Here is a 144179-nt window from a genome sequence, read left to right on the forward strand (position 1 = left end):
GGTTCCTCCTTGTTTGTTCACGTAGTACATAGTGGCCACGTTGTCTGTCTGAAGAAGGAGAGTTTCCGTTCTCAGAGAGGGAAGGAAGGCTTTGAGCGCAAGGTGGACTGCGCGAAGTTCCAGCAGGTTGATGTGATAGAGACTCTCTCTCTCTGTGACCACTCGCCTTGGACTCGAAGATGTTCCATGTGCGCCCCCCATCCGAGCAGTGACGCATCTGTTACGATGGTTTGAGATGGAGGTCGTTGTTGGAACGGAATCCCCACCAAGAGATTGCTGGGCAAACACCACCACTTGAGGGATTGTAGGGTGTGAGGAGACAGCAGGACTTTGTTCTCCCAATCGTCCCTCAGTTGACACCACTGATCCTCTAGATTTTCCTGCAATGGTCTCATATGGAGACGAGCATTGGGAACCAGATGGATACAAGACGCCATCGAGCCCAGTAGAGAAGCTATTATTCTTGCAGTGGCTTGAGGTCTTTCCTGCAGTTGTTTGCACTTTTGGAGAATCGATAACCGTCGTTCCTCCGAAGGAAACACCTTTCCTAGCTTGGTATCTACAATGGCCCCTAAGTAATGCAACCTCTGAACAGGTGTTGCTGTTGATTTCAGAAGATTGACTTGAAGACCAAGTTTTTGTAGCAGTTGTAGAGTCCATTCGAAATGCTGCTGTGCCTCGAGATAGCTGGAGGCCTTTATGAGCCAATCGTCTAGATAGGGATAGACGAATATTCGCTGTTTCCTCAAGTGGGCGGCTACTACCGCCATGCATTTGGAAAAAGTTCTTGGCGCTGATTTTAGGCCGAACGGTAGAACTGCAAATTGGTAATGGCGTTTTCCGACAGTGAACCTTAGGAATTTTCGATGTTTCTTGGTTACTGGGATATGAAAGTAAGCGTCGCAAAGATCTATCGCACATAGCCAGTCGCCCTGACGTAAATGTGGGTAAATTTGGTGTAAGGCTAACATCCTGAATTTTTCTTTGCGAATCCATTTGTTTGCTGTCCTCAGATCTAAGATGGGACGAAACTCTTGTTTGTCTTTTTTCTGTACAAGGAAATATCTCGAATAAATCCCCTTCCCATGTTGGCTGATGGGAACGGGTTCTATGGCTCTTTTTTGCAATAGGATATTGACCTCTAACTGCAGAGCTTCGAGATGGTGGTTGGCTGTTTTGGGTGGAACAGATGGTGGAGAACTGGTGAATCTGAGAGCGTAACCATGTCTCACAATATTCAATACCCAGGCGTCTGTTGTGATGCGTAGCCACTCGTCTAGATGATTTGAGATACTTCCCCCTACCGGAGTGGGTAACGGAGGAGGGGGAAGCAAAGATTCAGGGCCTAGACGTGGGAGCTTGTCGAGGTGTCTGGGTCTGAGGTGTTGAACGACCCCTTGTCGACCTTCTGGAGAAGCCCCTCTGATGCTGCTGCTGCTGCTGTTGCTGAGGGCGTGAAGACGACCAATGTGGAGCCTGATACCTGTGGGTGAACAGTCTTCTTTGATATGGGCGGAATCCCTTTCGCTGTTCTTTAGGTCGCTCTATGCCTACCGCTTTTAAGGTATCCAGCTCCGACTTCATTCTGGCCATCTCATCATCGGCATGAGAGCCGAATAAAGTGGAGCCTGAGAAAGGCAGGTTCTGTATTCTCTGCTGTGCTTCGGGTTTAAGCGATGTAAGCCGCAGCCATGCATGTCTCCTGAGCGCTATACCATGAGCATAGTTATGTGCGGATAGAGTTGAAGCATCTGCCGCAGCACTTATGATCTGGTTAGAAACCATTGCTCCCTCGCTCACGACCTCTAGGAAATCTTCCCTTTTGTCCCTAGGGAGATGCTCTGCGAACTGTAGTATAGAGTCCCAGAGGGATCGATCATATCTCCCTAATAAAGCAGTGGCACTGGCTGCTTTCATGGTGATAGATGCCGTCGAGCATACTTTTCTTCCTGCAGCATCGATCTTTCTGCTTTCTTTGTCTGGGGGAGCAGAGGAAGACGGTGACGTCGAATGCGATTTCTTCGCTGCCACTATAACTACCGAGTCTGGTACTGGGTCCGACCTCAAGAATAGAGGATCTTGCTCTGGTGGACGGTACTTTTTAATGAGTCTGGAAGGAGCAGACTTTGTTGTAGCCGGCGTGAGAAAAATGTCCATTGCTGGTTCAATAAGACCCGGAACCAGTGGAAGTAAAGGTCGTGAAGATGTCCTTTGATGCAAGGTCTCAAAGATTACTGATGTCGATTGGGCTGGAGCTGCTAGCGGGATATTCAGCTTGGTTGCCCCTCTCACTAAGACCTCCTGAAATGTGTTGACATCATCTATGGGAGACACTCTTGGGGATGGTGAGTCTGTTAAGGTTGGAGAGTAGTCTCGTGTGGACGATGAAGAATGTCCATGATGTGATTGACGACGGTGCCTTGAGGTAGATGTACGCCTCGAGGAATAACCAGAACGCCCTGCAGATCGCGTTGGAGTCCTCGGAACAGGTTCTGGAGGAGGCGCCGGAAGAGGAGCCGTAGGTGTTACCGGCGTCTGTGGTAAAGGCGACTGCCTTTGTGAGAGCTGTGGTGATGCTGGAAGTAGGATAAGCGAGGCCGAGGATTCTGAGGTTGTATAAACCCTTCTAGGCCTCTTAGATGGTCTTCTCGACGTCGAAGCACTCCTCGACGTCGAACTGCGGTGACGCCGAGTGCCTCTAGACGTCGACTCGTCTCGCCGCTGAGAACCTCTCGACGACTAACCTCGACGTCGGTGCAGTGACGGTGAACGCCTCCGACGGCGAACACTCTCTCTCGACGGCGATCTCCCTCGCCGTGTCGACGGCGAGCCCGACTCGGATCTCCTTGGCGTGGACTGTGTTCGCCGTGTCGACGGCGACCCAGATCCTCTCGACGTCGGGTGTCTTCGCCGCCTCGGCGGCGAAATAGCTGTCGACGGCGAACGATGTCTTTTTCTCGCCGGCGAAGCACTCCTCGACGGCGAACATGTTGGCGCCGTTCCCTGCTTCGACGTCGACGCTCTCGACGTCGTCGGAGATCTATGTCGTTTTTCCACAGGTCTGGAAGGAGTCATGGAGGAAACAGGTTGAGCCCTGGTAGAAGTCTGACCTTCTCCTCGCTCTGTAGTGGAATGGCCACTTTTTCTCCTGTCCTCTTTCGCCTGGAGTCGGATCTTCTCTCTGTCACGAAGGGTTCTTCTAGAGAAGGTTTTACAAATGTCACACGACTCCGGTTTGTGGCTGGATGGAAGACAAATTATACAGACCCTATGTGGATCTGTTTTAGCCTTCTTTCTTCCACAAGAAGGACATTTATCAAAAAGTGAAGGCATTTCTAACTAGAAAAACCTCAAAATTCTGTCAGAATTTAACAGAAATCAGTAGAAAATGATCACTCAAAGGTAAAAACGTCGAGTGAAAATGAAATTCAGAAGATATTTCAATGAATTTCTGTCACAAAAGCTTTTGTGAGGTAGAGCTCAATGCTTCAGGGTCCTGTCAGCAGGAGCCGGAAAAAAGAACTGAGGCAACTGCCTTTTGCTATGCATGATGGGAAACAGGAAGACTTTACTTTTCTTAAAGGCACAGCTCTATTTACATTCTGTATAATGGCAGCCTATGGGCTACACTGCCCTGCATTGTTTTATTCTCATCAGAGGTGTAAATAAAGTATGAGAATGTATTTGTTATTACATTTCTAGAATAAATAGGTGTTTGAACATGAATTTACACTACTATTGATTTTCTTTTCAACAATTTGGCCTGTGTAGCTGTTCACATAGGCTGCACAATGTTATTCTTAAGTGTTTTTTGACAGACCTTTTCTTTAAACGGCTGGTGTTTGCACTTAAGAATATACTTCACATCAGTGCTCCGGGGTCCCCGCAGGCGCGCGGAACTATTCAATGCTTATGACTATACATGGAAATCCCCTACGAGAGAATGTGTGTTTCCATCACACTTCTGAATAAAAAAAACTGTGCTTCACTTGTGCTTTTCTAATTGCTGGTATGTTCTGACCGAATTGAAGCATTCATGTGCATGTATTTACATTTTGTTTTGGGTCAGGGAAAAATGCCATTTTATAGCCTGTGCTTTTCCCACTCATTGTACCATTCAAGATTATTGCAGAGTTCATTTGAGAAAATCCTCTAACTTTTCAGTTAAGGAAAAAAAATAAACACCCAACTGTCTTTTAAGACAATATGTAGTAGTTTGTCATACCTTGACATGTGAACTCTTTCGCTGAACATGCAGCAAATGTGACAAAATATAAACAAAATTTAAAGGCGTCTTTATTCTTCTACACCTTCTGAGCTCCAGCGTGATTATTTTGGAGGTGCTGCAGCACTGCCCGTACGCCTACTTCCAATGCCTATGTTGTAATTACAAAAGCAGTAATACACACAGATGTACTTGCACTGAGTCCTCTAGAAAGCAGCGCATAATTATGAAACAGCTGTGCTAAATCAACGCAATCATCATGCTGCTTCCGGGTTCATGATGGAAGGCAGTCTCTCTCACCTCCCGCCAGGGGGCTTCTGTTCTTTAAGTTCTGTCCACGGATATGGAGGAGTCCTCTGAATGAGCTGAGTCACAGCCAAAAACAATAAGTTGGAATCCGTTTCATGGCTGTGAGCTACAAATATGCCTCACTAGTTCCTCTGCTTGCAGAAGAGCGAGGTCTCCTGTGGGTTTAGCGGCATGTGCAGCTTTATTTCACCACCGGCTCCTTATTGCTTGTTTGTGTTTTTTCCCATGTGTAAAATGCAAGCAAGACACAGAAATATCAAAGTGCAACTTCACCCTGATCCATGTGAAGGCAGAGACTGCGCCATCCAGATTTATTGATGCTGTTCATTGCTGTGACCTAGCGCTGAGACCAACCACGTGGTCCGTTCAGAAACTCAGAAGCCAGACGTGACAGAAGCCCGGTCTTGTGCCTGCTTCTCAGGACTGGTTTTAACAACACAGATGTGCCAGAAAGACAGTCTGTCCAGTCCACATGGGACCAATCTGAGAGGGGCACCAGTGGCCCCACCCGGGCACCTAAGAGTGAGAAATGGTGGAGATCATACCCATTCATGATCTCAGTCACTCTGTCTGAAGTCACCAAAAGGAAAGGTCACTATCCGTGACACTGGGATGGTGCTACCTCCCGGATAATTTACTTAGTCTACTGCTTACTAGCACAGGATGGAAAGAACTACAGGCCTTGTGACAATGCAACAACCTGTGAGACCTCACTCAGATGTTCACAATACAGTTAGCTAAGCTCAGCCTGCTGCTGCACTGTGTCGTGCCTGGGGTAAGAGCTGTTCCAAGTTTCTACCTGCTGAAATAAATAATACTAATGTTGTTTAATCAATGTGCCAGTCAATTTATTAACACACAGACCTGATTTTATTGTTATGACCTGCACTCACTCCCATATCATAGACTTGATTCAAATCAAAGAACCCTACCCGGGACAATCAGGGCTCCTACACTTCCAGACACTACACCATGTCTACCTAATGTCATCGCTTGGAACATGAGCGGTAACAAAACCCCTTCTCATAGGTAAGCAATGTACTCTTACCTCCCATGTAGTCAGATGCGCATAGCTTATTTACAAGAGTCACACGTCACAGACCGTGAGGCGTCCAAACTACAGAAGAGATGGAGGGGCCATTTGTTCCCTACTAAATATTCTACCTATTGTCAAAGGGTCTTGATATAAGTTCGGGCGGGGGTTCCTTTCGCTGCTACGTACATTATCAGAGACGCAGAAGGACGATATGTATTTGTGGAGGGCTGCTTGGGTGGCAGGTGATTGCTCCTCAGAGCGATATACCACCCAATGTGGAACAAGCCTTGTTCCTTCATGCCTTATCAACAAGTTTGGCTGGATGGATTTAAATGCCTTGGTACTGGGTGGGGATATTAATAGCGTCCTTGACGTGGGAATTGACCGGTCCTTCCTGCCCCTACTCCGTGCTGTGGCCCCCTCTAACACACATACACTACCTACATAGTTAAAACAGTGGGAATTACTGGATGTATGGTGCTATTGAAACCCCAATACAGGAGTGTATTCCTAGTACTCAAATGCACATGAATGTCACTTCATGTCCGCACGGAGAGGTTTGTTTACACCCAAGACATTATTCAACATATTACATGTACAGAATATCTCGGCGGTACACACTCTGACCATCACCCACTCCAACTGCATTTATGCTAGGCATATGTCCTACCACTTTTACCCATCTGGAGGCCCAGGCATCCACACTGGAAGACCCCCTGTTTTGTGCTTCCATCGCTGATATCACAGACTACTTCATTATAAACACTTGCTCAGCCTTATCTCCGTTGATAGGACAAGACGCATTTAAGGTATCTATTTGGGGACACTGTATGAGTAACACACGTTTTTTTAGTTAGTTATTACATTTATTGCATTAATCAAATAGACTACAATAACACTTCACAACTAAAACAATCATGCACTTTGTTAAAGCAGCCTGAGTAGTTAAAAGTATTAATTAGACCTATCACATTTTCTCAAAAGGCAGTAAGCTAAATCTAAAAGTTGGCATTCATTTATCAATAACGATATGATATTTTGTTGTAAAACAGTAGCTAACAGCCTCCTTAATTCTTCTAATGTTTATTTCTTTCAACAGTCTCCGTACATAAACTCCCCTTAGTGTTAACAGTTTTGGCCAGATACAACCTATACGACTAAGCATTTCTTCATTTTTGTTAAACTTTAATTTGTGGTTTTCAACATACCATACAATAGAATTTGCAAGAGAGGGGCACAATGCACCAGTAATTCAATGACAATGAATCATCGATAAACATTAGAAGTGTTGGACTAGAGGAGGGAAGCTCGTGCATCACACCGTGTAGGGTGACCAATCACATCATGGTTGGGCAGACAGGGCAGGTTAAGGTTTAGCATATTAAATGTTTCTTCCATTGCCAACGATGGAGCATCTAAAGTTAGTAGATAATCTGTCAGTGGTTGCCAAATACTTTTGAGTCTGGACGCAAGAGGTTGGAGAGTAGCATACAATTTGTTAGTGTTATCAGTCTTTTCAACCACATATTCTTTGTAGGCGTGTGTCTGCTTTCCCAGTGCCGGGCTTTCTCCTCTAGGGACATCAGTTACCTAACCAAGAAGGCCCAGGAGAGGGCTGGGTTAAAGCAGGATGCCCAGCATTAAGTAGAGGCTGGCAAACACTTAACACCATTAGGGTGCTATATTGCTGCACATCCAGATCGTATGCGGGACTTCTGCCATCAGGGTGTGGCAGTTAGGTCGGCTAGAGGGGAGGGACAAATATAGCAGGTGTGACACAGGCTGTAAGTAAGAACTTGAAATGGAGGAGATCATGGCTGTGGTTGAAAGAGACTAGTCGGATTTGTGCACAGCAGGCGTTCCAGATTTTGTCAGTGAGGGTTACTGTAGATCTGGTTCCCAAATGTCCATAAACTTTGTATCCAGGGTTAAAAGAAGGCCAACGCATGTGTGATAAAGTTTGGAAACAAATCTTGTACCAGAGTCATCAGCGATAACAAGCGTTAGGGGTGTGAAGTCATATGTGGCTAGTGGGTATGATGCAAATCAGGCACGTAAGGCACTTTGGAGGTGCCTGAGTGCAAAATGATCAAGGTAAGTTGTGTTTGTAAACCGCTCATCCTCTGTATAGGAGAATACATGACCACCCAGAAACATGTCCCCAAAGGTATGGAGGCCAAGTGGATTTAATGTCTGGTGCACCAGCTTCTCCTGAATAATGGGAAGCCATGGGTTCTAGGCTAGTGGTATTTCAGGGGAATAGGGTGCACTGCTGTCAAAGAGCCGATTGAGGCTGCACCATGCCCAACTTGTAGTGGAAAGAGTTTGTATATCTTTGATGTCTAGGGGGATGCCTAATGGGAGCAGCTCCTGCCATGGTGTTAAAGATGTGGGAATGTTTGTCTGCCCATATGAGCCACAACAGCAAACTGTGAAGAGTGGAAAAAAAACTGTTAGTGAGGGGTATGTGTAAGCTTAAAAATAAATATAGAAATTGGGGCAATTTTAGCATTTTAATTAAGGCGATATGAGAGTGGTCAGTTCAATATGAATACTCAGGCACCATTTTTCTAAAGCCATCTCAGGCATTTCTAATATGTGTACAGCTACTTTTAACCCCCTCTGCAACCCGTTGGTGCTACAGATCAATGTGAATACTGAGGCAGCATTATTCTAAAGCCATCTCCGCATTGTTAATATGTGTACAGCCACTTTTAACCTCATTAGCGCAGTGCTTAATTTGTAAATAATCATGTGCCATTCTAAAGCCATCTTGGGCATTTTTAATATATGTACAGCCACTTTTAAGCCCTTCAGCGGAGTGCTTAATTTGTAAATAGTCAGATGCTGGTGCCTAAAGCTTTCCTTTGCAATGCACAGTTGTTGCAGTTCAATACGAGTACTACGGCGCAAGTATTTTAAAGCCATCTTGTGCATTTTTTATATATGTACAGCCACTTTTAACCCCTTTAGCTCAATCTTGCAGTGCCTAATTTGAAAATAATCATGTGCAGGTGCCCAAAGCTTTCCTGTGCAACGTGCTGATGCTGCAGTTCAATGTGAATATGAAGCCATTTCAGTCATTTTTAAAAGATGTACAGCCACATCTAACCCCTTTAGCACAGTGCTTAATTTGTAAATAATCAAGTGGCAGTGCCTAAAGCTTTCATTTCCAATGCGTGGCTGTTTCCTTTCCAATGCGAATAGTGAGGCACCATGATTCTAAAGCCATCTTGGCTATTTTCAATATATGTACAGCAACTTTTAACCCCTTGAGCTCACTCTTGCAGTGCTTAATTTGTAAATAATCACATGCCGGTGGCTAAAGCTTTTCTTTGCAATGCACGTCTGTTGCAGTTTAATGTAGTTGCTAAAGCACCATTATTCTAAAGTCATCTCAGGCATGTTTCATATATGTACAGCCACTTTTAAAAGCCTTTAGCTCACTCAGAGCTTAATTTGTAAATAATCACGTGCAGGTGCCTAAAGCTTTCCTTTCCAACACGCAGCTGTTGCAGTTCAATGTGAATACTGAGGCACCATTATTCTAAAGCTATCTCAGGCATTTTTAATATATGTACAATAACTTTTAACCCCTTCAGCTTGCAGTGCTTAATTTACAATTTCAGTCTAATGCCTAATCCCAAAGGTTACATTCTGAAAAAGGTTTTTATTGGGTTTCTGTGATAATTATCTTTGTTTTATTAATCTCTCCTCATTGCAATTATGACCATGATTCAGGCCAACTTAACATTGTTAATACACTCTGACTGTTTGAACACTCTTGATATGTTTGGGTGACACTTTTAATTTATTTCTCTAGTTACTCCTCAGTGGATGTTTTTTGTGTTTTTTGCGGGGGAATTGTGTTAGCCAGCCAGCAACTCTGATGGTGGGGTGATGAAAGTAGTATTCTATTTGAATAGGCATGGCAGATTTAAATTAGGATGCAAAATGGCAACATTTTCATTTTTGCAGATAGAGGAAGAAGGTAAACAGATGTGCTTTAGTTATATGTAGTGGCACTGGAATTATGTGGCAGGAAAAGGCCAAATTATGGGGCAGGGTTGACCAATTTATGTGGCAAGAAATGCCCAGTTATTAATTTACAACGCCAATAGCTCTAACTCAACTAAATGCAAGACCTATTACATTGCAAATGCTTGTTTTTCTTACGAGTTGGTTTGACTTAATTGTTTACAACCACATTATTTGGCATCTCCATCTCAAAATGGACCTCCCTTATGTAGCTTCTGAATCACCATTTGCTAATTTTACAGCTGTTGTTCCTGTGGTCCCACCTCAGGTTAGCATATGGTGTATTGCCTTTTAATTAACTGTGATGTAACAAGTTGCTGTACTGTGTAGGTGTGCTTTTTTCTACAAATTCTCTACATATGTTATTGTAGTACAATAGTTGTACTGTAATGTAAATACAACAAAAAATGCCAATAAAAACGATCTAAAAAAAAACCACAGAGATCTGACTGAGTGGCCAGTACGAGTCTAGCAGCACCATCTGCACAGCACTCGCGCAATGGCTAACCATGCTCCGACGGCCAAGGTCACTCCTAGCTTCTCCTTCACATTGTGCAGGTGGTGTCACAGCGCTAAAAATGCTTTAGTATAACGGCTGATGCGAGGTACTTGCACAGGCCTGTAATTGCTAATTACAAATTGAAACCTATATGTATGTTAAGTAGAGAATGTGTACTTGAATCAAATAATAAATCAACTTTTTAAAGCATCAACAACGATGAAACGTAAATCGGAGCAGCGATAAAGGGTTGGCTCGTCAACGGCGATATTCGTTGAGTGTTTAAATTCCGTTGTTCAATTGGTGGTTCAAGTGTCTGACAATGAGTTCGCGTATCACTTGTGACGTAAACCAGTCGTAAAGTGAATTGCAAAAAATCGTAAACGTACATTGAAGTGTAAGTTTATCTTTGTGAACCATGCACACAGAGTGGAGTCTATCTTGTTTTCCACGTTGTACACTCCACATTGACAAATAATGATGCCCCGTTTTTCGAACAGGCGATATGGACAATAGAACATTGGGCCGTTTATCTAATTGTCAGACCGACTAATGACTGCCAACACAACCAATTAGGGAATCTACCAAAAATGATATCTGGCACACACGTAACCATGTGCCCCATTTATAGGCCAGTATACTTTTAATTAATAGCGAGAAAAGATGACTCGTACCACCTGCTTGAAAATGTGTATGTTTTGCAATACGCATCAAATGTTCATGTGCTTTAGGCCTCTGAAAATTAAATCGCAATTAAAGCGTGGCGTTGTCCAAAATGCAGATAGCATTCATCTCAATTTTTCATGCATGTAGATTCAAATTTTAATTCCCAGAAGCGCGCGTGTTTTTTTCTGTCCACCCAAACCGAGAACAGATGCAGTTTAAACAGTTAATGCGATGGGGTCAGACTAAGAACTTGTCCCTTTTAAGCTGCACAGCCAAAAGTAATTTACTGGAGAGGCTTAATCAATTCTCATTTTAAATGTGCCCACCTGTAAGGCAGCCGTCGCATTCCTGCAGCATTTTAATGACAGAATAAAACAGATTACGGAGAAAAGTGGACAGTTTTTTATGTAAAATATGCCTTTTACAGTTGTCCAACCGATTTGGAAGAGTTTATTACTTCTGTAAAATTTGTATGACAGGACAAAGTAATGTCAAGTTGTTTCAGTTTTATTTTGCTCTTGGGTCGTGTTTCAGCCAACCAAATTATTAAAATACATCTACATCATGTTGGTGGAACTTTACATGAATACGATGATGAGACTGCAAATGTAAAAAGTAAACCATCAATATAGAAGAATAGACACATTCCCAAGTTTAGAGGTAGTTATGCAATTTTGGGAATTTCTTTAGAACTCTCCAGTTTGCCCATGCCCATACTTAGGCCTCCACAGTTGTCTCCCCCCTTGATCCTATTAGGAAGGAAATAGGCCGTACTTGCTATCATTGTGGAAGCATCAACAGCAGTATTATCTTTGCCCAATATACATACAACAAGCTGGAGCAAATCTCCAGCTTATATGTCCAAGTTCAGGTAGGTCGTTTGTTGCATACTACTAGGCAGAGTTAGTACTTAGTCTTAGTTCATAAGAACCAAGCAATCAGGCTGGGTCAGATTTTAGCGCCTTCTCATTAACGTTCCGAGGATGCATTTCAGCAACCATTGTAAGCAACCAGACATTTCTTCCAGTTTCACCTTTGTGGCAAAGAACCTTGAGTTTTTGTGAATTTAGCCAAATATTTTACATATAAGTTCAGTCTCGTCAAATCTGGGACACAGTTTTATTGAGTGTACAGCAATCAATGTGAAATAGCAATGGCCATCATTCAAGTGACTGTTCATGCACAGGGGATAATGCTTTATTTTTTACTGTCCAAGTAAGTGATAGTTATACCCTTGCAAAGGGCAAAGCGGCAACTGGGAATTACCTCACATTCTGTTTGACATATTTATTGTGTGTATGAGAACATCCCACAAGCCTAGGAGACCAATCCAAAATACAATTCTTATTAGCAGCAGGCATGGATTGGCAGCCTGGCACCTCTATAAGACTGGATGGTGCATTGTATTAGTTACAATGTCTTCTTTCACAAAAGGTTTGGCCTACAATTCTCCAGTAGTGTGCCTGGTAACTGTGATATAGGTAACTAACCCACCATCGTTCCGGAGAAAGTGGCTGTAGATAGTGCACTTCTGGCCCGCCTATCACAACTTTTACTCCGGAGAAAACAGACAACAAGGTCACTGGAAAAATCATGTTGCACTACTTGCACACTGTAGCTCATGATAAATAGCACCAACAGTAGTTGTTTGAATGCCAACTATAGAAGGTTCTGGTATCCCATCAATTTTAGCTCAAAAGGGGCATAGTCTTGCTTTACACAACCTTTTATTGCACAAAAAGTATTTCATACTAGAAAAAATATTCAGATGTGTTTAAATGCCAAATATTTTTTTATTTACATTTTATAAAGCAATACAAAGGTAATGCATGATGAGAAAAAATAACTATTTCGTAGTGAGGTATGATGGTTAGGATATGGTATAACAAACAATTGTGTTGTATATTCATAATATAACAGCAATTATGACATAGCTGCATGTAAGTTTGACACAGTAAATGTGTAGTAGGTGTTTATTGTGGTAGGCTACCCCAGTCTAGTATCAAGGTTTTAAAAAGAGGGAGAAGGAAAGACAAGAGAAGAGAAGAATTGAAGAGGGGAAAAGGAGAGAATAGTAGAAGTAGCGAGGAGAGATTGGGAAGAGAAAGGGGGGTGGAAGGGAAGAAAGCAGGAAGGGAAGGAGTGCGGGGTGAATGGGGACAGGTAGGAGTGGGGAGTGAGGAGGAGGAGAGGGTGTGGGTGGGCATCAAAGGGATTTGAAGATAATTTTGTACACAGTATACTTCAATTAGAGAAGGCAGGGGAGGGTTAGGAGATAATGAGTATGTGCTACTAGCTCAGGAGTGGATGGGACTTTATGGCAGCAAGTGGTTATTAGTGTAGTTTTTGCCATATTTTTTTGTTTTTACTTTGATGAGATTTTCATATAGGTGTTTAGTCATGGTTCTGGTAAATTGTACCCATTGGTTGCTCCCCTAAGCCTGGTGGGACTCCAAGTCCCAGGCTTCACCGCTGCTGCTCCTCACCTGGGGGCCATTGACTCGCGGGCGCTATAAAGCACGCTGCTCCTTGTCAGACAGACGTTGCTCCCCTAAGCCTGGGGAGACTCAGAGTCCCAGGCTTTACCGCTGCTGCTCCTCACCTGGGGGCCATTGACTCGTGGGCACTACAAAGCGCGCCGCGCCTCGTCGGACAGACGTTGCTCCCCTAAGCCTGGTGGCACTCCGAGTCCCAGGCTTCACCGCTGCTGCTCCTCACCTGGGGGCCATTGACTCGCGGGCGCTACAAAGCGTGCTACACCTCGTTGGACAAATGTTGCTCCCCTAAGCCTGGTGGGACTCCAAGTCCCAGGCTTCACCGCTGCTGCTCCTCACCTGGGGGCCACTGACTCGCGGGCGCTACAAAGCGCGCCGCGCCTCGTCGGACAGATGTTGCTCCTCTAAGCCTGGTGGGACTCCAAGTCCCAGGCTTTACCGCTGCTGCTCCTCACCTGGGGCCATTGACTCGCGGGCGCTACAAAGTGCGCCGTCCTCGCCGCTGCACAGGATGCGCGCAGTCCGTGCCCGGGCAAAGCCCGGGCCAAGGGTGGTCCTGTCTTTGCCCGTCATCGCCCAGAAGAGGCCAGGCAGGGCCTACCATCCTGGCTACAGGAATAACCAACACACAAGTAAGGTAACTTTTTTTTTTATTTGTATTTATTGACCCTGTGACCACTTGTACATTATGGGGAAAAGAAAGGCCGTAGATATACCGGCGCCAATTAAGGGAACAAAAAAAGTGAAAAAACGCTCAGGTAGATCCTTGAACCCGGGACCCCTGAGCAGGTCAAATCCACTTGATGAAATTGACCTCTTACTCGAAGAAGTCGAGTCTATATTAAGCACACATCCAACGTGGGTAATGCCCCTGAAGAAGGGTCCTCCCAAGGATAGGAGAATCCCGGAAATATTTAACAAGATGGGAAAGAGACACTCTCCGGTTATTATAATAGAGGTTGATGAAAACGAGGGCCCGCACACTTGTAGGAACCCTTCTGCAAGATCCACCTGCAGTGAAATACGTCTCTCAGCATCTCATAAGGGTCCCTCACCTGTGACGCATATGCCATACTTTCTTCCACTGAGCCCGGTGATCAAGGTCGTCCCAAACCTATTGTGCACTAATCGCTTTGAGCCACTGTCGGAAAAAGAGGACCTGCCCACGCCCTTGAGCGCGCCTCAGTATTCATCTGGAATAGTTATCCCTATTGCCATCCCACCTAATCCTCACCTTGACTTGGAAGGTATTGAGTCATCAGCCAGCAAAGTCAACTTGGCTACAGTCCTCCAGAGAGTGGACGAAGTTAAGGGTCTGGTCCTAGCATTAACAAGACTTATGAAGGGAAAATCTGTGTACCAATGTGGATGTAATTGCAAATGTCAAGGGGTTAGTGGGGAGGCAAGGGAAAGTGAAGCTCTTACTTCTATTGATTTAACAAAGGGGGCTGTGACAAGGGGGACTTCGGTTCTCCCTAACAGTGGGAAATTGACTACATCAGAAAGAGAGGGGCATCATCCCAACTATATAAAAGACAACCTGAGATATAAAAGAATGTCCGAAAGTGCACCTAGAGGTAGAGACTGCTGAGGAAATTGGGCAAGTAATTCTGTCCATTCCAATGATGACAAAGTTAGAGGAAGGGCAAGAGACTTTGATCCCTTGAAAGCCGACGAGGAGGGCAGTCTTTTACAGCCACCCACTAGGCCATTTAAAATCTCACATAAAAGCAAAATCCCCCCCCCCGTAAGGACACTAGAGGCGCAGCAATCAAGGTACAGGATTTGGGTATGGGAAGTGGTACAAATAAAATCTATTTGACTGATGTTCCAAAACTGCCACTAGGGTTGGTCGAGAACCAGGACTCCCTGACCAATAAAGTAATACATTGGATACGCTCTCGACGGAATTGCCTTTCTGTTATTCGCTCAGACATACTAGCAGCCGAGAGAAGCTGCATTCCATGCACTAATTTTGATAAAATTACCATTCATTTTGATTAAAAGACTCTGGTGACTCAACTTATGGATTTTGACACCGTACTCGCTCAAACAAAGTGTCGATAAGGGGGGGGGGATAAGACTTACACTGGATCCATTTAATTCTAGACAAGATGTAGGTCCAGACGGCCCAATCTGTCCCCAGGGTAGTGCCACACCCATGGCAGTTACCAACTTTTGTTTGCTGCCTCATCCTGTATGACTGGCTACTGAACCGGTGGCTTATATGGAGATCTGTTCCAAGGTCCCACACTCCAAGGGGAGCGATAGGGTGTCGCTATTGGATACCTGTAGTAATGACTTGGTCTTGAGGGACCTAGGATGCTCAGCCTCTGAAATCGACCTAGACAAATGTACGTTGAAACTTATGTCTTGGAATATTGCAGGTCTGGGCAGGAAATTGACCGATATAGAATGGGTTACCTACATCAAAGATATAGATATCTGCCTGTTTCTTGGGCAGAGGATGCCATTAATATAGCTGGATTTCTTTCATTTAGTGTTCCTACCCTACTTCCAGAGAAGCGGTTGGGTCGTGCCAGAGGTGGGCTGTTACTGCTCTTAAATAAGAAATTGCAATGTGATTTTAAGCATTTGGAAATTGATTCTGCTGATTTAAAGGCTATGCGTATCACGTTTAAACAGGGTTTTACAATTGCTATTGTTAATGTTTATATACAATCAGTTCCACGTACCTCCGAGTCTTTCACTCTGGTTTTACTGTCCGAATTTTTAGAAAGTCTGCAACCCTCGACCATTTTAATTATTGCTGGTGATTTAAATTGTACCCTCTACCCTGCTTAGTGGCCTAACCGACAAAGAAGACGAGCTGTGGGGGATCCCAGTTTACCACCACTCTGCCTTGTTAGGCTCTTGTGTGGCCACCCAATTAGCCATATTATGCCTAAAACATGGCCTCAGGGCTTGCAATGGTAGAACATCATCTGATTTGAACATTGCACCGACATTCAAACGGGGCATGTCCATAAGCACTATTGATTACTTCCTGGTGGATGTCAGGCTGTGGCCACACCTGAAGGATACGACAGTGGAAGTGAGATGCGACAGTGATCACTTCCCCGTCCTTCTCACTCTGTCTGGGAAAATGTTTAGGAGAACACTAAATAATCTTGTCACAGTGGTTCCATCACCATGCTGGAACAATAACTTCACTAAGGTTACTTGGCCAAAAGTGATGTCCAACCCCCATCTGATCAGAGCGATTTAACAAACTTTTTTAGATAACCTGGCTGTGTATAAGGACAAGGCTGCTGGAAATATTCTGATTCTCAAAATACATGACCGCCTGGCCATACAGTTACAGAGTTTTTTTTACAATGTGGGTCGGCCAAGGCCTAGTGAAGGGAAAAGGGTTTGTAAGGGATGGTTCGATGAGACCTGTTACAGGGCAAAGTCTGGGCTAAAAGTAGCAGTAATCTCAGGTTCCCAGGTGGAGATAAAACAAGCCAAGCGCATGTATAAAGAAACTTTAACCCATGCTAAAAGGCGGTGGGAGGACCTCCTGTGGCAGGAACTACTAGATGCCTCAAGAACAAAGAACAACAAGCACTTCTGGGAACTTTTGTCTAAAAGAGAAAATGGAGGCAGGAATTCCCCTAATAATCACATACAACCCGAAAGTTGGGTAGAGCATTTTTCCAGTCTTTATGCCTTACCAGCGGACCTGACGGTTAACAATATAGCTTATTCTCTCTCAATGCTGCCAGATTCTAGTCTTAGTTTGCCCCCTTCAGAGGGGGACCCTCATGCCTCCGAGGGTTGCACTATTTTTTCCATAGAAGAAACTCTTGAGGCCATAAATAGCTTAAAACCTGGCAAATCACGTGGGCCGAATAAGCTTCCTGTAGATCTTTACAGATCTGAACCAAATATTTGGTCATGGTACATCAATGCTATTTCGAATAGCATTGCTGCAGGGGGACAAATCCCAGACACATGGAAGGGGGCCGAAATTATACAAATTCATAAAAAAGGCAATGCAAATCTTCCAGCTAATTATAGGCCAATCAGCCTTATAGAAAATTTACAAAAGATCTTTGCTAAACAAATTTTACAGAGGCTAACAAGCTGGGTTGAGGATCATCAAATTCTCTCTCCACTTCAGGCAGGATTCCGCGTGAAAACTAGCATGGTCGACCAGGTTTTTAGGTTGGCTATTCTGTACTGGAAATATGTAGCTATTGCCAAGCTGCGCCAATATGTTGTATTTATAGATCTGCAATCTGCTTTTGACTTGGTCCCAAGAGCCAAATTGTGGGAAGTGCTGGGCAGACTGGGAGTCCCAGGGGACATACTACTTCTGTTAAAACGATTACACGAAAACACCTATGCGCAAGTGAGATGGGGATATCAAGACGAGCTGACTGAAAAGATTCCAATCAAAAGGGGAGTTCGCCAAGGTTGTGTGTTAGCCCCCTTATTATTTACCCTATTTAGTAATGAGGTGGTAAAGGTCATGAATACTTGCCAGAATGATGCCCCCTCCCTAAATGCACAAAAAATCCCCATTCTTCTTTTTGCAGACGACTCACTACTCATTTCAAAGACACCAATGGGGTTGCAAACCCTTGTTGATAGATTTAATTTATTTTGCAGACAACATGGGTTGGAGGTTAACATCTATAAACCTAAATTGATGGTGCTTTGTACAGGTCCTAATAAAAGATGCACCATCAATATCGATGGAGTCCCCTTGAAGAAAGTAAGCTCCATAGATTATCTGGGTGTTAGGCTAACCAGTAAATTATCATGGGAAGATCAGACCATGAAGAGTGCGGGGTTGTTACAACATAGAGCTGCATCCATACTGCATTTTTATCAAAGCTCCTTAACAAAAGTTGTATCCCCAGCAATTACAATCTATACAGCCAAGGCGCAAGGAGCAGCTCTGTATGGAGCGGAAGTATGGGGATTTTCTAATTGTAACAAGATATCAGTGGGTCAAAATAATTTTGCAAGGGCCATGATTGCGTGTCCTCGCAGCACACCCTTGTCTCCATTATTTTTTGACTTGGGTTTAAATCGAGTAGCTGACATAGTCATTTTAAGACCTCTTTTATATTGGATCAGGATATGGACCACTCCTGAATTAGGTATATATTAGGCTTCATTACTCGATTTACTAAAATGTCAAAATGCTGCCACAATCCCTTGGATTAGACATTTGTCCCACTGGTTTCGTTTGTTGGGTCTGGGTGATTACTGGGAAAATCCCCACAATTTAGAGAGACGTCACAAAAATGTTTTAAAGTCAATTTATTGGTCCCATGTAAAGGATAATCTAGATTTTCCCAGTCTCACGACAGAAAGTCTTAATTTTATTAAAGACACGGAGGCGAGTATTATGGGTTTCTTTTCTTACTTTAATAAATAGCAGCAGTCAAGAAACATACTACAATTCCCAGAAGGCAAAGGAACAACAGCCAATGGGATTAGAAAAGTAGTTCAAACAATGTACACCAATCACAAGTAAGCAGAGGTATTGTGACATCACTTGACTGCGAACAGCCCTCTTTTCTTGCGAGAGAATCAATGAAAGTTAAACAATGGAACAATAGAGAACAGAATAAGAATTGCCATAATAAAAGCCAACACATCGGAACAAAAGTTCAAAATCCAAGGTAGCCAAGTCGGGTTCTGGTAGGTAGCTGCCGCGGAAAGAGCAGGTTGAAGAGTAGACAACCAAGCTGAGGTCCGAGATTTAAGTGGAAGCTTGAGTGATGGCCAGCGGTGCTAAAAGAAGGGAGGGAAAGATAAACAACGAAGTTACTGGAAGAGGAGGGATAATACTCGCCTCCGTGTCTTTAATAAAATTAAGACTTTCCGTCGTGAGACTAGGAAAATCTAGATTTTATGACAAGACCGGAGGCTCCTATTATGCGAGTTTAAAGCAAATTAATTACATCCAGAGACACATTATTAATAGGTTTACAGTAAAATACTCTAAAAACATTGTCATTAGACCAATCTGCAGATTTAAGAATATCTTCTAATCGGGAGCCCTCCCAGAACGCCTTAGAAGCCATAGCTCCTCTGGAAGAATGGGCTCCGAACATAGAAGTATCTATGCCCGCCAGCGACATTAACCATTTAACCCACCTGGCTAGGGTAGCTGCCGAAACAGGAGAGTGGGGTTTTCTGAATGAAATCAATAATTGGGAATGAGAAGAGGATCTTAAATCTGCAGTCTTTAGTTCCTAGGCTTTTAAACATTGTCCAACACATAATTTAGGATGATGAGGAAAATATGGATAAAAAACAGAAGTTAAATTGGTCTTGGTTCGACGAAACACCTTAAACAACACCCCCGTAGGTGTAAATTGTCTGTTAGAAATATCTAGAGCTTTAACATCTGAGATACGTTTTATAGACACTAAGCACAGTAACATAGTCAGTTTAGCCGATAACATTTTCAATGAAAGTATGGAATTCTCAGGCCATGAAAGAATTAATTTTAAAACAATGTTAACATTCCATACATGACTATATCTAGGTAAAGGAGGATTGGAAAATTTTACTCCCTTTAATAAACGGCACAGTAATGGATGCTCTCCCACCGGTTTTCCATTGACCGGTACATGGTTTGCCGAAATCGCTGATCGATATAGGTTGATTGTGCGAAAAGCTTTACCTTTACTGGCCTTGGCTGCTAGAAAGTTGATGATATAAATCAAATCCGCTGAAAAGGGATCGATGTGTTTTCCCAGACACCAGCTGTGCCAAATAGACCAGGCTGATGTATAAGCCTTTTTTGTGCCTGGGGCCCAGGACCGGGAAATGTATTGGGAAGCCTCTGTCGAAATGCTCGGGAAAGATTGAGATTGCCTGAAATTTTCCAAGCTGACAGGGTTAGTAGATTGTCCAATATGAGAGGATGTGGTTGGTCTAGAAGATCCAGAAGTAGATCCGGGAAGGAAGGAATTAAAATCGGAAAATCTATTGAAAGCTCTAGAAGGGCTGGGAAACAGGTTTGAGATTGCCAAAAGGGGGCGATTAGAATTAAAGAGGCTTGTTGACGTCTGACATGAGCTAGGACCCTGCTGATCATAATGAAAGGGGGAAAGGCGTAATTGAGGGAGAGGGACCAGTCCTGTAAAAAAGCATCTGATGCCAAGGCTAATGGATCTGGACGCCAACTGTAAAACTGAGGAAGGTGGGCATTGAGGCGAGAGGCGAGAGGCGAAAAGATCGATTTGTAACGGGCCCCATTTGTTGAGAATGATGTGGAAAATTGAAGAGTGCAGTCTCCAGTCGCTTGAGTCCCGAAGGTGACGGGAATGCCAATCTGCCACTAAATTCTGAGACCCCGGAAGGTATTCTGCATGAACCGAAATGTGGGTTGAAAGGCAAAATTCCCAAAATCCCTTGGTTAATTCCGCCAGGGGTTTGGATCTTGTGCCCCCCAGATGATTTATCTAACGTACTGCAGAGATGTTGTCCATTCTGAGGAGAAATGCGCAACGAACTCGGTTTTTTGCAGGGCTTCTGATTGCAAAGGAGCCGGCAAGCATCTCTAAACAGTTTATATGCATTTTGGACTCCTCTGACGACCATGTGCCTCCAGTCGAGATTGGTCCACACCGGGCCCCCCAGCCGGAACGGCTTGCATCTGATTCTAATACTAGATCTGGGGCTGATGCAAAGATAGTCCTTCCGTTCCAGGCCTCTAAATGGTCTGTCCACCATTGAACTTCTGTGCGCGATTCGTCGTCTAATGGAATGATATCTGCGTACGAGAGTCCTTTTCTTAAGTGACAAATTTTCAGCCTTTGAAGAGCACTGTAGTGGAGAGGACCAGGGAAAATGGCTTGAATGGAGGAGGAGAGGAGACCTACAATTCGAGCTAGCGTTCTGAGAGATATCTGAGAGCTGCGTAGGACTTGAAGTATTTCTGATTTTATTGTCTTGATCTTTGCAGATGGGAGCAAAAGTGAGGCGGAGATTGAGTTTATTTGGAAACCTAAGAATTCTATAATTTGAGAAGAGATCAGAATGGATTTTTCCCTGTTTATGATGAAACCCAAGTCTGAAAGGAGTGAGCATGTAAGGGATAGGTGAGACAAAAGGGATTGAGGCGACTGACTCATTATCAGGATATCGTCGAGGTAGATAATGAGACGGACACCTTGGGCTCTGAGAAAGGCTACCACCGGTTTCATGATTTTGGTGAAACACCATGGGGCAGAAGAGAGATCGAAGGGTAGAGAGGTAAAATGAAAGTACTGGTCTGACCATTGGAATTGAAGAAATTTCCTGAAATGGGGGTTGATTGGAACCACCAGATACGCGTCCTGTAGGTCCAATCGCACCATCCAATCCAGTGACGCGAATGTTGAGACATACTTGCTTAAGTCTTTGATAAAAGACTCACCAAACAAAGCACAGTCTGTGCAAGTATTAGGTTGAATGGTTGCCAGATTGACCAGTTTAGGGTCAAGTTTTAGTAGTAGGCCCTTTCGTCTTTCGTGTGCAAGAGCAGAATTTGCGTTTCCTAAAAGACAAAAGGACCGTTGAACCCACAAGGTAAGCTCTTCGGGATCGATGAAAGAGCCATTGATTCTAGCTGCTTCAGCAATATAAAAATTCGAGTTAGGGGACCCATAATGTCAAGCAATTTGTCCTGGCAAGAGGCCCACGCTTTGTCAACTCCTTTGCATGGATCCTTGCCCAATTTTGTGAAAAAGGTCAAAAGGGGTTGATCAGTGGAGGGAGTAAGGGAGATATTACCGGAGAGGGAGGGGCGAGGACACTCAGATTTTAGTTTTGCCCTAGTTTGTTTGTCCAGAGGGCAGTTAATTTTAGCGGAGACATATTGGGCAACATGATCAGCAGGAACCCATTCCGTAGAGTTGGGGTGAAGGATATTGGAAGGGTCAAACATCGGGAAACCTTCAGGGTCTAGGATATTGGAAGATTTAAGGACAGATGGTTTAGATTTCTTGGGGGGGGGGAGAATATGAACCATCATCACCAGAAGAGGACACATCGGAAACGGAATCCGGGTCTGGAAGGTCGTCATCCGTATCGGGGATAGACAAAATTATCAGAGGAGCAATAACGTTCTTTTGCTTGGATTTATGTTTTAAATTTACTTTTGATGTTGGTTTCCCAATGTCCAAATGTTTATACTCCTTGGAGGGAGCCTTTTGAGGAACCGCGTCCTCTGCCACATGTGAGGTAGACTCCCTTTTCTTTTGCGCCAATTTTTTACATTTTTTGGGATTTTTTATGGGAGAAAGGCACTGACTGCATTCCCCCGCAGCCTTGGCCGACATGGACCTAGATAACATGTCAGAAAAAGAAAGTTCTAAATTTTTTGAAATTTTTTGCATAGAGACAGAAACTGCCTGTTGAACCGAAGTTTTTATGAAGGCAGACAATTCCTGTCTCACATCGTCAACCTCCAAAGAAGGAGAGTTATCCGAATCCATGATAAAGCCATAGGAAAGCAGGGGCTTAAAGGGTTAAGAAAACCAGTAAAATTACCAAGCTCCGCCAATAGGCGTCGCTATTCCTGCCAGACAAGGGAACACAGGAGGAGGGAGAGGACTGGGGCTCCTGTGAAGGCAGGAGGTAAGAGCAAAGGTAAAGTTTTAACCGAGAAAAATGTAAATAAGGTTCAAACCAATGCAGGGAGATGAGCGCTGAACACGAGCGTTGGAAAAAAAAATGTCTATTTATAGCCAGGGGCCCCGGCGAGTAGACGCGCTGTGTCAGGGGCGCCGAATTTCCTCGGCGAGTAGAGGCGCTGTGTCAGGGGCGCCGGGTTTCCTCAGCGTGTGAAAATAAATGACGCTGAGGAACCCCGATGGAATGCAGAGAACGCACGCTGACGCGCGCAGTAGGAATACGGAGGCTGTTGGGGGAAGCGCGAGGGCGCTAATGGAAATGCAGCAACATGCCGACTGTCAAGAGCAAATACAAGTAAAAAACGCGTATGTGAAGCGCGAGTACAATAAATATCGAATGGAATTATATCTCAATCAATGAACAACTATGAAATAATTTTGTACAAACGGAGACAAGATAAAATGGTACTTAGCTTGACTGCGAGCAGCAAGAAAAGAGGACTGTTCGCAGTCAAGTGATGTCCCAATACCTCTGCATACTTGTGATTGGTGTGCATTGTTTGAACTACTTTTCTATTCCCATTGGCTGTTGTTCCTTTGCCTTCTGGGAATTGTAGTATGTTTCTTGACTGCTGCTATTTATTAAAGTAAGAAAAGAAACGCATAATAGGAGCCTCCGGTCTTGTCATAAAATTATGTAATCTGTAAATCACATGGTCGTTTAACAAATTCTTTTATTGATTTTAAATGATTCCCACAGTTTGAAGCATATTTGGATATTATACCTGACTTGCAGGGTAAAAGCTTATATGCAAGATTTCGGTTTGGATCTTTACCTTTGATGTTATTGACTTACAGTTGGGGCAGACCATTCTTTCCGACATATGTCCCGCTTGTGGTACTACTTCAGAAACTGTCAAACACTTTAAGTTATTTTGCCCTGCATATTCGATCCCACGGTCAAAATGGATCCGCAAAACCCGCAGGGACATGGGACTAAAAATCTGATTTTATTTATATGTATCAAATGTTTTATATTAGATTATTTGATGACTGTATTTAAACATGATCACTTATTGTATTTTGTTGCTTTCATGGTCAATTGGCCAAATAAAGCTGTTGTTGTTGTTGTACCCACACCCACCACGTACAGGTTGATAATTTGGAAACATCCTTCCAGGCCAACAGGATGAATTTAATACTGGTTGAAACTAGTATGTCCCATAAAACACATTCTTCTTCATTTAGACAGTGAATTATTTCTGTGGAAAGAGTCTCCAGTGCTATAGAAGCAAGATCAAGAGTCCAATTTGTATCCAGAATTTGGGAGATAGTTTCACTGATCTCAGACCAGAGTTTATTAGAGAATGTGCATTAGAGGAGCATGTGTTGTAGAACCCCTGTCTTTTTTCCACAGCTCCAGCAGCTGTCTGAATCCTGGAGACTGAATTTAAAGAGTTTTAAAGGGGTCCAGTACCCATATATATGTGGTCCCCTGTCTGCATTGATCTAGGGTGAGTGCAATCTTATTAGTCATCAGGTTATACCAAATGGGCAACCAGTTTAGCATCTTGGCATGTGAGGCAGTTGTTTTGTCTAAAATAGCTTCTCATTTACTTTGAATTGATTTTGTGAGGGTAGTAGATTTCGGTATTAAAATGGAGTAAAGTTGGTAGCAATGTGACACTCTTGAGCCGATTTCCTCAGTATGTCTGGAAGGTCTGGTATATTTAGGGGTTTTTGCTTTGCGATGAGGGCTTTGATCCTTAGTTATAAAAGTCTGTTTCTTCTAGCTTGAACTTGAGTTGAGGTGGGAGAGAGGTGAAAGGTCTGAGGGGGTACCTAAGTCTCATTCGAAGAGGATGCCTTTTGGTGCACATTTCTCAAGGAACATCATCCTATCTTCCGATTTTAAGTTATTATTGTGCCATAGCGAGGCTAAGGTAGAGTATTTTATTTTATTACCTAGTTTGTTGAAGATTTTCCTGAGGGCCTGTGGTGTGCCAGAGAGAATGATTGAGGAGTGGTCTGCCATTGTCTTTTTGGTGGTGTTTAAAAATATGAGGGAAAGCGGTGGTGCAAGATTGTGCTTAACAGTGAACAAGACTGGTGACAATGTCTCAAGCAAGTTGAGGCAGGAGAAGCCTTGTCTCTCTAGGTATGCTGTTTGGAATCTGCAGTAGTCTGGGAAGTTCAGGCCACCAAGTTTGTTTGGGGGATTCATAGGTTTTTGAGAGCAGTTTGTGGCATTTTAGACTGCCATACAAATGTATTGAGTAGGAAGTGTATCTTAGTGAAAAAGCTGTCTAACAGATTAAATGGTGACATGCTTATTAGAAAGTTAATGAATGGGAAGATCGTCATTTTGATGGTTTTGATTTGCTCAACCAAGTGATAAATCTGATTGTCCATTTGTCAAATATATCTTTGTTCGTAGTCAGAGTAATTTTCCTTGTTCACAAAAGATTCTGTAAGGTCTTGACTGAACCAAATCCCTAAGTATTTTATTTTATCAGGTACCCATTGAGGCTGTAATCTCAAATGACTGAGCTGTTACAGTGGACATTTAGGGGGGGAAATTATGTTTGTCCTTATATTATTGAGGGTACATCCAGAGACATGAGCATAGTCTTTAATGGTTGATATAATATTGGGTATTGCAGAGTCTGCATGCATTCTGAAGCGTGAGATATCATCTGCATATTCCTCATGTATTTGCGGGCTGGCAGAAAATGGGATACCCAGAATAGCTGTGTTCTCTCTAATTTCGACAAGGAGTGTTTTCACAGCCAGTAGAAAAGCAAAGAGGGGAGGGGCACCGAAGTCTAGTACTTTGTTGTAAATTGAAGCATTTTGATAAGGTACCAATATATTGATTCTGGCTTTAGGCTTCTTATATCACACAAGTGTTGTTCTCGAGCGATTCGAGCAGAGATTAAATGCTGTGAGTGTTGCATGAAGAAAAGACCAGGAGTCTTTGGCAAAGGCCTTTTCAATTCTGTTTTGCAGGTGGGTTGATTGAGGGTGTGAGATCTCTCTATGAATTAACTAAATAAAGTGATGTTGTCTCCACTGAAACTATCTTTAGTAAAGCCGGTTTATGAGAGGTGGATTATAGATTGTAGGTTTCAGGTTTAAGGTGAGAATTTTTAAATAGATTTTACAGTCTGTGTTTTATAATGAAATCAAGCAGTAGCTCTAAGGGTCAGAGTGGTCTTTACCATCCTTAGGGATGACAATAGCAATGGCTTCTGAGGCAGTACCAGTTACCATTCCTGTGGTAGTGAAGTGAGAAAAACGATTCAGGAACAGTTGGGTAAGAGAAGATTCCCAAGTGTGATAGAACGAGGGTGGAAAGCTGTATGGCCCTGGTGCTGTTCCAGGTTTAAGTGATATAATAGCTTGTTTCAGTCATGCACTGGGATGTAGGTTCTCCAAGTGAGGCCTTGTTTTTGTTGTCTATTTTATTTATAGAGATCGTATTGAGGTACTGTAAGCAAGTTTTCGAAGGAATGTGGTTACTTTTCGATTAAAGGTTTCGGTAAAATTGTTCAAAGGTGGAGGGGATGCCCTCTTTCCTGGTAGAGGGAGAACACTGTTCATTGATGATGGATGTTTTCTTTGGGTGCTGGTATTTTTGCTTGAAGAAGGATGCTAGTAGTTTCTTTGAGTTGTTACACCTACAGAATGAAATTCCTTTGTTTTTGTTCACAATGAAGTATGTCTTGTTCCTTAAGAGTTCATTGTAGACATATTTTTTCTTTGTAAGCTGTTTTAGACCTGACCTGTCTGCGGTTTGGTATAGATCCTTTTCAAAAAGTTTGATTTGCCACTCTGGGTTATCTAGTTATAAGTTATCTTGTTTATTTTTCCAAGACATACGTTTAATTATGTGGCCTTTCATGTGGATTTAAGGGCATCCCATATTATTTGGGGATTGAGTCCTAAATTCCTAGTAAATTCCAGAAATTGTATAATTTCACATTTAATTGCTTTCCTAAATATAGGGTCTTCCGTAGGTAGATTATTTATTCTCTAGGTTTTTGGTTTGGCTATGAGACATCACACAGCAGGGATACACAAGCATGGTCTGATATGAGAATTGGTTCTATAGTAGGGATGGATGTGTTGGGGGCATGGGATTCATCCACTAAAATATAATCGATACAAAGGAATGAGTTCTGGGGGTGAGAAAAGAATGTACAGTCCTTGCCATTTGTATTCAATAGTAACCTATAGACTTGCATTGGTTAAACATGTTTGTGAGACTTGTTCAGTGTGATGGAACAGGGGGAGTTTCTGTCCAGAATACCATCCCAAAGCAGGTTAAAACATCTGCCCACAATGTTTTTGGAGTAGCCTGGGATGTGTCATCTTTTTATTTAGTTGAGACCAGAATTCAGAAGATCAGTGTTAGGGGCATAAATGTTCACAACATAGTTTTGGGTGTTGCCTTGTTTGGAGTCTTGTTATTAGCCATCTACCTTCCAAATCTATTTCTGAGGAGATAATTTGTAAGACAGAGAAATTGGAGAGAAGAGTGATGAGACCGTATTGCTTTTTGGCGGCTAGGTCACAGGTGAGATCACTCACCCAATTTTTACATAGAAGGATCGCATCCTTAAGTGCAACTTTCATTTACTGTAAGAGGATCAAGGCATCTTTGAGTTTGTGAAGACAGTGTAGAATTTTTGGTGCTTAGGGTTATTTAAACCCTTGACAGTAAGAGATCATATCTTTATATTATGCATTTATTGGGATTGGATGGTCATGTAGAATGTGCCAATAGGTATCTATGAGTAAAGGAAGGTCATTGATGCCTACCCAGTGTGAGGTGTGGGGGGGGTCACACTCAGACTCTCAGAGGGGTGATGGGGTTGGCAAGGAGTGGCATAGGAGGGAGGGGAAAGGTGAGAGCAGAGGAGGGGGTAAGCGGTAGGAGAAGGAGGTTAAGGGAATGGAATAGAAGAAAGAGAGAAAAGAAGAAATAGAGAAATAAAGAAAGGAAATAAGTACAGAGATAGGTATAGAGATAAATTAGAGTAAATACCCATATTCCATGGAGGGAATCATAGAGACAAAAACATTTGGCTAGACGGTGGGGGCCACTCGGAGTCACCAAAGCAACAAGCTACAACATTTCAATAGCATCAGGGGTCAATTTATAAAGATAGAGCTAACACCAGGAGGCATTTAGGAAGGGAAACACACTGACTATAGTAGAGTATCACACAATAACTGTGTGGTTATATCTGCACATACAACTAGGGGTAATTACAGGAACATCCAGAAACACACACATTGTGAATCAAGTAGAACAATCTTCGTTTATAATCAATAACCAATACTCAATTAGTTAATCAACCAACAAATTAGGAATCAATAGAAATCAGCAATTAGACACACCATGACCTTTCAGTCATGAATAACCACACCTGTTTATTAAAAGTTAATGAGTTTATTTCCCTATATTAACAAAGCTAACAGAATGTAAGTAAGTCTCAAAATCAAATGATACACATATACGAACATTGCTGGCTGTTCATAGCGATCGAAGAAACGCAACCTACGTAAAACTAGAATAATCACACACTCTGATATAGCTATGCAAATCATTAATAAAAGTAACTGAAATTGACTAATTGCATACATCGGTCAGCATAACAAGATTTAATTCAGCATGGTGCATCAAATGAATACCTCAATTAACTTCTGATTAGCATTAGCATGTGGGACTTCATGCAAAAAAGAATTTAATCAACATAAATTTAGAAAACTTCTAACTTAGGCTCTGTCAAAATAAGCAGTTGGTACCTAAGAAGGAAAATACAATGAATAGTACATTTATCCTTTTATAATTACCAAATACAATCAGCATTCAAGGCAAGTCTTCGTCCTTCAGGTACCGGTTCGATTAGCATGGGGCAGACTTCAAGGGGGGGGCAACGTTTAAGGCAAGTTTTCCTTGAAGCAGCAAGGAAAATAGGGGGCAAAAGATATTGTATGGGCAAGGCAAAGTAAAGTTAAAGTCTCTAGGGTGAGAATTCTTTAAAGTCTCTCTCTCTGGGATAGAGAAAAAACATCAGAGTTTCATCAAAATGGCTTCTCAAATCTGGCTTCAAAATGGCATCAAACAAAATGGCTGGCTTCTCTTCGTCCAGTGGGATTAAGTAAGAAATGTTCCAAATTCTTCAGGTTCTTCCATTGGAGGGTCCATGGGGTGATTTTGTTTTAACCAATGAATAGTATCTTTTCTCTTAATACTCATCTACGCATAAGGTGTCCTTGGAGTTTTGGAACACAAGTAGCAACAAAGTTGCCAATTAATTCTGCATCAGTGTCTTCATTGTCTGCACCTGCAGAAACTGACATTGAGCTTCAAAGGGGATGAAAGTTGCCTAGCACGCAACTTTCAGATAAGTGTACGAGTCATTCTACTGGAAAAATACAGCTTTTAAAGATTTATACACGTCTTTTGTTAATACAAGTGAAAACCACGCTGTTAAAATTGAGACCAGGCAACTAGGCCAAAGCCTCTGCTAAATTTAAGCTAAGCATATAACAGTTTTAACGAGAAAATCATAGAATATAGCTGCAATTATGACATATTAATACATTTGCTGGTTTTCATGATTAATTAAGCTTGTTTATACTAATGGCGACCTACTCCGTGGGCACATTTTCTACATACATTATTTTTCTTTGCTAAAATCACATTGGGGGTTATTACAACTTTGGAGGAGGTGTTAATCCGTCCCAAAAGTGACAGTAAAGTGACGGATATACCACCAGCCGTATTATGAGTTCCATAGGATATAATGGACTCGTAATACGGCTGGTGGTAGTTCCGTCACTTTACCGTCACTTTTGGGAGAGATTAACACCTCCTCCAAAGTTGTAATAACCCCCATTGTCTCATACGATTTTGTTACTTGATATATAAATGTTTGTTAGTCTTTCTTTTTCTGCTTCATCAATCCCTCATCTGATGACTAATTATGTTATCACATTAAATCTTCCTTCACAAATTTTATTTCAATTAAAATTCTGTTTTAATAATTTTGCATTGCAATCATTTCTCTTTTCCGTTTTACTCCCTTAGATTTTTCTCTATATAATCTTACCATTTCTTTTTGTTCTTTCTTTTCAATTCTTCTCTTGTTTCTTGATTTCAATATTTTAATAGCTTTCCATATTCCCCAAATACCTATTAAGCAAATTAGTATTATTAATATCCCTTTTACTATTTTCAGTAATATTCCGTTCCAAATGTTGCTGAGCCAATTTCCCACAGAAGCAAAACCTTTTCCAACTTTTTCCCATACTCCTGGTTCTTTCAATTCTTTCAGATCTGTACTATCGTTAGTTAAATTTGTAAGCATATTTCTAATTTGTTTACTGTTGTCTGGTATATATGAGCAACAGTGATGTGTACTAAGCATTTTGCAAATGCCGCCATTCATTGCTAAAAGAATGTCTAAAGCAAGCTGGTTTTGAAGAGTCATAGCTCTTTCTGCAGCAAGTTCAGTATCCATCAGGATCATTGCTCCTGAGAAATTTGTCAGCATGTTATCCACAATAGTAGACAACTTTCGTATTTTAATTGAATTCAATATAACTCCTACTGAAGGAATTATTGCTCCAAATGTGTCTCCTACCACACCAGAAGCTGTCTCCCTTTTCTGAATACGATTTAATTCAGACAGCTTTGGAAATTTCTTTAAGTCATCTAGTTGATAAATCTTTGGAAATACTATTCCCAAATAACATCTCCCATACCATCCTTTTGGAAGACAATAATAGGCATTAAGTCCACAAATATAATATACTCCTGGAGTAGCTGGATCTAGTCCATTTAACATGAACGTACATTTACTCTGGAATAAAAACATGTGTTTACATTCACTCGTTCCTAAAAAAGATTGTGTCATAATATGATTTAGGTCTATATATACAAAGTTTCCCTATGTGTAATGCATCTAAAGCTAGTTTCCCTTGTGTCTTTATTGCGGCAAAAGCATAGTTATCTACAGATGTCCTTTTAGGTAATTCTTTTTCTAATTTTTCCTTTATCATTTTCCTTCTATCTTCAGTGTGATCTAAAAAGCTTTTCTCTACGGGTGAAAGTAAGCATGTAAGGTTGTCTCTATGAGCGTGAACTATGGAAAAAGGTGATAATGGTTCAAAGAAACCTCTAACTAATTTTATATAATAATCTCTTGCTACTTTACTGAAGTACTCAATTATGGGGACATATGAAAATACGACATCATGATTGGAATAGAAGTATTGAATGTACTCCTGGCCATAAAATCTGGTTAATAACAAACTACATGTTATTCCATACGTAAGGGGCATGCTATGATATGTCACCCCTTCTATTACTGATGTAGGGTTTTGGGTACATATGTAACAATCTTTTGCGTCCATTGTCTCAACATACTCACTCAGCAAGCAATAGAAAACATTAGATGAGAGTTCTTTCTTGTTGTTAGTATAGTCATGTAAATATTTTTCGTCTTGTTCGAGTTTCTTCAAAGGAGTTAGGGCCAGATGTATCAAAAAACCAAATTGCATTTCTTAAATAGCGAATTTTAAGAAATCGCTATTTAAGAAATGCAAAATGGTATGTATGATTTTTTCAATTCGGTAATAGCGATTTCTTAAAAATCGCAAATGCTATTACCGAATCGCAAATAGAGAATCCAACTCCATTTGCACCTATGGGCCTGCTGCGAATGGTTTTGCATTTCCTAAATTGCGAATTCCAGTTAGGAATTCGCAATTTAGGAAATGCAAATCCCAGGGTGCTGGGGGCCTAAGGCCCCCTCTCCTGCACCCCAAAAATATTTTTACGGACATGTGAAGCACACACATGCCTTAGGGGCATGTGTGCGCTACATGTCAAATTTAAAAATGCATTTAAAATGCATTTTTAAAATTTGCACATGGTTACCACCAAACTTTTGTTGGTGGTAATTGCATTTCCTAAATGCCCAATTCGCATTTATGAAATGCTTGATACATGTGCTTAAGAAATCGCAAATAAGGATTCTCTAAATGGGGTCGCAATTTTAAGGAATCGCTACTTTAGCGATTCCTTAAAATTGCACTGCGAATGCCTTTCATACATTCTGAAAGGCATTTTTGCATTGTCAAACGAACAAATTTTGCGATTCGCACTGTTTGCGAATGCAAAATCGCTTGATACATCTGGCCCTTAATTCAGTAGTAGTTTTAAAAGTAGAAGCATTATTCGTGTCTTTTTAATTCCCTCCATGCATTCCAAGAATTATTGCCATAATTATTAGTACACATGCAATTATTAGACCTACACACATGTATTTAAAATATTTCATCTTATATCCTTGTGTAGTATTGTCCGTCATGATCTATAGAGAATCAGAAAGTTGAAGATTGTTTATCAAATCAAATTTGCAGAAATATATATATATATATAGGATCAACGAGGTCAAAGTTCACACGGTTTTCTTTAGCAGCTTAGGGCCTCATTCGGACCCCGGCGGGCGGCGGAAGCCGCCCGCCTGGCGGGAACCGCCAGAAGACCGTACCGCGGTCAAATGACCGCGGCGGTCATTCTGACTTTCCCGCTGTGCCGGCGGGCGACCGCCAGAAGGCCGCCCGCCACCCCAGCGGGAAAGCCCCTTCAACAATGAAGCCGGCTCCGAATGGAGCCGGCGGAGTTGAAGGGGTGCGACGGGTGAAGTGGCACCCGTTGCGATTTTCAGTGTCTGCTAGGCAGACACTGAAAATCATTATGGGGCCCTGTTAGGGGGCCCCTGCACTACCCATGCCTGTGGCATGGGCAGTGCAGGGGCCCCCAGGGGCCCCACGACACCCGTTTCCGCCATCCTGTTCAGGATGGCGGGAAGGGGGTCGGAATCCCCATGGCGGCGCTGCTTGCAGCGCCGCCGTGGAGGATTCTCTGGGGCAGGGAAAACCGGCGGGAAACCGCCGGTTCCCCTTTTCTGACCGCGGCTTTACTGCCGCGGTCAGAATTGCCCCCTGAAGCACCGCCAGCCTGTTGGCGGTGCTTCCTCCATCCCCGGAATGACCCCCTTAGTCTCTTATCGGTTTAACAGCCTTGTCTCAAAATTGGTTTTAAAAGTCAATCAGGTTATCAATGTCTTATCCGGTAATGTTCATGAAATTCACTTTTCAAGTACCAAAGTGTCGTTCTGCTTCTTCATTTTCAAGATTAAGAGATAGAAATTCATCTGACCAATCGTTAGTGGCTGTGTATGCCCATTCTGGACCAGAATATCTTCTGTTCGATATTCTTTTCCATTTCAATTTTGCATCTCCTTTCGATTGCTCAGAGCCATAAAAGTGAACACTTAAACACCATATCATAATTGAACAGAATATTAGTCATTTCTGCGTGTGGGGTATGCTTCAATCCAGTGACTAAAAATACACACAATCACCAACACATATTTTAAGCCTGCATGCATAGGCATCTCAATGAAATCCATTTGCATCCTGCTGAACGGCCCACCTGCTCTTCCAATTCGGCACAAATTTACTACGGTTCCCTTCCCTGCGTTCATTTGTTGGCAAATGACGCAACAAAGGCAAACTGCTTCAGCAACTTGGCAAAATTTGGGATTAAACCAATCCGACTTTACTTTATTTCGGCTCAGAGCCATAAAAGTGAACACTTAAACACCATATCATAATTGAACAGCATATTAGTCATAAGGAGACAAGGTAAGCAGAAAAAAAAAAAAAAAAAATGAATTTTAAAATCAGATAATTTTAAGACAATACAATACAAACATTATTCTTAAGATCTTAAAATCCTATAATATTAAGTATAAAAAAGCTAATAACTCATTATCTTACTCCAGTCAAATAACAGATTATTATATTAAATAACTAAGACCAACACGTTAAGGCATACAATTATAACAATTCTCTAGTTCTTATAGCCCATGCACTTTGCAGATATCTCACAACTGAAAAAACTATTTTGTCATTTGTATCAGTTATCATTAAGTGTAATGCTATATTCCATTCCCTTATCCCCATTAACCTGCATAACGGGGCTATACACTTCTTCCTCGGTGCCAAATATCTAGGGCAAAAGAACATAAAGTGCGCGAGTGACTGTAGTTTTTTTGCAAAAATGACAAAATGTTAAATTCCGACCCTCTGCTCTCCATCTCGCAGTGAATGACTTGAGCGGGAGGATCCCTAACCTAAACTTAATATAAAGCGTTTTAGTATAGGGAGGATTAACATTGTCCATATAGGCCTCAAATTTGGGACTACATTTATGGTCTAAAAACTGCAGGGTCCGGCAACCTTGATTTTTATACCATGTTTGCACCAAAATATTTTCCCAATAGCACCTATTTATGAGCTCTTTTACTTCCTTGGTCAGATTCTGAGGAGCACTCCACACCTCTTCCATATTAAGGAGTTTACACATATCTCTGATGTGTCTGAACCAAGGGATCTTTAGTGCACAATCGTCTAATAGAAACTCTTCTAATGCTATATGGAGAGTAGACAAATGCTCAGAAGTCCAAAGCCGAACCCAATACTTGAGTGGTCTTAATGCAATTTCATTATGTATCTCATTTAGAGCTAGATCAAATCTGAGGGGGATGAGAGGGGTACTCATCGGCAGTCGCAAAAAGTTTCTTAAAAAACGGTTTTCTACTGTAGTCAAACATCTAGAATTAGTGTGTCCCCAGAGCTCAGCACCATAGATTGAAGCTGCAACTGCCGCTGCTTTATAAACAGTAATAGAAGGTGATATCTCCCCTTCTGATATATTGGCAATTTTCCTTCCTATCACTGTTGACCTCTGCCTAAGGACTGTCAGACTCTTTCCAATCTGCGCCGACCATCCTTGGTCATCACTTAGCCTAATCCCCAAATAGTCAAATTGACTGACTCTCTCCACTAGTTGGCCTGCTATAGTCATTTTCCCCCTAAAAGTTTTATGCGGATTAAAAACCATAAACTTTGATTTGATTGGGTTTATTTCAAGTCCTCTTTTAAAACAAAAATGGAAAAAGCATCCAGTTCATTTTGCAAGCCCATGGGTGTTCTCGAGATTAATAAAGTATCGTCAGCGAACATTAAAATGGGGACAGAGGATCCAGCTAACTTAGGGGCATCATGGTTACAGTTTAGTAAATGGTCCGCCGCACCATTAATGTAGAGGTTAAACAATGTTGGGGCCAAAATGCACCCCTGCCTCACCCCCCTATTGACAGGTATAGCTTGTGTTAAGTCGCCACTTTGGGACCAACGTACTTTAGCATACGTCCCCTCATGTAGGTACCTTATCAATCTTAATAGTTCTCCATCAAGTTGATAGCTCTCCAACACATTCCATAATAGGTCCCGTGGGACCATATCAAAAGCAGCTTTTAAGTCGATAAAGGCTACATACAAATGACTCTTCTTTAGTGACAAGTATTTCCAACAGAGGAGATTGAATCTGAATACCTGATCTATTGTACTCATTCCTTTTCTAAAGCCTGCCTGGAAATCGGAAAAAATATGGGATTCCTCAATCCATACCTGTAATCTATTCAATACTTGCTTGCTAAATATTTTTTGACTAACATCAAGCAGGCTAATAGGCCCATAATTAATAGGTTCTTCCCTTGACCCTTTCTTATAGATAGGGACTATAATTGCTCCTTGCCATGAGGGGGGAAGCCCCCCCCCTCAGTATCTCATTGCTGAGTGCATTTAGGCAGAGGGACCAAGTTGTAGGTCGAGACAGAAATAGATCACCAGGGATACCATCCAACCCAGGGGCCTTCCCTTTACGGACTGATTGGAGAGCCAGAGTAGTTTCTTTCAAAGTAAAAAGGTCCAGGGCAAATTTAGGTGATATAGGTCCCCCAAGAGTTGATGAATTAGGGAGAGAATCATTAGATTTTAATAGAGAGATAGTTGCACTACTGGTGTGAGGTTTCCTATATACGTTTTTAAAGTGTGTCAACCAAATATTTTGCTGGATTTCAGGGTAATTCTCTATACCTTGAGAGCTACCTTTATCTGCCACTAATTTCCAGAATAATTTGGAATCCTTTCCATGGAGTGCGTCTACCAGCTCATTCCAGTATTTGGTTTCCCACTCTTTTTTTGCATTTTTTAGTACAACTTTGTACGCAATCCTGAATTCTCTTATCTCTCTGGAGTTCCCAGCCTTCAGTGCTCCCTACAGCTGTAATTTGGCCTGGCGACAGGAATTGGAAAACCACCTTAACAATCTTGCCCCATTCTGTGTCCGCCTCCTTACTACCTGAAACTGTGATTTTAACCGGTTAGTCAAAGAGCTATGCAAGTTGATCAAGTCCACCAATATAATGTTTCCATGCTTCAATGGGGACAGTGTTTTTACAACTATTTGATAAATTAATAGTTGAAAATTAACATCATCCTCCACCCATTACCATTTCACATTTTTAAAATCATTTGTCTTAGCTATGACATTGCCTTTGGCCCACACTGTCATGGTTTTACAGCTGAATAAAGTAGAGAAAAAGGTGGTACTCAGAGCGTAATGATCACTGTCATCGCGAGGGAGAACAACCATATCTATGTGCGATTTCCAGAGAGTGTAATCTACTAGTAGATAATCAAGATGACTAGAATATAATCCTCTCCTATATGTGGGGGACGCCGGGGTATCTGACCTGGTGTTCCCATTTACAATTCTTAGCCCCTTTGTTGTCATTAGGTCTTCTAATAAAACGAACGCTCCCCCTTCTTTTTTATTTATAACTTGAACCGGCCCCGATCTGTCCCATGTTTCTGCACACTGAATTCCTTTTTGGTGGATGTCATTAATACAATTCAGTTGCATATTAAAGTCTCCTGCAACGATTAGGCCCTGCCCACCCGGTAAACAATTAAGAAGGTATGTTAGTATATTCATCAATGCAGTCTTAGTCCTATGAATGCCAGGCCTGACATATATGTTTGCTATTACTATACTAAAGGACCCTCTAGCGGTACTAAGTTCGACCTCAACAGCTAGTAGATCCCTTGAAGGGGTTACTAGCTCCTTCACTTTTGGGAACAGATCATGTTTTAACCAAATTATCAAACCCCCTGCTGCCCTGCCATATGATGAAGGAAGCGCAGTCTTCTGGAATGTCCAGTAGCCTTCTCTATTAATCGCAGATGAAGCCCATGTTTCCTGCAGTAAAATAATATGGTGTTGATCTATAAAACTACACCAGTCAGGATTGACTGGTTTCTGGAGCAGCCCTGCCACATTCCAGGATAAGAACCTGATCAGTGGATCAAGTCCAACCCCCTTATCTAATTGCTTCTCTATGTTTTTGTTTAAACAAGGCGTTACTCCATGCGTACTCCCCTCTACTAGAGCACCACAATGTGCTTTTGGGTCTGCTCTCCAAGTGTACAATATCTGGTTACTTGCTATAGGAGGGTCTAATCTGGGTATACCATCTCTCCGTCCTTCATCGTGGGGGCTTTACGTCAATCTATATCAGAGGTCGACCTGCTCCTTGAATCCCTTTGGTGCCTTCTAGGAGTACATGTATGCAGGGTCGCTGGAATATTATGTCTCTCTAGAGAAAACTGATTTTCCAATGATTGGGGGATTGTTTGAGTAAGTGACACTTGTGACGAAGCGCCGGGTCTCACTCTTAAATCTAAAGTCACAAGGCCCTTGACTAGGGTCTGGCTCCTCAATTTAAACCCTATAAGGTCTGTTGGTGATCCTGGTCTTGAGTATCTTTGTGCGGTGACTATGTCCTCCCTTATAATAGATCTACACTTCTTTGTCCCCCTTATCCAATGGATTACTTTATTTATAAGAGAATCCCCTGGCTCATTATAACCGTTGCTTAGCTTAGGAACATTTGTCATGTATATATCATGTCCACTATATCTGATCTGACTTGGGGGGACATTTCTCCAAGGGTCTGATGGCCTTTTATCCAAAAGTTCAAGTCTATGCGTCTCACAGTTAACACCTCTATTCCTGGTTGTCTCCCAGTTATTGGAAGTGTCCACACCAGGCGGAGCACTTGGTCCCCCATAAGGGTTCTGGATTATCACTTCGGTCCCTTTTCCCCTTTGAGTTCCTGTCGTAGATGGTTCAAGTTGGTGAGTTTTCTTCGCCGGGGAGTTAGAGTCCGATTTGGGTGTTGATTTCCTTATGTCCCCAACTATAGCAGAAATGCCATCTAACTTCTCATATATCGTATGACTAAAGGATATAAGGTATTCTCTGAGACTTAGTATTTCAGCTCTTATTTGTACTAACTGTTGTTCCACAGGATATTCCCTCTGGATAGGTGCAGATGTTAGCGTCTCCTCATTCTCCCTGAGGATACTCCTTTCTGGGTCACAAGGCGCCAAAAAGGCGAGAGGTAAAAAGCGGTTAGTACAATTTAATAGAGGGGATACAGCACCCAGCTGGGCAGACAAACACAGATTAGAACTCTCTGTTGGATGATAGGGATTTCCTAACCTTTTAGGTTCCGGATTAAATCCGTGTAAGATAGGTGACTGCCTTCTTTGCCCCTCTGGGTGACTACCCAGAGGGGCAAAGAAAGATTTTATATCCTTAGTAGTAACATTAGCACCTTTTTTATGAGATTTTGAAGGCTTGGTAGCTAACAAGCTTTCCACTTCCTCTATAAGATCGTCAATTTGAGTCAGTGTACAGTTTTCAGCAGAGTGTCGAGGAACTTTCTTTGCCCCTCCCTGCTCAGTGGGATTACCACTAGCTTTCCTCTTCACAATCCTAGTTAGTAATAAAGATTCCCCCAAATTCGGTGTAGCAAAGCAAGGCGGGAAAAGGAGGAAAGATACAATAACTACAGCAATATATAGAAATTTGACCTGGCCTGGTAGCAATAACTAGGTACTGGAAAATAGGACTCTCAACTTAGGAGTTAAATCCAGTCACTAAAGAGAAAAAAAAAAGGAGTGAAAAAACACCAGACAGTACCTCCAGACAGCCACACTCCCGTGTGCTGCCTAATCCTGGGGTCTTTAGGGGGATGTCAGGGGGGAGGCCCTGCTCTGCCTCTTCCTGGAAATGATGGGCCCGCCTTTGGCCCGGGCGCGTCTCGCGAATGAGCGGGAGCGCTGAGAGAGTTTTTAAAGGGCTCACAGCCCTTGTGCAGCCCCTCCTCCACCCGCAACAAGAATCAGCTGGTAGCGCGTCCCGCGAGCGAGTGGGAGCGCTGAGAGAGTTTTTAAAGGGCTCCCAGCCCTGGTGCAGCCCCTCCTCCACCGTCAACAAGAATCAGCTGGTAGCGTATCCCGCGAGCAAGCGGGAGCGCTGAGAGAATTTTTAAAGGGCTCCCAGCCCTGGTGCAACCCCTCCTCCACCAGCAACAAGAATCAGCTGGTAACGCGTCCCGCGAGCGAGCGGGAGCGCTGAGATAGTTTTTAAAGGGCTCCCAGCCCTGGTGCAGCCCCTCCTCCATGGCAACAAGAATCAGCTGGTAGCACGTCCCGATTAAACCAATCAATTTTGAACAATCTAATCATGGCATCTCTTCCAATGTGTGCTTGTCCATGATATAGACTAGCTATTTGCGTCAAAAGACTGTCTGGCAAAACCAATCTCCCTTTGCTTGAAACCCACAAATCATCTGGTTTTTTTTACGCATTGTAATTTACTCCATGACAGTTTTTCATCCTTACTAACATTATTTTGTAGGAATTTCAATTCTTCTAGTGTGTCTACAACTTTTAGAGCAAAGGCTTCATTTGGTTCAAGTTCTGGCTCACTTATCAAATTCCATTTGTCTCTGAGCAATATGCAGTTCAATGTACAAAACCTTGCGACTTGATCTGCATATCCATTTCCCAAAGAAACAAAGTCTTGTTTTTGCGAGTGTGCACTGCATTTTACCACTGCTACTTCGCCTGGTAACTGGATAGCATGTAACAACTCTCTTATTCTTTCACCATTTTTCACTGGTGATCCAGAAGAGGTCATAAAGCCTCTTTGTGACCACAATTTTCCAAAGTCATGCACTATTCCGAATCCGTACTGACTGTCAGTGTAGGTTGAGACTTTCATTAATGCGGAAAGTTGGCAAGCTCTAGTAAGGGCTACTAGTTCCGCTACTTGTGCAGAGTAAATTCTTTGAAGCCAAGATGCTTCTAAAACACCAGTTGTTGTACATACAGCATATCCTGCTTTCAATATTCCTAGTGCATCTCTTAAACATGAACCATCAACAAAAATAATCTGATCATTTTCTTCCAATCGAGTATCTTTGATATCAGGTCTTGGTTTGGTACAAAATTCAGTCACTTGAAGACAGTCATGTTCTATGTCTTCTGCATTTTCAATCTCAACATTTTCACTGGGGAACAAAGTTGCTGGATTTAATATAGTGTATCTTTTTAACTGCACATTAGGTGATCCCAAAATTATTGTCTCCTACCTTGTAAGCCTAGCACCAGTCATGTGCTGTGTTCGGGAACGTGTCAAAAGTATTTCCACTGAGTGAGGGACCATAACTGTTAAAGGATGTCCCATCACTATTCCTTCACTTTGATTCAAGCTCATACCAACTGCTGCTACAGCACGCAAGCATCCTGATAAGGCTGCTGCGACTGGATCCAAAGTAGCTGAAAAATGTGCTACTGGTCTGTTTACGCCACAATGGGCTTGAGTCAAGACAACATGCATCACGTTCATGACAAAACAATGTGAAAGGCTTTGTGTAATCAGGCATACATAAAGCTGGAGCTCTGCACATGCATTCCTTTAGTTCAATAAAGGCATCCATTTCATCTCTTTTCAACATTATTTCATCCTGCGCATCTTTCTTGGTCAGTTTCAGTAAAGGTTTGGCTAGAGTTGAGAAATTGGGAATCCGTTGGCGACAATAGCCCACCATTCCCAAACAATTTCTCACCTCTTTTCTTGTTTCGGGTGAACTCATTTTCAAGTACTGTCGTTATTTTTTCTTTCATGATTTTTCTCAACCCTTTTTCTATTTGGTGTCCCAAATATTTCACTTTCTTTTGGCAGTATTGCAATTTCGAAGGAGACACTTTGGGGGTCCGGGGACCGCGGATGCACCGCCAACAGGCTGGCGGTGCATCCAGGCCAATTCTGACCGCGGCGGTAAAGCCGCGGTCAGAAAAGGGAAACCGGCGGTTTCCCGCCGGTTTTCCCCTGGCCTGAGGAATCCTCCATGGGATTCCGACCCCCTTACCGCCAGCCTGGTTCTGGTGGTTTTGACCGCCAGAACCTGGTTGGCGGTAACGGGTGTCGTGGGGCGCCTGGGGGCCCCTGCAGTGCCCATGCCAATGGCATGGGCACTGCAGGGGCCCCCTAACAGGGCCCCACCAAGATTTTCAGTGTCTGCATAGCAGACACTGAAAATCGCGACGGGTGCAACTGCACCCGTCGCACCCTTTCCACTCCGCCGGCTCCATTCGGAGCCGGCATCCTCGTGATGGGGGTTTCCCGCTGGGCGGGCGGGCGGCCTTCTGGCGGTCGCCCGCCCGCCCAGCGGGAAACTCAGAATTACTGCGGCGGTCTTTTGACCGTGCAGAGGTATTCTGCCGGCGGTACTTTGGCGGGCGGCCTCCGCCGCCCGCCAAATTCAGAATGACCCCCTTTGTGTCCATTCCTTCCCAAATGATTCAGTAGGGCAATAGTGTCAACTGTACAGTCATTTTCTGTTTTGGATGCAATCAGTAAATCGTCAATATACTGTACTAAGGTTGATTCAAAAGGTAATTCCAATGATTCCAGATTTTTCTTTAGAATCTGATTGAAAATTGATGGTGACTCCGAAAACCCTTGAGGAATTCGACACCAACTGTAGACTCTATCTAGGAATTTGAAGCAAAAGAGAAATTGGCTGTCCTCATGAAGAGGCACAGAAAAGAATGCTTGTGACAAATCGACAACTGTGAACCACTCTGCATCACAGGGAATTTGAAACATTATTACAGCTGGATTTGGAACTACGGGACAACATTTGACTATTATGTTATTTATTTTTCTCAAATCTTGAACAATTCGGACTTTTCCACTTGGTTTTATTATTCCCATGATTGGTGAATTACATGGACTACTTAGTACTTCTTTCAGTACTCCCTGTTCCACAAATTCATCAATGAGTTGTGCGACGTTCATGAGAGTATCTTGTGGCATATGGTATTGTGGAGTCTGAGGAAAATTTACATTAGGTTTTACAGTCACTTTCACTGGTTCTGCTCCTTTGATCAATCCTACTACTTTCCCTGTCATATCCCACACTTCCTTCTCAACGGTTTCCTGTAAATCAGCTGGGATATCTGCTTCAGTGAGCATAGGATAAAGAGTAATCAGGGGATACTCTTCATCAAGAGTATCCATTTCCTCTTCTTCTAAACTGTCCTCTTCTTCCTCATCACTGTTTGTCTGTATTTTAATTCCATTATATGAGCATATAATCAAGCATCCTAGTTTACATAATAAATCTCTTCCTAATAGGGATATTGGGCTTGAGTCACACACCACAAATTTATGTAACCCTTGAAAGTTACCAATTTTGACTTGCAGTGGATCTGTAATTGGGTTTGTCAGATACTGATTTGCTACTCCCACTACTTGAACTGTTCTCCCTGAAAATGGCAAATTTGATACTTCGATACTTCTAACTGTAGAGAGTGTAGCTCCTGTGTCAACCAAAAATGAAACGCTATGACCCATAATTCTTGCTTCCACGTATGGTCCCTTTTGATCAACTTCCAAAGATGCTGCAAGCATACAATTTCCCTCCTCATCTGAACTTTCACTCTCCCATTCATTGTTTATTCCATTCTCACTGTGTAACGGGAATTGGTGTACTGTGTTACTTTGATTCATTCCTTGACCTGTGACCTGTTGAGGAAGCATTACTTGTTGCTGTGTCATTGGTGCTAAGGGTACTTGCATTTGCTGATTAGGTACCATAGGAAACTGCTGTTGCATTGGCTGTTATTGTACCATTTGTACACGGGCCATTTGCACCTGCTGTGGTTGTATAGGTTGTAGACTTTGCATCTGATTTACATTATTTGGGAAATTTGGGTTTGGACCTCTCAATTTTGGTCCTCTCATATTCTGAAATGTGTTGACATCATTGTTTTGCTGACCTACACCTTCCTGCACCAACATTGGGCACTCCCGTTTCCAATGTCCGACGATTCTGCACGTGTGACATGGCATTACTTTCTTCATTGCCTGTATACCATTAGGAATCACAACAGTATTTAAATCAGGACCATTATTCACAAAACCTCCTCGGCCTCTGCCTCTCATCTGTGGCTGAAACAAAGCATTTCCCTGCTGTTGCTGCTGCGGCAACTGTTGTTGGAAACCTTGCAAACCTGTCTGAGCTGCTCTAATCTGCATCACCATCACTTTTTCTTTCAACCTTTTCTGCTTTGTCTCAATCTCATCACTGCAGTATTTTGCAGAGTTCAACACTTCATCGATCGATTTTGACTGCCAACAAATCAAATGCATTTTAATCATCTGGCTAATTTCTGGTCTCAATCCTTCCACAAATCTGAATACAAAATGGAGCATGTCCTTTGCCTCAATCGTTTCCGTGCCACTGTAATGTTTAAATGCTTTCAACAATCTCTCTTAGTACGCATGTATCGACTCTTTAACTTCCTGTGCTGTTCTGTCAATTTTCTGCCAATCTACATTTTTCGACGCAACTTTTGTTTTCAGATACTCAGTCACCTTATGATATATGCTCATTACCCTAGGCGATGGTGCACCTGTGTCCTTATCTCTTTCCGGTTCACTTGTTGGCCAATCTACAGCCCTTTTACAATCTTCCCACAAGTCTGCCGGAACTACAATTTCGAATAAAGTATTCAGGTCTTCCCAAAGACATTTTGCGAGTTTCACAAATATATCTGTTTGTAGATAGCATTTGATCGGTTTCTCTCTTAAGTTAGGGTAATCATCCGTAAAAGATTGAATATCGCACCTATGCCATGGTACATGGATAAGTTTTCCTCCTGCTGTTTCTCTCATTGGTAACATGGTTATAAGATCACCATTCTGTTGTACTTTATCATTCTGATCTGGGGTACTTTCTTTCTTCTTATCCTTTTTCTTAACCCACCTACTCTCCCACTTGTCTAAACATCTCCAAACCTGCACGCTTTGCAATATTTCTTTAAGGTGTGTTTTAATTCCTGCAGACCTCATGTGTTCAAAATCTTTTGCCTCAAAGTCTAACCTGTAACTTCTGCTCAAGTGCTTGATTTTACTTATGTCTATTTTGTGTCTGTCTGCAATTTCTTGTAGCCTCTTATGTATGTTGCTCACTTCTCTTGTAATTCTAGAGCAAATGCATCTCAGCTCTTCTTCTGTGTATGATTATAACCTGTTCAGACCCATCATTCCATCTACGAGTTCACCTGCTTCTATGCCCAATCTTATTTGATTCAAATATTCTTCGCCTTTCCCCTTGGGTGTACTCTGTGGGGTATTCAGACTGTTCAACCATTGTGTTAACTGTTGTGCGTTTAGTCCCATTAATGTAGCATCTACGTCTACTGCTACTGATGGTTTCTGTAATATTTCTGTTTTTGAAGTTTTCGGTATTATTAGTGGTGGATTTGACCTTACCACAGTTGACGGAACACAAATTGGAATTGGACTAAATTCCGACCCTCCGCTCTCCATCTCGCAGTGAATGACTTGAGCGGGAGGATCCCTAACCTAAACTTAATATAAAGCGTTTTAGTATAGGGAGGATTAACATTGTCCATATAGGCCTCAAATTTGGGACTACATTTATGGTCTAAAAACTGCAGGGTCCGGCAACCTTGATTTTTATACCATGTTTGCACCAAAATATTTTCCCAATAGCACCTATTTATGAGCTCTTTTACTTCCTTGGTCAGATTCTGAGGAGCACTCCACACCTCTTCCATATTAAGGAGTTTAAGGAGTTTACACATATCTCTGATGTGTCTGAACCAAGGGATCTTTAGTGCACAATCGTCTAATAGAAACTCTTCTAATGCTATATGGAGAGTAGACAAATGCTCAGAAGTCCAAAGCCGAACCCAATACTTGAGTGGTCTTAATGCAATTTCATTATGTATCTCATTTAGAGCTAGATCAAATCTGAGGGGGATGAGAGGGGTACTCATCGGCAGTCGCAAAAAGTTTCTTAAAAAACGGTTTTCTACTGTAGTCAAACATCTAGAATTAGTGTGTCCCCAGAGCTCAGCACCATAGATTGAAGCTGCAACTGCCGCTGCTTTATAAACAGTAATAGAAGGTGATATCTCCCCTTCTGATATATTGGCAATTTTCCTTCCTATCACTGTTGACCTCTGCCTAAGGACTGTCAGACTCTTTCCAATCTGCGCCGACCATCCTTGGTCATCACTTAGCCTAATCCCCAAATAGTCAAATTGACTGACTCTCTCCACTAGTTGGCCTGCTATAGTCATTTTCCCCCTAAAAGTTTTATGCAGATTAAAAACCATAAACTTTGATTTGATTGGGTTTATTTCAAGTCCTCTTTTAAAACAAAAATGGAAAAAGCATCCAGTTCATTTTGCAAGCCCATGGGTGTTCTCGAGATTAATAAAGTATCGTCAGCGAACATTAAAATGGGGACAGAGGATCCAGCTAACTTAGGGGCATCATGGTTACAGTTTAGTAAATGGTCCGCCGCACCATTAATGTAGAGGTTAAACAATGTTGGGGCCAAAATGCACCCCTGCCTCACCCCCCTATTGACAGGTATAGCTTGTGTTAAGTCGCCACTTTGGGACCAACGTACTTTAGCATACGTCCCCTCATGTAGGTACCTTATCAATCTTAATAGTTCTCCATCAAGTTGATAGCTCTCCAACACATTCCATAATAGGTCCCGTGGGACCATATCAAAAGCAGCTTTTAAGTCGATAAAGGCTACATACAAATGACTCTTCTTTAGTGACAAGTATTTCCAACAGAGGAGATTGAATCTGAATACCTGATCTATTGTACTCATTCCTTTTCTAAAGCCTGCCTGGAAATCGGAAAAAATATGGGATTCCTCAATCCATACCTGTAATCTATTCAATACTTGCTTGCTAAATATTTTTTGACTAACATCAAGCAGGCTAATAGGCCCATAATTAGTAGGTTCTTCCCTTGACCCTTTCTTATAGATAGGGACTATAATTGCTCCTTGCCATGAGGGGGGAAGCCCCCCCCTCAGTATCTCATTGCTGAGTGCATTTAGGTAGAGGGACCAAGTTGTAGGTCGAGACAGAAATAGATCACCAGGGATACCATCCAACCCAGGGGCCTTCCCTTTACGGACTGATTGGAGAGCCAGAGTAGTTTCTTTCAAAGTAAAAAGGTCCAGGGCAAATTTAGGTGATATAGGTCCCCCAAGAGTTGATGAATTAGGGAGAGAATCATTAGATTTTAATAGAGAGATAGTTGCACTACTGGTGTGAGGTTTCCTATATACGTTTTTAAAGTGTGTCAACCAAATATTTTGCTGGATTTCAGGGTAATTCTCTATACCTTGAGAGCTACCTTTATCTGCCACTAATTTCCAGAATAATTTGGAATCCTTTCCATGGAGTGCGTCTACCAGCTCATTCCAGTATTTGGTTTCCCACTCTTTTTTTGCATTTTTTAGTACAACTTTGTACGCAATCCTGAATTCTCTTATCTCTCTGGAGTTCCCAGCCTTCAGTGCTCCCTACAGCTGTAATTTGGCCTGGCGACAGGAATTGGAAAACCACCTTAACAATCTTGCCCCATTCTGTGTCCGCCTCCTTACTACCTGAAACTGTGATTTTAACCGGTTAGTCAAAGAGCTATGCAAGTTGATCAAGTCCACCAATATAATGTTTCCATGCTTCAATGGGGACAGTGTTTTTACAACTATTTGATAAATTAATAGTTGAAAATTAACATCATCCTCCACCCATTACCATTTCACATTTTTAAAATCATTTGTCTTAGCTATGACATTGCCTTTGGCCCACACTGTCATGGTTTTACAGCTGAATAAAGTAGAGAAAAAAGGTGGTACTCAGAGCGTAATGATCACTGTCATCGCGAGGGAGAACAACCATATCTATGTGCGATTTCCAGAGAGTGTAATCTACTAGTAGATAATCAAGATGACTAGAATATAATCCTCTCCTATATGTGGGGGACGCCGGGGTATCTGACCTGGTGTTCCCATTTACAATTCTTAGCCCCTTTGTTGTCATTAGGTCTTCTAATAAAACGAACGCTCCCCCTTCTTTTTTATTTATAACTTGAACCGGCCCCGATCTGTCCCATGTTTCTGCACACTGAATTCCTTTTTGGTGGATGTCATTAACACAATTCAGTTGCATATTAAAGTCTCCTGCAACGATTAGGCCCTGCCCACCCGGTAAACAATTAAGAAGGTATGTTAGTATATTCATCAATGCAGTCTTAGTCCTATGAATGCCAGGCCTGACATATATGTTTGCTATTACTATACTAAAGGACCCTCTAGCGGTACTAAGTTCGACCTCAACAGCTAGTAGATCCCTTGAAGGGGTTACTAGCTCCTTCACTTTTGGGAACAGATCATGTTTTAACCAAATTATCAAACCCCCTGCTGCCCTGCCATATGATGAAGGAAGCGCAGTCTTCTGGAAGGTCCAGTAGCCTTCTCTATTAATCGCAGATGAAGCCCATGTTTCCTGCAGTAAAATAATATGGTGTTGATCTATAAAACTACACCAGTCAGGATTGACTGGTTTCTGGAGCAGCCCTGCCACATTCCAGGATAAGAACCTGATCAGTGGATCAAGTCCAACCCCCTTATCTAATTGCTTCTCTCTGTTTTTGTTTAAACAAGGCGTTACTCCATGCGTACTCCCCTCTACTAGAGCACCACAATGTGCTTTTGGGTCTGCTCTCCAAGTGTACAATATCTGGTTACTTGCTATAGGAGGGTCTAATCTGGGTATACCATCTCTCCGTCCTTCATCGTGGGGGCTTTACGTCAATCTATATCAGAGGTCGACCTGCTCCTTGAATCCCTTTGGTGCCTTCTAGGAGTACATGTATGCAGGGTCGCTGGAATATTATGTCTCTCTAGAGAAAACTGATTTTCCAATGATTGGGGGATTGTTTGAGTAAGTGACACTTGTGATGAAGCGCCGGGTCTCACTCTTAAATCTAAAGTCAGAAGGCCCTTGACTAGGGTCTGGCTCCTCAATTTAAACCCTATAAGGTCTGTTGGTGATCCTGGTCTTGAGTATCTTTGTGCGGTGACTATGTCCTCCCTTATAATAGATCTACACTTCTTTGTCCCCCTTATCCAATGGATTACTTTATTTATAAGAGAATCCCCTGGCTCATTATAACCGTTGCTTAGCTTAGGAACATTTGTCATGTATATATCATGTCCACTATATCTGATCTGACTTGGGGGGACATTTCTCCAAGGGTCTGATGGCCTTTTATCCAAAAGTTCAAGTCTATGCGTCTCACAGTTAACACCTCTATTCCTGGTTGTCTCCCAGTTATTGGAAGTGTCCACACCAGGCGGAGCACTTGGTCCCCCATAAGGGTTCTGGATTATCACTTCGGTCCCTTTTCCCCTTTGAGTTCCTGTCGTAGATGGTTCAAGTTGGTGAGTTTTCTTCGCCGGGGAGTTAGAGTCCGATTTGGGTGTTGATTTCCTTATGTCCCCAACTATAGCAGAAATGCCATCTAACTTCTCATATATCGTATGACTAAAGGATATAAGGTATTCTCTGAGACTTAGTATTTCAGCTCTTATTTGTACTAACTGTTGTTCCACAGGATATTCCCTCTGGATAGGTGCAGATGTTAGCGTCTCCTCATTCTCCCTTAGGATACTCCTTTCTGGGTCACAAGGCGCCAAAAAGGCGAGAGGTAAAAAGCGGTTAGTACAATTTAATAGAGGGGATACAGCACCCAGCTGGGCAGACAAACACAGATTAGAACTCTCTGTTGGATGATAGGGATTTCCTAACCTTTTAGGTTCCGGATTAAATCCGTGTAAGATAGGTGACTGCCTTCTTTGCCCCTCTGGGTGACTACCCAGAGGGGCAAAGAAAGATTTTATATCCTTAGTAGTAACATTAGCACCTTTTTTATGAGATTTTGAAGGCTTGGTAGCTAACAAGCTTTCCACTTCCTCTATAAGATCGTCAATTTGAGTCAGTGTACAGTTTTCAGCAGAGTGTCGAGGTACTTTCTTTGCCCCTCCCTGCTCAGTGGGATTACCACTAGCTTTCCTCTTCACCATCCTAGTTAGTAATAAAGATTCCCCCAAATTCGGTGTAGCAAAGCAAGGCGGGAAAAGGAGGAAAGATACAATAACTACAGCAATATATAGAAATTTGACCTGGCCTGGTAGCAATAACTAGGTACTGGAAAATAGGACTCTCAACTTAGGAGTTAAATCCAGTCACTAAAGAGAAAAAAAAAAGGAGTGAAAAAACACAAGACAGTACCTCCAGACAGCCACACTCCCGTGTGCTGCCTAATCCTGGGGTCTTTAGGGGGATGTCAGGGGGGAGGCCCTGCTCTGCCTCTTCCTGGAAATGATGGGCCCGCCTTTGGCCCGGGCGCGTCTCGCGAGTGAGCGGGAGCGCTGAGAGAGTTTTTAAAGGGCTCACAGCCCTTGTGCAGCCCCTCCTCCACCCGCAACAAGAATCAGCTGGTAGCGCGTCCCGCGAGCGAGTGGGAGCGCTGAGAGAGTTTTTAAAGGGCTCCCAGCCCTGGTGCAGCCCCTCCTCCACCGTCAACAAGAATCAGCTGGTAGCGTATCCCGCGAGCAAGCGGGAGCGCTGAGAGAATTTTTAAAGGGCTCCCAGCCCTGGTGCAACCCCTCCTCCACCAGCAACAAGAATCAGCTGGTAACGCGTCCCGCGAGCGAGCGGGAGCGCTGAGATAGTTTTTAAAGGGCTCCCAGCCCTGGTGCAGCCCCTCCTCCATGGCAACAAGAATCAGCTGGTAGCACGTCCCGATTAAACCAATCAATTTTGAACAATCTAATCATGGCATCTCTTCCAATGTGTGCTTGTCCATGATATAGACTAGCTATTTGCGTCAAAAGACTGTCTGGCAAAACCAATCTCCCTTTGCTTGAAACCCACAAATCATCTGTTTTTTTTTACGCATTGTAATTTACTCCATGACAGTTTTTCATCCTTACTAACATTATTTTGTAGGAATTTCAATTCTTCTAGTGTGTCTACAACTTTTAGAGCAAAGGCTTCATTTGGTTCAAGTTCTGGCTCACTTATCAAATTCCATTTGTCTCTGAGCAATATGCAGTTCAATGTACAAAACCTTGCGACTTGATCTGCATATCCATTTCCCAAAGAAACAAAGTCTTGTTTTTGCGAGTGTGCACTGCATTTTACCACTGCTACTTCGCCTGGTAACTGGATAGCATGTAACAACTCTCTTATTCTTTCACCATTTTTCACTGGTGATCCAGAAGAGGTCATAAAGCCTCTTTGTGACCACAATTTTCCAAAGTCATGCACTATTCTGAATCCGTACTGACTGTCAGTGTAGGTTGAGACTTTCATTAATGCGGAAAGTTGGCAAGCTCTAGTAAGGGCTACTAGTTCCGCTACTTGTGCAGAGTAAATTCTTTGAAGCCAAGATGCTTCTAAAACACCAGTTGTTGTACATACAGCATATCCTGCTTTCAATATTCCTAGTGCATCTCTTAAACATGAACCATCAACAAAAATAATCTGATCATTTTCTTCCAATCGAGTATCTTTGATATCAGGTCTTGGTTTGGTACAAAATTCAGTCACTTGAAGACAGTCATGTTCTATGTCTTCTGCATTTTCAATCTCAACATTTTCACTGGGGAACAAAGTTGCTGGATTTAATATAGTGTATCTTTTTAACTGCACATTAGGTGATCCCAAAATTATTGTCTCCTACCTTGTAAGCCTAGCACCAGTCATGTGCTGTGTTCGGGAACGTGTCAAAAGTATTTCCACTGAGTGAGGGACCATAACTGTTAAAGGATGTCCCATCACTATTCCTTCACTTTGATTCAAGCTCATACCAACTGCTGCTACAGCACGCAAGCATCCTGATAAGGCTGCTGCGACTGGATCCAAAGTAGCTGAAAAATGTGCTACTGGTCTGTTTACGCCACAATGGGCTTGAGTCAAGACAACATGCATCACGTTCATGACAAAACAATGTGAAAGGCTTTGTGTAATCAGGCATACATAAAGCTGGAGCTCTGCACATGCATTCCTTTAGTTCAATAAAGGCATCCATTTCATCTCTTTTCAACATTATTTCATCCTGCGCATCTTTCTTGGTCAGTTTCAGTAAAGGTTTGGCTAGAGTTGAGAAATTGGGAATCCGTTGGCGACAATAGCCCACCATTCCCAAACAATTTCTCACCTCTTTTCTTGTTTCGGGTGAACTCATTTTCAAGTACTGTCGTTATTTTTTCTTTCATGATTTTTCTCAACCCTTTTTCTATTTGGTGTCCCAAATATTTCACTTTCTTTTGGCAGTATTGCAATTTCGAAGGAGACACTTTGGGGGTCCGGGGACCGCGGATGCACCGCCAACAGGCTGGCGGTGCATCCAGGCCAATTCTGACCGCGGCGGTAAAGCCGCGGTCAGAAAAGGGAAACCGGCGGTTTCCCGCCGGTTTTCCCCTGGCCTGAGGAATCCTCCATGGGATTCCGACCCCCTTACCGCCAGCCTGGTTCTGGCGGTTTTGACCGCCAGAACCTGGTTGGCGGTAACGGGTGTCGTGGGGCGCCTGGGGGCCCCTGCAGTGCCCATGCCAATGGCATGGGCACTGCAGGGGCCCCCTAACAGGGCCCCACCAAGATTTTCAGTGTCTGCATAGCAGACACTGAAAATCGCGACGGGTGCAACTGCACCCGTCGCACCCTTTCCACTCCGCCGGCTCCATTCGGAGCCGGCATCCTCGTGATGGGGGTTTCCCGCTGGGCGGGCGGGCGGCCTTCTGGCGGTCGCCCACCCGCCCAGCGGGAAACTCAGAATTACTGCGGCGGTCTTTTGACCGTGCAGAGGTATTCTGCCGGCGGTACTTTGGCGGGCGGCCTCCGCCGCCCGCCAAATTCAGAATGACCCCCTTTGTGTCCATTCCTTCCCAAATGATTCAGTAGGGCAATAGTGTCAACTGTACAGTCATTTTCTGTTTTGGATGCAATCAGTAAATCGTCAATATACTGTACTAAGGTTGATTCAAAAGGTAATTCCAATGATTCCAGATTTTTCTTTAGAATCTGATTGAAAATTGATGGTGACTCCGAAAACCCTTGAGGAATTCGACACCAACTGTAGACTCTATCTAGGAATTTGAAGCAAAAGAGAAATTGGCTGTCCTCATGAAGAGGCACAGAAAAGAATGCTTGTGACAAATCGACAACTGTGAACCACTCTGCATCACAGGGAATTTGAAACATTATTACAGCTGGATTTGGAACTACGGGACAACATTTGACTATTATGTTATTTATTTTTCTCAAATCTTGAACAATTCGGACTTTTCCACTTGGTTTTATTATTCCCATGATTGGTGAATTACATGGACTACTTAGTACTTCTTTCAGTACTCCCTGTTCCACAAATTCATCAATGAGTTGTGCGACGTTCATGAGAGTATCTTGTGGCATATGGTATTGTGGAGTCTGAGGAAAATTTACATTAGGTTTTACAGTCACTTTCACTGGTTCTGCTCCTTTGATCAATCCTACTACTTTCCCTGTCATATCCCACACTTCCTTCTCAACGGTTTCCTGTAAATCAGCTGGGATATCTGCTTCAGTGAGCATAGGATAAAGAGTAATCAGGGGATACTCTTCATCAAGAGTATCCATTTCCTCTTCTTCTAAACTGTCCTCTTCTTCCTCATCACTGTTTGTCTGTATTTTAATTCCATTATGTGAGCATATAATCAAGCATCCTAGTTTACATAATAAATCTCTTCCTAATAGGGATATTGGGCTTGAGTCACACACCACAAATTTATGTAACCCTTGAAAGTTACCAATTTTGACTTGCAGTGGATCTGTAATTGGGTTTGTCAGATACTGATTTGCTACTCCCACTACTTGAACTGTTCTCCCTGAAAATGGCAAATTTGATACTTCGATACTTCTAACTGTAGAGAGTGTAGCTCCTGTGTCAACCAAAAATGAAACGCTATGACCCATAACTCTTGCTTCCACGTATGGTCCCTTTTGATCAACTTCCAAAGATGATGCAAGCATACAATTTCCCTCCTCATCTGAACTTTCACTCTCCCATTCATTGGTTATTCCATTCTCACTGTGTAACGGGAATTGGTGTACTGTGTTACTTTGATTCATTCCTTGACCTGTGACCTGTTGAGGAAGCATTACTTGTTGCTGTGTCATTGGTGCTAAGGGTACTTGCATTTGCTGATTAGGTACCATAGGAAACTGCTGTTGCATTGGCTGTTATTGTACCATTTGTACACGGGCCATTTGCACCTGCTGTGGTTGTATAGGTTGTAGACTTTGCATCTGATTTACATTATTTGGGAAATTTGGGTTTGGACCTCTCAATTTTGGTCCTCTCATATTCTGAAATGTGTTGACATCATTGTTTTGCTGACCTACACCTTCCTGCACCAACATTGGGCACTCCCGTTTCCAATGTCCGACGATTCTGCACGTGTGACATGGCATTACTTTCTTCATTGCCTGTATACCATTAGGAATCACAACAGTATTTAAATCAGGACCATTATTCACAAAACCTCCTCGGCCTCTGCCTCTCATCTGTGGCTGAAACAAAGCATTTCCCTGCTGTTGCTGCTGCGGCAACTGTTGTTGGAAACCTTGCAAACCTGTCTGAGCTGCTCTAATCTGCATCACCATCACTTTTTCTTTCAACCTTTTCTGCTTTGTCTCAATCTCATCACTGCAGTATTTTGCAGAGTTCAACACTTCATCGATCGATTTTGACTGCCAACAAATCAAATGCATTTTAATCATCTGGCTAATTTCTGGTCTCAATCCTTCCACAAATCTGAATACAAAATGGAGCATGTCCTTTGCCTCAATCGTTTCCGTGCCACTGTAATGTTTAAATGCTTTCAACAATCTCTCTTAGTACGCATGTATCGACTCTTTAACTTCCTGTGCTGTTCTGTCAATTTTCTGCCAATCTACATTTTTCGACGCAACTTTTGTTTTCAGATACTCAGTCACCTTATGATATATGCTCATTACCCTAGGCGATGGTGCACCTGTGTCCTTATCTCTTTCCGGTTCACTTGTTGGCCAATCTACAGCCCTTTTACAATCTTCCCACAAGTCTGCCGGAACTACAATTTCGAATAAAGTATTCAGGTCTTCCCAAAGACATTTTGCGAGTTTCACAAATATATCTTTTTGTAGATAGCATTTGATCGGTTTCTCTCTTAAGTTAGGGTAATCATCCGTAAAAGATTGAATATCGCACCTATGCCATGGTACATGGATAAGTTTTCCTCCTGCTGTTTCTCTCATTGGTAACATGGTTATAAGATCACCATTCTGTTGTACTTTATCATTCTGATCTGGGGTACTTTCTTTCTTCTTATCCTTTTTCTTAACCCACCTACTCTCCCACTTGTCTAAACATCTCCAAACCTGCACGCTTTGCAATATTTCTTTAAGGTGTGTTTTAATTCCTGCAGACCTCATGTGTTCAAAATCTTTTGCCTCAAAGTCTAACCTGTAACTTCTGCTCAAGTGCTTGATTTTACTTATGTCTATTTTGTGTCTGTCTGCAATTTCTTGTAGCCTCTTATGTATGTTGCTCACTTCTCCTGTAATTCTAGGGCAAATGTATCTCAGCTCTTCTTCTGTGTATGATTATAACCTGTTCAGACCCATCATTCCATCTACGAGTTCACCTGCTTCTATGCCCAATCTTATTTGATTCAAATATTCTTCGCCTTTCCCCTTGGGTGTACTCTGTGGGGTATTCAGACTGTTCAACCATTGTGTTAACTGTTGTGCGTTTAGTCCCATTAATGTAGCATCTACGTCTACTGCTACTGATGGTTTCTGTAATATTTCTGTTTTTGAAGTTTTCGGTATTATTAGTGGTGGATTTGACCTTACCACAGTTGACGGAACACAAATTGGAATTGGACTAAATTCCAACAAAGACCCAGATCTGTTTGAGAGTGTTCCTACGGGAGTCATTTCTTGGGTATTTTCTTTATATCTTCTTCCTGTCTCATTCTGTGTCATCACACCTTGATCACATACACTTGGCTTTGCTTGTATATACAATGGTACTGGCGGACCTACAGTGATAGGCAAAGATATTGCATCCGGATTCTGTCTGTTACCCAAATTCTGTGGCATGTTAATTCCCACATTATGATTCATCATTGCTGACATGTCTAACTGTGTTTCTGCTGTTTGAATGTACTTTGGCATTTCTTGCATCTGCTTTTGAGGCATCAAACTTTGTGTTGGTTCGGTTTGCATCAATGTCAGTCTTTGGTAATTCTGTCCTCTCTGCACCATTAAATTAGAAGTTATTTCCAAATTATGCTCATCATAATAGCGTCTTTGGACCTGTGACTGATAATCACTAACAGGTTCCAGGTTAGTCATGTCAGGATATATTCTCTGAACTTGTGGTATTTCTCGTGTAAAAGGCATATCAGGACTACTTTGCATCTGCAATTTTCTCAAATTCGGTGTTACAGTACCCTGTATTGGTTCTGGAGGGGCAGTGCTAGTGCTTGGGCCATTTTCGTTTTCCACATATGGTGGTGGACGGTCATTTAACAATTGCAGAATGAATTCCTCATCATCTGATTCGTCTGACCTTTTCGAGTTTCTCTTGTTTTCTCTATCTTTGGACTGACTCCTGTTTGTTTTATGGGTAGCTTTCTTTCTTTCCATCTCTGCTTCGTCAGTAATTGCTGGAAACAATTTAACTCCCTGCAATATATCTGATCTCCACACCTTTTGAGCACTATCCCATCTAGCATCCGCTAGTGTCTTTTCTACTTTTCTCACTCTTGTCTCAAATTTCTTTTGTAGTTGCCTTCTAGCTATTTGTTCCCAAATTGCTAATGCTTCAAACTGTGCTGGTCTTGGAGGTATTTTCATGTCATATAGCGCAAATCTTAAATTCTCCAAGACTCTTAGATTAAACGTCCCATGGATAGGAAACGCTACACTTCCATGCTTTTCTGTTAATTTACACCATTGTTTTAACCAAAGACATGGTGCGACACACTTCTTCAATTACGATGTAAGCTGGTGTACCCTCAGGCGGTGTTTCTTCTCCTACATTTGCTTTAATATATATATCTCCCCTCAAGGCACTCTTAAATGATTTGAAAAATGTCATCTTTCCATCTTTTATTTTCTCAAAATGTAATCAATAAGTGACTTTAATTCCCAGAATACTCTTCGCTTGCCTTTCCCCACAAATTGCCCTTCACGGACTGCGTCCAATCCGTGCGCGACCCTTCTCACCAACCAACCTATCCCAGCGCGGCTCTAGTAACATCACACTCACACACTGCGGCTGACAAAGTCTTGCGGCTTGTCCTCCTTCATTCAGCTTCACTCAAAATTAATTTTCTGCAATATATCGCGAGCACTAATCAAAAAGAAGAAAACAAATCTGTCGGTTTACTACAGGAAAGGTAAGACAATCGCTTTCAGAAACCTTAGGGATTTTTCACTATCCTCAGCAGTTTATCCATCTTTCTCGGTTTCCCACTTTCGCAAGCAAAATTTTACCTGCAAACTTTACTCTCAACTGATCAATGAACTATTCTAGTCCGCCTTAGAATTCGTCAAATCACAAAGTCGAAATTTTTCTTTCATTCCTCAATATTCGTACTGACTTGTTGACCACGCCCGATCAACCTATTAAACCGAACAAATTACAACATCAATCAAGTGTCTCATACACTTTTTAGCATACTCTGGAGTCTCTTGACCTCGCAGGGCCCGTCTCAACATCAACAACCACGTGGACAATTTTTCGTGCACAAAGCACTACACACATATGAAGTTCGACGACTTCCCTACTTTCACACTTTGGAGTACCACTCCTCTAAAATTTTAATTGGAGTTCGTAACCCCCTAAAATCCTCACAAACTTCACAATTCATCAGCGGCATAAGCTATGCAAGCGCGAAACCCTAACTTCACTCATACTGTCACTAGAAACGCCGAAAATATACTCACACTTCCATTTCCTCTATTCGCAAGCTCCGAGATTCCAGGAAAGTCATTGGGGATTTAGGGCATCATCATCTCTCCAGCTTGTTTTATTAAAGAAAATTCTAACTTAAATCCGTCTATTGTTTGGATGGGGTCCCAAAGGGCCAAACCATCAAGTTCTGCTGCCATCTACTGTTAGCGCGTCCAGTCCTTATAAATTACTTATACTTGGACGCAGCAGAGGTCGGTGAACCTTTTGACCAGGTTGAGTTCTCCTCATCCAAAGAAATTGTCGGATCCTTCAAATCAGTCATCAATATTCGTTTATAATCAATAACCAATACTCAATTAGTTAATTGGTTAATCAACCAACAAATTAGGAATCAAGAGAAATCAGCAATTAGACACACCATGACCTTTCAGTCATGAATAATCACACCTGTTTATTAAAAGTTAATGAGTTTATTTCCCTATATTAACAAAGCTACCAGAATGTAAGTAAGTCTCAAAATCAAATGCTACACATACACGAACATTACTGGCTGTCCATAGCGATGGAAGAAACGCAACCTACGTAAAACTAGAATAATCACACACTCTGATATAGCTATGCAAATCACTAATAAAAGTATCTGAAATTGACTAATTGCATACATCGGTCAGCATAACAAGATTTAATTCAGCATAGTGCATCAAATGAATACCTCAACTAACTTCTGATTAGCATTAGCATGTGGGACTTCATGCAAAAAAGAATTTAATCAACATAAATTTAGAAAACTTCTAGCTTAGGCTCTGTCAAAATAAGCAGTTTGTACCTAAGAAGGAAAATACAATGAATAGTACTTCTCTTCGTCCAGTGGGATTAAGTAAGAAAAGTTCCAAATTCTTCAGGTTCTTCCATTGGAGGGTCCATGGGGTGATTTCTTTTTAACCAATGAATAGTGTCTTTTCTCTTAATACTCATCTGCGCATAAGGTGTACTTGGAGTTTTGGAACACAAGTAGCAACAAAGTTGCCAAATTAATTCTGCATCATTGTCTTCATTGCCTGCACCTGCAGAAACTGACCTTGAGCTTCAAAGGGGATGAAAGTTGCCTAGCACGCAACTTTCAGATAAGTGTATTAGTCATTCTACTGGAAAAATACAGCTTTTAAAGATTTATACACGTCTTTTGTTTATACAAGTGAAAACCACGCAGTTAAAATTGAGACCAGGCAACTAGGCCAAAGCCTTTGCTAAATTTAAGCTAAGCATATAACAGTTTTAACGAGAAAATCATAGAATGTAGCTGCAATTATGACATATTAATACATTTGTCATGTTTCATGATTAATTAAGCTTGTTTATACTAATGGCGACCTACCCCGTGGGCACATTTTCTACATACATTATTTTTCTTTGCTAAAATCACATTGGGGGTTATTACAACTTTGGAGGAGGTGTTAATCCGTCCCAAAAGTGACAGTAAAGTGACGGATATACCCCCTGCCGTATTATGAGTTCCATAGGATATAATCGACTCGTAATACGGCTGGTGGTATATCCGTCACTTTACCGTCACTTTTGGGACAGATTAACACCTCCTCCAAAGTTGTAATAACCCCCATTGTCTCATACGATTTTGTTACTTGATATATAAATGTTTGTTAGTCTTTCTTTTTCTGCTTCATCAATCCCTCCTCTGATGACTAATTATGTTATCACATTAAATCTTCCTTCCTGTTTTAATAATTTTGCATTTCAATCATTTCCCCTTTCTGTTTTACTCCCTTTGATTTTTCTCTATATAATCTTACCATTTCTTTTTGTTCTTTCTTTTCAATTCTTCTCTTGTTTCTTGATTTCAATATTTTAATAGCTTTTCATATTCCCCAAATACCTATTAAGCAAATTAGTATTATTAATATCCCTTTTACTATTTTCAGTAGTATTCCGTTCCAAATGTTGCTGAGCCAATTTCCCACGGAAGCAAAACCTTTTCCAACTTTTTCCCATACTCCTGGTTCTTTCAATTCTTTTAAATCTGTACTTTTGTTAGGTAAATTTGTAAGCATATTTCTGATTTGTTTACTGTTGTCTGGTATATATGAGCAACAGTGACGTGTACTAAGCATTTTGCAAATGCCGCCATTCATTGCTAAAAGAATGTCTAAAGCAAGCTGGTTTTGAAGAGCCATAGCTCTTTCTGCAGCAAGTTCAGTATCCATCAGGATCATTGCTCCTGAGAAATTTGTCAGCATGTTATCCACAATAGTAGACAACTTTCGTATTTTAATTGAATTCAGTATAACCCCTACTGAAGGAATTATTGCTCCAAATGTGTCTCCTACCACACCAGAAGCTGTCTCCCTTTTCTGAATACGATGTAATTCAGACAGCTTTGGAAATTTCTTTAAGTCATCTAGTTGATAAATCTTTGCAAATACTATTCCCAAATAACATCTCCCATACCATCCTTTTGGAAGACAATAATAGGCATTAAGTCCACAAATATAATATACCCCTGGAGTAGCTGGATCTAGTCCATTTAACATGAACGTCCATTTACTCTGGAATAAAAACATGTGTTTACATTCACTCATTCCTACAAAGATTGTGTCATAATATGATTTAGGTCTATATATACAAAGTTTCCCTATGTGTAATGCATCTAAAGCTAGTTTCCCTTGTGTCTTTTTTTTGCGGCAAAAGCATAGTTATCTACAGATGTCCTTTTATGTAATTCTTTTTCTAGTTTTTCCTTTATCATTTTCCTTCTATCTTCAGTGTGATCTAAAAAGCTTTTCTCTACGGGTGAAAGTAAGAATGTAAGGTTGTCTCTATGAGCGTGAACTATGGAAAAAGGTGATAATGGCTCAAAGAAACCTCTAACTAATTTTATATAATAATCTCTTGCTACTTTACTGAAGTACTCAATTATGGGGACATATGAAAATATGACATCATGATTGGAATAGAAGTATTGAATGTACTCCTGGCCATAAAATCTGGTTAATAACAAACTACATGTTATTCCATACGTAAGGGGCATGCTATGATATGTCACCCCTTCTATTACTGATGTAGGGTTTTGGGTACATATGTAACAATCTTTTGCGTCCATTGTCTCAACATACTCACTCAGCAAGCAATAGAAAACATTAGATGAGAGTTCTTTCTTGTTGTTAGTATAGTCATGTAAATATTTTTCGTCTTGTTCGAGTTTCTTCAAAGGAGTTAGGGCCAGATGTATCAAAAAACCAAATTGCATTTCTTAATTAGCGAATTTTAAGAAATCGCTATTTAAGAAATGCAAAATGGTATGTATGATTTTTGCAATTCGGTAATAGCGATTTCTTAAAAATCGCAAATGCTATTACTGAATCGCAAATAGAGAATCCAACTCCATTTGCACCTATGGGCCTGCTGCGAATGGTTTTGCATTTCCTAAATTGCGAATTCCAGTTAGGAATTCGCAATTTAGGAAATGCAAATCCCAGGGTTCTGGGGGCCAAAGGCCCCCTCTGCTGTAACCCAAAAATATTTTTACGGACATGTGAAGCACACACATGCCTTAGGGGCATGTGTGCGCTACATGTCAAATTTAAAAATGCATTTAAAATGCATTTTTAAAATTTGCACATGGTTACCACCAAACTTTTGTTGGTGGTAATTGCATTTCCTAAATGCCCAATTCGCATTTGGGAAATGCTTGATACATGTGCTTAATAAATCGCAAATAAGGATTCCTTATTTGCGATTTCCTATTTAGAGAATCGCAATTTGTGATTCTCTAAATGGGGTCGCAATTTTAAGGAATCGCTATTTTAGCGATTCCTTAAAATTGCACTGCGAATGCCTTTCATACATTCTGAAAGGCATTTTTGCATTCGCAAACGGACACATTTTGCGATTCGCACTGTTTGCGAATGCAAAATCGCTTGATACATCTGGCCCTCAATTGAGTAGTAGTTTTAAAAGTAGAAGCATCATTCGTGTCTTTTTAATTCCCTCCATGCATTCCAAGAATTATTGCCATAATTATTAGTACACATGCAATTATTAGACCTACACACATGTATTTAAAATATTTCATCTTATGTCCTTGTGTAGTATTGTCCGTCATGATCTATAGAGAATCAGAAAGTTGAAGATTGTTTATCAAATCAAATTTGCAGATATATATATATATATAGGATCAACGAGGTCAAAGTTCACACGGTTTTCTTTAGCAGCTTAGTCTCTTATCGTTTTAGCAGCCTTGTCTCAAAATCGGTTTCAAAAGTCAATCAGGTTATCAATGTCTTATCCGGTAATGTTCATGAAATTCACTTTTCAAGTACCAAAGTGTCGTTCTGCTTCTTCATTTTCAAGACTAAGAGATAGAAATTCGTCTGACCAATCGTTAGTGGCTGTGTATGCCCATTCTGGACCAGAATATCTTCTGTTCGATATTCTTTTCCTTTTCAATTTTGCATCTCCTTTCGATTCCCCTTCGCTTATGTCTTGTTCTTTGGCTGTGTCTTTTTCTTCATTCAATGTGGTTATGAGAGACACTTCTTTTCTTTTCTCTTTCAATTCTGGCCATTTGTTTTCGATTAAATTTTCTTTAGTCTTTGATTTCACTGATGATATACTTTGCCTTCGTTTCATGTTGTTTTCACCTGACGGACCTGCAACCGGTTCCGGAAGAGTTAGAACAATTTGACTTTGCTCTGTTTGGTTCCTTCACCTGGGAGGTCGGTCAATTTTTCTCCTTGTTTTCCTGTATCGTCTGCTTCTGGGAAAGCCCTCCTCTTTTTAGGCTCTCCTTCTTCTTCACCTGAGATAGGATCTTTGTCACCTCCTGAGCCTTCTTCTCTGTTGTCCTCAAAAGGATTGACTGTGTCTTCTTCAGTGAGTATGCCTTCTGTCTCAATTTCTTCTTGTTCGCTTTTAGGTTCTCTTCATTCTGTCTCAGTGCCTGGTACTTTCCTGTTAGTTGTTGGTAATTTCAGTGCTTCAATTTCCTCTTCTGTGGGACACGTCACTCTTTTCGTGGGACTGGCGTGAATCCAGTTGGGAACTCCCACACACTTCACAGCGGTGGTAGTTGTCAGAATCACTTGAAAAGGTCCTTTCCAACGGGGTTCCAAGCACGACTTCCTCACATGCTTCTTTATCACAACCCAGTCACCTGCTTTCAGGGCGTGTCCTGGACCTTGGATCTGTGGCAAGGTGGTTGCCTCTACCTGGTGAGAAAAAGAGCGGACCACATCAGCCAGACCTTTGCAGTAGTCCAATACCATATCATCTGTAATATTTACAAGGGCATTCACAGGAACTGCTGGAAGTCTCATGGCTCTGCCCATGAGAATTTCATGTGGTGATAGTCCAGTTTTTCTATCAGGTGTGTTTCTCATTGACATTAATACCAAAGGCAACGCATCAGGCCATTTCAAGTTTGTGGATGCGCATATTTTTGCCATTCTTTACTTCAGCGTGCCCTTCATTTGCTCAACTAGTCCTGATGCTTCAGGGTGGTAGCTACAATGCACTTTTTGTTCAATGTTCAATGCTGCACATAGTAATTTGATTACTTCGTTATTGAAGTGACTTCCCCTATCTGATTCTAAAGAGATCGGAAATCCGAAACGTGGTATTAGTTCTTTCAAGAGTAGTTTTGCCACTGTGAGACTGTAATTTCTGCGTGTGGGGTATGCTTCAATCCAGTGACTAAAAATACACACAATCACCAACACATATTTTAAGCCTGCATGCATAGGCATCTCAATGAAATCCATTTGCATCCTGCTGAACGACCCACCTGCTCTTCCAATGTGGCTCAAATTTACTACGGTTCCCTTCCCTGCGTTCATTTTTGACAAATGACGCAACAATGGCAAACTGCTTCAGCAACTTGGTGAAATTTGGGATTAAACCAATCCGACTTTACTTTATTTCGTCTCAGAGCCATAAAAGTGAACACTTAAACACCATATCATAATTGAACAGCATATTAGTCATAAGGAGACAAGGTAAGCAGAAAAAAAAAAATGAATTTTAAAATCACATAATTTTAAGACAATACAATACAAACATTATTCTTAAGATCTTAAAATCCTATAATATTAAGTATAAAAAAGATAATAACTCATTATCTTACTCCAGTCAAATAACAGATTATTATATTAAATAACTAAGACCAATACGTTAAGGCATACAATTATAACAATTCTCTAGTTCTTATAGCCCATGCACTTTGCAGATATCTCACAACTGAAAAAACTATTTTGTCATTTGTATCAGTTATCATTAAGTGTAATGCTATATTCTATTCCCTTATCCCCATTAACCTGCATAACGGGGCTATACACTTCTTCCTCGGTGCCAAATATGTAGGGCAAAAGAACATAAAGTGCGCAAGTGACTGTAGTTTTTTTGCAAAAATGACAAAATGTTAAATTCCGACCCTCCGCTCTCCATCTCGCAGTGAATGACTTGAGCGGGAGGATCCCTAACCTAAACTTAATATAAAGCATTTTAGTATAGGGAGGATTAACATTGTCCATATAGGCCTCAAATTTGGGACTACATTTATGGTCTAAAAACTGCAGGGTCCGGCTACCTTGATTTTTATACCATCTTTGCACCAAAATATTCTCCCAATAGCACCTATTTATGCGCTCTTTTACTTCCTTGGTCAGATTCTGAGGAGCACTCCACACCTCTTCCATATTAAGAAGTTTACACATATCTCTGATGTGTCTGAACCAAGGAATCTTTAGTGCACAATCGTCTAATAGAAACTCTTCTAATGCTATATGGAGAGTAGACAAATGCTCAGAAGTCCAAAGCCGAACCCAATACTTGAGTGGTCTTAATGCAATTTCATTATGTATCTCATTTAGAGCTAGATCAAATCTGAGGGGGATGAGAGGGGTACTCATCGGCAGTCGCAAAAAGTTTCTTAAAAAACAGTTTTCTACTGTAGTCAAACATCTAGAATTAGTGTGTCCCCAGAGCTCAGCACCATAGATTGAAGCTGCAACTGCTGCTGCTTTATAAACAGTAATAGAAGGTGATATCTCCCCTTCTGATATATTGGCAATTTTCCTTCCTATCACTGTTGACCTCTGCCTAAGGACTGTCAGACTCTTTCCAATCTGCGCGGACCATCCTTGGTCATCACCTAGCCTAATCCCCAAATAGTCAAATTGACTGACTCTCTCCACTAGTTGGCCTGCTATAGTAATTTTCCCCCTAAAAGTTTTATGCGGATTAAAAACCATAAACTTTGATTTGATTGGGTTTATTTCAAGTCCTCTTTTAAAACAAAAATGGTAAAAAGCATCCAGTTCATTTTGCAAGCCCATGGATGTTCTCGAGATTAATAAAGTATCGTCAGCGAACATTAAAATGGGGACAGAGGATCCAGCTAACTTTGGGGCATCATGGTTACAGTTTAGTAAATGGTCCGCCGCACCATTAATGTAGAGGTTAAACAATGTTGGGGCCAAAATGCACCCCTGCCTCACCCCCCTATTGACAGGTATAGCTTGTGTTAAGTCGCAACTTTGGGACCAACGTACTTTAGCATACGTCCCCTCATGTAGGTACCTTATCAATCTTATTAGTTCTCCATCAAGTTGGTAGCTCTCCAACACATTCCATAATAGGTCCCGTGGGACCATATCAAAAGCAGCTTTTAAGTCGATAAAGGCTACATACAAATGACTCTTCTTTAGTGACAAGTATTTCCAACAGAGGAGATTGAATCTGAATACCTGATCTATTGTACTCATTCCTTTTCTAAAGCCTGCCTGGAAATCGGAAAAAAATATGGGATTCCTCTATCCGTACCTGTAATCTATTCAATACTTGCTTGGTAAATATTTTTTGACTAACATCAAGCAGGCTAATAGGCCTATAATTAGTAGGTTATTCCCTTGACCCTTTCTTATAGATAGGGACTATAATTGCTCCTTGCCACGAGGGGGGAAGCCCCCCCCCTCAGTATCTCATTGCTGAGCGCATTTAGGTAGAGGGACCAAGTTGTAGGTCGGGACAGAAATAGATCACCAGGGATACCATCCAACCCAGGGGCCTTCCCTTTACGGACTGATTGGAGAGCCAGAGTAGTTTCTTTCAAAGTAAAAAGGTCCAGGGCAAATTTAGGTGATATAGGTCCCCCAAGAGTTGATGAATTAGGGAGAGAATCATTAGATTTTAATAGAGAGATAGTTGCACTACTGGTGTGAGGTTTCCTATATACGTTTTTAAAGTGTGTCACCCAAATATTTTGCTGGATTTCAGGGTAATTCTCCATACCTTGAGAGCTACCTTTATCTGCCACTAATTTCCAGAATAATTTGGAATCCTTTCCATGGAGTGCGTCTACCAGCTCATTCCAGTATTTGGTTTCCCACTCTTTTTTTGCATTTTTTAGTACAACTTTGTACGCAATCCTGAATTCTCTTATCTCTCTGGAGTTCCCTGCCTTTAGTGCTCCCAATAGCTGTAATTTGGCCTGGCGACAGGAATTGGAAAACCACCTTAACGATCTTGCCCCATTCTGTGTCCGCCTCCTTACTACCTGAAACTGTGATTTTAACCGGTTAGTCAAAGAGCTGTGCAAGTTGATCAAGTCCACCAATATGTTTCCATGCTTCAATGGGGACAGTGTTTTTACAACTATTTGATAAATTAATAGTTGAAAATTAACATCATCCACCACCCATTACCATTTCACATTTTTAAAATCATTTGTCTTAGCCAGGACATTGCCTTTGGCCCATACTGTCATGGTTTTACAGCTGAATAAAGTAGAGAAAAAGGTGGTACTCAGAGCGTAATGATCACTGTCATCGCGAGGGAGAACAACCATATCTATGAGCGATTTCCAGAGAGTGTCATCTACTAGTAGATAATCAAGATGACATGAATATAATCCTCTCCTATATGTGGGGACGCCGGGGTATCTGACCTGGTGTTCCCATTTACAATTCTTAGCCCCTTTGTTATCATTAGGTCTTCTAATAAAACTAACGCTCCCCCTTCTTTTTTATTTATAACTTGAACCAGCCCGATCTGTCCCATGTGTCTGCACACTGAATTCCTTTTTGGTGGATGTCATTAATACAATTCAGTTGCATATTAAAGTCTCCTGCAATGATTAGGTCCTGCCCACCCGGTAAACAATTAAGAAGGTCTGTTAGTATATTCATCAGTGCAGTCTTAGTCCTATGAATGCCAGGCCTGACATATATGTTTGCAATTACTATACTAAAGGACCCTCTAGCGGTACTAAGTTCGACCTCAACAGCTAGTAGATCCCTTGAAGGGGTTACTAGCTCCTTCACTTTTGGGAACAGATCATGTTTTAACCAAATTATCAAACCCCCTGCTACCCTGCCCGATGATGAAGGAAGCGCGGTCTTCTGGAAGGTCCAGTAGCCTTGTCTACCAATCGCAGATGAAGCCCATGTTTCCTGCAGTAAAATAATATGGTGTTGATTTATAAAACTACACCAGTCAGGATTGACTGGTTTCTGGAGCAGCCCTGCCACATTCCAGGATAAGAACCTGATCAGTGGATCAAGTCCAACCCCCTTATCTAATTGCTTCTCTCTGTTTTTGTTTAAACAAGGCGTTACTCCATGCGCACTCCCCTCTACTAGAGCACTACAATGTGCTTTTGAGTCTGCTCTCCAAGTGTACAATATCTGGTTACTTGCTATAGGAGGGTCTAATCTGGGTATACCATCTCTCCCACCCTTCATCGTGGGGGCTTTACGTCAATCTATATCAGAGGTCGACCTTCTCCTTGAATCCCTTTGGTCCTTTCTAGGAGTACATGTATGCAGGGTCGCTGGAATATTATGTCTCTCTAGAGAGAACTGATTTTCCAATGATTGGGGGATTGTTTGAGTAAGTGACACTTGTGACGAAGCGCCGGGTCTCACTCTTAAATCTAAAGTCAGAAGGCCCTTGACTAGGGTCTGGCTCCTCAATTTAAACCCTATAAGGTCTATTGGTGATCCTGGTCTTGAGTATCTTTGTGCGGTGACTATGTCCTCCCTTATAATAGATCTACACTTCTTTGCCCCCCTTATCCAATGGATTACTTTATTTATAAGAGAATCCCCTGGCTCATTATAACCGTTGCTTAGCTTAGGAACATTTGTCATGTATATATCATGTCCACTATATCTGATCTGACTTGGGGGGACATTTCTCCAAGGGTCTGATGGCCTTTTATCCAAAAGTTCAAGTCTATGTGTCTCACAGTTAACACCTCTATTCCTGGTTGTCTCCCAGTTATTGGAAGTGTCCACACCAGGCGGAGCACTTGGTCCCCCATAAGGGTTCTGGATTACCACTTCGGTCCCTTTTCCCCTTTGAGTTCCTGTCGTAGATGGTTCAAGTTGGTGAGTTTTCTTCGCCGGGGAGTTAGAGTCCGATTTGGGTGTTGATTTCCTTATGTCCCCAACTATAGCAGAAATCCCATCTAACTTCTCATATATCATATGACTAAAGGATGTAAGGTATTCTCTGAGACTCAGTATTTCAGCTCTTATTTGTACTAACTGTTGTTCCACAGGATATTCCTTCTGGATAGGTGCAGATGTTAGGGTCTCCTCATTCTCCCTTAGGATACTCCTTTCTGGGTCACAAGGCGCCAATAAGGCGAGAGGTAACAAGCGGTTAGTACAATTTAATAGAGGGGATACAGCACCCAGCTGTGCAGACGAACACAGATTAGAACTCTCTGTTGGATGATTGGGATTTCCTAACCTTTTAAGTTCCGGATTAAATCCGTGTAAAATAGGTGACTGTGGTACTCTACCCGCAGGGGCAAAGAAAGATTTTATATCCTTAGTATTAACATTAGCACCTTTTTTATGAGATTTTGAAGGCTTGGTAGCTAACAAGCTTTCTACTTCCTCTATAAGATCGTCAATTTGAGTCAGTGTACAGTTTTCAGCAGAGTGTTGAGGTACTTTCTTTGCCCTCCCTGCTCAGTGGGATTACCACTAGCTTTCCTCTTCCCCATCCTAGTTAGTAATAAAGATTCCCCCAAATTCGGTGTCGCAAAGCAAGGCAGGAAAAGGAGGAAAGATACAATAACTACAGCAATATATAGAAATTTGGCCTGGCCTGGTAGCAATAACTAGGTACTGAAAAATAGGACTCTCAACTTGGGAGTTAAATCCAGTCACTAAAGAGAAAAAAAAAAAGGAGTGAAAGAACACCAGACAGTACCTCCAGACAGCCACACTCCCGTGTGCTGCCTAATCCTGCGGTCTTTAGGGGGATGTAAGGGGGGAGGCCCTGCTCTGCCTCTTCCTGGCAAGGACGGGCCCGCCCTTGGCCCGGGCTTTGCCCGGGCGCGTCCCGCGAGCGAGCGGGAGCGCTGAGAGAGTTTTTAAAGGGCTCACAGCCCTGGTGCAGCCCCTCCTCCACCGGCAACAAGAATCAGCTGGTAGAGCATCCCGCGAGCGAGCGGGAGCGCTGAGAGAGTTTTTAAAGGGCTCCCAGCCCTGGTGCAGCCCCTCCTCCACCGGCAGCAAGAATCAGCTGGTATCGCGTCCCGGGAGCGAGCTGGAGCACTGAGAGAATTTTTAAAGGGCTCCCTGCCCAGGTGCAGCCCCTCCTCCACCAGCAACAAGAATCAGCTGGTAGCGCGTCCCGCGAGCGGGAGCGCTGAGATAGTTTTTAAAGGGCTCCCAGCCCTGGTGCAGCCCCTCCTCCACGGCAACAAGAATCAGCTGGTAGCGCGTCCCACGAGCGACCAGGAGCACTGAGAGAGTTTTTAAAGGGCTCCCAGCCCTGGTGCAGCCCCTCCTCCACCGGCAACAAGAATCAGCTGGTAGCGTGTCCCGATGAAACCAATCAATTTTGAACAATCTAATCATGTCATCTCTTCCAATGTGTGCTTGTCCATGATATAGACTTGCTATTTGCGTCAAAAGACTGTCTGGCAAAACCAATCTCCCTTTACTTGAAACCCACAAATCATCTGTTTTTTTTACGCATTGTAATTTACTCCATGACAGTTTTTCATCCTTACTAACATTATTTTGTAGGAATTTCAATTCTTCTAGTGTGTCTACAACTTTTAGAGCAAAGGCTTCATTTGGTTCAAGTTCTGGCTCACTTATCAAATTCCATTTGTCTCTGAGCAATATGCAGTTCAATGCGCAAAACCTTGCGACTTGATCTGCATATCCATTTCCCAAAGAAACGAAGTCTTGTTTTTGCGAGTGTGCACTGCATTTTACCACTGCTACTTCGCCTGGTAACTGGATAGCATGTAACAACTCTCTTATTCTTTCACCATTTTTCACTGGTGATCCAGAAGAGGTCATAAAGCCTCTTTGTGACCACAATTTTCCAAAGTCATGCACTATTCCGAATCCGTACTGACTGTCAGTGTAAGTTGAGACTTTCATTAATGCGGAAAGTTGGCAAGCTCTAGTAAGGGCTACTAGTTCCGCTACTTGTGCAGAGTAAATTCCTTGAAGCCAAGATGCTTCTAAAACACCAGTTGTTGTACATACAGCATATCCTGCTTTCAATATTCCTAGTGCATCTCTTAAACATGAACCATCAACAAAAATAATCTGATCATTTTCTTCCAATCGAGTATCTTTGATATCAGGTCTTGGTTTGGTACAAAATTCAGTCACTTGAAGACAGTCATGTTCTATGTCTTCTGCATTTTCAATCTCAACATTTTCACTGGGGAACAAAGTTGCTGGATTTAATATAGTGTATCTTTTTAACTGCACATTAGGTGATCCCAAAATTATTGTCTCCTACCTTGTAAGCCTAGTACCAGTCATGTGCTGTGTTCGGGAACGTGTCAAAAGTATTTCCACTGAGTGAGGGACCATAACTGTTAAAGGATGTCCCATCACTATTCCTTCACTTTGATTCAAGCTCATACCAACTGCTGCTACAGCACGCAAGCATCCTGATAAGGCTGCTGCGACTGGATCCAAAGTAGCTGAAAAATGTGCTACTGGTCTGTTTACGCCACAATGGGCTTGAGTCAAGACAACATGCATCACGTTCATGACAAAACAATGTGAAAGGCTTTGTGTAATCAGGCATACATAAAGCTGGAGCTCTGCACATGCATTCCCTTAGTTCAATAAAGGCATCCATTTCATCTCTTTTCAACATTATTTCATCCTGCGCATCTTTCTTGGTCAGTTTCAGTAAAGGTTTGGCTAGAGTTGAGAAATTGGGAATCCGTTGGCGACAATAGCCCACCATTCCCAAACAATTTCTCACCTCTTTTCTTGTTTCGGGTGAACTCATTTGAAGTACTGTCGTTATTCTTTCTTTCATGATTTTTCTCAACCCTTTTTCTATTTGGTGTCCCAAATATTTCACTTTCTTTTGGCAGTATTGCAATTTCGAAGGAGACACTTTGGGGGTCCGGGGACCGCGGATGCACCGCCAACAGGCTGGCGGTGCATCCAGGCCAATTCTGACCGCGGCGGTAAAGCCGCGGTCAGAAAAGGGAAACCGGCGGTTTCCCGCCGGTTTTCCCCTGGCCTGAGGAATCCTCCATGGGATTCCGACCCCCTTACCGCCAGCCTGGTTCTGGCGGTTTTGACCGCCAGAACCTGGTTGGCGGTAACGGGTGTCGTGGGGCGCCTGGGGGCCCCTGCAGTGCCCATGCCAATGGCATGGGCACTGCAGTGGCCCCCTAACAGGGCCCCACCAAGATTTTCAGTGTCTGCATAGCAGACACTGAAAATCGCGACGGGTGCAACTGCACCCGTCGCACCCTTTCCACTCCGCCGGCTCCATTCGGAGCCGGCATCCTCGTGATGAGGGTTTCCCGCTGGGCGGGCGGGCGGCCTTCTGGCGGTCGCCCGCCCAGCGGGAAACTCAGAATTACTGCGGCGGTCTTTTGACCGCGCAGAGGTATTCTGGCGGCGATACTTTGGCGGGCGGCCTCCGCCCCTGCAAAATTCAGAATGACCCCCTTTGTGTCCATTCCTTCCCAAATGATTCAGTAGGGCAATAGTGTCAACTGTACAGTCCTTTTCTGTTTTGGATGCAATCAGTAAATCGTCAATATACTGTACTAAGGTTGATTCAAAAGGTAATTCCAATGATTCCAGATTTTTCTGAAGAATCTGATTGAAAATTGATGGTGACTCCGAAAACCCTTGAGGAATTCGACACCAACTGTAGACTCTATATAGGAATTTGAAGCAAAAGAGAAATTGGCTGTCCTCATGAAGAGGCACAGAAAAGAATGCTTGTGACAAATCGACAACTGTGAACCACTCTGCATCACAGGGAATTTGAAACATTATTACAGCTGGATTTGGAACTACGGGACAACATTTGACTATTATGTCATTTATTTTTCTCAAATCTTGAACAATTCGGACTTTTCCACTTGGTTTTATTATTCCCATGATTGGTGAATTACATGGACTACTTAGTACTTCTTTCAGTACTCCCTGTTCCACAAATTCATCAATGAGTTGTGCGACGTTCATGAGAGTATCTTGTGGCATATGGTATTGTGGAGTCTGAGGAAAATTTACATTAGGTTTTACAGTCACTTTCACTGGTTCTGCTCCTTTGATCAATCCTACTACTTTCCCTGTCATATCCCACACTTCCTTCTCAACGGTTTCCTGTAAATCAGCTGGGATATCTGCTTCAGTGAGCATAGGATAAAGAGTAATCAGGGGATACTCTTCATCAAGAGTTTCCATTTCCTCTTCTTCTAAACTGTCCTCTTCTTCCTCATCACTGTTTGTCTGTATTTTAATTCCATTATGTGAGCATATAATCAAGCATCCTAGTTTACATAATAAATCTCTTCCTAATAGGGATATTGGGCTTGAGTCACACACCACAAATTTATGTAACCCTTGAAAGTTACCAATTTTGACTTGCACTGGATCTGTAATTGGGTTTGTCAGAAACTGATTTGCTACTCCCACTACTTGAACTGTTCTCCCTGAAAATGGCAAATTTGATACTTCGATACTTCTAACTGTAGAGAGTGTAGCTCCTGTGTCAACCAAAAATGAAACGCTATGACCCATAACTCTTGCTTCCACGTATGGTCCCTTTTGATCAACTTCCAAAGATGCTGCAAGCATACAATTTCCCTCCTCATCTGAACTTTCACTCTCCCATTCATTGTTTATTCCATTCTCACTGTGTAACGGGAATTGGTGTACTGTGTTACTTTGATTCATTCCTTGACCTGTGACCTGTTGAGGAAGCATTACTTGTTGCTGTGTCATTGGTGCTAAGGGTACTTGCATTTGCTGATTAGGTACCATAGGAAACTGCTGTTGCATTGGCTGTTATTGTACCATTTGTACACGGGCCATTTGCACCTGCTGTGGTTGTATAGGTTGTAGACTTTGCATCTGATTTACATTATTTGGGAAATTTGGGTTTGGACCTCTCAATTTTGGTCCTCTCATATTCTGAAATGTGTTGACATCATTGTTTTGCTGACCTACACCTTCCTGCACCAACATTGGGCACTCCCGTTTCCAATGTCCGACGATTCTGCACGTGTGACATGGCATTACTTTCTTCATTGCCTGTATACCATTAGGAATCACAACAGTATTTAAATCAGGACCATTATTCACAAAACCTCCTCGGCCTCTGCCTCTCATCTGTGGCTGAAACAAAGCATTTCCCTGCTGTTGCTGCTGCGGCAACTGTTGTTGGAAACCTTGCAAACCTGTCTGAGCTGCTCTAATCTGCATCACCATCACTTTTTCTTTCAACCTTTTCTGCTTTGTCTCAATCTCATCACTGCAGTATTTTGCAGAGTTCAACACTTCATCGATCGATTTTGACTGCCAACAAATCAAATGCATTTTAATCATCTGGCTAATTTCTGGTCTCAATCCTTCCACAAATCTGAATACAAAATGGAGCATGTCCTTTGCCTCAATCGTTTCCGTGCCACTGTAATGTTTAAATGCTTTCAACAATCTCTCTTAGTACGCATGTATCGACTCTTTAACTTCCTGTGCTGTTCTGTCAATTTTCTGCCAATCTACATTTTTCGACGCAACTTTTGTTTTCAGATACTCAGTCACCTTATGATATATGCTCATTACCCTAGGCGATGGTGCACCTGTGTCCTTATCTCTTTCCGGTTCACTTGTTGGCCAATCTACAGCCCTTTTACAATCTTCCCACAAGTCTGCCAGAACTACAATTTCGAATAAAGTATTCAGGTCTTCCCAAAGACATTTTGTGAGTTTCACAAATATATCTGTTTGTAGATAGCATTTGATCGGTTTCTCTCTTAAGTTAGGGTAATCATCCGTAAAAGATTGAATATCGCACCTATGCCATGGTACATGGATAAGTTTTCCTCCTGCTGTTTCTCTCATTGGTAACATGGTTATAAGATCACCATTCTGTTGTACTTTATCATTCTGATCTGGGGTACTTTCTTTCTTCTTATCCTTTTTCTTAACCCACCTACTCTCCCACTTGTCTAAACATCTCCAAACCTGCACGCTTTGCAATATTTCTTTAAGGTGTGTTTTAATTCCTGCAGACCTCATGTGTTCAAAATCTTTTGCCTCAAAGTCTAACCTGTAACTTCTGCTCAAGTGCTTGATTTTACTTATGTCTATTTTGTGTCTGTCTGCAATTTCTTGTAGCCTCTTATGTATGTTGCTCACTTCTCTTGTAATTCTAGGGCAAATGTATCTCAGCTCTTCTTCTGTGTATGATTATAACCTGTTCAGACCCATCATTCCATCTACGAGTTCACCTGCTTCTATGCCCAATCTTATTTGATTCAAATATTCTTCGCCTTTCCCCTTGGGTGTACTCTGTGGGGTATTCAGACTGTTCAACCATTGTGTTAACTGTTGTGCGTTTAGTCCCATTAATGTAGCATCTACGTCTACTGCTACTGATGGTTTCTGTAATATTTCTGTTTTTGAAGTTTTCGGTATTATTAGTGGTGGATTTGACCTTACCACAGTTGACGGAACACAAATTGGAATTGGACTAAATTCCAACAAAGACCCAGATCTGTTTGAGAGTGTTCCTACGGGAGTCATTTCTTGGGTATTTTCTTTATATCTTCTTCCTGTCTCATTCTGTGTCATCACACCTTGATCACATACACTTGGCTTTGCTTGTATATACAATGGTACTGGCGGACCTACAGTGATAGGCAAAGATATTGCATCCGGATTCTGTCTGTTACCCAAATTCTGTGGCATGTTAATTCCCACATTATGATTCATCATTGCTGACATGTCTAACTGTGTTTCTGCTGTTTGAATGTACTTTGGCATTTCTTGCATCTGCTTTTGAGGCATCAAACTTTGTGTTGGTTCGGTTTGCATCAATGTCAGTCTTTGGTAATTCTGTCCTCTCTGCACCATTAAATTAGAAGTTATTTCCAAATTATGCTCATCATAATAGCGTCTTTGGACCTGTGACTGATAATCACTAACAGGTTCCAGGTTAGTCATGTCAGGATATATTCTCTGAACTTGTGGTATTTCTCGTGTAAAAGGCATATCAGGACTACTTTGCATCTGCAAGTTTCTCAAATTAGGTGTTACAGTACCCTGTATTGGTTCTGGAGGGGCAGTGCTAGTGCTTGGGCCATTTTCGTTTTCCACATATGGTGGTGGACGGTCATTTAACAATTGCAGAATGAATTCCTCATCATCTGATTCGTCTGACCTTTTCGAGTTTCTCTTGTTTTCTCTATCTTTGGACTGACTCCTGTTTGTTTTATGGGTAGCTTTCTTTCTTTCCATCTCTGCTTCGTCAGTAATTGCTGGAAACAATTTAACTCCCTGCAATATATCTGATCTCCACACCTTTTGAGCACTATCCCATCTAGCATCCGCTAGTGTCTTTTCTACTTTTCTCACTCTTGTCTCAAATTTCTTTTGTAGTTGCCTTCTAGCTATTTGTTCCCAAATTGCTAATGCTTCAAACTGTGCTGGTCTTGGAGGTATTTTCATGTCATATAGCGCAAATCTTAAATTCTCCAAGACTCTTAGATTAAACGTCCCATGGATAGGAAACGCTACACTTCCATGCTTTTCTGTTAATTTACACCATTGTTTTAACCAAAGACATGGTGCGACACACTTCTTCAATTACGATGTAAGCTGGTGTACCCTCAGGCGGTGTTTCTTCTCCTACATTTGCTTTAATATATATATCTCCCCTCAAGGCACTCTTAAATGATTTGAAAAATGTCATCTTTCCATCTTTTATTTTCTCAAAATGTAATCAATAAGTGACTTTAATTCCCAGAATACTCTTCGCTTGCCTTTCCCCACCAATTGCCCTTCACGGACTGCGTCCAATCCGTGCGCGACCCTTCTCACCAACCAACCTATCCCAGTGCGGCTCTAGTGACATCACACTCACACACTGGGGCTGACAAAGTCTTGCGGCTTGTCCTCCTTCATTCAGCTTCACTCAAAACTAATTTTCTGCAATATATCGCGAGCACTAATCAAAAAGAAGAAAACAAATCTGTCGGTTTACTACAGGAAAGGTAAGACAATCGCTTTCAGAAACCTTAGGGATTTTTCACTATCCTCAGCAGTTTATCCATCTTTCTCGGTTTCCCACTTTCGCAAGCAAAATTTTACCTGCAAACTTTACTCTCAACTGATCAATGAACTATTCTAGTGCGCCTTAGAATTCGTCAAATCACAAAGTCGAAATTTTTCTTTCATTCCTCAATATTCGTACTGACTTGTTGACCACGCCCGATCAACCTATTAAACCGAACAAATTACAACATCAATCAAGTGTCTCATACACTTTTTAGCATACTCTGGAGTCTCTTGACCTCGCAGGGCCCGTCTCAACATCAACAACCACGTGGACAATTTTTCCTGCACAAAGCACTACACACATATGAAGTTCGACGACTTCCCTACTTTCACACTTTGGAGTACCACTCCTCTAAAATTTTAATTGGAGTTCGTAACCCCCTAAAATCCTCACAAACTTCACAATTCATCAGCGGCATAAGCTATGCAAGCGCGAAACCCTAACTTCACTCATACTGTCACTAGAAACGCCGAAAATATACTCACACTTCCATTTCCTCTATTCGCAAGCTCCGAGATTCCAGGAAAGTCATTGGGGATTTAGGGCATCATCATCTCTCCAGCTTGTTTTATTAAAGAAAATTCTAACTTAAATCCGTCTATTGTTTGGATGGGGTCCCAAAGGGCCAAACCATCAAGTTCTGCTACCATCTACTGTTAGCGCGTCCAGTCCTTATAAATTACTTATACTTGGACGCAGCAGAGGTCGGTGAACCTTTTGACCAGGTTGAGTTCTCCTCATCCAAAGAAATTGTCGGATCCTTCAAATCAGTCATCAATATTCGTTTATAATCAATAACCAATACTCAATTAGTTAATTGGTTAATCAACCAACAAATTAGGAATCAAGAGAAATCAGCAATTAGACACACCATGACCTTTCAGTCATGAATAATCACACCTGTTTATTAAAAGTTAATGAGTTTATTTCCCTATATTAACAAAGCTAACAGAATGTAAGTAAGTCTCAAAATCAAATGCTACACATACACGAACATTACTGGCTGTCCATAGCGATGGAAGAAACGCAACCTACGTAAAACTAGAATAATCACACACTCTGATATAGCTATGCAAATCACTAATAAAAGTATCTGAAATTGACTAATTGCATACATCGGTCAGCATAACAAGATTTAATTCAGCATGGTGCATCAAATGAATACCTCAACTAACTTCTGATTAGCATTAGCATGTGGGACTTCATGCAAAAAAGAATTTAATCAACATAAATTTAGAAAACTTCTAGCTTAGGCTCTGTCAAAATAAGCAGTTTGTACCTAAGAAGGAAAATACAATGAATAGTACTTCTCTTCGTCCAGTGGGATTAAGTAAGAAAAGTTCCAAATTCTTCAGGTTCTTCCATTGGTCCATGGGGTGATTTCTTTTTAACCAATGAATAGTGTCTTTTCTCTTAATACTCATCTGCGCATAAGGTGTACTTGGAGTTTTGGAACACAAGTAGCAACAAAGTTGCCAAATTAATTCTGCATCATTGTCTTCATTGCCTGCACCTGCAGAAACTGACCTTGAGCTTCAAAGGGGATGAAAGTTGCCTAGCACGCAACTTTCAGATAAGTGTATTAGTCATTCTACTGGAAAAATACAGCTTTTAAAGATTTATACACGTCTTTTGTTAATACAAGTGAAAACCACGCAGTTAAAATTGAGACCAGGCAACTAGGCCAAAGCCTTTGCTAAATTTAAGCTAAGCATATAACAGTTTTAACGAGAAAATCATAGAATGTAGCTGCAATTATGACATATTAATACATTTGTCATGTTTCATGATTAATTAAGCTTGTTTATACTAATGGCGACCTACCCCGTGGGCACATTTTCTACATACATTATTTTTCTTTGCTAAAATCACATTGGGGGTTATTACAACTTTGGAGGAGGTGTTAATCCGTCCCAAAAGTGACAGTAAAGTGACGGATATACCCCCTGCCGTATTGTGAGTTCCATAGGATATAATCGACTCGTAATACGGCTGGTGGTATATCCGTCACTTTACCGTCACTTTTGGGACAGATTAACACCTCCTCCAAAGTTGTAATAACCCCCATTGTCTCATACGATTTTGTTACTTGATATATAAATGTTTGTTAGTCTTTCTTTTTCTGCTTCATCAATCCCTCCTCTGATGACTAATTATGTTATCACATTAAATCTTCCTTCCTGTTTTAATAATTTTGCATTTCAATCATTTCCCCTTTCTGTTTTACTCCCTTTGATTTTTCTCTATATAATCTTACCATTTCTTTTTGTTCTTTCTTTTCAATTCTTCTCTTGTTTCTTGATTTCAATATTTTAATAGCTTTTCATATTCCCCAAATACCTATTAAGCAAATTAGTATTATTAATATCCCTTTTACTATTTTCAGTAGTATTCCGTTCCAAATGTTGCTGAGCCAATTTCCCACGGAAGCAAAACCTTTTCCAACTTTTTCCCATACTCCTGGTTCTTTCAATTCTTTTAAATCTGTACTTTTGTTAGGTAAATTTGTAAGCATATTTCTGATTTGTTTACTGTTGTCTGGTATATATGAGCAACAGTGACGTGTACTAAGCATTTTGCAAATGCCGCCATTCATTGCTAAAAGAATGTCTAAAGCAAGCTGGTTTTGAAGAGCCATAGCTCTTTCTGCAGCAAGTTCAGTATCCATCAGGATCATTGCTCCTGAGAAATTTGTCAGCATGTTATCCACAATAGTAGACAACTTTCGTATTTTAATTGAATTCAGTATAACCCCTACTGAAGGAATTATTGCTCCAAATGTGTCTCCTACCACACCAGAAGCTGTCTCCCTTTTCTGAATACGATGTAATTCAGACAGCTTTGGAAATTTCTTTAAGTCATCTAGTTGATAAATCTTTGCAAATACTATTCCCAAATAACATCTCCCATACCATCCTTTTGGAAGACAATAATAGGCATTAAGTCCACAAATATAATATACCCCTGGAGTAGCTGGATCTAGTCCATTTAACATGAACGTCCATTTACTCTGGAATAAAAACATGTGTTTACATTCACTCATTCCTACAAAGATTGTGTCATAATATGATTTAGGTCTATATATACAAAGTTTCCCTATGTGTAATGCATCTAAAGCTAGTTTCCCTTGTGTCTTTTTTTTGCGGCAAAAGCATAGTTATCTACAGATGTCCTTTTATGTAATTCTTTTTCTAGTTTTTCCTTTATCATTTTCCTTCTATCTTCAGTGTGATCTAAAAAGCTTTTCTCTACGGGTGAAAGTAAGAATGTAAGGTTGTCTCTATGAGCGTGAACTATGGAAAAAGGTGATAATGGCTCAAAGAAACCTCTAACTAATTTTATATAATAATCTCTTGCTACTTTACTGAAGTACTCAATTATGGGGACATATGAAAATATGACATCATGATTGGAATAGAAGTATTGAATGTACTCCTGGCCATAAAATCTGGTTAATAACAAACTACATGTTATTCCATACGTAAGGGGCATGCTATGATATGTCACCCCTTCTATTACTGATGTAGGGTTTTGGGTACATATGTAACAATCTTTTGCGTCCATTGTCTCAACATACTCACTCAGCAAGCAATAGAAAACATTAGATGAGAGTTCTTTCTTGTTGTTAGTATAGTCATGTAAATATTTTTCGTCTTGTTCGAGTTTCTTCAAAGGAGTTAGGGCCAGATGTATCAAAAAACCAAATTGCATTTCTTAATTAGCGAATTTTAAGAAATCGCTATTTAAGAAATGCAAAATGGTATGTATGATTTTTGCAATTCGGTAATAGCGATTTCTTAAAAATCGCAAATGCTATTACTGAATCGCAAATAGAGAATCCAACTCCATTTGCACCTATGGGCCTGCTGCGAATGGTTTTGCATTTCCTAAATTGCGAATTCCAGTTAGGAATTCGCAATTTAGGAAATGCAAATCCCAGGGTTCTGGGGGCCAAAGGCCCCCTCTGCTGTAACCCAAAAATATTTTTACGGACATGTGAAGCACACACATGCCTTAAGGGCATGTGTGCGCTACATGTCAAATTTAAAAATGCATTTAAAATGCATTTTTAAAATTTGCACATGGTTACCACCAAACTTTTGTTGGTGGTAATTGCATTTCCTAAATGCCCAATTCGCATTTAGGAAATGCTTGATACATGTGCTTAATAAATCACAAATAAGGATTCCTTATTTGCGATTTCCTATTTAGAGAATCGCAATTTGCGATTCTCTAAATGGGGTCGCAATTTTAAGGAATCGCTATTTTAGCGATTCCTTAAAATTGCACTGCGAATGCCTTTCATACATTCTGAAAGGCATTTTTGCATTCCCAAACGGACAAATTTTGCGATTCGCACTGTTTGCGAATGCAAAATCGCTTGATACATCTGGCCCTCAATTCAGTAGTAGTTTTAAAAGTAGAAGCATCATTCGTGTCTTTTTAATTCCCTTCATGCATTCCAAGAATTATTGCCATAATTATTAGTACACATGCAATTATTAGACCTACACACATGTATTTAAAATATTTCATCTTATGTCCTTGTGTAGTATTGTCCGTCATGATCTATAGAGAATCAGAAAGTTGAAGATTGTTTATCAAATCAAATTTGCAGATATATATATATATATATAGGATCAACGAGGTCAAAGTTCACACGGTTTTCTTTAGCAGCTTAGTCTCTTATCGTTTTAGCAGCCTTGTCTCAAAATCGGTTTCAAAAGTCAATCAGGTTATCAATGTCTTATCCGGTAATGTTCATGAAATTCACTTTTCAAGTACCAAAGTGTCGTTCTGCTTCTTCATTTTCAAGACTAAGAGATAGAAATTCGTCTGACCAATCGTTAGTGGCTGTGTATGCCCATTCTGGACCAGAATATCTTCTGTTCGATATTCTTTTCCTTTTCAATTTTGCATCTCCTTTCGATTCCCCTTCGCTTATGTCTTGTTCTTTGGCTGTGTCTTTTTCTTCATTCAATGTGGTTATGAAAGACACTTCTTTTCTTTTCTCTTTCAATTCTGGCCATTTGTTTTCGATTAAATTTTCTTTAGTCTTTGATTTCACTGGTGATATACTTTGCCTTCGTTTCATGTTGTTTTCACCTGACGGACCTGCAACCGGTTCCGGAAGAGTTAGAACAATTTGACTTTGCTCTGTTTGGTTCCTTCACCTGGGAGGTCGGTCAATTTTTCTCCTTGTTTTCCTGTATCGTCTGCTTCTGGGAAAGCCCTCCTCTTTTTAGGCTCTCCTTCTTCTTCACCTGAGATAGGATCTTTGTCACCTCCTGAGCCTTCTTCTCTGTTGTCCTCAAAAGGATTGACTGTGTCTTCTTCAGTGAGTATGCCTTCTGTCTCAATTTCTTCTTGTTCGCTTTTAGGTTCTCTTCATTCTGTCTCAGTGCCTGGTACTTTCCTGTTAGTTGTTGGTAATTTCAGTGCTTCAATTTCCTCTTCTGTGGGACACGTCACTCTTTTCGTGGGACTGGCGTGAATCCAGTTGGGAACTCCCACACACTTCACAGCGGTGGTAGTTGTCAGAATCACTTGAAAAGGTCCTTTCCAACGGGGTTCCAAGCACGACTTCCTCACGTGCTTCTTTATCACAACCCAGTCACCTGCTTTCAGGGCGTTTCCTGGACCTTGGGTCTGTGGCAAGGTGGTTGCCTCTACCTGGTGAGAAAAAGAGCGGACCACATCAGCCAGACCTTTGCAGTAGTCCAATACCATATCATCTGTAATATTTACAAGGGCATTCACAGGAACTGCTGGAAGTCTCATGGCTCTGCCCATGAGAATTTCATGTGGTGATAGTCCAGTTTTTCTATCAGGTGTGTTTCTCATTGACATTAATACCAAAGGCAACGCATCAGGCCATTTCAAGTTTGTGGATGCGCATATTTTTGCCATTCTTTACTTCAGCGTGCCCTTCATTTGCTCAACTAGTCCTGATGCTTCAGGGTGGTAGCTACAATGCACTTTTTGTTCAATGTTCAATGCTGCACATAGTAATTTGATTACTTCGTTATTGAAGTGACTTCCCCTATCTGATTCTAAAGAGATCGGAAATCCGAAACGTGGTATTAGTTCTTTCAAGAGTAGTTTTGCCACTATGAGACTGTAATTTCTGCGTGTGGGGTATGCTTCAATCCAGTGACTAAAAATACACACAATCACCAACACATATTTTAAGCCTGCATGCATAGGCATCTCAATGAAATCCATTTGCATCCTGCTGAACGACCCACCTGCTCTTCCAATGTGGCTCAAATTTACTACGGTTCCCTTCCCTGCGTTCATTTTTGACAAATGACGCAACAATGGCAAACTGCTTCAGCAACTTGGTGAAATTTGGGATTAAACCAATCCGACTTTACTTTATTTAGTCTCAGAGCCATAAAAATGAACACTTAAACACCATATCATAATTGAACAGCATATTAGTCATAAGGAGACAAGGTAAGCAGAAAAAAAAAAAAAATGAATTTTAAAATCACATAATTTTAAGACAATACAATACAAACATTATTCTTAAGATCTTAAAATCCTATAATATTAAGTATAAAAAAGATAATAACTCATTATCTTACTCCAGTCAAATAACAGATTATTATATTAAATAACTAAGACCAATACGTTAAGGCATACAATTATAACAATTCTCTAGTTCTTATAGCCCATGCACTTTGCAGATATCTCACAACTGAAAAAACTATTTTGTCATTTGTATCAGTTATCATTAAGTGTAATGCTATATTCCATTCCCTTATCCCCATTAACCTGCATAACGGGGCTATACACTTCTTCCTCGGTGCCAAATATCTAGGGCAAAAGAACATAAAGTGCGCGAGTGACTGTAGTTTTTTTGCTAAAATGACAAAATGTTAAATTCCGACCCTCCGCTCTCCATCTCGCAGTGAATGACTTGAGCGGGAGGATCCCTAACCTAAACTTAATATAAAGCGTTTTAGTATAGGGAGGATGAACATTGTCCATATAGGCCTCAAATTTGGGACTACATTTATGGTCTAAAAACTGCAGGGTCCGGCTACCTTGATTTTTATACCATCTTTGCACCAAAATATTCTCCCAATAGCACCTATTTATGCGCTCTTTTACTTCCTTGGTCAGATTCTGAGGAGCACTCCACACCTCTTCCATATTAAGGAGTTTACACATATCTCTGATGTGTCTGAACCAAGGAATCTTTAGTGCACAATCGTCTAATAGAAACTCTTCTAATGCTATATGGAGAGTAGACAAATGCTCAGAAGTCCAAAGCCGAACCCAATACTTGAGTGGTCTTAATGCAATTTCATTATGTATCTCATTTAGAGCTAGATCAAATCTGAGGGGGATGAGAGGGGTACTCATCGGCAGTCGCAAAAAGTTTCTTAAAAAACAATTTTCTACTGTAGTCAAACATCTAGAATTAGTGTGTCCCCAGAGCTCAGCACCATAGATTGAAGCTGCAACTGCTGCTGCTTTATAAACAGTAATAGAAGGTGATATCTCTCCTTCTGATATATTGGCAATTTTCCTTCCTATCACTGTTGACCTCTGCCTAAGGACTGTCAGACTCTTTCCAATCTGCGCGGACCATCCTTGGTCATCACCTAGCCTAATCCCCAAATAGTCAAATTGACTGACTCTCTCCACTAGTTGGCCTGCTATAGTAATTTTCCCCCTAAAAGTTTTATGCGGATTAAAAACCATAAACTTTGATTTGATTGGGTTTATTTCAAGTCCTCTTTTAAAACAAAAATGGTAAAAAGCATCCAGTTCATTTTGCAAGCCCATGGATGTTCTCGAGATTAATAAAGTATCGTCAGCGAACATTAAAATGGGGACAGAGGATCCAGCTAACTTTGGGGCATCATGGTTACAGTTTAGTAAATGGTCCGCCGCACCATTAATGTAGAGGTTAAACAATGTTGGGGCCAAAATGCACCCCTGCCTCACCCCCCTATTGACAGGTATAGCTTGTGTTAAGTCGCAACTTTGGGACCAACGTACTTTAGCATACGTCCCCTCATGTAGGTACCTTATCAATCTTATTAGTTCTCCATCAAGTTGGTAGCTCTCCAACACATTCCATAATAGGTCCCGTGGGACCATATCAAAAGCAGCTTTTAAGTCGATAAAGGCTACATACAAATGACTCTTCTTTAGTGACAAGTATTTCCAACAGAGGAGATTGAATCTGAATACCTGATCTATTGTACTCATTCCTTTTCTAAAGCCTGCCTGGAAATCGGAAAAAAATATGGGATTCCTCTATCCGTACCTGTAATCTATTCAATACTTGCTTGGTAAATATTTTTTGACTAACATCAAGCAGGCTAATAGGCCTATAATTAGTAGGTTATTCCCTTGACCCTTTCTTATAGATAGGGACTATAATTGCTCCTTGCCACGAGGGGGGAAGCCCCCCCCCCCTCAGTATCTCATTGCTGAGCGCATTTAGGTAGAGGGACCAAGTTGTAGGTCGGGACAGAAATAGATCACCAGGGATACCATCCAACCCAGGGGCCTTCCCTTTACGGACTGATTGGAGAGCCAGAGTAGTTTCTTTCAAAGTAAAAAGGTCCAGGGCAAATTTAGGTGATATAGGTCCCCCAAGAGTTGATGAATTAGGGAGAGAATCATTAGATTTTAATAGAGAGATAGTTGCACTACTGGTGTGAGGTTTCCTATATAAGTTTTTAAAGTGTGTCACCCAAATATTTTGCTGGATTTCAGGGTAATTCTCCATACCTTGAGAGCTACCTTTATCTGCCACTAATTTCCAGAATAATTTGGAATCCTTTCCATGGAGTGCGTCTACCAGCTCATTCCAGTATTTGGTTTCCCACTCTTTTTTTGCATTTTTTAGTTCAACTTTGTACGCAATCCTGAATTCTCTTATCTCTCTGGAGTTCCCTGCCTTCAGTGCTCCCAATAGCTGTAATTTGGCCTGGCGACAGGAATTGGAAAACCACCTTAACGATCTTGCCCCATTCTGTGTCTGCCTCCTTACTACCTGAAAATGTGATTTTAACCGGTTAGTCAAAGAGCTGTGCAAGTTGATCAAGTCCACCAATATGTTTCCATGCTTCAATGGGGACAGTGTTTTTACAACTATTTGATAAATTAATAGTTGAAAATTAACATCATCCACCACCCATTACCATTTCACATTTTTAAAATCATTTGTCTTAGCTAGGACATTGCCTTTGGCCCATACTGTCATGGTTTTACAGCTGAATAAAGTAGAGAAAAAGGTGGTACTCAGAGCGTAATGATCACTGTCATCGCGAGGGAGACCAACCATATCTATGAGCGATTTCCAGAGAGTGTCATCTACTAGTAGATAATCAAGATGACTAGAATATAATCCTCTCCTATATGTGGGGACGCCGGGGTATCTGACCTGGTGTTCCCATTTACAATTCTTAGCCCCTTTGTTGTCATTAGGTCTTCTAATAAAACTAACGCTCCCCCTTCTTTTTTATTTATAACTTGAACCAGCCCGATCTGTCCCATGTGTCTGCACACTGAATTCCTTTTTGGTGGATGTCATTAATACAATTCAGTTGCATATTAAAGTCTCCTGCAATGATTAGGTCCTGCCCACCCGGTAAACAATTAAGAAGGTCTGTTAGTATATTCATCAGTGCAGTCTTAGTCCTATGAATGCCAGGCCTGACATATATGTTTGCAATTACTATACTAAAGGACCCTCTAGCGGTACTAAGTTCCACCTCAACAGCTAGTAGATCCCTTGAAGGGGTTACTAGCTCCTTCACTTTTGGGAACAGATCATGTTTTAACCAAATTATCAAACCCCCTGCTGCCCTGCACAATGATGAAGGAAGCGCGGTCTTCTGGAAGGTCCAGTAGCCTTGTCTATCAATCGCAGATGAAGCCCATGTTTCCTGCAGTAAAATAATATGGTGTTGATTTATAAAACTACACCAGTCAGGATTGACTGGTTTCTGGAGCAGCCCTGCCACATTCCAGGATAAGAACCTGATCAGTGGATCAAGTCCAACCCCCTTATCTAATTGCTTCTCTCTGTTTTTGTTTAAACAAGGCGTTACTCCATGCGCACTCCCCTCTACTAGAGCACTACAATGTGCTTTTGAGTCTGCTCTCCAAGTGTACAATATCTGGTTACTTGCTATAGGAGGGTCTAATCTGGGTATACCATCTCTCCCACCCTTCATCGTGGGGGCTTTACGTCAATCTATATCAGAGGTCGACCTGCTCCTTGAATCCCTTTGGTCCTTTCTAGGAGTACATGTATGCAGGGTCGCTGGAATATTATGTCTCTCTAGAGAGAACTGATTTTCCAATGATTGGGGGATTGTTTGAGTAAGTGACACTTGTGACGAAGCGCCGGGTCTCTCTCTTAAATCTAAAGTCAGAAGGCCCTTGACTAGGGTCTGGCTCCTCAATTTAAACCCTATAAGGTCTATTGGTGATCCTGGTCTTGAGTATCTTTGTGCGGTGACTATGTCCTCCCTTATAATAGATCTACACTTCTTTGCCCCCCTTATCCAATGGATTACTTTATTTATAAGAGAATCCCCTGGCTCATTATAAACGTTGCTTAGCTTAGGAACATTTGTCATGTATATATCATGTCCACTATATCTGATCTGACTTGGGGGGACATTTCTCCAAGGGTCTGATGGCCTTTTATCCAAAAGTTCAAGTCTATGCGGCTCACAGTTAACACCTCTATTCCTGGTTGTCTCCCAGTTATTGGAAGTGTCCACACCAGGCGGAGCACTTGGTCCCCCATAAGGGTTCTGGATTACCACTTCGGTCCCTTTTCCCCTTTGAGTTCCTGTCGTAGATGGTTCAAGTTGGTGAGTTTTCTTCGCCAGGGAGTTAGAGTCCGATTTGGGTGTTGATTTCCTTATGTCCCCAACTATAGCAGAAATCCCATCTAACTTCTCATATATCATATGACTAAAGGATGTAAGGTATTCTCTGAGACTCAGTATTTCAGCTCTTATTTGTACTAACTGTTGTTCCACAGGATATTCCTTCTGGATAGGTGCAGATGTTAGGGTCTCCTCATTCTCCCTTAGGATACTCCTTTCTGGGTCACAAGGCGCCAATAAGGCAAGAGGTAAAAAGCGGTTAGTACAATTTAATAGAGGGGATACAGCACCCAGCTGTGCAGACGAACACAGATTAGAGCTCTCTGTTGGATGATTGGGATTTCCAAACCTTTTAGGTTCCGGATTAAATCCGTGTAAAATAGGTGACTGTGGTACTCTACCCGCAGGGGCAAAGAAATATTTTATATCCTTAGTAGTAACATTAGCACCTTTTTTATGAGATTTTGAAGGCTTGGTAGCTAACAAGCTTTCCACTTCCTCTATAAGATCGTCAATTTGAGTCAGTGTACAGTTTTCAGCAGAGTGTTGAGGTACTTTCTTTGCCCTCCCTGCTCAGTGGGATTACCACTAGCTTTCCTCTTCCCCATCCTAGTTAGTAATAAAGATTCCCCCAAATTCGGTGTCGCAAAGCAAGGCAGGAAAAGGAGGAAAGATACAATAACTACAGCAATATATAGAAATTTGGCCTGGCCTGGTAGCAATAACTAGGTACTGAAAAATAGGACTCTCAACTTGGGAGTTAAATCCAGTCACTAAAGAGAAAAAAAAAAAGGAGTGAAAGAACACCAGACAGTACCTCCAGACAGCCACACTCCCGTGTGCTGCCTAATCCTGCGGTCTTTAGGGGGATGTAAGGGGGGAGGCCCTGCTCTGCCTCTTCCTGGCAAGGACGGGCCCGCCCTTGGCCCGGGCTTTGCCCGGGCGCGTCCCACGAGCGAGCGGGAGCGCTGAGAGAGTTTTTAAAGGGCTCACAGCCCTGGTGCAGCCCCTCCTCCACCGGCAACAAGAATCAGCTGGTAGAGCATCCCGCGAGCGAGCGGGAGCGCTGAGAGAGTTTTTAAAGGGCTCCCAGCCCTGGTGCAGCCCCTCCTCCACCGGCAGCAAGAATCAGCTGGTATCGTGTCCCGGGAGCGAGCTGGAGCACTGAGAGAATTTTTAAAGGGCTCCCTGCCCAGGTGCAGCCCCTCCTCCACCAGCAACAAGAATCAGCTGGTAGCGCATCCCGCGAGCGGGAGCGCTGAGATAGTTTTTAAAGGGCTCCCAGCCCTGGTGCAGCCCCTCCTCCACGGCAACAAGAATCAGCTGGTAGCGCGTCCCACGAGCGACCAGGAGCACTGAGAGAGTTTTTAAAGGGCTCCCAGCCCTGGTGCAGCCCCTCCTCCACCGGCAACAAGAATCAGCTGGTAGCGTGTCCCGATGAAACCAATCAATTTTGAACAATCTAATCATGTCATCTCTTCCAATGTGTGCTTGTCCATGATATAGACTGGCTATTTGCGTCAAAAGACTGTCTGGCAAAACCAATCTCCCTTTACTTGAAACCCACAAATCATCTGTTTTTTTTACGCATTGTAATTTACTCCATGACAGTTTTTCATCCTTACTAACATTATTTTGTAGGAATTTCAATTCTTCTAGTGTGTCTACAACTTTTAGAGCAAAGGCTTCATTTGGTTCAAGTTCTGGCTCACTTATCAAATTCCATTTGTCTCTGAGCAATATGCAGTTCAATGCGCAAAACCTTGCGACTTGATCTGCATATCCATTTCCCAAAGAAACGAAGTCTTGTTTTTGCGAGTGTGCACTGCATTTTACCACTGCTACTTCGCCTGGTAACTGGATAGCATGTAACAACTCTCTTATTCTTTCACCATTTTTCACTGGTGATCCAGAAGAGGTCATAAAGCCTCTTTGTGACCACAATTGTCCAAAGTCATGCACTATTCCGGATCCGTACTGACTGTCAGTGTAAGTTGTGACTTTCATTAATGTGGAAAGTTGGCAAGCTCTAGTAAGGGCTACTAGTTCCGCTACTTGTGCAGAGTAAATTCCTTGAAGCCAAGATGCTTCTAAAACACCAGTTGTTGTACATACAGCATATCCTGCTTTCAATATTCCTAGTGCATCTCTTAAACATGAACCATCAACAAAAATAATCTGATCATTTTCTTCCAATCGAGTATCTTTGATATCAGGTCTTGGTTTGGTACAAAATTCAGTCACTTGAAGACAGTCATGTTCTATGTCTTCTGCGTTTTCAATCTCAACATTTTCACTGGGGAACAAAGTTGCTGGATTTAATGTAGTGTATCTTTTTAACTGCACATTAGGTGATCCCAAAATTATTGTCTCCTACCTTGTAAGCCTAGCACCAGTCATGTGCTGTGTTCGGGAACGTGTCAAAAGTATTTCCACTGAGTGAGGGACCATAACTGTTAAAGGATGTCCCATCACTATTCCTTCACTTTGATTCAAGCTCATACCAACTGCTGCTACAGCACGCAAGCATCCTGATAAGGCTGCTGCGACTGGATCCAAAGTAGCTGAAAAATATGCTACTGGTCTGTTTACGCCACAATGGGCTTGAGTCAAGACAAACAAGGAACATGCATCACGTTCATGACAAAACAATGTGAAAGGCTTTGTGTAATCAGGCATACATAAAGCTGGAGCTCTGCACATGCATTCCTTTAGTTCAATAAAGGCATCCATTTCATCTCTTTTCAACATTATTTCATCTTGCACATCTTTCTGGGTCAGTTTCAGTAAAGGTTTGGCTAGAGTTGATAAATTGGGAATCCGTTGGCGACAATAGCCCACCATTCCCAAACAATTTCTCACCTCTTTTCTTGTTTTGGGTGAACTCATTTGAAGTACTGTCGTTATTCTTTCTTTCATGATTTTTCTCAACCCTTTTTCTATTTGGTGACCCAAATATTTCACTTTCTTTTGGCAGTATTGCAATTTCGAAGGAGACACTTTGTGTCCATTCCTTCCCAAATGATTCAGTAGGGCAATAGTGTCAACTGTACAGTCATTTTCTGTTTTGGATGCAATCAGTAAATCGTCAATATACTGTACTAAGGTTGATTCAAAAGGTAATTCCAATGATTCCAGATTTTTCTGAAGAATCTGATTGAAAATTGATGGTGACTCCGAAAACCCTTGAGGAATTCGACACCAACTGTAGACTCTATCTAGGAATTTGAAGCAAAAGAGAAATTGGCTGTCCTCATGAAGAGGCACAGAAAAGAATGCTTGTGACAAATCGACAACTGTGAACCACTCTGCATCACAGGGAATTTGAAACATTATTACAGCTGGATTTGGAACTACGGGACAACATTTGACTATTATGTCATTTATGTTTCTCAAATCTTGAACAATTCGGACTTTTCCACTTGGCTTTATTAGTCCCGTGATTGGTGAATTACATGGACTACTTAGTACTTCTTTCAGTACTCCCTGTTTCACAAATTCATCAATGATTTGGGCGACGTTCATGAGAGTATCATGTGGCATATGGTATTGTGGAGTCTGAGGAAAATTTACGTTAGGTTTTACAGTCACTTTCACTGGTTCTGCTCCTTTGATCAATCCTACTTCTTTCCCTGTCATATCCCACACTTCCTTCTCAACGGTTTCCTGTAAATCAGCTGGGATATCTGCTTCAGTGAGCATAGGATAAAGAGTAATCAGGGGATACTCTTCATCAAGAGTTTCCATTTCCTCTTCTTCTAAACTGTCCTCTTCTTCCTCATCACTGTTTGTCTGTATTTTAATTCCATTATGTGAGCACATAATCAAGGATCCTAGTTTACATAATAAATCTCTTCCTAATAGGGATATTGGGCTTGAGTCACACACCACAAATTTATGTAACCCTTGAAAGTTACCAATTTTGACTTGCACTGGATCTGTAATTGGGTTTGTCAGATACCGATTTGCTACCCCCACTACTTGAACTGTTCTCCCTGAAAGTGGCAAATTTGATACTTCGATAATTCTAACTGTAGAGCGTGTAGCTCCTGTGTCAACCAAAAATGAAACGCTATGACCCATAACTCTCTCTTCCACATATGGTCCCTTTGACTGTACGACGAAACAACGACTGCAAAAAAAACTACTGCCTTAACAACGAGGTCGGAACACCGACCTCGTTGCTACTACTAATGATTTTACCACGAATGCCTTAACAACGATATTTCGTTGTAAAGGCATTCCTGATAAAATCATTAGCAATAGGCACCATTCACCCTACATCCCTCACCCCACCCCCCAACCCCACCACAAAACCTAAAACCCCCTGACCCCCACCCACTCCCCAAAACCAAAAATGCCCCACCCCCCCAAACCCACCCCAAAACCTAAAACCCCCTGACCTCCCACCCCCTCCCCAAAACCAAAAACGCCCCACCCCCCCAACCCCACCCTAAAACCTAAAACCCCCTGACCCCCCACCCACTCCCCAAAACCAAAAACGTCCCACCCCCCCAACCTCACCCCAAAACCTAAAACCCCCTGACCCCTCACCCCCTCCCCAAAACCTAAACCCACACTTACCTTCGCCAAGTCCCTTCTTTGTACCTTAACCACGCATGTTCGTTGTTCATAACATACGTAGTTAAGGCACAAAAAAACGAAGTCGTGGTTAAAAAAAGCGTTGTTGCGCTTTCGTTAACCACGACCTTCGGAAAAAAAAAGTCGGAAAAAAGGATGTTTCCCGGTCCCTTTTGATCAACTTCCAAAGATGCTGCAAGCATACAATTTCCCTCCTCATCTGAACTTTCACTCTCCCATTCATTGCTTATTTCATTCTCACTGTGTAACGGGAATTGGTGTACTGTGTTACTTTGATTCATTCCTTGACCTGTGACCTGTTGAGGAAGCATTACTTGTTGCTGATTCATTGGTGCTAAGGGTACTTGCATTTGCTGATTAGGTACCATAGGAAACTGCTGTTGCATTGGCTGTTATTGTACCATTTGTCCACAGGCCATTTGCACCTGCTGTGGTTGTATAGGTTGTAAACCTTGCATCTGATTTACATTATTTGGTAACATGGTTATAAGATCACCATTCTGTTGTACTTTATCATTCTGATCTGGGGTACTTTCTTTCTTCTTATCCTTTTTCTTAACCCACCTACTCTCCCACTTGTCTAAACATCTCCAAACCTGCACGCTTTGCAATATTTCTTTAAGGTGTGTTTTAATTCCTGCAGACCTCATGTGTTCAAAATCTTTTGCCTCAAAGTCTAACCTGTAACTTCTGCTCAAGTGCTTGGTTTTACTTATGTCTATTTTGTGTCTGTCTGCAATTTCTTGTAGCCTCTTATGTATGTTGCTCACTTCTCTTGTAATTCTAGGACAAATGTATCTCAGCACTTCTTCTGTGTATGATTATAACCTGTTCAGACCCATCATTCCATCTACAAGTTCACCTGCTTCCATGCCCAATCTTATTTGATTAAAATATTCTTCTCCTTTCCCCTTGGGTGTACTCTGTGGGGTATTCAGACTGTTCAACCATTGTGTTAACTGTTGTGCGTTTAGTCCCATTAATGTAGCATCTACGTCTACTGCTACTGATGGTTTCTGTAATATTTCTGTTTTTGAAGTTTTCAGTATTATTAGTGGTGGATTTGACCTTACCACAGTTGACGGAACACAAATTGGAATTGGACTAAATTCCAACAAAGACCCAGATCTGTTTGAGAGTGTTCCTACGGGAGTCATTTCTTGGGTATTTTCTTTATATCTTCTTCCTGTCTCATTCTGTGTCATCACACCTTGATCACATACACTTGGCTTTGCTTGTATATACAATGGTACTGGCGGACCTACAGTGATAGGCAAAGATATTGCATCCGGATTCTGTCTGTTACCCAAATTCTGTGGCATGTTAATTCCCACATTATGGTTCATCATTGCTGACATGTCTAACTGTGTTTCTGCTGTTTGAATGTACTTTGGCATTTCTTGCATGTGCTTTTGAGGCATCAAACTTTGTGTTGGTTCGGTTTGCATCAATGTCAGTCTTTGGTAATTCTGTCTTCTCTGCACCATTAAATTAGAAGTTATTTTCAAATTATGCTCATCATAATAGCGTCTTTGGACCTGTGACTGATAATCACTAACAGGTTCCAGGTTAGTCATGTCAGGATATATTCTCTGATTTTGTGGTATTTCTTGTGTAAAAGGCATATCAGGACTACTTTGCATCTGCAATTTTCTCAAATTCTGTGTTACAGTACCCTGTATTGGTTCTGGAGGGACAGTACTAGTGCTTGGGCCATTTTTGTTTTTCACATATGGTGGTGGACGGTTATTTAACAATTGCAGAATGAATTCCTCATCATCTGATTCGTCTGACCTTTTCGAGTTTCTCTTGTTTTCTCTATCTTTGGACTGACTCCTGTTTGTTTTATGGGTAGCTTTCTTTCTTTCCATCTCTGCTTCGTCAGTAATTGCTGGAAACAATTTAACTCCCTGCAATATATCTGATCTCCACACCTTTTGAGCACTATCCCATCTAGCATCCGCTAGTGTCTTTTCTACTTTTCTCACTCTTGTCTCAAATTTCTTTTGTAGTTGCCTTCTAGCTATTTGTTCCCAAATTGCTAATGCTTCAAACTGTGCTGGTCTTGGAGGTATTTTCATGTCATATAGCGCAAATCTTAAATTCTCCAAGACTCTTAGATTAAACGTCCCATGGATAGGAAACGCTACACTTCCATGCTTTTCTGTTAATTTACACCATTGTTTTAACCAAAGACATGGTGCGACACACTTTTCTTCAATTATGATGTAAGCTGGTGTACCCTCAGGCGGTGTTTCTTCTCCTACATTTGCTTTAATATATATATCTCCCCTCAAGGCACTCTTAAATGCTTTGAAAATGTCATCTTTCCGTCTTTTATTTTCTCAAAATGTAATCAAGAAGTGACTTAAATTCCCAGAATACTCTTCGCTTGCCTTTCCCCACCAATTGCGCTTCAGGGACTGCATCCAATCCGTGCGCGACCCTTCTCACCAACCAACCTATCCCAGCGCGGTCTAGTGACGTCACACTCACACACTGCGGCTGACAAAGTCTTGCGGCTTGTCCTCCTTCATTCAGCTTCACTCAAAACTAATTTTCTGCAATATATCGCAAGCACTAATCAAAAAGAAGAAAACAAATCTGTCGGTTTACTACAGGAAAGGTAAGACAATCGCTTTCAGAAACCTTAGGGATTTTTCACTAGCCTCAGCAGTTTATCCATCTTTCTCGGTTTCCCACTTTCGCAAGCAAAATTTGACCTGCAAACTTTACTCTCAACTGATCAATGCACTATTCTAGCGCGCCTTAGAATTTGTCAAATCTCAAAGTCGAAAATTTTCTTTCATTCCTCAATATTCGTACTGACATGTTGACCACGCCCGATCAACCTATTAAACCGAACAAATGACAACATCAATCAAGTGTCTCATACACTTTTTAACATACTCCGGAGTCTCTTTACCTCGCAGGGCCCATCTCAACATCAACAACCACGTGGACAATTTTTCCTGCACAAAGCGCTACACACATATGAAGTTCGATGACTTCCCTACTTTCACACTTTGGAGTACCACTCCTCTAAAATTTTAATTGGAGTTCGTAACCCCCTAAAATCCTCACACACTTCACAATTCATCAGCGGCATAAGCTATGCAAGCGCGAAACCCTAACTTCACTCATACTGTCACTAGAAACGCCAAAAATATTCTCACACCTCCATTTCCTCTATTCGCAAGCTCTGAGATTCCAGGAAAGTCATTGGGGATTTAGGGCATCATCATCTCTCCAGCTTGTTTTATTAAAGAAAATTCTAACTTAAATCCGTTTTTTGTTCGGATCGGGTCCCAAAGGGCCAAACCATCAAGTTCTGCTACCATCTACTGTTAGCGCGTCCAGTCCTTATAAATTACTTATACTTGGACGCAGCAGAGGTCAGTGAACCTTTTGACCAGGTTGAGTTCTCCTCATCCAAAGAAATTGTCGGATCCTTCAAATCAGTCATCAATATTCGTTTATAATCAATAACCAATAGTCAATTAGTTAATCAACCAACAAATTAGGAATCAATAGAAATCAGCAATTAGACACACCATGACCTTTCAGTCATGAATAATCACACCTGTTTATTAAAAGTTAATGAGTTTATTTCCCTATATTAACAAAGCTAACAGAATGTAAGTAAGTCTCAAAATCAAATGCTACACATACACGAACATTACTGGCTGTCCATAGCGACGGAAGAAACGCAACCTACGTAAAACTAGAATAATCACACACTCTGATATAGCTATGCAAATCACTAATAAAAGTATCTGAAATTGACTAATTGCATACATCGGTGAGCATAACAAGATTTAATTCAGCATGGTGCATCAAATAAATACCTCAACTAACTTCTGCTTAGCATTAGCATGTGGGACTTCATGCAAAAAAGAATTTAATCAACATAAATTTAGAAAGCTTCTAGCTTAGGCTCTGTCAAAATAAGCAGTTGGTACCTAAGAAGGAAAATACAATGAATAGTACATTTATCCTTTTATAATTACCAAATACAATCAGCATTCAAGGCAAGTCTTCGTCCTTCAGGTACTGGTTCGATCAGCTTGGGGCACACTTCAAGGGGGGCAAAGTTTAAGGCAAATTTTCCTTGCAGCAGCAAGGAAAATAGGGGGGCAAAAGATATTGTAAGGGCAAGGCAAAGTAAAGTTAAAGTTAAAGGGGGTCATTCTGACCCTGGCGGTCATGGACCGCCAGGGCCAACGACCGCGGGAGCACCGCCAACAGGCTGGCGGTGCTCCCATGGGCATTCTGACCGCGGAGGTACAGCCGCGGTCAGAAACGGGAAACCTGCGGTGTCCCGCCGGTTTCCCGCTGCCCAAGGGAATCCTCCATGGCGGCGCTGCAAGCAGCGCCGCCATGGGGATTCCGACCCCCTTACCGCTAGCCTGGTTCTGGCGGTTTTGACCACCAGAACCTGGCTGGCGGTAACGGGTGTCGTGGGGCCCCTGGGGGCCCCTGCAGTGCCCATGCCAATGGCATGGGCACTGCAGGGGCCCCCTAACAGGGCCCCACCAAGATTTTCAGTGTCTGCCAAGCAGACACTGAAAATCGCGACGGGTTCAACTGCACCCGTCGCACCCCTTCCACTCCGCCGGCTCCATTCGGAGCCGGCATCCTCATGGAAGGGGGTTTCCCGCTGGGCTGGCGGGTGGCCTTCTGGCGGTCGCCCGCCAGCCCAGCGGGAAACTCAGAATTACTGCTGCGGTCTTTTGACCGCGCAGCGGTATTCTGCCGGCGGGACTTTGGCGGGCGGCCTCCGCCGCCCGTCAAAGTCAGAATGACCCCCAAAGTCTCTAGGGTGAGAATTCTTTAAAGTCTCTCTCTCTGGGATAGAGAAAAAACATCAGAGTTTCATCAAAATGGCTTCTCAAATCTGGCTTCAAAATGGCATCAAACAAAATGGCTGGCTTCTCTTCGTCCAGTGGGATTAAGTAAGAAAAGTTCCAAATTTTTCAGGTTCTTCCATTGGAGGGTCCATGAGGTGATTTCTTTTTAACCAATGAATAGTGTCTTTTCTCTTAATACTTATCTACGCATAAGGTGTCCTTGGAGTTTTGGGCCACAAGTAGCAACAAAGTTGCCAATTAATTCTGAATCAGTGTCTTCATTGTCTGCACCTGCAGAAATTGACCTTGAGCTTCAAAGGGGATGAAAGTTGCCTAGCACGCAACTTTCAGATAAGTGTATTAGTAATTCTACTTAAAAAATACAGCTTTTAAAGATTTATACACGTCTTTTGTTAATGCAAGTGAAAACCAAGCAGTTAAAATTGAGACCCGGCAACTAGGCCAAAGCCTCTGCTAAATTTAAGCTAAGCATATAACAGTTTTAACGAGAAAATCATAGAATATAGCTGCAATTATGATATATTAATACATTTGTCGGTTTTCATGATTAATTAAGCTTGTTTATACTAATGGCGACCTACTCCGTGGGCACATTTTCTACATACATTATTTTTCTTTGCTAAAATCACATTGTCTTATACGATTTTGTTACATGATATATAAATGTTTGTTAGTCTTTCTTTTTCTGCTTCATCACCAGTCATTAGGTAAATGTTCGCCCGGAATACTATCCAAAACAAGACTTGCACTGTACTTCTTTGTTGTCTCGCACAAATCCCCTCTATAGTTTCTCTTTCACAAGTTTGTGCGGTAGGGATGTGTCAGAGTTTTTGAGTATACGTTAAATAATAGAAACCTTGGGGGGGGGGAATTCAGTTCTTCCGAAAGGGCTCTGTGTGCAGGATTGTAATTGCTTTACTTTAGTAGGGTTTTGTGTGTGCCTCACCTAGAGGTAAGTTGCTGTAGAAGGAATGGCTTTGAAGCCTGATACAACGGAACCTATTTACCTTCACAGCGCGAACATCAACTGTCTCTCGGCTGCCGGGGCATTTGCATTTTAGGAATTGCAATCTTGTTTCCTTTGTACTTGAAACCATTTGAATGGATAGTATGTAAACACATAATTGCTCCCAGCTGGAGTGACAAAATGCTTATTATTAAAAGCAGCACTTCCCCCTAGGAGCCGAGATTATTGTTAGTAAATACAAAATTCACCCTCCCCTCTCCACTGTCCATGTATATATGCATATGTATGTTTTTTATCTACATTTATGTATTTGCATTCTTAAGTGCCACCAGTTTTCTCAATAGCATTTTGTGGACCCGTCTATACATCATGTCATGCATTGGCACTATTTGGCTAATAGGCCCTTTGCAGTTTTCTGAAGGCACTTCCGGAAATAGAACTCGGATGCTGAGAAGAGATATCTATGTGAGAACGATATCAATAGGTGAATATGGGATGGCTTTGCTGTGATGTAATAGGCATCCCTTACCTAGTAAAGGGTCATGCCTCACCAAAGTCGATTCTGGTTGTAATTAGAACTGTTGCAGATGTCCTCAAGCCACGTATGTTATTTCAAATGATGATAGGACAAACCTCTTAACTAAGGGCTACTTTAAGATTCAGTTCTGCTCAAGTGTCTACCTGTATCATAAAAATTCATGAAAAGAATAAAAATGATAAAACAGTTTTGTAGCTTAACCATTCAGATTATGGTGTATGTGCAACTCACATCATTTTACCTGAAAACAGTACTTCAGAGCCAATATTTTTTAATATGTTAGTATGACGATTTCTGTCATTTTATTTTTTGGTTTTTATTCTTCACTACCCATCGAAATGTAAAGTTCTACTACATATAGGACCTTTATGGTTTCCACTCACTTTTGAAAATTACATAGAATATATCAAAATGTCCCCGAAACAAATAAAAGTGTTTGTATGTAAGAATTTCCAGAAGTCTATGGAAAAACAGCAAATTTGCCAGTACAAAACAGGTTCATTCAAGTCAATGTGAACAAATACCATATGATCTGTTGGAAAATGGCTGTGTTTTTTAAATACTACATGATTGTTGACTACAGTACCATTGCTGAACACTGATCTTAAGTTTATGGAACATTACATTACCTCTATCTGAGGATGGGACCTTTTTTCGGGAAGCTTGAGTGATTTGAGTGTTGCACAATGTGATTGAGAAGTCACCATCTTGTGGGCTGAGTTGGAATCAAGACAAAATAATCTGACTCGCAAAAGAAAAGTGATTTCTCTGACAGTTCCTCCATCAGCCTGGGCACCTTTTGCAGAGAAATTGCAGGTGGTACATGAGAACAATAAGCCAGAACAACATAACAGTGGGGAAATGATCTCAAATGGCATTGCTCACCAGACCCTAGGTCCTAATTGATGGTCAAATTAAAATTACTTTTCTAGAGATGCAAACAGCAGCTCAGCCGGTGGCCTGGTTATGACCATAATTACAGTTATCATTTTAATATACATGGTGGCCAATTATTAATAATTTAGCACCTGGTACTAATCGCATTTTTCCCAGGCAGATGTCAGACCATTCTTACTTTAGTGGGCTTTCCTTTAAGGAAAATTAAAGCACACCATTTTAGCAAGGCACCTGGGCTTGGGAGGTAATGCTGTATCACCCCTCCATCGTTGGCGTTGATGACAAGTCAATCACTCTTCATACTTGTAACATGGGTGCACATTGGTAGACACTGCTCCTCGTGATGCACCCATCATTAGAGTGGCACTGTCATACACAAATGAACATAATTGACAATGTGCCTTTTCCCAGATAAAAACTAACACACTCTGATCGGAACCATAGGTGTCACGTATAGGGCCAACCTTACAAACTTACAGGTAAGTCAGGGAAAGATATTGCAGAAGCTGGTGCTTGCCACAAATACAGTAAAGTGCAGGTAAATGTGCTCAAAGCAGCACAAAGGCAGTGCCCATTACCTGAACCAACACAGAGGCCCTAAACAATTTCTTCCCTGTTGAATCCAAAGTCTAATACAGTGTGTAACTTGTACCAGTCCATCACACGGTTTGACTAACAGTGTTCTACAAACTGAATGTGCTGAACGAGACCTGATAGTGTAAAAAAATTGGATTTGCTGCACTGTCCTAGAAGAGAGATGCTTTCAGGAGAAATCTTGAAATCAAAATTTTTTATGGGTTGAGCGGTAGCCTCTTGTACAGTCAAGACCTCTTCTTGATGTAAAAGACTTTATCTGGCAACTCATTTGGACTAGGAAAACACAATAACTCTCTGTGTTCTCCTCTTTACAGGATAGCTGGCAGCAACTGACTTTCTTAAATAAAAATTCCTAACATTTCCCTTTCTCATCATGCCTTTACAACACTCCATAATGTTCCACCATCCCTGGAAACTCTAGCATGAGGTATAGTTTATTACCATAGAATTCTTTCAATCTTCTAAAATTGCAAATATTTTAAATTGACCTTATAGGTAGTGTTGCGATACTGAGACCTGTTATTAAGTAGAATATTCGCAATTACAAAGATATTGTACATTTGTAGAGCATGTTGCCACCACTTGGGTGGCTCCACATTTCTTTTTTGACAGGTATTTTCTGTGTAGTGCCTGGATAGCTGTCCAAGGTATCGCTCTGTGCTAATGCATTTGGAACACACCATAAAACACAGTACATAGCTAATGGATGAGGAATACAATATTTGGGATTCTGGAGTACCAGCCTGATGTAAGAGCCTTATAACATCAGATACCCCACCTCTATGTCTTTCTATGTTACAGTCCAGTGTTAGTATTGAGGCAATTTTTAGTTGTCATTGTCAAATTCAATCAAGCACTATACAAAAGTATGTTTCCATCTTTTAATGCCATTCAAAAAATAATTCTTAAAATTGCAGATAATCACCTTTATTTTCCACGTGTTTATTTTCCCAACGTACAGACATAAACAGCCAACATTTGTTTCAAGAGTATACCATTTTATCAAGGCTCATAATGCAATTTAAAAAGCAAGGCTATCAAAATGAACGACTATCGGTGAGTTTTGCTGATGTGCACGAGAACCCATCTGCATTTTGCTAACATACGCTCCATACCCCAGCGCTGCTTAGTTATATGCAGGGCCACTGGAATTATGTGGCAGGAAAGGACTAAATTATGAGGCAGGTGTAGGAAAATACCATCTTCCTTGGCATGTTACCCCCATTTGTACCTGTATGTCAGTATGGTTTTGCCTGTCTCACTGGGATCCTGCTGGTCAAGACCCCAGTGCTCATAGTTTATGGCCTAATGTGTGTGTCTGTATAGTGCTTGACTGTGTCACTGAGGCTCTGCTAATCAGAACCTCAGTGCTTATGCTCTCTCTGCTTTTAAATTTGTCACTGTAGGCTAGTGACTTCATTTACCAATTTCAGTTGGCACACTGGACCCCCCTTATAAGTCCCTAGTGTATTGTACCTAGGTACCCAGGGCATTGTGGTTCCAGGAGATCCATATGGGCTGCAGCATTTCTTTTGCCACCCATAGGGAGCTCAGACAAACCCTTGCACATGCGTGCTTTGCAGCCTGCGTGAAATAACGCACATGTTATTTCACAGTCATTTTCACTGCACTTAAGTAACTTATAAGTCACCTATATGTCTAACCTTCACTTGCTGAAGGTTAGGTGCAAAGTTACTAAGTGTTAGGGTTCCCTTGCAGTAGCAAAGGTGCCCCCATATAGTTCAGGGCCATTTCCCGGGATGTTGTGAGTGCTGGGACACCATTACACGCGTGCACTACATATAAGTCAATACCTATATGTAGCTTCACAATGGTAACTCCGAATATGGCCATGTGACATGTCTAAGATCATGAAATTATCCTCCCATTCCAAATTTGGTATTGGGGAGCCAATTCCATGCATCCTGGGGGCTCCAGCATGGACACCCAGTACTGCAAAACAGCTCTCTGAGGCTTGCACTGCAGCTACCGCTGCTGCCACCTCACAGACGGGGTTCTGCCCTCATGGGGTCTGAGCAGCTCAGTCCCAGGAAGGCAGAACAAAGCATTTCCTCAGAGAGCAGGGTGTTACACCCTCTTCCTTTGGAAATAGGTGTTACAGGCTGGGGAGGGGTAGCCTCCCCCAGCCTCTTGAAATGCTTTGAATGGCACAGATGGTGCCCTCCTTGCATAAGCTAGTCTAAACCGGTTCAGGGACCCCTTGTCCCCTCCATTGGCGTGAAACTGGGCAAAGGAAAGGGGAGTGACCACTCCTGTCCATCACCACCCTGGGGTGGTGCCCAGAGCTCCTCCAGTGTGTCCCAGACTTCAGCCATCTTGCTTTGCAAGGTGTGGGGGCACTCTGGAGGGCTTTGAGTGGCCAGTGCCAGCAGGTGATGTCAGAGACCCCTCCTGATAGGTCCAAACCTGATAAGGTAGTCAATCCAAGCCCTCTCAGGGCTATTTATGGTCTCTGCTGTGGGTTCTCTTTAGATTCTGCTTGCAAGTTTCCTTCAGGAATCCTCTGCAACTACTACTTCATCCTCTGACCTCGAATCAACCGCAGCCTGCACCATGAACCGCTGTAACAGCAACAAAGTATCCACAAGGGATAGTTTTCCTCTGCAACTTCAGCTCCAGCCAGCAACTGCAACAGTTTCCATGGTGTGTACACTCCCTGTCTTCATCCTGCACCAGAAGGACCGAAGAAATCTCCTGTGAGGTAACGGAGTCACTCCCCTGCTCACGCAGGCACCTTCTAAGATGACAACCGGTAACCTTGGACTCCTCTTGAGCAGGCAACAAGCCGACTCCTAAGGACACAGCGGGTGGACCCCATCGACAGACTGTCCTGAGGTCCTGCTGATGTAATTTGGAGGAGGTAAGACCTTGCCTTCCCTGAGAGCGATGGTACCTCTATGTACTGCGTCTTCTTCACCTCCTGAGGCCTCTGTGCACTATTTGCAAAATTCCTTAATGCAATGCCTGGCCCAGTTCCCCAGCATCCCACCCTGTGACGTTCAACTCTCTGTTGTTTTCCGGTGGCGTGCGACCTTCCTTTGTTGTACTGCACCAACTGCATTTTGCACGTCCTTTGTCCCTGTGTCCTGGGACTCCCGTGGTTGCAGCCTGGCATCCTGAGGGGTCTCTAAAGTGCTGATAGCCCCCTCTTCCTCCTCACATAGAGTTGAGGCCCCCAGGTCCCTCCTGGGTCCAGCCAGCGCCATTTTGACGCAAAACTCATATTTGTCGTAACCAAGGCTTGTTGGCAACTTCCAACACAAAATCATGTCTGCATCCATCTTCACGTCATGGCACATCTTTTGCATCATGCAGGAACCCACTGGCATCTTCCTAGGGTGCATTCCTACAGTCTTCAACTAAAATTGGGGACTCTTCTTTTGCACCCTCTTCTGTGTTGGCAGGGGCTCCAGTCCTTCCTGGAACTTTTTTCGACTTTTGGACTTGGTCTTCTTTTGCAGGTCTTCAGGTCCTGGAATCCAGCAGTTATTGTTTGCAGACTTGGTTAGTTACTGCAATAATCCATATCACGAGGTGTAGTGTGTCCTTAGTAAACTTGCAGTACTTTACTCCTGCTTTTCTGGGCTCTGGGGTGGAGTAATTTACTTACTTTTACTGTATTCTTACTCTCCCAGCGATTCTGCACACACTATACTTGTCTAGAGGGGAATTTGTGATTCGCATTCCACTTTCTTAGTATATGGTTTGTGTTGTCCCTAGACCTATTTTCTCCCATATTGATTCTAACCTGACTAGCATCATTTTTTGACGCACAACCCCCATGGAAATGACTCCTGACTTAGCAAAGACAAGAGTCATGCTCCCCTGCCCAATGGCCATGCCCAGGGGACTTCTGTCCCTTGGGCATGGCCATTGGGCACAGTGGCATGCAGGGGGGGGCAATTTAGGTCCCCCTATGCCACTTAATAAAAATGAAATAATGACTTACCTCTACTTAACTGTACTTACCGTAGATGGGTTCCCCCATCCATGGGTGTCCTCCAGGGGTGGGCGAGGGTGGCAGGGGGTGTCCCTGGGTGCGGGGAAGGGCACCTGTGGACTGCTTCCATTGTCGGAGACCATGGAAATGAGCCCACAGGTCCTCTAACACCTGCCCTGACCCAGGTGTTAAAAAATGACTCTAAATAGGCTTAGAGCCATTTTTTAAGACCCTCCTCCTCCTGTGTGTAATTTTTGCACTGGAGCATAAATAAGGTGCAAACGCCTTTGAGTCATTTCTTGCCTGGGAATGCCTACCTTGCCAGGTAGGTTTCCACGGTAAAAAATGACTCTAACTCCATAAATTAGGCGCTAGATGGGTCTAGCGACAAAGTATAAATATGGAGTTAGGTTTGCGCCAGATTTGCGTCCAAAGAAATGAAGCAAATCTGGCGCAAACAGAGTATAACTATGGGCCTAAGTGCACACTAAGTATTATACAGGGCTATCGTGGTTTGCACTTTTACAACTCCTTCAGGCGAAAAAAATCCCAGCCCCTCAATTTCCCTATTACCACACAAATATCTCCTGCAGCACATGGCTTGATGCACTCTAACCCTGAGTCTCTCCGCCAGCAGGAGACACTGCATATGCTCTGAAAACATGTATCATCAAGTCAGAAATGGTTCACCTTTGAAGCCCTTAAAACATGCACATTAATGGGCAGTTTAATAAAATGTAGACTCTATGGCCCTCATTACAACCCTGGTGGTCGGTGTTAAAGCGGCGTTGATGCCGCCAACAGGCCGGCGGTAAAAAAAAAGTGATCACGACCACAGTGGAAACCGCCAACACAGACAGCCACTTTAACACTCTGACCGCCATGGCAGCAGCAACAAACACCGCGGCGGTCACCGCCAACAGCCAGGCGGAAGACAATGTACCGCCCACCCTATCACAACCCACCAATCCGCCAGCTTTTCTGGGGCGGTACCAATGACATCAAAAGCTCGGCAGAAACAGGACTCGGAAGGGAACCACTCACCTCTCGACACTCAACGAAGAATGAGGACACCATGGAGCTCGAGCTGCAGGTCCTGCTGATGCTGGTGTATCTTCTCATTTATATGGAGCACAAAAGATGGCGAAGGCGATGACCACGGTGAGTACTGCACTTAGCACATAGGGGACGGGGGGAGGAAAAAGAGAGTGACACACACACGCAACACACAACACCCCCACCCACAACACCATACACACAAACAGTCAATCTTTCATATATTAGAAAAAGGCAGATAAAGTAAACGATTGGAAAAAACAGTATATATAAATATTTACAATATGTACAGAAGGGCGTACACTGTCATTTGCAAATGTCCATGGCCCAGTGGGCAAAACAAATCATGGGCGAAGCCCACACTTGACTCCTGGCTCAAAACGGAGAGAATACCGGAGGGGCATCAGGTCAAAAACACACAGGCACCTCAGGGGGAATTGGAGGGGGGGCACCTCAGCTGGAAGATGGTACTACGCCACTGCTCCTGGAGGGGGCAACATGCCCACAGCGATGTCCTGGGGAGTGCAAAGCCACAGTCTCTCAAGTGGGTGGTTTGCCCACTGCTTGGTCCTGGGGAGTGTAAACCCAAAGTCTCTCAAGTGGGTGGCCTCTATCACTGGTTCTGGAGGGGGCCTTGTGCCCAGTCTGCTTCATCCTGCCACGGAAAGTGATAGTGGATGCATTTCTCCACTGGTTCTGGAGGGGCCCCTGGGCCCAGTGATGCTACACCTGGGGTGTTGCAGTTCTCATTCCCCCACCTGGGTGTCTGAGGCACGAGCTGTGCTGGGAACAGGTAGCATGATACTCCATGGAGGCAGAGCCAGACTCCATCCTGCTGCAACTAAGGCAGCAAACTGGTGGTAGTGCCGGTGCTGGTGGGGGTGCTTCAAGTGGTGGGGGGAGGCTACAGGATGTCTCCTCCAGCCCCAGACAGCTGCCCACTGGGGATGCTGCTGCTGACAGTTGTAGTGGCACCGGCAAGGCATTTGGCGGTGCAGATGGCGGTGCAGGTGGTGGTGCTTGCAGCGCTGTCTGGGGCAGGGATGCTGCTAGTGCTGGCCATGGTGCAGGTGCTGGTAGTGGTGGAGGGAGACACCAGGCTGTCTCATGCAGCCTCGGACGGCTGCCCACTGGGGATGATGCTGCTGACAGTTGTGGCAGCGGCGGTGCAGGTGGCGGTGCAGGGGGCGATGCAGATGGCGGTGCTCTCTGCGGTACAGGTTGCTGGCGTTACTGATGGTGGGCACCAGTCCCTCAACTGGAGCCTCTGAGGCCTGAAGTGCCTTGCCTTGGGTTTTCTTCCCCTTCCCCACCTTGGCAGATGATGCTGGGACCTTGGCACTGGCAGCCTGAGTTTTGGAGGAGGCCTTGCTGGGTGGGCCGTGCTTCTTGGCCGTACTGCATGCTGACCCCTTCTTCACCTTGGCAGGTGGCGGAATGGCTTGGTCCTTTGCAGGGGTCAGTGGCACACTGGCTGCCCTGACAGGTGCCCCCTTTGATCCTCTGGGACCTGCAGGTACCACAGCGGATGCCGAGTTGTTGACTGAGGTGCTGGCCTGGGATCTTGACACCCTGCCCCGAGGGGAAGGACGGGGAGGGGAGCATAGGGAAGAGGTCAATGTTGGTTAGGAAAAGCTTTTTAGACACACTGGGACAGGAAGATGCAGAGGGTTTGGAAGTGGTTATAGGAGGTGTACGTCTGCTGAGTTTGGGTGAAGGTGCATGGGCTGGATGCTGTTGTGAGGTGGATGGCTGTTGGGTGGGTGGGTGCTTGCGTTTGTGTACTTTTGGAGGAGGGGTCACAGATGCACTGGGAGAGGACACAGGGGACGTGTGCATCGTTGTGGGGGTGGTGACTGCCAGTGAGGGGCGTGTAGTGATGGGCATGCTGTTGATGGAGGTAGTGGATTAAGATGTAGTGCATGCATGTGTGAGTGGAGACTCTACTGGGAGGGAGGTGGACGATGAGGAGGAGGGGTACCCAGTGGAGACAGTGGATGTTGGTGTGTTTGCATGGGCATGGTGCTTGTGTGAATGCCTGTGAGAGGAAGTGTGGTGCTTATGTTTGCCTGAGCCACTTTTGTGTGTTGCATGGGGTGCATGCTGGTCTGAAGGTGTGTTTGGGTGAGGTAGAGGGGATTGGGTCTGGGTAGTGGAAGTTGGAGGGGGGAGGCGGGACACAGGGACAAGGGCTGCCATCAGTGCTGAGGCCAGAGTCGGAAATGATCTCTGTTGGGCCGCCACGCCAGAGTGAATGCCCTCCTGGTATGCATTTGTTTGTTGCAAAAGCCTCTTGACACCCTGGATGGCATTCAGAATGGTTGACTGCCCAACAGTGAGGGATCTCAGGAGGTCAATAGCCTCCTCAGTGAGGGCAGCAGGGCTGACTGGGTCAGGGCGTGAGGTGCCTGGGGCGAAGGAGATGCCCACCCTCCTGGGTGAGCGGGCACGGGAAACACGCTGAGGGGCTGCTGAGAGGGCGGTGCTGGTGGGGGGAGGTGGCAGCTGTACCTGTTGTTAGGGTGGGCACAGAGGTGTCCGCCACCGCCAGGGATCATCCTTCGGAGGAGGAGTCGCTGTCAGTGGTCTCCCCTCCTGTTCCCGTTGTGGAGCTCCCCTTGCCCTCTGTCCTACTGGTGTCTTCGTCCTCAGTGGATTCAGCCTCCAGGCCCATGTGGGATGCAGCTCCGTCACCGGTGCCTCTGCTCCTCCGCCGGATGATGCTAATGCACATAAGGACAGGGTGACAAAACAAAAAGTGGGGGGAGAGAAAGAGGATACACTTGGCCAATGCCAGCAACACCACTACCGTTGGCATACACAACACACAGGAAGCTGCCCTATGCACTAGGCCATGCCCAACCAGTCACTTAGGTAGTCACCAGCCCATGGGTTACAATGCCTAACGCCAGCATCTGCACACCTGACACCCAAAGGACCCTGTCCAGTAGTAGATGGCTACTTGTACCATTGGGGTAGTAATGTTTCTTAGCCTGCACACAAGTGACCTACCCTGCCATGATCGCCCTGGCCTAGGGACACCCACAGCCCACATCCCCCAACGAGTTGGCTCCTAAAGCGCACTAAGGGGGTCATTCCAAGTTTGGCGGGCGGCGGTTGCCGCCCGCCAAACTTCCCCCGTCAAAAGACCGCTCCGCGGTCAGAAGACCGCGGGGGCCATTTCGACTTTCCCGCCGGGCCGGCGGGCGTCCGCCAAGGGAGCGCCCGCCGGCCCAGCGGGAAAGGCCTTGCAACACAGGAGCCGGCGGTGTTGCAGGGGTGCGACGGGTGCAGTTGCACCCGTCGCAATTTTCACTGTCTGCTAAGCGGTGAAAACCGCCAGGAACAGGATGGCGGTAAGTGGGTCGGAATCCCCATGGCAGCGCCGCCGTGGAGGATTCCCTGGGGCAGCGGGAAACCGGCGGGACACCGCCAGGTTTCCCGTTTCTGACCGCGGCTTTACCGCTGCGGTCAGAATGCCCCCGGAAGCACCGCCAGCCAGGTCATAGACCGCCAGGGTAGGAATGACCCCCTAAATCTAAGTCTTATTATTGCAAAGTATACTAAAATCAGAGCAGGCAACCTGTACCTGGCCTTTATTGATTTATCATCAGCCTTCGACTGTGTGATTCATGATAAATTATGGGATATTTTAAACAGCATGGGGGTGGAACCGGCCATAATTCAATTTATTCGTGAAATGTACACAGGGAGCAGAGCAAGAGTGAGGTACGGCCTAAAAGGGGAATGCACTCGCCCCTTTGGTTTATACAGAGGAGTGCGCCAAGGCTGCGTTCTTGCTCCGTTCCTGTTCTCAATGTACATAAACAACCTAGACAAAGAACTGGCCACTAAATGTAAAGATCTACCCCAAATAGATAACCGAACTGTCCCGGCATTACTTTACGCAGACGACGCAGTACTAATGGCTAGGACCCCAATAGCTCTCCAGAAATTCTTAACAACCTGCATTACATACATGTCACAGCTGGGTCTTACTGTCAACCGCTCAAAAACTTTTATCATGAACTGCGGTGGGAAGCGCGGTAAGTCTTATAACATCACTATTGCAGATAGCAAGGTCGAAACCGCACAATTTTTTTCATACTTTGGCATAACTCTTGATAAGTTGGGTTCCTGGGCCAACTGCAGGAAGATGAAGAGAGTGCACTTGATTAAAACAACGATGGCACTACGACTCTTCTCCAAAAGGCTTGGGGGGATTACACCACCTAACATGGTAAAGATCTACAAAGCCAACTGCATTCCAGCTGTTACGTACGGGGCAGGAATTTGGGGTCATACAAACTGTGATCTAGTTCAGACTGTGGAGAATGATTTCCTACGACATCTGTTGAGGGTACCAAAAGGTACTTCATCGTACGTCACGCACTTGGAACTTGGGGTTCCTTTCATTGCAGACCTGATAAAGATACAGCCATTGCTATTATGGCATAAAGTCTGGACCTCGGAGCACACCAGTTTTAATAAGGCCATTCTTACTGACTGTACGAAGTCATTATACACATCAAGGGTACCATGGTTAAAATACATCACGACCTTTTTTGAAAAATTGGGAAACAAAGACTACTACTCAAATCCAGCCTCGTTGCAGAAGATATCTAGGAAGGACCTGAGCAAGCTGGCATTAAAACACCTAGAAGACATACGTTGGGGTGTGGAATAAAAAAAAACTTCAGTCATTCATAACCAAATAATTTTTACGCCGGAGGGCATGCAGCCTTACTTGGCAAACATGGTACTCCCTCGCCACCGTTATGTCCTTACCAGACTTAGGCTAGATACGTTTCACCGCCTAGTTTCATTTCCAACTATGAATGATTGGTCAATCTTGTTAAAACCATGCCCCTGTGATGCAAAAACATCGCAATCGACAATTCATGTGGTCTTATTTTGTAATTTTTACGCCTACCAGAGGAAACGCCTAGTTGTTCCACTTTTAAGGAAAATTAATCTCCCCCAATGTCGCACAGCCTATGCCTGTCTCCAGTCACTCTCTTCCTTAGAAACTTGTGGTATTTTAGCAAATTTTTTATGTATGGTTTTAAAGATAAGGAAATCTATGGGGGAGATGTTCAAAATATAATCTACCGTGATAGGTTTCTTCTATTGTTGTGTTTCTTTTCCCTCTTTTACTACATTTTTACTATATTATTATTGTTTTATCTATTTTGACTTTTATTCTTTATTGATACACATGTATTATAACCAGAGATCTTTTTTATGACTGTTATGTCTTTTATGACTTGGTGAAAGTCGAATAAAGATTTTGTACTACTACTAGTGTGGGTGTGTGTTTTATATTGGATTTGGTGTGTGGGTGTGGTGTGTGTATGTGTGTCATGTGTGTGTATTTTGAATTGTCCAATGTGGTGTAGTTTTATTTGTATGTGTGTATTTTGAGAGTGGCGTTGTGTACCGCCAATGGGTTACCTCGTTTGAACGACGCCGCGTTGATTCGTGGGTCGTGATACTGTAGGCATATTCCTGTTGGCGTAACGGTGAGGGTTTGGCTATCGCCAGTTTATCAGTGACCTTTGGTCTGGCGGACTTGTGTGGGTGTCTGTATTGTGGCAGAATTCTCAGTGTGGGTCATAATACCCGTGGTGGATTATCAACGCTGTCACGGTATGTTGGAGGCCGTCAGCACGGCGGTAGGCAGCATTTACCTCCAGGGTTGTATTGAGGGCCTATATGTGCGTGGGTTGTCACACTGATACTCAAATCTTAAATATTTTTTCTACAGGCATATTTTGACATGATTTCTGGGGAGCTCGCTTTTTGGGTTAGTAAATATAAGGTTATATGGTTCCTACTAAAATAATAGGACTGCGTACTAGGACAATGGAACTTCAAAATGTGGGAGACTAAGGGGCAAATTTATGAGATGCTTGTGCTGCCATTGTGGCAAAAAGTTTCACACACTGGCAGCACAAACATTACTCAAAATCTATGAGATAATGCATGTGCCCAAATGTGTCATTTTTAGATTTGTGAACTCTAAAATCTGCACCTAAAACATCTGTGCCATTCAGAAATAAATATATGCAAGGTAGGCGTTCCCACACAAAAAGTAATGGAAGCTAATACAGTGATATTTCAAGCTTTGGCAATGTGTGATGCATCGTATGGATGAGGCACTCAAAGCGTAAATGCACCAAAATATTCTGCACATCAGTGACACATGCATACAAAACGATGCAGTGGACCCTGCTATATAAACCTGAACATCCTAAAACACTTTGGCAAGCTCAACTACACCATGGAGGTCATCATTCTGCAACCAGGACAAGCGAGGAGACCCCCAAAACGTAGGCAATGAAGGAGATTGGAGCATGTGTTTTTGCCAGCGGATCTCCCTCATCAACCTCAGGGAAGATGAGGTCAACACATTATTTAGGCCAGGAGGGAGCCCATTACAGAATACTGCTGAAGATTGGGCCAAGTCTGCTGCCACCAACTGCCGGGCCCACCTACGTTCCTCCTCAGGTGAAACTGATAGCTGTGCTACACATGCTGGACTCTGGGTCATTCCAGGTGACAACAGAAAGAGTGACAGGAATATCACAGGCATCTTTCACTGTCTTCTTGCCCACTGTCAAAGATGACATTGTTCACCTGACACCACACTACCTCTTCTTCCGCAAGACACAAAAACAACAGAAATAGCCATTACAGGATTTTCACATATCTTGGGTGCTATGGACCACAAACATTTGCAATTGATTCCCCCAGCAGAAACAGCACACCTATTCCGCAATAGAAAGCATGCATACTCCATCAACATCCAGGCCATCATTGATCGTTTGGCGTGGTTCACAGTATGCTGCAAAATACCAGGGCATCACACATGATGCATACATCTTCAGGCACAGCATCATAAACAAGCGCTTTCAGAATGGGCAACATAAGGGAATGGCCTTCTTATTGGTAAGTAAATCTGAAGTATACAATACACCAACTAAAATTAGAAATGTATGACAGAATAGCCATGTCTGTGTCTGTTGATGGAGCTAAGGTATCAGTATGAGGTGTGTGCCTCAAACATGCACCATACATCATGGTACATGTGTAATGCAAATCCCTAATTCTGATATGTCAAGGCACAAAAAGCACCTTTGGGTGGTTTCAATGTTAAAACATTTAGGGCAAAATGCTGGGTTGTATCACTGTGTGCAAGGGAGATGTCCCATGTATTTTGTTAGTGTATTTCCATTAAACTGTCATTTTTAATGACGTATGCTGTGTATTCCAAACAAACAAAACCTGGGAATGCATCTAAAAATAGTCTCTCCAGCTGGTGTATAAGAAGGCTAAATAATTGTAGTCCCTTGAGTCATGTCTGCTTCCTAAGTGTTTAAGGTTTATATATGTGCATGAATGTCTAATTTACTGCACAAAGAGTAACCCAGCATGTTTGTGCTAGGCAGCCCATTGTGTGCCTGTGCAGAGTGAAAGGACAGAAAAGTGCTCTGTGGCCAAAATACTGTGCAACCCTGCCCTTTCCCAGTGACGCAGTGCAGTGTAGGTAGGTGACTGGATGCACTGCACTGTGCCACCTTCCTAAATTTCTGTCCCATAGTGTCATGTGCACATAGTGACAACAACGTACAGCAACCTGTAGCTAATGACTTCACATACTGACATTCGTACACTAATCTGTCAATGTCAGTAGCTACAGAACATCTGTGAGCAGTAATGTGTCACTCCACTCTTTGTAAATGAACTGGACAACATCATCTGCACTGGTCAACAAATCATGTCATCATCATGTGTATGCCAGAGAAGTCTGTGTGAGTACAAAGGCTGCACTATAGGTAAGTGTAAGATGAGGGTCTTCTCAATGGTGTACCTTCTCTTGGTATCAGTCAAAGGTCCACATTCTAAATGTTGTGATTAAAAAAATGCTGGGGTAATGAATCAGTGTGTTACACATGCTAATATACCTGTATGTTGTCTAAAGTTACGGGACTAACACTGCAAAACGTATATACAGTCCATGTGTGGCATGCAATGTAAATGTAGGCCCCAGAAAGGTTTTATAAATATTGTGTAACTTTGTGACACTGACAGTGCAAAACAGAGAGCCTAGATACACACAAATACATTGGGATTAAGCTGCATTGACATATGTAAGCAACATGAAAGTTAAACAATTTTGTGGTGTAGGTCCCCCAAATGAAATGCACATCAAGTCAACAATATGAAACTCAAAGTCTAAACCAATGCTGTCAAAAAATGTCATACATCAGTCTTGAACATAGATTAAATTGCAACCAGTAGAAGGCATTTACAGTGCACTCAGAATACCATTGTCAACATTCAGTGGTTATAGCAATGATGACAAAGTTATGGCATAGAAGCACAGATTGCCCTACAAGTTAGAGTCATACACATGTTAAAAACCAAAGCAGTGTGTTTAGGTTTGTAGTAGACAGGTACTTGTAACAACATCAGTGTGTTCCCCATAAAGATGGCCCACATTGCAAGACATATGTATCAATCAAAGGTCACCATGACACCTTATCAGTCATAAACAACAGCTGTAGGCTAACAGTAACTTGGATAACAATGCATGTGACATGTTTGAACCACACAGCAAGTATGCACCATATTCACATGTTAAAGTAGGTGAACAATATTTAACACTGAGTTAATGTTGTGTAGGCCACCAACAACATCAGTGGTTTTACATAGAGATATAAATCAGTGTGTCTCACATCTTGGCAATGTCACTACCTTCCATGGGAAGACCAACTGCCCAAAAATCTGATCAATGAGTTGTCAGGTAACACATATAGGGGGTCATTCCAACCCTGGCGGTCATCGACCGCCAGGGTTGATGACCACGGAAGCACCGCCAACAGGCTGGCGGTGCTTCCCTGCCCATTCTGACCGCGGCGGTAAAGCCGTGGTCAGAAAAGGGGATCTGGCGGTTTCCTGCCGGATTTCCCCTGTCTGGGCTGAATCTCCATGGCGGCGCTGCAAGCAGCGCCGCCCTGGAGATTCCGACCCCCTTCCCGCCACCCTGTTTCTGGCGGTTTTTACCGCCAGGAACAGGATGGCGGGAACGGGTGTCGTGGGGCCCCTGGGGGCCCCAGCATGATTTTCACTGTCTGCATAGCAGACAGTGAAAATCGCGACGGGTGCAACTGCACCCGTCGCCCCCCTGCAACACCGCCGGCTCGATTCGGAGCCGGCTTCTATGTTGCAGGGCCTTTCCCGCTGGGCCGGCGGGTGCTCCTTTGGCGGGTGCCTGCCGGCCCAGCGGGAAAGCCAGAATGGCCTCCGTGGTCTTTTGACCGCGGAGCGGCCAAATGGCGGTGACCGCATGGCGGGCGGCGCGGTCAGAATGACCGCCATAGACTCATATTTATACTTTTTTAGCGCCACATTTGCATTATTTTTTTTACACAAAAGCGGCGCAAAGTTACAAACTACAATTGTACTTTGTAACTTTGTGCCGCTTTTACGTCAAAAAGCGACGCAAATGCGGCGCTAAAAAAGTATAAATATGGGCCATAGTGAGTGCACATAGTGATCAAGAACATCTCTAAACGCCCATCACAGTCAGCTATTGGATAAACATGAAAGTCAGGATGTAGAAGTGCTCAAAGTATTGTTGCTCAAGGTGAATTTACCTTGAAAAAAAAAAAGACAAGCGGTGTTAGGCAAAACAGGAACAGTTGGTTTAAAGAAGCACTAAGGGCGGGAGAACAGTTACAGAAACTGGGTCTGAGGACTGTCTCAAAGTATAATTGATCAGTGTGGTGTTTTATAGATTTCTCTGAGCACCATAAAACAATTTCAGCAGTCCTCTTTAGGAAGGGAATGTGGGCTGTTGTCTTGTAGTCATAAATAAGGTCCTGATAACAAATGCAGGTGGGCCCTGACCTTGCATGGACCCAATGTGAGCCAGTGGGTACAACGCCCAGATGTCCGACCTGAGGAGTGCGTGATCACTGCATGTTGCTGTGTTCTGAATGGCTGGGTGTTCCTAACTTAATGCAGCATCTGACTTTATAGTGTTTTGGGAATACGCACACATCTCTGGCCATGTGTGTTTTATTGGAGCCCATTTCCTTGGGCCATTGTTGTGTCACTGCGCCTCTCTGTGGAATTGATCTGAGGTTCCTGTTCATGCATTTGTCTGCTGGCTATGTGCCATCCCACCTGTGACCTGTCAGTCAGTAACCTGAGGCCAAGGTCTCAGAGCATGCGTAACCATGTATTTCTGAGGCGGAGTTGATTGAGAGTTCATGAGGGGTGAATGCGGCAATAGTGATGCTGTTAGAAATGGGGTTTCTGGTTGGCTAGGGTATGTACCTCAGCCAGGCAGAACTTACCCACTCTAGTCAGGGCAAGGGAGTTACACGTCCAAGATAACCCCTGCTCACCCCCTTGGTAGCTTGGCACGAGCAGTCAGGCTTAATCCGGAGGCAATGCGTAAAGCGTTTGCACAACACACACATACATGTGACGCAATATCCCCACCACAAAGGAAACACAACACCAGATTATATGAAAATACACTGTATTGTACACAACATAATTATTAGACCAACATCACATAACAGTACTATCCTGCTACCTTAGCAGTTGTCAGAACGTTACACATTAGTTACTCTGCAAACTAGCAGTAGTCACACATAACACACAGGTTACTCAGTATTCTGCAACATAAGCAGTAGTCAGGAAACACGTTATCACATTAGAACACTTGTCATAAGCATATCATAAAACGCCCATAGTAGGAACATTAGAAAACCTATGGCAAGTTAAGCAAACATATTAGCAAGTCATGCCCATAAAAGGAACATGTGCACACATATGTCAACACATCAAAGAACAGGTAGGCAATATACCATAATGGCAAAGTCTGTAGAAAGAACTTTAGATTATTATGGTCCATTTTAAAGTACCTGTTTTGCTAGAGGCACCTCCAGTGCCTGAGGAGCCGAAACAAGGGGGCCCCCGGCGCTCCATGCGCCAAACGGGGGCCTCGTGATCCTGTAACGGGAGAGGGGCAGCACGCACCCTCTCCGATCCTTATTGGGTCCCTCCTGGGGACTCGGGGCCTTTAGGGCCCCCCCTCGGGCCTCAACCGGCCCTCTCCACAAGGGGGGAGCCCAAAGCGGTAAAGATTAGAGCTGGAGGGGCGTTCGCGCCCCTAGCGCAGTGACCGGGGGAAAGGGAATCCCCTTCCTCCCCCGCGTCCTGCTTGTCGGGAGGCAGCCGCCCTTGTCCTCGGTGCGGCTGCCAAAGTAGTGGGAGAAGCAGGGGCCTCCGTTGAGGCACTGCCCCTGCTTCTGGAAGCGGCAGCACCCGGTCTGGTGCGCGGCCGCTGTGCTGCCTTCCCTCGTCCTCTGGGAAGGCAGCGCCGAAGGTGACGGTCCCGGTGTGCCCCGGGGGCGCTCCGAAGAGTGCGCGTCCCCCAGGGGCACGGTAGGAGCGTGCTGCTCCTTCCTTTACTTCTTGAAGTGCCCCGGGGGCACTAAAGTCAGCGCGATCCTTGCGCTGGAAACAAAAAGCCCTGCCCGGGCTGCGGCGGTGATTCTCTGCCACCACGATGCGCTTTTAGAAGCGCTTTTGAATAGAATAGAGCCCAGGTTGCGGCGGTGATGTCCCCCTGTAGTAGAGCGCTTTTTCAAGCGCAATGGCACAACAAGGGGCAGCGCTTAGAAGCGCTACTTTTTGATAGAGAGGTGAAGCCCTCCCCGTGCAGAGGATGGCTACAGGGGTCAGGGGCCACAGCACCCTGCCCCTGGGGAGCAGGTCCTACGAAGCAGGTCCACAGGTGGTGGGGGGGCCAGCAACAGGCCAGCGCAAAGAGGGTGCAGGCTAGTGGCAAGTCCTTTGCAGTGACCAAGCAGGTCACAGGTCAGCACAGCAGCAGCAGTCCATGGCGGTTCCTGGTGAGTCCTTCCAGTAGTCTGTGTCCAGTTCCAGGTAAGTTCAAAACGTCTCCAAATTGTGGGGAAAATTCCCCTGTACTTATAGTCAGTTCTTACAGTGTTTTACAGTGGTAGGGAGAGGAGGTTCCAGCCAGTTACAACTGGTTCTGGGAGTGCCCCCTCTCTCCTTTCAGCACAGGCTCCAAACATCAGTGGGGGGTTAACGACCCTATTGTGTGAGGCCAGGGCACAGCCTTTACAAATGTAGGTGTGCCCCGCCTCTCCCTTCTCTCAGCCCAGGAAGACTATTCAGTATGTAGATGCACCTCAGTGACACCTCCACCCTCCCTGTGTACAGGCTGTCTGAAAGGTATGCACAAAGCCCCAACTGTCACTCTGCCCAGACGTGGATTGGAGTCAAGCTGCAAAACACCAGACTCATAAGCACAGATAAATGCGCACTTTCTAGAAGTGGCATTTCTGTGATAGTAATAAAAAATACACCCACACCAGTAAGCAGTATTTATCATCACCATCACAACCATACCAAACACGCCTACGCTAGCCCTCATAAATCAGACAATACCCCTACACATAAGGCAGGGCATTTCTAATGCAATCTTATGAGAAGGCAGCACTCACAGCAGTGAGACACCAAGTTAGGCTGTTTGTCACTACCAGGACAGGCCATGCAATATGGCACATGTCCTGCCTTTCTACATACATGGCACCCTGCCCACAGGGCGTACTTTAGGGGTGACTTACATGTAGTAAAAGGGGAGTTCTGGGCCTGGCAAGTAAATTTAGATGCCAGGTCCCTGTGGCAGAAAACTGCGCACACAGGCCCTGCGCTAGCAGGCCTGAGACAGGTTTGAAAGTCTACTTCAGTGGGTGGCGCAAGCAGCGCTGCAGGCCCACTAGTAGTATTTAATTTACAGGCCCTGGGTATAGAGATACCACTGTACAAGGGACTTATAGGTAAATTAAATATGCCAATCAGGTATAAGCCAATCATACCAACTTTAGATGGGAGAGCACCTGCACTTTAACACTGGTCAGCAGTGATAAAGTGCTCAGAGTCCTAGAGCCAACAGCGAAAGGTCAGAAAAACCAGGAGGAAGGAGGCAAAAAGACTAGGGATGACCATGCGTATGGCCAAAAGTCCAACAGATGCGATTTCATTATTATGTATGAATGTATCATTGTGTGCATCTACATAAACTTTTTTAAATATTAGAATTGTCAGGCCATGTTCATCATTTTCTATTCCACAGAGAACTGGAAGAGACATGTGTAACTCTGTATCCAACTGTGTATTTAACACATATTGTGAAATACTAAAAGAAATGTGTATGAGTTATTCAGTACACATAACACACATGGACATAAATGTCCTCAAAACAAATAGAAAAGTCATTGACATTTGTGAGTTCTTTTTAACTTTCAGCTGGCCAAAGATATGGTATTCAGCCATGGTGCATGACCCAAATTGCACGTCCCGAGACTGAGCCGGAATGTCAGTACAACCAGGCACTGGTTAAGATCGGCAATATTGTGGAGCACAGTTTTGGTGTACTGAAGTCCAGTCATGCCTAGACATTTTAGAGGGCAGATTGCTACATTCACCCCCTGTGGTCTCCTGTGGTTTGACAGGCAACAATTCTCAAAATAAGATAAATGTTCAGTTGGAAAATAAATGTATGAATCCAATCTTTGTGTAGGCTTTTATGTCATAGTCACGGTAAACATCAAGGCACCCTCATCTCATCGACTAGAAATTGGGCTCAACATGTTACAATTATGTCATCAGACTCGTGTAGGAAAGTACCATCTTGCCTGGCATGTTACCCCATTTTCACTTTATGTATGTTTGTTTTTGCCCTTATGTCACTGGGATCCTGCCAGGCAGGCCCCAGTGCTCATAATATATGCCCTGTATGTGTTCCCTGTGTGGTGCCTAACTGTATCACTGAGGCTCTGCTAACCAGAACATCAGTGTTTATGCTCTCTCTGCTTTCTAAAATTGTCACTGCAGGCTAGTGACTAATTTTACCAATTCTTATTGGCACACTGGAACACCCATATAATGCCCTTGTATATGGTACCTAGGTACCCAGGGTATTGGGGTTCCAGGAGATCCCTATGGGCTGCAGCATTTCTGTTGCCACCCATAGGGAGCTCAGATAATTCTTACACAGGACTGCCACTGCAGCCTGAGTGAAATAATGTCCACGTTATTTCACAGCCATTTTTCACTGCACATAAGTAACTTATAAGTCACCTATATGTCTAACCCTCACTTGGTGAAGGTTAGGTGCCAAGTTACTTACTGTGTGGGCACCCTGGCACTAGCCAAGGTACCCCCACATTGTTCAGGGCAAATTCCCCGAACTTTGTGAATGCGGGGACACCATTACATGTGTGCACTACACATAGGTCACTACCTATGTGTAGTGCCACAATGATAACTCAGAACATGGCCATGTAACATGTCTAAGATCATGTAATTGTCACCCCAATACCATTCTGGTACTGGGGGGACAATTCCATGATGCCCCGGATCTCTAGCACAGAACCCGGGTACTGCCAAATTGCCTTTCCGGGGTTTCCACTGCAGCTGCTGCCAAGCCCTCAGACAGGTTTCTGCCCCCCTGGGGTCTGGGCAGCCCAGGCCCAGGAAGGCAGAACAAAGGATTTTCTCTGAGAGATGGTGCTGCACCCTCTCCCTTTGGAAATAGGTGTGAAGGGCTGGGGAGGATTAGCCTCCCCCAGCCTCTGGAAATGCTTTGATGGGCACAGATGGTGCCCATCTCTGCATAAGCCAGTCTAGACCAGTTCAGGAATCCCCCAGCCCTGCTCTGCTGCGAAACTGGACAAAGGAAAGGGGAGTGGCCACTCCACTGAACAGTACCTCCCAGGGGAGGTGCCCGGACTCCTCCAGTGTGTCCCAGACCTCTGCCATCTTGGATTCAGAGGTGTTGGGGCACAATGAACAGCTCTGAGTGGCCAGTGCCAGCAGGTGATGTCAGAAACCCCTCCTGACAGGTGCTTACCTCTTCCAGTAGCCAAGCCGCCTTTCATAGTAGCCAAACCTCCTTTTCTGGCTATTTAGGGTCTCTCCTCTGGGCTATTCCTCAGATAACGAATGCAAGAGCTCACCAGAGTTCCTCTGCACTTCCCTCTTCGACTTCTGCCAAGGATCGACCGCTGACTGCTCCAGGACGCATGCAAAACCGCAACAAAGTAGCAAGACGACTACCAGCAACATTGTAGCGCCTCATCCTGCCAGCTTTCTCCACTGTTTCCTGGTGGTGCATGCTCTGAGGGCTGTCTGCCTTCACCCTGCACTGGAAGCCAAGAAGAAATGTGGGTCGACGGAATCTTCCCCCTGCCAATGCAGGCACCAAACTTCTGCATCACTGGTCCTCTGGGTCCCCTCTCATCCTGACGAGCATTGTCCCTGGAACACAGGAGCTGGGTCCAAGTGTCTCCCACAGTCCAGTGGCCCTTCTGTCTAAAGTTGGTGGAGGTATGTGCTTGCCTCCCCACGCCAGATAGCAAACCTGTGTACTGCGTGATTTGCAGCTGCTCCGGTTTCTGTGCACTTCTCCAAGGATTTCTTTGTGCACAGCCTAGACTGGGTCCCCAGCACTCCATCCTGCATTATTCAACTTGCTGAGTTGGACTCCGACGTTGTGAGACCCTCCTTTGTGACTCTGAGTTGACCGTTGTCCTCAGATCTTCTAAGTGCCTGTTCCGGTACTTCTGTGGGTGCTGCCTGCTTCTGCAGGGGCTCTCCGAGTTGCTGAGTGCCCCCTCTGTCGCCTCCTTTAAGGGGCAATATCCTGGTCCTTCCTGGTCCCCAGCAGCACCCAAAATCCTCAAATGCGACTCTTGCAGCTAGCAAGGCTTGTTTGCAGTATTTCTGTCTGAAAATACTTCTGCAACCTCCAGCACGCCGTGGGACATCTTCTTTCCAAAGGAGAAGTTCCTAGCCCTGTTTGTTGTTGCAGAATCTTCGGCTTCTTCCACCCATAGGCAGCCCTTTTGCACCTTCATCCGGGGTTTAGTGGGCACCTGCCCCCCTCGGACACTTTAGTGACTCTTGGACTTGGTCCCCTTCCTTTACAGGTCCTCAGGTCCAAGAATTTGTCTTCAGTGTTTTGCGGGTGCTTGTGGTTCTTGCAGAATCCCCTATCATGACTATTGTGTCTTTCTGGGGTAGTAGGGTAACTTTGCTCCCACTTTTCAGGGTCTTGGGGTGGGGTATTTTGGACACTCTTACTGTTTTCTCACAGTCCCAGCAGCTCTCTACAACCTCGCATATGTCTGTGACCATTCGTGATTCGCATTCCACTTTTGGAGTATATGGTTTGTGTTGCCCCTAGACCTATGTCTACCTATTGCATCCTATTGTGATTTTACATTGTTTGCACTACTTTTCTTACTGTTACTTACCTGTTTTGGGTTTATGCACATATAATTTGTGTATATTACTTACCTTCTAAGTGAGCATATCCTCTGAGATACTTGTGGCATATTGTCACTAAAATAAAGTACCTTTATTTTTAGTAACTCTGAGCATTGTGTTTTCTTATGATATTGTGCTATATGATATAAGTGGTATAGTAGGAGCTTTGCATGTCTCCTAGTTCAGCCTAAGCTGCTTTGCCATAGCTACCTTCTATCGGCCTAAGCTGCTAGAAGCACCTCTATTCTACTAATAAGGGATAACTGGACCTGGCACGGGGTGTAAGTACCACAAGGTACCCACTATAAGCCATGCCAGCCTCCTACAACTCGTTGATCAATATGGGGCCATCCTTCTCATTAATCAATTCCATCCAAACAGCAATGCAAAGTGAAGCAGTGTGGCGCATTAAAGGGAAAGGCCGGAATGCCACATCTCCAAAACCAAATTGATAATTACTTTCATTACACACTTAAGCAGTGTAGAGTTGTTCAGCTAGCAGTTTTGCGGTATTCTGCATCAGAAAAGTATGTTATGTGAAGTTAAGTTTGGAACACAAACCAACAATGACCATACCTGGGACAAACCTCACATTGTATTGTGTATCACCAACGCGGTAGCATGCAGAATGGCAACATTTACTGTGAACTAATGTTTTTGCAGATAATTAGATGTAATGAGTGCCAGTTGTCATGAACTGAGCCCTACTTTCATGTGAACATGTAAAAACTGACACTTGCAAATAATGCATACATACATGTGTGGTTTTCCTCAAAACACAATACCTGGCTACATTGTCACATAGATCACTTCATTTAACAGTAGATCATTGACACAATTGCCATGCATTGCATAGCAATCCAATTGGGAACAAAGGCTAGTAAAAAAACAATATGAGCAGAATACATTATACAGTGAGTAACTAGCAAGAGAAGTATGAAATTGGCGATGCATTTTGCTGAGATCTGAACACCTGAAAATACTGAGATGTCAAGAGTGGGATTTCACTATGCCAAACGTTAGACAAAACTGTATGCGCATTCACACTAACTGATTGCACATGGTCAGATGGAGAGAATTAGATATGAATGTACCTTTACATGGCAACAGATGTTTACCTGAGACCTGAGCGTACACATGCATATTTGAGGGGATCACAAATCTTGTCTCATTCTAAAAGGAAAATGTAATTTGAGTGTGTGCCATTACATACACCTGTGTCTGGGAATGCAGTATCTTTGGACCAGGAGTTTCAGACAAAGGCCCACCCTTAGATTAGATGTACTGCTAATAATGTCAGCAGGAGTAAGACAGTTATCATGTGTGTTTGGCAGCATTATATTAATTGAATAACATTAGTTAAATTGACTATTTGACCACTGTTAGAAATGGGTTTTTTGGTTGGCAGTCAGGTTACCCCCTGTCCAAGCAAAAGCCCTCACTCTAGTCAGGGTAAGTCACACACAATCCAAGATTATCCTGTGCCCACCCTCTGGTAGCTTGGCACGAGCAGTCAGGCTTAACTTAGAAGGAAATGTGTAAAGTATTTGTGCAATAAATCATACAATACCACCATATAGCACCACAAAAATACCCCACACAGTGTTTAGAAATATATATAATATTTATCAGGATAATTGTAAGTCAAAAAGAATAAAGTTGCAATGTGAATTTGTAGAGATCTCACTGGAAAGTGATATAAGAATGTCTTAAGTCTTTAAAAAGCAAACAAAGTCTCTTTCAAGCACAAAGTACCTGGTTTCTGGTGGAAAATCTCCTCAGAGGGCCACAGGAGAAGAGATACGTGGAAAAAGGGTGTGTGCGTTGATTTCTCCCCAGCACACACGGACTTGCGTCGTTATTTTTCACGCGGGGAAGTCGGGCGTCGTTTTCCGGCGCTCGGAGAGTCTCTTTCTGTGGATCGCGGGGATTACCAGATGTCCCGGGTCTGTGCGTGGATTTTCCTGCTTGTTTTCCGGCTGTGCGTCGTTCTGCGGGGCTGCGCGTCGAATTTCCGATCTCACGGCAGGCGTCGCGTCGATTTCTCCTCGAGAGGTCGGGCGGCGTTGTCCTTGCGAAGAGGTGCGTCGAAGTTCCGGTCGTCCCGAAGGCGTTGCGTCGATCAGCGTCGGTGTGCGGCGTTTTTCTCGCCGCGGAACAAGCTGTGCGTCAACATTTTCGGCGCACGGAGCGTCCAAGTGAAATAGAGAAGTCATTTTGGTCCTGAGACTTCAGGGAACAGGAGGCAAGCTCTAGCCAAGCCCTTGGAGAGCACTTTCACAGCCAGACAAGAGTTCAGCAAGGCAGCAGGCCAACAGCAAGGCAGCAGTCCTTTGTAGAAAGCAGACAGGTGAGTCCTTTGAGCAGCCAGGTAGTTCTTCTTGGCAGGATGTAGTTTCTGGTTCAGGTTTCTTCTCCAGCAAGTGTCTGATGAGGTAGGGCGGAGGCCCTGTTTTATACCCAAATGTGCCTTTGAAGTGGGGGAGACTTCAAAGAGTGGCTAAGAAGTGCACCAGGTCCCCTTTCAGTTCAATCCTGTCTGCCAGGATCCCAGTAGGGGGTGTGGCAGTCCTTTGTGTGAGAGCAGGCCCTCCACCCTCCCAGCCCAGGAAGACCCATTCAAAATAAAGATGTATGCAAGTGAGGCTGAGTACCCTGTGTTTGGGGTGTGTCTGAGTGAATGCACAAGGAGCTGTCAACTAAGCCCAGCCAGACGTGGATTGTAAGGCACAGAAAGATTTAAGTGCAAAGAAATGCTCACTTTCTAAAAGTGGCATTTCTAGAATAGTAATATTAAATTCAACTTCACCAGTCAGCAGGATGTTATATTACCATTCTGGCCATACTAAATATGACCTTCCTACTCCTTTCAGATCAGCAGCTACCACTTCAATACTGTATGAGGGCAGCCCCAATGTTAGCCCATGAAGGGAGCAGGCCTCACAGTAGTGCAAAAACGAATTTAGAAGTTTTACACTACCAGGACATGTAACTACACAGGTACATGTCCTGCCTTTCACCCACACAGCACCCTGCTCTAGGGGTTACCTAGGGCACACATTAGAGGTGACTTATATGTGGAGAAAGGGGAGATTTAGGCTTGGCAAGTAATTTTCAAATGCCAAGTCGAGGTGACAGTGAAACTGCACACACAGGCCTTGCAATGGCAGGCCCGAGACAAGGAAAAGGGGCTACTTAAGTGGGTGGCACAACCAGTGCTGCAGGCCCACTAGTAGCATTTAATCTACCGGCCCTATGCACATAGAGTGCACATTACTAGGGACTTATAAGTAGATTAATAGTCCAATCAGGTAGGATTCAAGGTTACCATGTTTTAAGGGAGAGAGCATATGCACTTTAGCACTGGTTAGCAGTGGTAAAGTGCGCAGAGTCTAGAAGCCAGCAAAAACAGTGTTCAAAAATTGGAGGGAGGCAGGCAAAAAGTTAGGGGTGACTACCCTAAGGCTGTCAGGTCTAACAACCACCTTTCACTGCAGTGATGGCTAATGGCTCACTTACCTATTCCCAAGGTCTTTTGCTGTGTGACACCCTCACCATTGACCAACATCATGGTTTCTGAAATATTTGTGCATGATAATACCATGTGCAGAACATGTGTGCCTTTGCAAGACATACACAACATAAAGTTTGCAATGTGGAACAGTATGCATATGCTGAGAGGGTGTGTGCTGATACAGTGTGTTCAGCTTCAAACAATCTAGCACCGTCCAAAGGGAGTATATTTCCAAACATTGTATGATGACTGAATATAAGTGCAGCATGTCATGATGTTTGTTTCCTTCTTACATATGTGGATCACAGTATAGTCTCCATAATGTCCATAGACTGTACATGCAGGGGCATATAATGGGCATGTCTACGGTGCATCACAGATAGCCTTCCTATGCCATAGTTATGTTTGAAAGAGAATTGCAAAAAATGTATTGTATCTAACAAAACACTTTAATTGTATTGGCTGCCTAGGCCCAACACAGGCACACATGTACCATCAGGCAAGGATGCAACTGTTACATACAGGAATGTATGTGTCCTTGAAGGTGCGTCTTACTGCTAACCTAGATATGCCGTGAGCCATAGTCCTCCACATATGTGTGCCCCTGTACACAGGCCACAAAGAAAATCGCCATAACAAGGAGATGTTGAGGTTTAACTCCATTTAATGTCACTCCTGGGAAGGTACTACTTACTGACACATTTGCAGGTTTGCCTGATGTCTTCTGTGTGTAAATGCATATATTACTTTCGGCTGTGAATGGCTACCCACATGCAAAGGTCAAGGGACCTCCATTTGGTATAGAGTAAGGCAATGCAGTGAATTGATATATATTGTGGCACTCACAATTAATCACATTGTCGGGGGTACTCACACTGCACTTGTTATTCTCAAACAATAAGCAAACAGATTAGCTAATCATATTTACCACGGTACATTGTGAATGCTCCACACATTACATGGTGGAAGTTGCCTAGTTTAGTGTGCAAATAAATGGCTGCTGCAGACGATCACAGGTGCCATATTGGTTTAGACCATATATATCATATTCATCTACTTCATCTGTAATCTGGCTGTCACATACACTGTAGACTGGCTGAACCAGCCAGTCTTTGTGCTTCCTTGAGTGTGTGTTGCATCTGTAACACATCCTATGGAAGCAATCATGACAGATGAGCTGTATGCAGATATCCTGCTTAATAAAGAATACAATAGCATTGCTCATAAGCATAGTAACACTATATATTTGACAATAATTTGCCTACACCACAGCTACCTACGTTCAACAAAGCATACTAAAAACCTTCAAAGGAAAAAAATACTTGTAAATGTCTCTAAGCATAAAATTGTTTCCATGTTTTATAATTAATTCATTTGTTATTCATTATGCCATCGCTAACAAGGTAAAAACTCTCTGTTAGAAATTGGGTCTCTAGGTGGCAGTGTTTTGCACCCTGTCTAAGTAGGGACCCTCACTCGGGTCAGGGTAAGGGACACAGCTAAGAAAACCCCTGCTCACCCCCTTGGTAGCTTCGCACAAGCAGTCAGGCTTATCTCAGAAGCAATGTCTAAAGTATTTGTACACACACACACACACACTAACACAGTGAAAATACCACAAACGTATTTCAAACAAGCTTAGAAAAATAGCCAAATATTTATCTGAGTAAATCAAGATCAAAATGACAAAAATCCAATGTACATTAGTAGAGAAATCACTTTTTAAAGGTTTAAATGAGTCCTAGGACAGAAGCAGCAAGCAGCAGGCCAGCACAACAAAGCAATAGGCAGAGTGGCAGTCCCTCCTACAGCATCCAGCTCTTCTTCCTGGCAGAATGTCCTTAGTCCAGAAGTTTTCAGAGGTGCAGTAATTATACCCATTTCTGTCTTTGAAGTAGGCATACCTTAAAGAGAAGTCTTTGTATTGCACAAGAACCTGCCTTTCCCTACCCTGGCCCCAGATCTCTCCAGGGTGCTGGAAACTGCTTAGTGTGAGGACAGACACAGCCCTATTCAGGTGCAAGTGTCAGCATCCTTCACCACTCTAGCTCAGTAAGACCCATCAGCCTGGTGATGGGCCACTTGGATAGGCAGGGAACACCTCAGATCCCTTTGTGTGACTGTCTAGATTGAATTCTCAAACTACCCAACTGTTATCCTGACCAAGATGTGTATTCAGCGGAAAGGCAGAGAAACAGAATGGTTAAGCAAAAAAATGCCCACTTTCTAAAATTGACATTTTCAAACTGACAATTCAAAAACCAACTTCACCAAAAGATGCATTTTTTAATTGTGAGTTCAGAGACCCCAAACTCCAAATCTCTATCTGCTCCCAATGGGAGATTACCCTTAAAAGATATTTCTAGGCAACCTCCATGTTACCCTATTAGGCCTTGCAATTGTGAAAAAATGAAATTAGCAATATTTCACTATCAGGGCATGTAAAGCACACCAGTACATATCCTACTTTTTAAATACACTGCACCCTGCCAAGGAGGCTGCCTTAGGCATAACGCAGGGGTGACTTACAGGTAATAAAAAGGTAGGTTTTGGCGTGGCAAGTGGGTGTCACTTACCAGGTCGACATGGCAGTTTAAAACTGCACATACAGACAGTGCAGTGGCAGGTCTGAGACATGTTTACAGGGCTACTTGTGTGGGTAGTACAATCAGTACTGCAGGCCCACTAGCAGCATTTGATTTACAGTCCCTGGGCACACTTAGTGCACTTTACTATGGACTAGGAAGTACATCAAATATGCCAATCATGGAGAAACCAATCACCCATACATTTTAGACAGAGAGCATATGCATCTAAGCACTAGTGAGCAGTGGTAAAGTGCCCAGAGTCTTAAAGCCAACAAGAACAGGTCAGAATAAATAGGAGTAAGAAGGCAAAAAGCTTGGGGATAACCCTGCAAAAAGGGCCAGGTCCAAAACTCACACATAGGCACACTATGACCACTTTTTATTCACACATCAGAAAATATTAAACCTTTGAAGTAAGAAAAGAGGAACAACGAAAATGAGCCTAAGGTGTGTTTTCCTGCATTGCACAATTGCCTTTAGTTTATCCCAGACAATAGACAAGTTGCATGGGTCAGAACCCATACATAGACCCATTTGCACATTACATTGCATCCGTTGAATCAGTTGTAAGCCACGCATCAATGCCAGTGTGTTGAAAATAATGCATTTGTATTAATTTGCTGTGCATTAATCATGCATTGGCAATTTCTGCACTGATGCATATTAAAATGCTGCATTTGTCAAAAATGGGTGGGATACACACAGTAGGTGATGCAATGGGTGTGGCAGACTGAAAACTAGGAAGAGTGACATTACTTTCACTTTCTCTTACTTTCTCTTAGTCTTTTCTTGGTGTTTGAGGTGTTTGGAGAGTGTCTAAGAGATTTTCTAGGATGTTGGTCTTGCCTGTGTCTATTCTGTCCCTATTTTGTCTCTTTGTCATACATATTTGTTTCTGTGTCATTTTCTTCTATAAATGTCTGTCATTGTAATGTTGGGCGTCAGTAATTTTAGGGTTTGTTTGCTGAGGTTGTTAAGAGTTTATAGGGGGTACATTATTGGATTTAAGGTTTTGGGAGGGTTAATAAAATGTCTGTAAGGGATAGGAATTTTTCAGAGCCAGACTTGGGAGGCCTGATGTAGCTAATAGTCCATTATCTACCAAGGGTGCTGGCAGCTGTTGGATCCAGGGCTACCATGGAAAAGGAGAAAAAGAATAGAGGGGAGTGTGTGAGCTGCCACCATCAGCAGACCTTAAAAATCGCCAAAACCATTGTACAGATGAAGCACAGAAGGGCTGATGTAATAGCATGGGAGGCCGATGTCATTGACAACCATGGACTAGAGATTGGTGAACACATAGGTATGTCTGTTCTCTCTTCATTTTGTGATGTATGTTTATCAGTAATTCCAAACATAAACATGGACTGTGCTTCATTTGTGCTTTTTCCTATATTGCAATGTGCAAGATATATATAAGGATAAATGCATATAAGGAGATGATGTGAAGTAAGGGAACTTTGCGAGCCTCGGAGTGCCTACATCAATCAAACATAAAGGAAGCACAGGTTACATTGCACAATTCTCATACCCTGCCACAAGGCTGAAATACCAAGATGTATGGGACTTTCCTTAGGTAACCTGCATAAATGACTAGAGGATGTTAACAAATTTCCAGAACAACAAAGGCTGAAGGCTGAGCTGGAGATCTATTTATGTAAAGCTTGTATGTGTACTACTCAATGTGTGCTGCATTGTGCTGATCATCTACACAGATTGCTGTGCCTCATGACTATCTACATGTGCAGAACTGTGTGTTTTTCAGTGCAAACAAACAACATTATATATGCTGACAAGGCATACAGCCTTACACAAAGTTGGAAGGTACACCAGCTTAATACTACTTAGCACTCTGTGCATCAGTGCCAGTATACCCTTATATGACATGATGCTGCCCAGCATTACTAAATACATCACATCCCTGAGGCATGCTTCAGGCATGTCATGATGGGTACATCCGACCTTCAGTATCTAGCCAGTTCAGGCCTACAAGCGGATGATCTACATGCAATAGTCTAGTCATATTTACATATGTGTGTTTTAGCTGTTGTTTACATCTAAAATACTGGAATAGCATAGGTTGTTTCATAAAAATGTAAATGTATGTGAAAAGAATATTTACAATGCACTGTCCTCATTCACGTCTCCTAAGTGGACATCTACCATTTACAAGGGGAGAGGTGGAATCCTTTCAGGACCCCAGTGCTACCAGTAAGTGTTATAAGTACAAGTATGCACCATTTTGATGTCTGTGTGTGATCTATGTGAAATGTTACATTATGATGTGTGGTGGCAGGCAACTCTCAGCTAACATCATTTAGCCGTGAGTGTATGAATCAGAATAGTACCTGCCCACAGATTCTATAAGAATGATCAAAGAGTAAAACCTTTGAAATGTATGGTGTATGTAAGTAGGCTCACAGGAACCAAACATCTTTAAAAATAATTGTATAGTGGCACATCTATAGTCATGTTGATTGAGCGCAGTGACTATCATATGTCACAAACTCTGCATATGTTCAACACAAACATTTAGGGCCAGATGTAGGTACATTCTGAATTGCGACCCGCAGATTGCGAGCCAGACCGACTCGCAATTTGTGAGTCGCAATTCAGAATGTTGGATGGTGTCCCTGACACCATCTGCGATTCGCAGGGGTGTCGCAAAGGCCCACCCCATGAGGTGGATCACAATTTGCGACACCCTGGCGAATGGCAGCCCTCACAGGGATGGTGGCCTGCTGTGGACAGCAGACCACCATATCTGTGACTGCTTTTTACTAAAGCAGTTTTTTTTTTTGTAATGCAGCCTGTTTTCCTCAAAGGAAAACGAGATGCATTACAAATACGAAAAATTAAATGTTTTCGTTTCATTTTTTCAGAGCAGGCAGTGGTCCATAGGACCACTGCCTGCTCTGAAAAAATGTTTGCAGTGCCATTCTCAATAGGGATGGGGTCCCCTTACAAAAGGGCGTAAACTGCGATTGGTTTGCGACTGCGTTTGCGGTCACAAAGCAATCCTGCATTGCACTGCGACTCACAATTAGGAAGGGAACGCCCCTTCCTAATTGCAACTCGCAAAATGAGGTCTGTGCATTGCAAAGTGCATTTTGCACGTCGGAAAATGCGAAATTCGCTGTTTGCGACGTGCAAACTGCTTAGTACATCTGGCCCATAATCTCATACAACAAAACCCAAAAAATCTAGAGTCAATGTATGTTGTAGCACAGTGGATTATGTGTTGCTAAGCATGTTTGAGCAGGGTTGAGTTGTATATGTTCAAAGTTCTGCATGACGCAGGGACAGATAATGTGCAATATTTATACACAGGCACTGTTACCAAGCATGGACAGGATCGGTATCATTAAATCAGATTCACACATAACATGTGTTCCATCAACATGCAGCATAATGAGTTCAGACATGCTGCGTACTTTAGCGCTCTCCAGATGAGACATTTCAGTTTTACTGGTCATAAGAGTGGGTAAACATACCTGCTGTGCCACACAAAAAATATTTTTGTATAAAACATAACAGTCCCTGTAACAGTATGACAAAACTAAAGTAGAAATGTGTAAACATGTATGACAGTGTCATCTGGGTTACCATCACAATCTAACCAATGTTGAATATGGTAGATGAAGCATATGTTTTTGTAATGGACCTACAACTTCATGAATAATGTATTTTGGCCATGACAGACAACAAACGACATGGCTGCATGTGCATCTGTTCATGTTTTTGTTCATTATTCGTTGAGCATATAGATCTTTGATATTTTAGCCTATCACAAGGTATGTCTGTGGTAATCCAGCCTCAGGGGTACTTGAGCCTCCCTCAGAGTCATGGTGCAAGGGTCCATGCATCACATCCAAAAAAGTTATGGTCAGATAAGTAGTCCAGCAAGCCTACACACTCTCTTGAGATGCTATATACAATTTATAATGCATGCATCTGAGCATAGCCATGGGATGATGTGTGTACAAAAGCATGTTTAAGTATGACTCCCCATGATTTTCCCTACAAGTACAAAGCAGGAGATACATGTTATATTTCTGTACAAATGCTTGAGGGTAAGTGTTAGTAATGTTCCTCTGTCATTGTCTACAGGAGACACATGACAACCCCTATCCATTTCTTAACTATCTGACAGAGAGGAAGTGAAGCCAGCAATGTGTGTGGCCTTGTGATACTCCAGATGGGGTATGCAATGTCAAGCCACACTGCCTGGACTGTATCACCCTATCTACTTACACTTATGTTGATGATCAATGATCATACATTTGCATGACACAACACAAAATCCCAAATTAGGTAAAATAGCCCCGTGTGTCCAATTTTAAATAAGGACATCATCACAAGTGTGAATTTTTGTCCTATATGATATGGTATTTATCTTTTTGTTACTCCTTTTCCACCTACACAGATGGCACCTGGCTCAGTTTTCTTGGCTCAAGCAGAGTATGTCTATGCCATGGCATTATGTTGTCCCTAAATTCATCTCAATGGCTCTTATTGGTCTGGTCAGGGACATTTGATTGTGTTATTATGTCAGAACATTTCTTACAGACATCAGATACATGTACTGCATGTACTAATTTGTTTTCCATTATTTCCCTATACAACATGACAGCTAAAGTGACGAGAACATTTGAAATGTGCCTTGATAGTAACCGCCACATTAAGAACATCTCTAAGGCCTACTGGAAGATGCACAAGTTGTATGACTGTGCAAAGGCAGCGGGCGTCCTGGAACATCCATTGACCAACCACACCTTTAATGGAAACATATGCCACAAGCCAGGACATAGCAGGACAATGCCAGTGACAGGCACCCCAATACCAAGAGCTATCCCAGCAGCCTCACAGCCAATACCGACACAGGCCAGAAGGCCCAGAAGGAGAAGGGAATCCAACTTCCACTACACAATTATCCATGAACTGAGATAGGTGAACTCTGGAGCTGCTGTGGGGGCGGGACCTTTAGGCCCCTTTAAATTTCATTGCACGCCCGCTTCGCGGGATGCGCTGGACTCTGGAGCTGCTATGGGGGCAGGACCTCTAGGCCCCTTTAAATTTCATCGCGCGCCCGCTTCGCAGGTCGCACTGGACTCTGGAGCTGCTGTGGGGCGGTACCTCTAGGCCCCTTTAAATTTAATCGCACGCCCTCTTCGCGGGACATGCTGGACTCTGGAGCTGCTGTGGGGGCGGGACCTCTAGGCCCCTTTAAATTTCATCGCGCACCCGCGTTGTGGGACGTGCCCGGGCAAAGCCCGGGCCAAGGGCGGGCCCGTCCTGCGCCCGTCAGCGCCTGGAAGAGGCTGGGCTGGGCCACATCTCTTTATATTTTTGTATTGGGTCTTGAATTGATAACTACGAGGCCTGTGGAGTTCAAGTTAATTCCATCTACGAGGATTCCTGCTGTACTTTTCGGAAAGCAGACGTGGTCCAGCGTGCTACAAAGCCTGGGCCAAGAGTAGGCCCGTCCGTACCCGATTGAGACCATCTGGGGCCGGCTGGGCATCCCCTTTGGGCCCCAATGTACGGTTTGTGGTTCTTTGACACAGTTGTGTCACTTTTTTACTTTCAAATAACCTTTACATTGGTGCAGAGATCCTTGCACAGAATGGGGAAATGTAATCAAATCAAATCAAATCATTAATATTTATAAAGCGCACTACTCACCCGTGCGGGTCTCAAGGCCCTAGGGGAAAAAAAGGGGGGGGGGGTTACTGCTGCTCGAAAAGCCAGGTTTTTAGGAGTCTCCGGAATGCGGAGTGGTCCTGGGTGGTCCTGAGGCTGGTGGGGAGGGAGTTCAAGGTCTTGGCTGCCAGGAAGGAGAAGGACCTCCCACCCGCCGTGGAGCGGCGGATGCGAGGGACGGCAGCGAGCGTGAGGCCCGAGGAACAGAGGAGACGGGTGGGGGCGTAGAAGCTGAGGCGACGGTTGAGGTAATCCGGTCCCTTGTTGTGGAGGGCTTTGTGTGCGTGGGTGAGAAGTCGGAAGGTGATCCTTTTGCTGATTGGGAGCCAATGCAGGTGTCTCAGGTGTGCGGAGATGTGGCTGTTGCGGGGTACGTCGAGGATGAGGCGGGCCGAGGCGTTTTGAATACGTTGCAGCCGTTTTTGGAGCTTGGCGGTGGTCCCAGCATAGAGGGTGTTGCCGTAGTCCAGGCGGCTCGTGACGAGGGCGTGGGTCACGGTTTTGACACTTTGTTACTTTCTCGAACAGCCATGGGCCTTTCAAGTCTGCTTGCAAGATTTGTGGAGTTTTGTAAAGATCACAGTCTGGAAATTAACTCACTAAAAACTAAATATATGGTGTTTGGAGACAAAAAGCACAAAATGAAAAGACCTGTTTATCCAGATGGCGCCTTACTGTAATGGGTGGGCACTTTTGACTACTTAGGTGTAAAATTAGAAGATTCTCACTACTGGCATGCCCACCTCCAGAAATCATTAACATACCTGAAGCAAAGGGCAGTTTTGCCTTGACTCTGCTCTCGAAATACATAAATCACAAGTCTGGGGGGGGCTTTGTATGGTGCTGAGTTATGGGGCCACTGCAATTTGGAGGATCTGGCTAGGGCGGAAAACCAGTTTTTAAAGACATTGTTAAGAGTTCCTTCAAGTACTCCCTCTTTGCCTATCCGAATGGATTCAAATCTTTATCCAATTAACCAGATCGCCGCTTCAAGGCCACTATTGTCCTGGATCTGGTTATGGTCATCGAATGCTCTTCTTCCATTTAGATGTGGGCTGCCCAAACTGATGGGCACAAATTCCAATGCTAAAATTAAGTGGTGTGTTTATGTTGAACGGTCCTTATTCCATCTTGGCTTGGGGTCCTACTGGAAGGATCCCTCTTCCATTCCCAAAAATGCCATTCAGACCTTGAAGGACGCTTTCTGGCTTAAAGTCCAAACTGCACAACTGACTGAAGTTGTGCCCTCTTCTATGACTGACAGGGTTCTGCAATTTAAATGTCACTATGCGTTTGAGCCCTTTATGGACGCAGTACTCTCTCCATTTGCGCGTGCTCTTTTCATCAGATTTAGAATAGGGTCTCTTCCCTTGTGTTCTTTAACTTACAATTGGCCCAATTCTATTAACAAGTCTAAGTGATATCCGATGGGCTGCAAGTATGAAGAGACTGATCTTCAAGTTCTTTTCCAATGTTGTGCATATGATAAACAGAGGGCCCTTTGAAATATTCCCTTATGTAAACAAATGGGTTTCAGGTATTGTCTATCTGCTGAGGGAGTATTTAAATCAGACCCATCTGTACAAATAGTTTGTTCTGTGGCAAAATTCTTTGAATCAATTTGGCGTTTTAGACTAGCGATTTTAAAGAATAAGGCGGTCATTCTGACTTTGGCGGGCGGCGGAGGCCGTCCGCCAAAGTCCCGCCGTCAGAATACCGCTGCGCGGTCAAAAGACCGCCACGGTAATTCTGAGTTTCCCGCTGGGCTGGCGGGCGACCGCCAGAAGGCCGCCCACCAGCCCAGCGGGAAACCCCCTTCCATGAGGATGCCGGCTCCGAATGGAGCCGGCGGAGTGGAAGGGGTGCGACGGGTGCAGTTGCACCCGTCGCGATTTTCAGTGTCTGCTTGGCAGACACTGAAAATCTTGGTGGGGCCCTGTTAGGGGGCCCCACGACACCCGTTACCGCCAGCCAGGTTCTGGCGGTCAAAACCGCCAGAGCCAGGCTGGCGGTAAGGGGGTCGGAATCCCCATGGCGGCACTGCCTGCAGCGCTGCCATGGAGGATTCCCTTGGGCAGCGGGAAACCGGCGGGACACCGCCGGTTTCCCGTTTCTGACTGCGACTGTACCGCCGCGGTCAGAATGCCCATGGGAGCACCGCCAGCCTGTTGGCGGTGCTCCCGCGGTCGTTGGCGCCAGGGGTCATAATGACCCCCTAAGACTTGGATGGTCATTACAACCCTGGCGGTCGGTGTTAAAGCGGCGGTAAGACCACCAACAGGCCGGCGGTAAAAAATTTGCAATCACGACCGTGGCGGAAACCGCCAACAAAGACAGCCACTTTAACACTGCGACGGCCATGGCGGTACAAACAAACAGTGCAGCGGTCACCGCCAACAGACAGGCCGGAGACAATGTACCACCCACACTATTATGACAGGCCAATCCGCCACCTTTTCCGGGGCAGATTCACTGCGGATAAAAACACGGCGGAAACAGGAATCCTGAAGGGAAAACGCTCACCTCTACACACCCCACGAGGAACGAGGACGCCATGGACCCGGAACTCCAAATTCTCCCTGCAATAGTCTTCCTGCTCCAGGGAAACACACGCAACACCCCTATCCTCACCCACTACAACACACACACTAATGCATATCAATACATCACAGTTACACCCCCAAAACCCCTGGAAGAATGCAAAGACAATAGAAAATGAGTGTAACCATTGTAATATATTAAAAGCAAGTAGGCAGAAATATATATATACACCGTGTACATAACATATACCAAGCACAGTAGTCCAGGTAGTGCTCTAGGAAAGTCTGTGGAACACTGGGACCACACGGTATGGGCGAGGCCCACACAAGATCCCCGACCATGACGGAGAGAACACTGCAGGGGCATAAGACAGCAACTAAGCAGGCACCTCAGGGGGAGGGAAAGGGGGGGCACCTCAGCCGCTTGAGTGCATGACGCCAAATCCACGAGGGGGGCCACATGCCCACTGTTCCATCCTGGGGAGTGCAAAGCCACAGTCTCTCAAGTCTCTACAGTGGGCACAGTCTCACAAGTCTCTACAGTGGGTGGGTTGCCCACTATTCAATCCTGGGGAGTGCAAAGCCACAGTCTCTCAAGTCTCTACAGTGGTTGGGTTGCCCACTGTTCAATCCTGGGGAGTGCAAAGCCACAGTCTCTCAAGTCTCTACAGTGGGTGGGTTGCCCACTGTTCAATCCTGGGGAGTGCAAAGCCACAGTCTCTTAAGTCTCTACAGTGGGTGGGTTGTCCACTGTTCAATCCTTGGGAGTGCAAAGCCACAGTCTCTCAAGTCTGTACAGTGGGTAGGTTGCCCACTGCCATATCCTGGGGAGTGCAAAGCCACAGTCTCACAAGTGGATGACAGTCTCCACTGGTTTTGGAGGGGGCATGGTTCCCAAAGTGCTTCATCCTGCCAAGGACTGAGGTAGTGGATGTGAATCTCCACTGGTTCTGGAGGGGGCATGGTGCCCAGAGTGCTTCATCCTGCCAAGGACTGAGGTAGTGGATGTGAATCTCTACAGGTTCTGGAGGGGGCATGGTGCCCAGAGTGCTTCATCCTGCTAAGTACAGAGGTAGTGGATGACAGTCTCCACTGGTTCTGGAGGGGGCATGGTGCCCAGAGTGCATCATTCAGCCCGTGACGGACTCAGTTGCGTCAGTGCCCTTGCCGCTCATGGGACAGCGGTGCTTGAGATGGCGGTGCCCTGTTCAGAGGTGCTTGAGTTTGCTGTGCCCTGTTCAGCGGTGCTTGAGATGGCAGTGCCCTGTTCAGCAGTGCTTGAGATGGCGGTGCCCTGTTCAGCGGTGCATGAGATGGCGTGCCCTGTTCAGAGGTGCTTGAGTTGGCGGTGCCCTGTTCAGCGGTGCTTGAGTTGGCGGTGCCCTGTTCAGCGGTGCTTGAGATGGCGGTGCCCCGTTCAGTGGTGCTTGAGTTGGCGGTGCCCTGTTCAGCGGTGCTTGAGATGCCGGTGCCCTGTTCAACGGTGCTTGAGTTGGCAGTGCCCTGTTCAGTGGTGCTTGAGATGGCGGTGCCCTGTTCAGCGGTGCTTGAGATGGCGGTCTCCATTGCAGGGTCTCAGCTGCTGGTGGTCCTTCATGGCCCAGCGGGGCTTTTGCTGGCAGTCCTTCATGGCCCAGCGGGGCAAGTGCTGGCGGTGGCCTCCTGGGCAGGTGGGCTGGTGCTGGCGGTGGCCTCCTGGGCTGCTGGGCTGGTGCTGGCGGTGGCCTCCTGGGCAGTTGGGCTGGTGCTGGCGTTGGCCTCCTGGGCAGGTGGGCTGGTGCTGGCGGTGGCCTCCTGGGCAGCTGGGCTGGTGCTGGCAGTGGCCTCCTGGGCAGGTGGGCTGGTGCTGGCGGTGGCCTCCTGGGCAGGTGGGCCGGTGCTGACGGTCCTGTCCTGGGCAGCTGGGCTTGTGCTGGAGGTGGGCTCCGGGGCATCGGGGATGATGGCGGTCTTCTCCGCCGTGCTGCTCTTCCCAGGCTTGCAAGGTTTCTTGTGGCCCTTCCCCACCTTGGAAGGTGTCACAGCTGACTCCACACTCCCACCGGGACCCCTGGGAGCACCTTTGGTGGCTGGAGTCTTCCCCCTCTTCCGCCGGGTTCTGGCCAACTTCTGATGCCTCACAGGTGGGGGACTGTCTGTGCTGTGGCCCCTTGCCACACTGGCTTCCCTGGTGGCCAGTGCACTCCAGATTCCGGTGACTACAGGCACCACTGGTCCCGGAGATGTTGTGGCTGAGGTGCTAGTTCGGGACCTATGAGACGCACGGGGTGGGGGAGGGGCGGGAAAGAGGTCAAGGTTGGACAGGAAAAGTTTTTGGGAGACACTGGGATGGGTAGCTGGAGGGGGTTTGGGAGTGGAGGAAGAGGTGGTGGTTGTAGGAGGTGTACGTTTGGTGACTTTGGGTGAAGGTGCATGCGCTGGAGGCTGTCGTGAGGTGGATGGCTGTTGGGTGGGTGTGTGCCTGCGTTTGTGTATCTTGGGAGGGGGCGTCACAGACACCACCCGCACTGGTAGTGCGGGTGGTGACTGCACGTGAGCGGGTGTGGTGGTGGGTGTGCTGGAGAGGGACGTAGTGGCTGTAGAGGTAGTGCATGCAGGAGTGAGTGTAGACAAGACTGGGAGGGAGGAGGAAGACGAGGAGGAGGGGGACACAGTGGAGGCAGTGGATGTTGGTGTGTCTGCATGTGTGTGATGCTTGCGTGAGTGCCTGTGGGATGTGTGGTGCTTATGTTTGGCAGAGCTTCCCTTATGTGTTGACGTGTGTGCGTGCTGGTCTGTAGGAGTGCTTGGGATAGGCTGAGGTACAGGGGTTTGTGTTTGGGTGGAGGAAGTTGGAGGGGGAGGCTAGAGACGGGGACAATGGCTGCCATCAGTGCTGAGGCCAGAATCTGAAAAGCTCGCTGAAGGGCCACCTGACCAGAATGAATGCCCTCCAGGAATGCATTGGTTGGTTGCAACTGCCTCTCTACACCCTGGATGGCATTCAAAATGGTAGACTGCCCAACGGTGAGGGACCTGAGGAGGTCAATGGCCTCCTCACTGAGGGCAGCAGGGGTGACTGGGGCAGGGCCTGAGGTGCCTGGGGCGAAGGTGATGCCCACCCTCCTGGGTGAGCGGGCACGGGGCAAAGGCTGAGGGGCTGCTGGGAGGGCGGTGCTGGTAGGGGGGTGTGGGCTGTACCTGTAGATGCGGGGGGCACAGATGTTGCCACCACCACAAGGGAGCTCCCATCAGAGGACGAGTCTGTGTCGCTGGTGTCAGCTCCTGTCCCTGCCGTGGTGCTCCCCTCGCCCTCCGTCCCACTGCTGAACTCTGAGTCCGTAGTCTCACCCTCCAGGGCCATGTGGGATGCAGCTCCCTTGTGCTCCCGCGCCACTGCTCGTCTGCCTGATGATGCTAATTCACACAAGAACAGGGAGACCACAAAAAGGGGGGGACGACAGAAGAAAGACATGTTGAGTGCATGCATTACTGCTACCGTTGGCGGACATGACAGACACAGAAGCCCCCTGCACTATGCCGCGCTCTTGGGCTCCACTGTTCAATTCCTGGGAAATGGTCTACAAGGCTATGGACGACATCTGCACACATAGATGACACAGGGGCATGACTAGGTGTACTTGGCACTCTACAGAGGCGGGGTGGGGTGCCACATGGCCTGCCTTACGGAGGGGCCTTGCCTACGGAACTCGCCCTGGCCTACGGAAACCCACAGCCCACCTCCCCCATCCAGACACCTCCACTGCGCGCAAAGTCAGCAGAATGAGAGTGTACTAACCCCCTTGTGGCTGCTGTGATGCCCTCAAGCGCCCATCCAACTTCGGGTAGGCCACCGCCAGAATCCTGAACATCAGGGAGGTCATGGTGTGACGGGCACTCCTCCCACGTTGGAAGGCCATCCCCAGCTGAGCCTCCGCCGTCTTCTTGCTCCAGCGGCGAATGTCCTCCCATCTTTCCGGCAGTGGGTGCTCCGTCTGTGGTAGACCCCCAGGGTCCGGACGTCCTTGGGGATGGCACGCCAAATATCTTTTTTCTAGTGGGCGCTGACCTACATGAAATGTACAGGGGAAAAAGAGAAGTTATTACCAACTGCACCGTCTAAGTGATTGGCCCCCATCCCTACCCTTGTCATATGGCACATGCATTCACCGTCTTTCATGCATGCAGCACTCTCCCCCCTTCCTTCTTACATCCAGCCCTGTCCACACAGGCATGGCCCATACAACATGCTCCCTGTGTACCTACCTGTTTGTCTGGAGGACTGTAGAGTAGCATGTACTAGGGAGGACCCCATCCACGAGCTTCTCCAACTCCTCCGATGTGAAGGCAGGGGCCCTTTCCCCAGACACTCGAGCCATTGTCTCTTCCAGACCGAGGTCACAGCAGCACTTGCAGTGTAGGTCCTCTCCTGTCGAAGATAAGGTATCGAGTGATTGAACAGCTAGAAAATGGCAGTCAAGTCCGCGGCGGTGCGTACCGTCAACGCCGGCGTACATCGTCATTGGCTCCTGGGACCAATAGGGTCCAATGTTAACCAATGCAGCATTGCGCCGCGGTCTTCGACCGCCTACCGCGACGGTGTACAACGCCAGCACAGTTACCTCACATCCCATTGTCCCACTTTAGAGGTCAGGCAGCCGCCATTTCAGGGGCCCACATGGCTTCATTTTCAACTGTGTCACACATGCCTAGGCCTAGACTCTACACACATACAGGCCATCTTTTGTGTATGAATGGTGTTCTGTGTAAACTGTGGGTACGTACCTCTCAGTTGTTTGACTCTGTCCTTCATAGGCACCGTCCGCTGGGACATGTGAGGAGATGGCGGCATCCTCTGGTGTACCGACCGTTGGTGGACCTGTCGACAATGGAGGAGGAACATGTGATTATCACATACAGGCTTGACCGTGCCACAATCCAGGAACTGTGTACCTAGTTGAAGCCAGACCTGATGTCAGCAATCTGCCATCCCACAGGAATCCCCCCTCAAGTGCAGGTGCTGTCAGTGCTCCATTTCCTTGCAAGTGGGTCTTTTCAAACAACAGTGGCCTTAGCATCGGGGATGTCCCAGCCTATGTTTTCTAACGTATTGTCCAGAGTGTTGTCTGCACTTCTGAAACACATGCGGAGCTACATCGTTTTTCCTCAGGTGGAGGATTTGCCTACAGTGAAAGGTGATTTCTATGCCCTGGGGCACATCCCCAACATCATAGGTGCCATTGATGGGACCTATGTGGCTTTGCCCCCCCCCCACAGGAGTGAACAGGTGTACAGAAACCGGAAGAGTTATCATTCGATGAATGTACAGATGGTATGTTTGGCAGACCAGTACATCTCCCATGTGAATGCCATGTTCCCTGGCTAGCCTACATCCTGCGGAATAGCAGCCTCCCTTATGTGATGGGTCAACTCCAGAGGCACTGTGTGTGGCTATTAGGTGAGCACCTGGAAGCAAGTCAGTGGGAGTGGTTGCCTGGGTCTGGGGATATCCCTCCAGGTTAGTGCGTGTCTAACAGTTGTCCCTCACCATTTGCAGGTGACTCTGGTTACCCCAACCTGTCATGGCTACTGACCCCAGTCAGGAATCCCAGGACAAGGGCAGAGGAACGCTACAATGAGGCCCATGGGCGAACTAGGAGAGTGATCGAGCGGACCTTCGGCCTCCTGAAGGCCAGGTTCCGGTGGCTCCATATGACAGGTGGATCCCTATTCTACTCACCAAAGAAGGTGTGCCAGATCATCGTGGCCTGCTGTATGCTTCACAACTTGGCTTTGCGACGACAGGTGCCTTTTCTGCAGGAGGATGGTCCAGATGGCGGTATTGTGGCAGCTGTGGAGCCTGTGGACAGTGAAGAGGAGGAAGCAGAGGAAGAAGACATGAACAACAGGGACTCAGTGACCCAGCAATATTTCCAGTGAGACACAGGTAAGAGCAGAGACATGCCTACTACATGTACTTTAACACTACTGCCTCTCTACTGTCTGTCGTTTTCACCCCGTGTATGGTCACTGAGTTGTCACTTTCCCTTATGATTTCACAGATGTGGGTCCCACTGTGTGACATCTGCTTAGATTCCTCATGTACTAGAGCTGTGTGACATAGGTATGTTGACATTACAATTGAAAGAGCATTTTGTCACTGTAATTGCTAATACACTATTTCGAAATCACAGACAGACTCCAGATTGTTTTGTGCTTTAAGTGTGTTTATTTAAGTGCTCAATATTGGAGGGGATAGTGAAATGGTGAGGGGTGATGGCGGAGGAATGTCCATGGCAGAGTCCAGTCTATTAGTCTCACAGGTGCATTGCCCATATGGGCATAGGAAGTGGAACTGGGGCAGTTTAAGTATGGACAGGATTACAAAGTGGGACAGTAGGATGACAATCAGGGTGGTCTCATTTCTTGGCGGGTGTCTTGGCATCCAGCTCTGTCTTTGTCCTGGATCTCAGGGACCGTTTGCGGGGTGGTTCTCCCTCTGCAGGGGGTGGGGTGCTGGTGTGGTGGTCCTGTGGCGGGGCGTCCTGTCCACTAGCACCGGCAGAGGTGGTGGGCAGTTCATCGTCCATGCTAGTGTCAGGGGCCCCTTGTAGTGCCACAGTGTCCCTCCTGGTGTTCACAAGTTCCTTCAGCACCCCTACGATGGTGCCCAGGGTGGAGCTGATAGTTCTGAGTTCCTCCCTGAAGCCCATATACTGTTCCTCCTGCAGACGCTGGGTCTCCTGAAACTTGGCCAGTACCGTTGATATCATCTCCTGGGAGTGGTGGTAGGCTCCCATGATCGAAGAGAGGGCCTCGAGGAGAGTGTGTTCCCTTGGCCTGTCCGCCCCCTGTCGCACAGCAGCCCTCGCAGTTCCCCTGTGTTCCTTGGCCTCCGTTCCCTGGACCATGTGCCCACTGCCCCTAGGTCTCTGTTGTTGTTGGGGTGGTGGGTTATCCTGGGTACCCTGCAGTGGTGGACACACAACTTATTGACGTGTCCTGGGGACGGACGTATGGGCCTGCTGGGTGGATGAGGTGCTGGTGTTTCCAGAGGGGGGAAGGTCTGTGGTGGCCTGTGACTGGGTAAGGGGAACCGACTGTCCTGAGGTCCCCGATGGGCCGGGCTGGTCATCTAGATCCATTTGGACAGAGGTGCTGTCATCACTGTGGGCCTCTTCTGTTGGTGGTGTGGACATGTGTGGACCCTCCTGTCCGGTGACGTTGGGTAGGGGTCCTGCAGGGGTATAAAAGGATGGTTATTACATCTGTGTGTGTCATGGTGTGCAATGGGTGGGTGACCATGTACACCAGTGCTTGCATTCCTGTGTGGGACCTTGTGTGATGATGGTTTAGGGGGTTGTATGGGTATGTGCAGTGGGCATGCTTTAGTGATGTGTGTCCATGCTTTGTTGTTGCATGCAGGGCTTGGTGTTGGGATGGGTGGTTTGCGATGTTTGGACATATGTCCCAACCTACTCCTGCGAGGCCCTCAGGATGCAGAATCGCCAAGACCTGCTCCTCCCATGTTTTTAGTTGTGGGGGAGGAGGTGGGGGTCCGCCGCCAGTCCGCTGCACCCCCAGGTGGTGTCTTAAGACCACGGAACGCACCTTCCCCCGTAGGTCGTTCCACCTCTTCCTGATGTCCTCCCGATTTCTTGGGTGCTGTCCCACTGCGTTGACCCTGTCCACTATTCTTCGACATAGCTCCATCTTCCTTGCTATTGAGGTGTGCTGCACCTGTGCTGCGAATAGCTGTGGCTGTACCCGGACGATTTCCTCCACCATGACCATGAGCTCCTCCTCTGAGAACCTAGGGTGTCTTTGCCGTCCCATGGGGTGGTGTAGGTGATGTGTGGGGTGGAGTGTGTGGTGATAAGTGTGCTGATATGTAGTGGGGTGTTGTGTGAGGTGCGTGGAAGTTCTGTGGGTGATAGTGTTGTGTGTCTGTGGATGCTGTTGTTCTTGCTGGTGCTGTCTCTCTCTGGCCTTCTTTTGGAATTTTTGGTCGTAGGGATTTGTGGGTGATGTGGGTGTGTGTTTTATATTGTAATGGGTGTGTGGAAGTGGTGTGTGTATGTGTATCAGGTGTGTGTATTTTGAATTGTCCAATGTGGCTGTGTTTTGTAAGAGTGTGTGTATTTTGAGCGCGGCGATGTGTACCGCCAATGGAATACCGTGGTTGAAAGACCGCCACGTGGATTCGTGTGTCGTGATAGTGTGGGTGTATTTCTGTTGCCGTGACGGTGGAGGTTTTGTTTTCGCCAGTTTATCACTGACCTTTGGTGCGGCGGACTTGTGTGGGTGTCTGAAATTTGGCAGATTCCGAAATGCGGGTCATAGTAGCTGTGTTGGAACACCGCGGCCACAGCGGTGTGTTGGCGGTCTTCTGAACGGCGGTAAGCGGCTTTTACTGCCAATGTTGTAATGAGGGCCTCGGTAGCAGATTTTAGAAGAAGGCATATAGTGCACAAGCGTTGTATTTAAGTGTAAGTCTGTTTGCCCGATGTTTTAGTAGGGACTGGATGTTTTTTAAGTATTATATTTCTAGGGAAATTTTTTTTATTGTTTTATCTTGTTTTAATATCTCACTTTTAAGAGTTTGTAATTTATTTTATCTGTATTTTCTTTTCACAATTAGTTTCTTGGATTGTATGTATTGTAGTTTTATTGTATGTTTTTACCAAAATAAAGTAAATGATGATGATGATGAGAGAGGTGAATAAAAAACATGATAATTTCGTATTGACCAGCCCAGCTTACGGCTATTAATATGGGCCTATGTGTGTTATAGCAGGGAGGTGTTGATATTTAACGTGTTTTTCGTGTTACATAGTGTTAAGATTACTTAGTTTAAGGTATGTATATGTAGTTAGTTTAGAATAAGTTTAGGTAATATAATGTAGTGTTTAGGTTAGATAGTGTAGTTTAGGTATTTTTAGTTTTCTTACATAGGTATTTCATTTGTAAAACTACTTGAAAAAATTACTTTCACAACCTTTTAATTATTGCATCATTGTGAATTTCTAACTTTGAGTATGTTGTGTACATGATGCAGCTCTTGCCCTGAAGTCTTTAAACTGTATGTCACTTTGTCTTAGTATGATTTGACACACAGCCCAACAAAGAGACTGACCCACTGTAGCACTATGTGTGAACGAGATACACCATGTCTAAATTGAATGGTTTTGTAACAACATTTTACATAATATGCGCTGTCCCAGGACACACACTGGTGCCTGCAACTAGCACACACACCCTGGCACCATTCTGCCCATAAGTACTTGTTGTTAGCTAGTTACAAATCATTTATGTGGCCCCCACCTGCCTGAAGGACCTCAATAATCCTTGGTGTTGACTACTTGCTAAGTATGACACTGATTGCATTTAACTTTGTGCAACTACTTGCAATGTTTTGAAAACATAAGTCTACCA

The sequence above is a fragment of the Pleurodeles waltl genome, chromosome 2_2, assembly GCF_031143425.1.
Source record: "Pleurodeles waltl isolate 20211129_DDA chromosome 2_2, aPleWal1.hap1.20221129, whole genome shotgun sequence".
Classification (NCBI taxonomy): Eukaryota; Metazoa; Chordata; class Amphibia; order Caudata; family Salamandridae; genus Pleurodeles; species Pleurodeles waltl.